Genomic DNA, 144,179 nt, shown 5'->3' on the forward strand with positions numbered 1-144,179 from the left:
AAGGCGTTAACGGCCGCGCGTGTCAGAAATGCAAAATGGATAGACAGACAGCGATATTTCCTCCTTTCAGAAACTTCGTTCGGTTTGCTCTTGTTCTTTACCAGCGACGCTAGCGCCAATTCCTCCTTCCATTACATTCATAGAAGATGGGGGCGCAATTATGGCGTCGGAGGAAGTTTCTGCAGTTAGCCGGGGTATAAATTGCTCGAGGTTTCCTTCCCATGGCCGCGTCTCCTGCAGGCGAGCCGGATGCTCATATGGCCACTGCGCCCCCTCTGTGTTCATGCGTGCGTGCGCGCGTTTACCGGGATTGCCTGCCGCCATGGAAACTTTTGGAATCTGAGATCGCTCTGCGTGGTAAGAGAATTTTCGAAGAACTGTTTGCGACCATGGAAAAAAAAATAGAGAGGAGAGGCCACTGTTCTGATCTAAGCAGGCAAGCAATGCTTCACACAGTATTTTTCTGGTCGGCCATTATACCTGGTGGGTATGATCATTAACTAAGCAATTACACAGCCTTCAACGGCGTTCACAATACACCCACCCGTCGCGGCCTCCCCGCTTCCCCTAGCGGAACTCGCCATTGCATTACGTTTCGCAGCTACGTCGAGACGGTGCGCATAGACATTTGTGCGAATGCAACATGAAGCATGCACAAAGGCCTGTCAGTGAGAGAAAGGGAGCGGAAGAGGTAGCGTGTGACGAAAGCCTGACATTCCCGCTGCGTGCCGAATGCATTACGGATGGCGGCGCTCATCCCTCTTGATGCTTGTTTGATGATTCTGAACCAATGCTTTCAGAATGATCAAACACGTATTGACAAAGACTATTAACTTAAAAAGCTTTCCTTGGTTTCGGTGACTCTTGGCTTCCTTAATTTGTCATAACGAGCCCCTCATTTGCCTACCCTTGTCTGCTCACATTGGGAGAACTTTTATTAAGAGAGAACACAAGCTGCACATACCTTGTCAGGTACGTCAGTTACGTTTAGTCTAGTTGAGACTACCGATAACGCCGTGTAAATTGTCATGATAAAGATCAATATCACGGCTCATTTTTCTTTTGTGGAATTACTTTCTGAGCAGCGCAGGGCTGTCTCCGCCACAGAAAATTTGGGGCTCTTATCTCATGACTACTTGTCCAAGGTTGAAACGAAAACGGCGGCGCCCCAGATATAGTGCACCTTGCACTCTTCCCACTGAACCAGTCCTGCGCATTCTTGATGCCAAACCATCGAGGAATTGTCATCGATCTCTTCAAACATGAAGGTGCATCTAAATACAACTGTGTCGAATAGAGATGTTCCCCAGGAATTTTTTTCCCGTGTGAGAACAGCAAATCACTCAATAAGCACATTGGAGTGACACCGAATGCTTTAATAATGTATCTCTTCACCTGCTATGTTAAATTGCGAAGACCAGTCAAACACGAAGAAACGTAGGTTAAACAGGTGGTGGGAGCCTACGGTCATGTTGAGGCCCACACACTTGCTCGTGCATGTGATCAATCTTGCAGCTGCATTCAGCCGAGCACTTTACTGCGTACAATGCCTGCTCCGAGAAACAAAAAAAAAAAATCCGAATAGAACTGTGTTCCGTGTTTTATGGATCCAATCTGTAACCATCCACAATTACGCGATGCACTATATATGACCGTGGGTGTGCCCCCAATAGACTTCAGGAGCAGTGAGATTCACTTTAATAGAGCATACGTACGTAATATGCCATAGCAGGCAGTTTTTCACGCAGAGAATACACGTTAAGCTCACGCGTTGTTTTATGTTTAGCAAAGGTCGACGAGCTTCCCGTGTCTCCATCCACGTGCGGCTGTTAGTGATCTCTGTCAGTGTATATAACCATCAATACCTCGTTTAGTTACGCCACTGGTAGGCTAAAATGCCAAAAGAAACGTAATGTACAGCAACAAAAATACTCAATTTGCAGAAATCATAATATGCTTGAGTACGACGCAGGAAGAGACAGTCAGAATGCTCCGCCCTTTGAAGGTACTAAATAAAAAAATTCAAAATTCAAAACAAAAGTTACAGTAAATGCCGAAATAATGTACAGTGCATGCAGGAAATGTTCTCGAAAGAGTTAAGCACAAAAGTGCCATGGCATCCTGAGGCTTCTGCGGGGTGTGCGACGTGAAGGCCCGCTTCCAACGCGCCGTGAACGGTGGGGGCTCAAGGCTGACCCACAGCAGCTGGGTGAGTGGAGCGCCTCGCCAGTCCTTCCGGCACCGCTCTCTTAAGTTCAAGAAGGGGCCGGAACACTGCGAATGGAGATCAGATGCAGAGAACTACCATAAGCAGCATCAGTATAACTATGCTCACCACAGGGCAGAAAACCCCCTCCATATCCCTACAATTTACTCTGTCCAGTGCCAGCTGCTGTCCCCTTTTCTCTGAGAACTTGCTAGTCTTTTCCCTCTTGAATCTTTGCCGCACCCTGCTACGGTTGACTTTTCTTGGAACACAGTACGTTACCCTTAAAGACAATTGTGTATCTTGCATTCGCATTGCGGGTCAAGCCTCCGTAACAACAGAATTTAGTACTGAAGGGATATTTGAGGCCAGTGTGCCTTTCTTATGCCGAGTACAAACACATATCTACTTGTGGAGCAAACGGCCTACGTCCAGCACGTGAGGCTGCAACATAGCGACTGAGTTCACAGGTTGCTCACTCGAAAAGTGACGGCCTCTTGTTGCGTGTGACCGGCGCTGGCCGTCTTGTCTCGGGAAGGGTGACAGTCAGGCAGGCGCTGAGGACCGCCAGCCCTCCGATCAGCACCAACGCCGCCCATGGACCACTCTCGAGAGCCTGCGACAGTGGAAAAGGAACACAGGGAGCATCGCACACTCGTCGACTGCATGGCGTCTAAGCAACAGGGCCTCTCACAGAGAGCGCAGGTCGAAAGTACGAAGAATAAACGGGAGCGACTACATACTAGTACAAGAGAAATCTATGTAAAACGAATTGTACACATCTTCAATTATTCCCGTTTCCATCGTGTCTCTGGTGGAGTTCAAGGCGTAACGGAAGTGGTAGGGGTTTCCTTGGAGGATACGCTTTGTATAAGCAGAGAGGATGTAGCTTATAAAATTATAACCCATAAATTAAGTTGCGTCTTTTCACGGCCGACCAAGGTTGTCGTAGGATATAGTACATAAGCTGGATGCAGTATGAATTTAGTACTCTGGTGATTCCTAGGTTATGAATTGTCGGTGCTGTTCTTGGTGTTATATGGAATCCGGTGTTCGGACTGGGGCACCTCACGCTGTCTCCACTTTTACGACTGGGGCATCATTGCTTGGTGAATGCCAGGCGAAGCAATAAAGCGGCGGGAAAAAGCGAAAAGGGCTTTATGCACACTACTGTCGCGGTGTACATACACAACAATCAAATCGCTTCTTGCTGCGCTTTGTACATTTGCTGCTTTAGTTTCCTTTATATAACCATGTTGTTGTTACTAAGGGCATTCTATAGTAATGTGACAGTAATTGGTGACCACCGCATTTTTATTTCTTACTTTACATTAGGAAGCCTAATTTTTGTTCTTATTTTTCTTGTATTACTAATTACCAATAAACTTGGACTTGTTTACACGGCACCAGAAAGGTGCGGTACTAGGGCAAGCAGCATAACGACCGCTCGACACAGCCTCGCTAGAGCGACGAGAATTAGAACGCTGAATCTCGTTCTCTCGGCTCTCTCTCCGACTTACGGGATCGCTCCTTTATGCCCTCGGTTGCTTAGCACGGTTCAATCAACTCTCTGTGAGGAGGGTGACTGATCATCGGCGGTCCGCGCTGCCCCTGGAGGAGTGGTCATTGCCGGTCGATCTGCTGCCTGGTGCTGGGAGGTGAGGTGAGGTTACACAGGGCCGATGAACTCGGCGCCAGGCTTCAATGTGTTTCAAGTGGAACGAAACTGTACTGAGAAATCCCTCGCACAACACCGGGTAGCAATGCATGACTGCTAGGAAAAAAAAAGGCTGTGACGTTGCGTGGCCACGGAGGGCACTGGGTGCTGATGTAGGTACACGAGAAAAGCGAGCAGCACAATTGAGCGTCACTTGCGAGACTAGAAACGCCAATTTGACGACGAGGCGTGGAGTGCCCTTGGTCTAACAATCTGATGCCAAAAAAGCGGCTGCCTTAAATGTGATGGTATAGGCGGACAAATTAGGCAGTGAAGCGTTGTCTGGAGAAAGAGCAGGAACTAGCGGCAACCCTTCAAAGCTGCAGAGACTCTCACGCCAATACTGCTGCGCCCAAAAGCAGGGTGTGGTACGGTATTAATGCGTGCCTCTTCAGGGAAAGCGATCGTACCTCGCAGACACAACTACTGGAAGGCTTTGCTCTTCGTATACATATGAACGACGTCGCATCCACGTTGAGGAGGAGGAAGACGAGGAAAGGCAGGGAGGTTAACCGGAAAAAGACGCGCGCTAAGAAGAAAAAGTAAGGGCTGAGGAAGGTGCCACCTGGACGGTTCTGAACAGCTGTTTCCTTTGGTGCCTGTGGTTTCCTGGTGGTGTCTACGTGCTCATCTTTGGTGAGGCCGTTTTGCGTGGGGGATTTGGGCAGGTCTAAGGTTAAGTCTGTAGGCGCGGTTAATGTGCACTTTAGGGAGCGTTTGGCTCAGGTATGTTGCTGATCTCCCCGGGCGGAGGGTCGGCAGCCTGGTTTGCAAGCATGCCCACCGAAAGCTTGCCGCTGGACCCTTTTAGGAAAAATGGAATTGACGTCATCCCTGTGGCGCTCGTACCTGTCGGTGAAGGAATGTTCAAGATGAAAACCTCTAAGGTTCTTCAGGAGGAGCTAGGGTCACTCACTACCCACTACCTCCAGATCTCTGAGGTGAGACCGTCAGACTGTAGAAGCATTGTTTTCAAGTTTTCTGACATTGATTGCGTCACAGACCTGCTCCAGTGCAAAATTTTTCAGTCATTAGCGGTGTGGTCGGAATGCGGCAACGACCAGACGAGAATACGAAGGGATCAGACTACGCACGAGCAACAGAGCAACCAAGGCGATAGTGCGTCATCGACGAAACGATCACTAAATTACAGCAGAAGACGGCTAACGCCATGCGAATCTTTAAGAGGGTCACCAGCAGAAGAAACGGAATGCGGGAGGCGAGTCTCACACGACTGATACACTCTTTCGTCATAAGCCATATTGCGTACGTCGCGGCATTCCACAACTGCTACAAGGGAGAAGAAGCCAAGGTCAGCATCCTCATCCGCAGGGTGTACAAGAGAGCACTGGGTCTACTCGAGTCCACCATCACGCAACGCTTGCTCCAGCTCGGGCTTCACAACACGCTTACCGAAATCGCCGAGGCGCAGCGCACTTCACAACTATAAAGATTAGCGGGCACGAGAGCAGGACGCCAGATCATGGAAAGTGTAGGCATCCGTTACCATGCGCCACAAGGCCAGAAACCCTAAGAGTCGACTCGATTCCACGGAACGTCCACCCAGAACACAACCGGGGAAGAAGAGTTGCCAGGGCCAGAGCTCTCCTACACAGCCACGGAGACGAAACGGGGACAAGGTACGTTGACGCCGCGGAATACGCAGAACGCTCGCGATTCGCGGTCGTCAATTCGAGTGGCGAAACGCGCATAACGGCAAGTGTAGCATGCGAGCGCGCAGAAGAAACGGAGGAAGCGGCGGTGGCCCTCGCCCTCACGGATCCGACGTGCGCCCCAGTTCTCTGCGACTCGCGACAAACTGTCAAAACCTTCGCCAAAGGATGGATCTCACAGATAGCGGCGCGAATCCTGAGCAATCGAAAAGTCCAGTGGGAGGAAGCTTTTCAAACCAGAATCCAGTGGTTCTCGGCGCACATGGGAGCAGTATCGAACACATATCGCAACCGAAACGAGACGGCACACGCCAAGGCGCGCGAGCTCGCGAACCGCGCCGGCGACCGTCGTCCATGGGACAGCATCAAAGACTGTTTGACCACATACAACGAAATTACCAAGGCCTTCTGCCTGGCACGCCCAACCTTCCCTCCGCTCAACGACAAGCTGGACAGGGCGCACGCTGTGGCCCTCAGACAACTGCAGACGCTCAAGTACCCCAACCCGGTACAATACCACAGACTCTACCCTTGAACATACCCGACGAATATATGCAAGGTCTGCCACACTGCTACAGCAACTTAGCATCTTTACCCCACATGCTCTGGGACTGTACCAAAAACCCTGACGTTGCTAACTCCGGAACCCTCCCGCCGCGGTGGGCCGCTGCCTTGTGCAGCCCCAGTCTCGATGACCAACTCTGGGCCGTCCAGCAGGCCCGCGAGGCGACGGCGAGGCAACACCTCGACTTCCCCACCTTGGAGACCTAAAGCCCCGTCGGCGAAAGCTCTGCAGGACTTTTGGATAAAGTTGTTACTAACCAATTAGCGATAAAAGCATTCATCCCTAAACAGATCCCAGGCTCCAAAGGTATTGTTCGTTTAGTGGACCCAGCATCTTCCCCACAGGAAATACTGGAGGAGTTTCAGGATGCAGGTGTGGGGGTTCTTTCGGTCTACCGGTGCAGTATAGAATTAAATGGTGTGCGTGTAGCGACAGAATCAGTTATAACTACTTTTGCTGGCTCCTACTGTCCTTCTGAGCTCAAGTTCTGGTCAACAGTGTATCGTGTGGATCCTCTGCAACCCCGTCCACTTCAATGCACCAACTGTTGGCGGTTCGGTCATAGTGGTAAAGCGTGTAAATCAGCGACCCGCTGCCGTGTTTGTGGAGAAGGGCATTCGGATGGCAGCTGCTCCTCTGATCAGCCCCAGTGTTGCCTCTACAAGTGTAACCACTCAGCTGATGATGCCAACTGCTCGAAGCGAGCTGACGAACAAAGCCTGCTAGATCTAATTCAAGCGAAGCGATGCTAGAGAGCAGATGCGTTTGCAAATCTGTATCGGAAGAATAATACATATGCCAGCCGTGCGCGAAGCTTTGTTGCAGATATAGAGTCAAGTTTGACTACTTCTATAGTGTCCTCAGCAGAACAGGCTCTTTCTGTGGTGGTCGGGCGAATGCTGTGCAACTTCACCGAGGCTTTATCTCAACTTTTTGCAGGCCTGTCTCTGCCTTCTCAATCATCTGTTTCGGCGGCGACGCCTGCATCGCTCCTAAATTGTGCTGCTAGTAAGAGTGACCCCATGTCGCCTCCTGCGTCCCATGTCCCGCCTGCCAACAGCGCTTCTAGCAGTGTCTCTCACGTAGATATCTGTAAGTACAGATGTTGAAATGCTCTGTCCTTCCCAGAAGCTTCGAGCTTCTGCCTCACCCTCAAAGTCAGCTGTTCCGAAAATCAAAGCAAGGAAAGGACCCCCAAACTAATCCCGCAGACTGATGTGCTGAAGGAGTCTGTTGCTGCCTCTTTCATCAGTTCATAATCATGGCGGGTCTAAAAGTTATGCAATGGAATTGTCGTTCAGTACTTTCTTCTCTCTCGGATCTTGAAATACTTCTTTATAAACATGATCCAAATATTGTATTTTGCAAGAAACGTGGCTCTCTCCACTCATCATTTTCAATGGAAAAATTCCGTGTTTTGAGGGTAGACCGCATTAATTGCAGGAGTGGTGGGTTAGTAACTATGACCTCTACAAAAATATGTCACTGGGCACCAACTATTGCTAACGTCTACTTCCCTGTAGGTTTTCACAGGACAGACTGTTTGGATACCTTACTGAACGGAGCAAACAACACTGTCATCGCAGGGGATTTTAATTGGCACCACAGTGTCTGTGGTAGTCACTCTGACTCCTGCTGCTAGCTTCTCTGGTCATGCTGCAATTCCGGCGCAGTAACCTTTATGCGTGGAGTTTCTCGTTCAGTCATAGATTTAGCATTAGCATCTCGTCGGGTTGGAGCATCTGCATGGTCAACAATAGACTCACGTATTTCTAGTGACCGCTTTCCAATAACCTTGACGATTATGTCCTCTACTATTAGAAAAGGAGGTGCAACCATGAAATTTGTAAATCACATTACGTATAAAAAACGGCCGTGGATTAGCTTGGTTAAGCCTGGTGATTGCGAAGCAATTGTGTGTACGGTATACGCGGAGACAGAAGCCGCTCGGCAACTGGGTTCAAACACGGTAGCCCTTCTGGCATCGGCAGGTATCTATAGCCATTAGAAACACTGTACAAGGAATCTTTTCCTCTTTAAGGCTATTCTTGCATGTATTGCACATCACGGCACCGGCTAAAGTCTCTTCTCTCCAGTCCGGGTAAGCCTTAAGCAATGTGGGAAACATGAGAGCACTCACCGGCGTAAGTTTGTCCCTATGCCACAACCGGTCACACACTGTACACGCATAGCCGAACGTGTTGTTAGTAAAGCGTCTGTTGAATTCAAGCGTTGCCGTCTCAAACTCCTGTACTCTTCTCGCATGTTCTTCGCGTCGTTCTACTGCAATGTGTCCTTCGGGTTGAGTCGGGCCAGCCTTGGTGAGAGATTTCTCCTGTCTTTTCTTCGAACGCTCTTGTTTCTGCTGGGGTGTTTCTTCTGCACGCTGTTTTCTTCGCTTTTCGTTTTCCTTCTCTCGAAATAATAATAATTGGTTTTGGGGGGGAAAGGAAATGGCGCAGTATCTGTCTCATATATCGTTGGACACCTGAACCGCGCCGTAAGGGAAGGGATAAAGGCGGGAGTGAAAGAAGAAAGCAAGAGAGAGGTGCCGTAGTGGAGGGCTCCGGAATAATTTCGACCACCTGGGGATCTTTAACGTGCGCTGACATCGCACAGCACACGGGCGCCTTACCGTTTTTCCTCCATAAAAACGCAGCCGCCGCGGTCGGTTTCGAACCCGGGAACTCCGGATCAGTAGTCGAGCGCGCTAACCACTGAGCCACCGCGGCGGGTTCTCTCGAAACGCACGTTCCTTCTCGAGCCGCTGCTGCCGCTGTTCCGGGGTTTCTTGGACACGCCTCTGCCGTTTAGTCGCGTTCTGAACTAGTAGAAGGAGACTCACTGTCAGGCATAATTTCTTCCTTTGCTTCTGCTGTTTCCACAGAGGAGGTTGCACGTTGTCGCCGAGCTGCATACTGGGCACGCCGCTTAGAAAGTCGATCTCGTTCTTCTTCCGTCTCCGTAGCTCGCTGATGCTTCCTCTTTGCATTCTGCCGAGCAGCCTTGTTCGTAGGCACCATCGTAACATCTAGCTGTATGACTGCCTTGGCGAGAGGAGCGGAGCTTTTTATGCAGCTGGTGTGACGTCACACCGACCGTAGCGCCCCTGGTGAGAGGAGCGGGAGTTAGGCCGCCGTTGGTGGCTACCGCCTCGCCTCGCGACGGCGTGAGATGGGGCTCCGTTTTTACACAGCTGGTGTGACGTCACTCTTGGTCACGTGGTGTGACGTCACGCAGCGAGGTCACGCAAAAGGTCAATGGTGCCTACCACCGCCTCGCCACGGAACGGGCTGAAGTGCGACCAAAAGTAGTATTGCTTCGCAATAAAAATAGATATCTGCCTCGCTTCCCTCTATAGTAAGCTCAATGTCGAGCAGAATGAGCTGAGCGGGCAATTTCCTTTCTGCAAGATGCTGCTGAGAGCTCTGTATTCTCTGTGCGCGCTACTGCCCCTGCCAGATAGCCGTCTCCTTGGTGGACGGAGGAGTGTGAGAAAGTTTATCGCCTTAGAAAAGTAGCATGGAGAAGTCTTTCCTATAATTAGAGCCCAGCTAACTGGATAAATTATAAGTTCTACTCTGCATCTTTCAAAAGAACTGTTAAAAAGCTAAGGAGGATTATAATCGCATTTTAAATTCATATCTCTCTAAACCACAGAATAAGAAGGCTCTATATAGATTCATGGCGCAGAATGGGCTGGCTTTACGCTTCCAAGAGCAGAAAACGGAACATTTGCACACTCTCACCCCCAGCTCGGACTATGCCGAGGCGGACATGTCGGAACTCCTCCAAATTGTTTCCTCGATGCAGTCTGCTTCCCCGGGATGTGATGGGGTAACTGTAGCCATGTTAAATATTTTAGCGCAAGACTTTCGAGCTCACCTTCTGGATAATGTAAATGCGTGATTGGAAAACTTTTGGATTTCTTAAAATTGGAAAATTGCGAAAATGATTTTACTTTTGAAAAACGCAGAGAATGGATTTCATTTAGACAATATTCGGTCGATTGCTTTAACATCAAATTTAGTAAAGCTAATAGAAAGAGTAGTACATAGTCGCCTCAAAGAGCATGTTCATCACGTTAACGGCCTCAGCTCCGGACAGATTGGCTTTCATCGCGGTTGTTCCATATGGTCCGCGCATGTGGATCTCGAGAGCCGAATACAACTCTCAAAGCGCATGAGAGAAGTTGCTGCCTTGGTGACACTTGATGTTGCTGAAGCCTAAGAAATCGTTAAACACACGGTCCTTATTAACTATCTTTCTCACCTACATCCACCGCACTATATCTATGCTTGGATTTGTGAATTTTTAAAAGGTAGATTTTTCTTCTGTACAGACGGATCTTTCTGTTCTAATACCTATGTTCAATCAAGAGGTGTGCCGCAAGGATCTGTTTTGTCTTCACTGCTTTTCAACATATTGGTTCGGGACATACCCATTCCTCCAAACATTGCAGTTTATGTATACGCAGATGATATATAGCTTTTTTCGCATCAGCAAAGGATATTCATGCACTATACGAGTGTTTGCAGGCGTACCTGAATGCTATTGAAGTCTGGTTGAACCAAATTAATTTATCACTTAATGTCAGCAAACGTGGCATGCTGGTATTTCTGCCCGACACTCCTTTGTACATCTCGCTAGTATACCGCTCCACTCCAATTCCGCAGGTGGAGTCGGTTAAATACCTAGGCGTTACTTATGATCAAAGCTTGGACTGGCGACACCCATATTAAGAATGATGTCATTAAAGTGGAACGTGCTCTGGGCCGGTTGAAACGAGTTGGCAATAAAAAGTATCGCATGCGTCGTGACACGTTACTATTGCTCTATAAGGCTTATATAAGGCCGATTCTGGAATTTGGTTGTGTCCTGTTCTCTGGTAGCGCAAACTACAAGCTGCAGCCATTAGCTTTACTGGAAAGGCGTGCCCTACGGTTATCCCTCGGGCTCCCAAAATCAGCTTCAAATGCTGTCCTTTATCTGGAAGCCCGTATCCCCGATCTCTTTTTCCGCTTCCAACTTCTAACAGTGCGTACTTTCCTCGGGTCATTTGACCCGGCCCTCGGCGTTCGTAGTCCCATTCTTTTATCCCAACCACACCTGTTTTTCACTAATCATTGGCTACGCTATCAGCTCCCTCAAGTTAGGTTCACGCAGAATCGGTTAGCCCTGCTTCAGGTTAATCTGATCTCCTTGCAACAAGTTGCAGATACGCAGGCGGACCTCGTCTTCTATTATGACCATATTTTCCCGTCCCATGCGAAACATATGCCCGCAAATATCCTAAATGGTCTCTTTTCTGAACACCTAGAGAATTTTCCTCTTCATACTGTTATCTCCACTGATGCTTCCGGCAGCTGTGAGAAGGCGGCGGTTGGGATATATTCGCAGGAGCTGGCTTGGAGCTATTCCGTTCGTATCCCAGATTATACTCCTATATTCTTCGGAGAGTTTCTGGACATTGGTTTGGCTCTTCTCACACTTCCTAGGCATGTAGCACGGGTTCTTATGCTTGCATACTGCCTTTCAGTTCTAGTCTCCCTCCGAAATTCGGGAAAGTCTTTATTGAATCGTTCGCTTCGATTTTTTGTTCCGCGCACAGTGCGTGAGATCCGCTTTGTCTGGGTACCTGGCCATTCGGGCGTCTATTTTAATGAGGTGTCTTATTTATTGGCAAGGTCAGCTCTCAGCGCTCCTGTAATCTATCCCGTCCCTCACCTCATTCTGTTAGAAACTTCACGTTTCCAGCGCTTCCAACATATTGCAGCCAACCTGAGTGATCAATTGTTCAATACCGTGAATTTTAGCCACTTAAAGTTCCCATGGAATATCCGGTGGTGTAAATCAAGGCAATGTAAAGTGTCAATGACGCTTCTGCGATGCACAATCCCTCACTTAAATTTGTACTTATGCAGATGCGAGTTCGCTGCGACAAACCTTTGTGTAACATGTGGGCAAGTTGAAATAATAGATCATCTCCTCTCTTGCCGGGGGTTGGCAGTTCAGAGAAAACAGTATTTGGAGGTCCCTCTTTCGAGGTTAGGACTCCCACTGTCTTTTCCAGTTATTCTTTCGTTCGGTGCGAGCGCAAGGAGATTCCCGTTAAGCAGTATTGCACCTACCTTTTTAATTACATAAGTGCAACTGATCGATTACCTTGTTAGCTTTATACAAAATTTTACGCATGTCCGATAATGCTCGATTCTATTCCTGGTAATTCATATTTATTTATTTCATTTGACTTTTTCAATTTTTATATTGTTTTAGTCTTCTCACGCCTATTTTTCCCCGCGCAAATACCTCATTGGGATTATCTACTGAACCTTGGCCAATCCCCCTGCGTGGGTATGTGCCACGCTTACTAAGGAGAAGAAGAAGAAGAACCGGAAGAACAATCGCCGCCTTCTCACAGCTGCCGGAGGCATCAGTGGAGAGAACAGTATGATGTGGAAAATTCTGTAGGTGTGTGGGCAAGTTGAATCAATCGATCATTTTCTCCTCTCTTGCCGGCGGTTCGCGGTTCAGAGAAAGCAATATCTGGAGGTTCCTCTTTCGAGACTAGGACTGCCTCTGTCTCTTACAGTTCTTCTATCGTTCGGTGCGAGTGCCAAGGGATTCCCGTTAAGCAGTGTATGCGGCTACCTTCACGATTACATATGTGCAACTAATCGATTATCCTGTTAGCTATACACAAAATTCTTTCGCATGTCCTAAAAAGGCTAGATTGATTCTATTCCGGATGACTCATACCTCTTGAATTCATTTTATTTTTCCCAATTTTTTTTATCTTGATTCAGTCTTCTGACGTTTCCTTCCCCGCGCAAATGCTTCATTGGCATTCTACCCTATACCTTGGCAAATCCCCCCACGTGGGTATGTGCCATATTACTTGAGGAGAAGAAGAAGAAGAATAATCGGTTTGCTGCCTTGCACGGGGGGGGGGGGGGGAAGGAGATAGCAGATAAAAAAAATGAAGGATAATAGAGAGTAGCAGAAAATTGAAGTCACTATGAAAAGTCATCAAGCGTTCGGTAAGTCACAGCTCCCGACGCTGCGAGCAGGACATTCTCGAAGAATGTGGGCTATAGTCTTGTCACACCAGCATCACACCATGCACGGCTATCAGCCATGTCGATTAAGAAAGAGTAATGGTTGGGGAAAGCTACACCAATCCACAGGCTACAAAGAAAAGTTTCTTCACGTCGTGCGAGGCCGCATGGAAGCCGGAGCTTCAGATCTGGGTACAAAGATTTTAAACGTGAATTCGAAAAATGGGGATGAATTCCACTCGGCAAGCGTGGTGTTCCCCGCAAGTGCGCGAAGCCTACCCGCTGCGTCTTATCTCAAAATGGGGATCGACACAAAATCGCCATCATGGTGAGCAGTTCGCGCGACCTCATCCGCGCTGTGATTGCCTGCTATGGCGCTGTGTCCCGGTATCCACTGGTAGATAATGGCGTCCCTTTATTGATGGCAGAGTGAAGTAGTTGTCGGATTTCCGCGACCTTGTTCATGGGCTCCACGGCGAAGAGCAGCTTGTAAGCCTTGGAGGGCAGCTTTGGAATCGATGAAAATATACCACTGCTGAGGGGTCTGCTGATTGATGTGTTCAATGGCGACACGAAGAGCGGTGAGTTACTCACCTGTCGAAGAAGTCTGGTGAGCTGTCGTGACTCTGATTTCTGTAGCCCTTGCGGGGATGACTACGGAGCCCGAAGAACTGATGGGGTTCACTGAGCCGTCGGTGTAGACGTGCACCCAGTTTCCACGGTGTGCATCGAGATAATCAAGAGTGACTTGCTTCAGTTCTATTGGCGATAAATCTATCTTCTTCCTCATGTCAGGTATTGAAAGAAGGACACCGGGATTGTGCAGGCTTCCAAGTGGCGAGGACAGTCCACAGGCGGGTGTCAACTGGGACGGCAGAATGGCGTGATTTGCATCAATGGTGTTTGTAAATGACGTGCTCAGTCTGGTAATGGGAAGACTGGCAAAGATGGTGGGAGGGAAGCTGTGTGGAATTACTGCCTGCCGATTGGGTCTACTGTACCGGCGCCATGAAAAAGAATGCGGGTGGCTCTGTGATGACCGGGCAAAGAAGTGCCGGAGCTGGAACTGCTCGTGAGTGTGTCGAAAAGGTTGCCAGAAAAACATGCTGCTACGGCGTATGCGTAGCTTGCAAGCTGTCGGCGTCCAACAGGCGACACGGACAAATCGTGCAGCGACGTCATCATCCGGGGAGGCTGTGCTAAAAGCTGGTGGACTATGGGCTGCCATCCCGAGACGAACAAATGGCACGGCGGCGACAGGGTAGAAAACGGAAAAGTTTAACATGTCAAAGCTCTGCTCGTCAGGAGGCGGGAGGGTCAGCAGGCCGAAGAGCTGGTATGGCAGCGTCCATTTGACTAGCATGTAGCACCAAACCCATGCTGAGACGCCGTTTTACCTACAATTTGGCAACTTCATGGACGAACCAGGCTATCTTTGACTCCGCACGGAACGTCGGAATAGTGGCGTAGCTGGACGCCACTCGTGCCTCGCTTTTGGGCGACGGTCTGCGCGCCTAGAAGCCAACGGCCAGAAGCTGAGGCTTCAGGTCTGGTTCTGTGGCTGATTACATAAGATCTGAGTGTCTGGTGTCACAATTTGTGTAGCCTTGGTGGCCATAGTTATTCCAGGTTCCGATGCGGGCGCATAAAGGGGCCACGTCCGCTCAGTCGCTCTAGGCCTACACTTCGTCCTCCAAATAGTTACGCCGGTGGAGGCCACAAGGATCATCCGTTCATCTGGAAGTGTATGTTATATACCCGCTGAAATGCGTTGTCTAAAACTTCACACCTTATGAAATGAAGTGAACGCGACCCTGTATCTTTGCTCTACCCATGTTTCTGCAAAATTAGTCATCATCGGAGACCCCATGGCTAACAATGGGATATAAAGTAAAGGAAGCTTCTAGGCCGAATCACTCGGACACCCAACAGCACGCGACAACCTAAGTGGTGAGATCGGCTAAAAGCTATCCGCAACAAAGCGGCATTGAAAAAGTAAGCAGCTCAGATGCTCTGGTTTCATAGACAGGCGAAGTACCCCTAACTTTCGACGTTCAAGAAGGCCTGTATTGAGGTCTTGAATCGTCACTGACGGTAGCAAGCGTATCTTTAACACCTATAAAACTATTTGTAGAGAATGTTTACGGAAGACAAAAGAGACGCCCTGCGTGCCTCTTCTGCGTACGTCTTAATTCTGCACAGCAAAAGAAACAAACGCGGGCTTCATTTATGTCTTCAGCGGTTGGCCTCCCCAGAAGCTACCATGATTACGGGTAGTTTATGTTACAGCGACTTTGCTCTATTTGTTGGAGCTGTAGGTAGTTATGCGGGTTATGGGTACCTTAAATTACCACTACGTTCCTCTATTTGCCGGAGGTACGGGTCGTTATGTTAGTTACGTCTAGTTTATCTTACGAGAACTTTGCTCTTGTCGTTCGGGCTACAAATTTAAAAAAATTTTTCGAATGTTTAGTCCATCAGACAGTCACTGCGCATCAAGATACAGTGGTGTACATGATACGTAGAACGTTTTCAGCCAACTTGGTGTCCTTTTTAGCAGTGCAGAGGACTACTTGTGGTAGCCCTAAAGACCAAAAGGATTTTAAAGTTGAAGGTGAAGCACTTGATCACATTGCTCACTCTGCAAATATTGAGAGCCTCAGGGATGAAATAAGTGCTGCCGTAATGCTGTAGAACAAGCCCTGTACCTTTGAAAATTATTACTAATCCTGTACCCCTTTGTAGCAACCTAGTCTTGACACGCTTACACACACAGACATAAACAAGCATGCGCTTCCTAGCCATGCGTTCACTCACCTCCATCGCTACGTAGGGCGAGCAGAGTGCACCCAGGAGAGCGGATGCTTCGCCCCAACAGAAGCCAAAGGTGCGAACCAGCTGCGGGAAAAGCTCCACGTTCTGCACAGGCAGCACTGCGTGGGACACGGCCGACGTCCATAGGCCCAGCACCATCAGCACCTTGTACTCCAGGTCACCCTCTGGTCACGAGAGGGGTTCGTGAACAAGAAAAGCATCCGAAAACATCAATTTTGACCCCGTGTGCGCCTGAACGGGCCGACGATAGCCGGCTGCGTTCATTGTTAATGACGCGAGATTATTGTTCACTAAAACTGAAAGAAGATTGACGGTCTCATATTCATATGATTCATTTCGTTTGTTTCATTTCGTGCTCTGTCATAGATCGATGATCTCGGTGCCGTAGACACTGGGAGACAACGTCACGCTTTTCGTGCTAGAAACACGCCCATGACCCCACTTTAAAAATGAGCCCCTTGGCCATGAAGTACATGCCTACCTTCCTACTTATCGCCGCTAATTTCATTCGACAAACAAGTAGTGTGGCGGTTGCGTCCCAAATTACAGTAGCGCTATTCGAGAAATTTAGCCGGCCAGGATTCGGCAGCAGTAGGTTGGCCAGCGCTGGCTCTGCTACCACACAGGCCACGTTTTTGCTTGCAAGTTTGCTCTTGCGCAACGCGTTAGTCTTGTGACGTGCGACGTTATGGCTAATTGAACTGGAAATGAAATGGTTTGATTATGGGGTTTAACGTGCCAAAGCGATTCAGACTGTGGAAAACGCCGTAGTGGAGGACTCCTGATAATTTTGAAGACCTGAAGTTCATTAAACGAGCACTCACGTCGCAAATTACCCGAGTCTATAGCATTTCGGCTCCATCGAAATGCTACCGCTGCGGTCAGAATCAAAGCCGCGTTTTCAGGTCATCAGCCGAGCGCCATAACCACTGAGCCATCGCGGCGGCTGGAAATGTAAAGTATGACTGAAGATAACGGACACCTTATATGTTTTTAGTGCATAAACTTATTACCGGTATTAAGGTGTCAGTATGGTCAGCAGCGCATTGTGCGGTGGCCTAGCTCCTATATATAGCCTGCCGTTGCCCGTCACCTCGTTTCCATCATATCCGCGGGTTTCTTCGTCAGCATTACTTGCGCTATTCCACTGTCACTTTCTCCGTGTTCGTTTCTCACGCGTTCCCTTTCTCTAGCCCTCACGCTTTCATCCCTCTGCCCTAGTGGCGGCTGACGGATTACATCACATGGGTATAGATATAAAGCTGATTTGTCGACCAAACCTGGTGTGAATTCAGCTGGGTGAAAATAAAGGCATCCACATCTTTTAAACACACACTGCACGCGCGACTACTTACACAGCAGGAAGTGTGATCCATGCTCTGCATCAGAGATTGGAAGCAGCCGACGATTCCGAGCAACAAGTAATAAAGGGCGGAGAAGAAGAGATGGTTTATGATACAATACATGAGCATCACCGGCAGGCTAGGTCCATCATCATCATCATCATGATCATCATCATCACTATGATCATCATCAGAATAACTGTCAGCACTGTTTGAAAAAGTTCTCTCCCATCTCTTTTTCATTAACCCTGTCCTTCCCCTGCCAATTAGTATTACATTCGCCATAATGAATTTCATGAGTGCCAATAAATTTTCATAGTACATTTAATGCTTTCCGACATGGGTAGGTGGCCAAGTTATCATTCTTATCCACGATTACATGGAAGCCGCCAGGCACGCCGCTCTTTGAGTTACAGAAGAGCTTTTGCGCCTGCGTGTAACGGCCATATTTTTTTTCTGGAGGCAGGTTGAGGACTCAGTTCGGTTAATCCGATGTTGCGCTATGGTTTTGCCGCCCTCTGAAAAATTGTACAGGATTCAAGTAAATATATCTAAAGCACTGCGCTGCTCAGCGCAGCTCACATACCACATTCAGCTTCACTGCCAAGTGCATAATATTAATTACATTAAAGCAATCTTTCTTCGGACGTGCCTTTTCGCAGATGAAACCACCGCATAGTGTCGCTGTCTGTTTAGAATAAAGAAAAGGCGTCGAGTGTGCACGAGGACAGGCTCTTGCAGCATAAATGCTAGTTGTAGTCGTACAGCACAGTCCTGTAGACAGTTGTCCTACAACACCACTTCCAGAGGATCTAATTCTAAGCGCGCCACTTGTAGTGTTCTTCCCGTGTCAGTGCTCGCGTTAGCAAGTGAGAAGGTCAGTTGAGAGCGGCTCACCGTTGTGAACAAGCGAGGTGAGCGCCATCGCAAATGCAGAGGCGAGGAAGCAACAGGTCGTCGTGCGCCGGTGTCCGTAGCGCTCCATAAGGGTGTAACCAACAATCACGGAGGCCATGTCGAGAGAAGCTAGTGTCTTAGCCTCCATAATACTGCGCCAGGTGGGCCCCACGTAGAGCGAAGTCAAGGCCAAGTATCCCAGGGTGCACGAAAACCTGCGATAACCATCCAAACAGCCGCCGGTTTCCAGCACATGCTGCAATGCCTGCTGTTTCGTTGCGTTATGAGTCAATGGATGCGATCTTGAAAGGCCTGCAGGATGCAAGGTCCGCGGGTTTTTTTACTTGCTCTGTTGACCTATGCTCTCCAATGTAACCTCCAATATTCTTCTTCTGGCAACAGCGCGAAAGATGTAAAAGAGAACAAAACATGCTTTCCGCTGCTTGTTGTGTCGTCTTCCCTTCTCAATGTTTTGCGCTCATGTTTGAATATGTTTCACCAACATGGTCGTCTTGCTAGTGTGCCTGGTAACCTGCATGCACTGCGTTATAACCTCTTTTACAATAATTACAAGCAGGCTTAATTGTACTGCATAGATCGTACGTAAAAGCATTCTTGTCAGGTTCTTTTGCAGTACCATAATTTCTCATTCGTATGTGATGCTAATATAATGGACACTGGATGTCCTTGATTGGGAAAGAGGACGCTGAGATGAGCTACGGGTATCGTTTTTAATTTCAAAAAATTTGTGAATGCGTTGTTCTTCGTATTTCCAGTCACTTCGTTGAAATCGAAAATTTAAAATTGGTTTTTGAGGTAAGGAAATGGCGCAGAAATTGTCTCACATATCGCGGTTGACAGCCAAACCGCGGCGGAAGAAAAGGGAGGAAGCTGCAAGTGAAAGAAGAAAGGAAGAAAGAGACTGCGTAGTGGAGGGCTCCGGAATAATTTCGACCACCTGGGGATCTTTAACGTGCACTGGCATCGCACAGCACACAGGCGCCTTTGCTCTTCACGCCCATAGAAACGCGGACGCCGCGGTCGGGTTCGAACCCGGGTACTCCGGCTCAGTAGCTGAGCGCCCTAACCACTCAGCAATAAATCTCCCGCGTCTTTTAAATGTTCGTCGGGATGGCTTTCGCTTCAGGGCTCCACGTTACGTACTGTGCATCTTGCTTAACAAAGTACTTAACATCTCAAGGTTCGTTCCTGCTTACTGGAGTATGATGCTTTCGAATGATGACGTCTTCACCTGCCGCAGTACCCGCTCAGTGGGTAGAAAATGTCGCAGGCGACTCTACTGGTCGGCCAGCTGAAGACAATGCTCTATACTTTCGACGAACGGCGAGCCGAATGGTGTGTAGGCACGTTGAGACGCACTTACCATTGCTGATGACTGAAATTTTCCTATTGCTTGAGCCTTCAGGATATAAGTCCCGGCATCGGACAAAGCTCCTCAGCGGGACCATTTCAATTGAGGCTGAATGCAGAAACGCTCAGTGGTGCCGCTGATAAAACTGCAGGCGGCTGTAACTATAGTGTGGAACACTTCGTAATGGCTTCTGTCTTGGCGCTCAAGGCATTTCTGGGGCGTAAAAGTAGGACTTGTTCAGTTACCCACCTGGAGACGAACATGACCAGGACGAAGCGAAAATGATTCGAAGACAAGAGTACGCCGCGGAATGGTGCTCGGATGACCGTGGACCAACGCTCGTGGCTCTGCAAGAGGAGACAATCTTCAGGTTTAAATTATATTTATGGTAATACTTCCGCACAACTCATTCTAGTAGGATGGACAATAGGCTTGTTGGTAAAGCTTAAGTTTGGGTTCAACAGCGTAAAGGACGAACTACATAATAGGAACAGGTAGGCAGAGCCTAGCGTTAGAAACCAATAGTCCTCATCCCTCGAAAAAACTTGTGTGCTCGCTCGTATGCTATAGATATCGCTCGTTTTTTAACGTTTTCATATTTTGATTGAATTGAAGCCGAAATTGAAGCCGATATTCACCACTTTCTGTGGGACCGCCCTGATCTCAAGCCTACAAGGATCCGGCACCTCAAGGTAGCGGGTCTTTCACCAACCAACCCTGCTTCGTATATTGCCTGGAAGCATACCATTGCTCTATACTGGACTTCCTCAAATCAGCTAGAATTTTTTCATTAATTTATTCCTTACTACATCTTTCATCACACCTTCGCCCATCATTGATACCATGAGGCATTAAATCTCGCTTAAAAAATCAAAGAAAACTAACAGACATGTTCATTTTTATTTCTCAGGAGCCAGGCTATACGGTCAAATTGAGTGCCATTAACATAGAGAATGTGCCTTCTTTTGTAGCGATAGCTACATTATGGTAGCATTTCGAGCCTTCAACGTAGCGGAGCCGTGGCGGTGGTGGCGCCGCCGCCAAGTTGCTGCGCCGCCACGCTTTCACGTGGTTGCTCACGTTGTGCGGAGCAGCTGCCAGCGGCGAGGCGCCGTGGCTGGTCACCTGGTTGGTCACGTGACCAACCACTTGATGCGGAGCAGCTGCTGCTACCCAGCTGCCACAGCTGTGCGCATGCGCCGTGTCAAGTGGGACGGAGATGAAGGAACGCCCAGCGAAACAGAGCGGCGAAAGACTAACTTTTCAATTCGACTAGGGAAGTTCCACTCGGCCAGCTGTAGCTATCGCATCGCTCTAGGTTTAACCAGAGCTAATCCACCGCCAAGTTCTTTAAACCGGTGTTGCATTTTCAGATATAGAGTTTAAAATACACGTATTTGAAGGCTTGTTTAGGTGCCTTCCATGTGTTGCTTGTTTATAAAATGGTGTCTCTCGCATTTTTTGAGCACCAAATGCAGACTGCCTTTATTTATTTGATGACCTAGATGTTAACTTCATTTCGGCGATGACACCACGCGTAGCGGAGCCTTTTTAGTAATATGCAATGTGGGAAAGCCAATTCAACCGGATATGATATATGTATTAGTTACGCTTCATATATCGAACCACATAGGCTATTTAGAAAATTTTTAAAGTACGTTCCCCATCGATGTTGATGGCATTCAATTTTACAATATAATCTTGTATCCTTTCACAATTCGTTTCTTTATTGAGCCCCACGCCTACACAACGTCCGCCTTATTACACAATTCACATTCACAGACCACGCTGACCGTACATCACGCAATTTCTTTAATATCAATCTGTGAAATTAAAAAAAAATACCACCCTATCTATTCTTTTTCTTCTGCATCTCTTTCTTGGCCCAATTCAGTGGCGAATTCCCCCTTTCAAAAAAAAAACTTTTGGAAAGAAACGTGTCTGGCTGGGTAAAATGGTTGCCTTGAAGAGGATCTGCGCTGGTGATGTATTGCTCGTTTTCAGTCATTCATTAGCCTCGGTACCATCTCTCGAAGCGTTGACAGCAATCACCTGGTCCGACTGAGAGTGCATTATCATTTTTGCCAGCGTTCCAAGTGCGCAGGCCGTCTTTAGTCATCGGCGCTGTGTGCTCGAACCATTTCGCACCCTGCTTAGTGTCAGCTCGCCGTTGACAAATGAGTTTTCTCTGGTCGTCTCTACGAATGGTTCGCTGTCTAAACTTCAAATATCACCGCACCTGTGGGGCGCAGGGACATTGACGAAACGCTCACCTTTTCTATCTCATTCCGGGCGTTCCTCCAGAGGGCCATGGAGCGGTAGCGGCTGATGCCGTTGACACGGGCCGCATGCATCATCACCACCTCGGCCTCCTCGAACATTCCACGGGCCACTAACCACCGCGGGGACTCCTTCGCAACCCTAAAGATCAGGGACAGGACTGGTGGTGACACGCGTCAGCGGGTCGCTCAGCGCTCGCATGAAAACAGCCACCTCAGGTTTCTCGCTATTTTTAAAGAGAGCACGTTTGACAAAGTATTTCGTTAAGACTGATAGGCTTTCAAATTTTCACTTCTGTGAGCAGCCATACTGGCACTGCCCTTGGGCAGATAAGTGCTCTCATATGAATTTCAGAGGCACCCTACTGAGCATGCGCAGCACTGCCCACACCACAGTGGTAAACCGTGAACGTGCCTGTAGTGCAATGAAGTAAAAACGGAGATCAAAGGAAGTAGGCGAGGACAAGCGTTGACCTTTGTCCGCGCCTCCCATCTTTGTTCCTCATCCCTGCATTTTGGTGCTCACGTGAATATTATTTAAATATTGATGTCTAGGGTTTAGCAGCAAGCCGAAACCTCTGAAGGTTACAAAAACCATTGGACCGAGAATGTGCTGCTGCTTGCAGGTTGAGTTCGACTTTGCGTCTTGCTAGTTCCGCTGTCATTTTTATGCATACGTTGTGTCGAGAAAGCCACCCGCACAGGTGAAGTGCAGAATGAGAGCATCAAATGAACCAAATTCATTGTATATGCTTGTTGTACAGAGAGTATTTTGAGAGGTTTTTGCAAGGTTGTAAAATATGCGTATCTAACAAAGTTCACCCTGGTGGCACGCGACACAGTTTTTAGCAATACGAGATGAGGCTAATTTTGCGCGAGGTGAATAATTAGCAGCGGCTTCTCAATTGACACACAAAAGTGTGTAAATCTGATCAATGATCATTATTTTTTATTTTGTGCTGTTTTCGAACATTTCAATATAGCCACCGACAGCATAAAAATCTTTGTCAGGTGTATAAAGGTACTTTTCCTCAGTTTGTTCTTGCTTTAGAATGATACGCGAGGCATTCGTTAAGTTAGGTGTCATGTTTTTTATCTTGCTGTCACGCAGTGATTTTGCCTTAGATTTATATTTCCATGTAGTTTCACTGTCAATTTAGTATATGAATGATGCTGACGCCGTCACAAGTAAGAATTTAGTCACTCTAGGCCTAAAAACCAGAGCATATTCGCATATACAATGATTCGTGACATTATACGACTCAGTTATACAGTAGCCTGATCCAGAAGTCGGAATGGCAGCGAGTTAACAAACAGCATATATTCTGCGGTCTTTGCATGCGTCATGTGATCTCATAGTTGCGACGACACAAGAGCCGACTGACTGATGAAACCTAAATAGAAGCTACGCGCGATAAAAACATAAATATAAATTATTTGCCGACCGTAGACGAATTTTGCGCGGTAATCCAAGCTTCCTGTCACACATCAATGCCAATAAGAACAGTCAGCGCGTAATTTCGTGTCTTTCCACCTTTCAAAAGAAAACGCTGACACCGGATTTTCTGTGAGTGACCCGTAGCCTGCTCGAAAATTTGTCGAGTCGCCTAATTCGACACGGCTGCATCAATCCTAAATCACTTATGTTGGCAGGTGTTGTTCCTTTAGAGAAGCTCAGGTATTCCACTGAACAAAACAGATGAAATGATGCAGAGAGGTTTCGTTTTTCGTAATAAAAAAATTACATTTATACTTGAGCGACCTTCGACTGATGTTCCGCTGCTCGGTACTCGAAAGAGAGAGAGAGAGAGGGAAAACTCACAGGAAGACGATGGCGCACGCGAAGACAGGCAGCGAGCAACAGAGCTGGACGGCCCTCCAAGAGAGCTGGTGTTGGTCCATCACTGCCACGAAGAGCAGGCCGAAGGAGAATCCGAACTGGGACAGCATGACGTACGCGGCGCGGTACTCGCCGCCTACGATCTCGAACACTGCAACACGCGAGTCGCATACAAGGGAACGCGTCACAAGTTGTTGCACTGCATCGCAGGATGGCCGGAGGTGGCACTCAGTGCTCTGTCGCACATGGTCGACCCAGTGTTTCTGGCTGCCTGAACACTGTGTTGGCAAAAGTTGGCAAACGAGCAGGCGCGGACGTGGTGTTTTCGGCACCCCATAAGCTCTCCTCACTCTGCAAGAGAGTTAACAGTAGTAGAGTTCCTCGTGGCTATGGGCAGACGCATGGCAATCCCCAAGTTTCATGCGCCACAGGCGTTGTATATTCAGTTCCCCTGTCCTGCGGAAAGAAATACATAGGCCAAACGGGGAGATGTATAAACACCAGGCTACAAGAACACTACAATAATATGAGCTGGGTAGCTATCACCGGGAACCTTGCAAAACATTGCAAAAACTGTAATTACGACACCTGCACCCCTGTTTACGACCGGTGCGCGATCATTGCCAAAGGACGGGATCGCTTATCTAGAGAAATAATCGAAGCCATCGAAATCCGGCGTGCCAAGGACTGCTGTGTGAGCACTCCGTCCATCTGCCTTTCTGAGAAAGAATTGATGTTCTCAAAGGCAGCTGGGCATACCTTTTGAGAGTTGACTTAACTCAGGGTATTTGTGTTCTAGCAGACATTTTTTCCCCTCTCGTTCTTTGGTGTTCATGGTGCTTTGGTTTTTGGCGTTTTTTCGTTGACTGTCTTCAAGAACTTTTTAGTCTTTTTAATTTTTGGCCCCTGTTAAACTTGAGAAGTGTTGAACGCCCTCTTTACATGTTTTCAGCCGCACACAGCAATTTTTATTGTTTTTAATGGTTTTATTGTTTCACTATCGTTTCCACGAGTTTATTCTTTTTTAAACCCATTTTTTCGCCATACTTTCGCATCCTGTTTAATCCTTTATCTAGTTTTTCTTAGTTCGCGTGACGGCCCTCTACACTATGCAGTTTTTTACCGTTTTTTTTCTGTTATATCGCCTCTTCCCTTCCGTCCTTCCCAGCCTCAGATATCAAAATTCATTATTTGACGTGACTATTCACTGTTTCTATGTGACCGCGCATACCTGATTGTACCCTCTTGCTGCCAACTTATATATGTTTGTGCTCCGAAATAAAGATTAGGTTGATAGTCAGCGCCCGTCCCTGTGCTTCCATGTTTGACTTCTGTCCTGTTCTTAGCGCTTTTCCTACACCATAGTATGGTACAGTTAGTGCGTACACCTTTCAGGGTACAGAACCCGGACAAAATTTTCTAGCAATATATCACAGAAATAACTCATGGCCTGACAGTGGTGTATACCTACGTTGATGACATCCTGGTCGACGGTGCAGAACCAGTGTAGACATTAACATTGCCCCGCACCAGGGTCTTGGCACTTCGCGTGTGCTCCGTCCGAGACTCACCTGAGTGTGACCTACCTGTACATTGACAAGCTTCGACAAGGTCTTTTGTTTATAAGTATAAAAATTTACAATTTTTGACCGCTTCGTTTACATGACTAAGCGCGGTGTGTCGCTGTCTGATCCTCACACGTTTATCTCGGTGCACATAGGCAGTTTTCTCACAATAACAGCGGCGGAATTAATTATGCCCACAGCGTGACGTAACTCTGTAAACTGTCAGTTTACAAAAGTTTATCCAGAATACACTCCACAGTATAGACACGGCACGCAGTCACGTGGTCGCGTGTATACTTTCACTCAGTATGGAATAGATAAAGAGCTCCTCTATGGACACGTTTTCCAACATAATGTAAGTGAAATATGTACACTGGGAACGCTTTGACAATGAGCTGACTCGCCTTTTAAGATGTCTGTCATTGCAAAAATAAATCCGGCAATATTTTCTACGCGCATGTGTGACCCGGTAACCATACAAGAACCGCAATTATGGCAGAGATAATTGCAGGAACTGTAAAAAACACTCAAATGTAACAGAGTGCTTCTGACGGACAGTATCGACCAGTAACAAATGTATTTTTTTAATTACGCACACTAAAACGTAAGAAATATCACAAATGTGTTCTTACGGAATACTGCCAAATTATGTGATGCTGCGTAAACTATACCAATTTATCTCTGCTATACTGCAAAAAGTAAGCGTCGACACATGGAAATTACTTCGTACATCGCATATTGCTTAGCTCCGACTACAGAGGTAAGCAATGGTGGCTTACAGGAACAACGCGCCACGCACAGTCTGCACACCCGTGAATGCTGTTCAAGGAGGGACGGTACAGCCGCTTGAGTAAAGCGCCATTTGCTTTCAGAAAAGGAAACACGAAACATATGCTCACAAAGCACGGAGCTGGTGACGAAAGTGACGGCCAGGCAGGACCCCAGGGCGAAGCGGAACAGCGCGAAGAACAGCAGCGACTCCACGAAGTAGGCGGACAGAGAGCAGGCCGCCGACGCCACGACGGACGTGAGCATCACCGGACGCCGGCCGGCCCTGCGTCCCATTCCAAGTGAGTGCAAAGGTAAAGAAAAGTAGGGAATTTTAACGCGGTAGCGTTAAAGTGCGTGTTCGGCGGCAAACCCTGCTGCGTGAAAACGAAATTCACACTGGTCGATAACGATGTGACTACACAAACACAAGACCTAGCACGGGTAATTCTCCCCACAATGATCACAAAGTTCAACAATGATGACGTCACTACACCATTGCTGCTTTGTCTACAGGATCGTGACGTCCTGCCATCACCATTACGTAGAGAAGCACTCGCAATGAAAATAAAAATGGTCGAGGCGCCTTGGGTCCTGAGCGACTTAGCAAGGGCGTGTCATCAGCAAATCGGATATTACAAAGGTGTAATTCATTAACTATTATCCCAAACTGTTCCCAATCCAGGCATCTGAATGCATCCTGCAAAGAGGCAGTGAAAAGAATTAGCGAGATAGCGTCGTCCTGGCTGACACCTTTTATTATTAGGATTTTATTGCTTACTTTGTGGAGGACTACAGGGCTGTGCAGGTGTTAAATATGCCTTCTAATATTCTTACATGAGGCTCCTTTACACTCTGATTCTGCAATGCCTGCATAACTGCTGAGACTTCGAATGGCTCAAATGCTTTCTGCTAATCTATGAAAGCTATATATAGGGTTTCATTATATTCTGCACACTTCTTTATGACGGATTGATAGCGTGAATATGGTCAATCGTCGAGCATCCTTTACGAAAGCCTGCCTGATCATTTGGTTGATTTAAGTCTATGGTTGTCCTGGCTCTTTCAACGGTTACCTTGGTGAATGTCTTGGCGAAGGGTGAATGTAAACTGATCGGTCTTTAGTTTTCCAAAGCCCTCGACGTCTTCTTTCTTACGAATTAAGGAAATGCATACGTTCTTTTAATCTTCTCGTGCGCTCGAAGTCATCACGCATTGTGTATAAAGTCTGGCTACTTTTATAGCACACTCTCCCTTTTATCCTTCAACAGATGGGCTGTTATCTGATCCTTTCCAGCTGCTTTTCCCCTTTGCATTGCTCCTAAGGCTTTTTTTTTTACATATCTTTCCTGTTGGGATATCTCATTGCTGTGTGATACTATCTCATTTACCCTCTGATTACATCGGCTAGTTTATACATTTGTGTAGAACTCATCGGTTACTTTAACTAAATCTTGTTCATGTTGCTATTGACATTGCCCTGTTTTCAATGCGACAACGCTCTTCAAAGAGACCACTCACTACTTTTCCCAAGCAATTTTTCTTTGCGGCGCTGAGTAAAATGCGTGTGAGCATTCCATTTGCGTGTATAACAACGCAGTACGCCTACGCGCCTCTATGTGGTCGCGTGGCGAATAGCGAAAAAGAAAACGACGCTGTATTTCTGCATAGATTACTCGGCTCAATATGCAAATAAGGAGCGTTTCCTTGTCGCTACTTTTCAAAAGGCGCTGACAAGTGACTCTGTTGACGGGATGGAGGGAAGATGCCAGCTGAAGCAGTAGCGTTGAGTTAATGCCTCGAAGCTGCACGAGTCTTAGGAGGGACGCCGAAGCAGGCTCCAGATTCATTATGACTTCTGGTGTTCTTTAACTTGCACTCATGTCCCATCGTACAAAGCTGTACAGCTCTCTCATGAATTTTGCCGCAATCGATATGCGGCCGTCGCTGCAGCGTTTCGAACCCGCATCCTTCAGTTCTGCAACCGAGCGCAGTAACCACTGACGCTGCTGGTCGCCAGGTTAAGGCTTAGCTTATGTATAGACCGAATCCACGAAGGGACCTTTCAGTCATCTAAAAAGCGCGGACTTGTGCAGAGTAGCTTGTTAAACGTCTTCAAAACCACCTGTGGTGTCAGCGGCGTCGTTCGAAACTGTTTTATGTTTTATGTAAACTGTTGCAAAATTTGCGCGCAGTGAAGTTGTGGCTTCCTTCTCGGGTCAGTCGTCCGCCTGTGAAAGAAGGTAGGCGTGCTCACCAATCGACCAGAAAGGGCAGCACCCAAACGACCAGGCCACCGGCGAAGAAGATAACCTGCAGCAGGGGTCGCACGCGCTGCCGCGAACACACCAGGTCCCACTGAAACGGTAAGGTTGAAAGCAAAGAGAATTAACTGACAAATTCACTTTTTAATAGCCGATATCGCTCTCTTAAGACTTTCACGAGCGGCTCTGTGCCTCGACTCGAAACAAATATTTTCCTACGAGAACGCATATCCAGGCCTCAAAAAAGTCAATTGATTTTTTTTAGCCCACAACACAAAATGTTCATTTTTTACAAACATGCATAAAATTTCCGTTAAGTGTCAGAATGGTTCGTAGTCACGATGTCGAAATTCCAATTTGTGCCAAGTAGGCATTCCAAGTGCAAGTAGCGGCGGGAAACACACAACCCAAAAAACAAATTACCACTTCGTTCTGGGATGCACTTTAAGAAAAACAAATATTTTTCACTGGTGGTCGTTTCTACCTGCATGAAAATTTCGGAGGAAGTGGTACCATTCACTATAAGCTAGACAATGCTACCAGAGATGGAAGAGATATAATGGTTTGACTGAACCTCTAACTCATCCTAATTACTTTTGCACTTGATTGCCTTCTGCCCTCGCTATCACTAGAATCAGTCCGGCAGATTGCCGGATAGCTCAAATCTAATTGAATCGAACTGTTCCTAGCGGCCTTAAAGGCATTACATGCCTCCCGCTTACTGATTTTGGCTAAACTAACACCGCAAGGTTCGATTTCTAAAGCAGCACAGGTAATTGGCCCAATATTGGAGCCGTATTGGCAAAGGCAGGCCTTAGAAAGAACCAGGATGGGACCATCCTGTTACAATATTGGGCCGATGACCTGTGCTGCTTGGGTTATTGCTCCTAAACGATAGTCCGCGGAAGTGGCGACATCAGTGCTATTGGTTAGTATATCTAGAACTTAAGGAATCTTTATTCGAGCTTAGAATATCATATCTAAAGAAACAAGGTGTATGACTGAAAACTTTGCAGTTCGAGAGCTGGCTATTTCATTTGGAACAATTTGTCTTAAATTGCGCGCAATTTTCTCCACTAAGACTCCATTATTTTAAGAAGTCCCTGCGTCTCGGAGCTGTATTGGCTCTTTCTGCGGGGATGGCAGGGAGAGTAGGAGGACATTGCCGGGAGGAGGAGGAAGCTTGGGGGCTCAATGCAGCCTTGTGAAGAGTTCGGAAGGACGGGGGGTGGTGTAGGATTGAGATCTACGCCTCTGAGTCACGATGCCCATTCTTGAGGTATACGACACTGCATGCGCCGGCTGCAGTGCAACCTTCATTGGCGAAACTGAGAACAACAAAAGAAAAAATAGAGCACAATAACGATGCTCGCAACTTCGCAGCTCGCAGAGATCAAGAGAGGAAGAAAAGACCCCAGCCCTAACTCCGCATATCTCGCGGAAAATGGAATAGTGACTCAAAGCTATAGGACTCGCATTTGCAACCCTTCACGCCTTCCCCTTCCGCAACCTTCTTAACGCCGCAGTCCATCCTCAAGCAACACTCCAGTCCCAGAGACATCCTTCAACTTACAGCTAATCCGCCTCAGTGGCTCAGTCGTTAGGCCGCTCGGCTTCTCAGCTGGAGCAGCCGGGTGGGAACCCGACCGCGGCGGCCGCCTTTCCGGAGCCATCCACAGCGCGACCTATTTCTCTCACTTTCACCCCTTCCTCCTTTTCCTCACGCCGCTTTTGAGTTGTTCACCAAGAAGTGCGACAGTTACTGCGCCTTTCCTTTCCTCAAAAATAACTAATTAGTAATCATATCAATGTTATCATTATATAGTTACTAATATTAATATAGTTGTTCTTATTAGTACACAAAAAGAGCGCACCTCCTGAATGATGTTGTTGTTGAATGCAGGCATCTCGTAGACCCATGCAGTGCAAGGCGTAACGTGGTGGAGCGTTGCGTTGTGGGCTTCCCGGACGGGCAGAAAGCAGCCTCTCTCGTCGTCCTTCGCCCATCCGTTCGTCTTCACCCAGAAACGGGGAGCCTTGGATCCGTTTATCTCGGCCGGTGGCAGGCATGCGAAGTTCACGTCTTGAGCTGGGGGAATTGATCACGTGACTGAAAACAGCACTCCGCTTAAGCGTGCTATTATGAAGCATTAGGCTCATCTAAACACGGCATAGACAATGAGACGTAATTGAGAACATCGGAAGGCCCAAGTTAGCAAGTACAACTGAGTTGTCGGAAAAGTGCAAAAGCCTGCACGAAACTTTTTAACACGGGCTTGTTAAGCGGCAGATTGTGCGTTGGCCGGTGCATAGCTGCCAGAACCGATCAGGGGCAGTGTTTCGCCCTTAATAGGTGAGGAATCGTCGCATGCAGGTACGGGTGTCTGTGCTACCGCGAGCCGCTAATAAGCAGTGCTAACAGTGCGAACTCTCGTGTCCATCTGTATACAAGAGCTCAAGTCGGTATGTAGCTTGCGAGGTAGGTCAGCTATCTTCAAAAGATTGTTGTGTTCCACATGTGACTGCTGGTCTCCTCGATTTGGCTGCACTTTCTGCACCAGTTCAGGATGTGCAGCATTGTCGCGCTCGAGTTGACAGTGTAGCTAGCGCTCCCTGCACTTCGGCACTCGATTCGACGTCGTGCTGCACGAGTTCTTCCGCGCTTCTGCACTAGCCTCCCGGAGAGTTCTGTTCTCGTGCAAATAGTGCAAGGTGCTTGGCGCGTTCGGTAGCAGACGGCTCCGCGGCCATGCTTGTTCTAGTGAGCGGTGTTGAGACCATGGTTGAGATAGCCGCATACTCATACTAGACGAGCATCTGCGCCGTGCCCTCACCAAAAAGTTGAAATGCGCGTACGTGTGTGCATGCGCGCGTGCGTGTGCGCGTCTGTGCTCGTGCGTAATCGACTGCGTATAGGGCGCACTGCGTATGAGTTCTCATCTTTATGTCCAGCCTCGCACGTAGCTTTACATCATTTCTCCTTTGTGTGCAAATATTATTATTGTACGCAGCCCGACTGAGCGTTTTTATAAAAGGCAGATGGCGACATTTTTTAACACGTTTGTGACCGCGACGTTCGTGATGGATCGCTGCGAGATCAGTACCTACAGCAGTGACTGGCATTTAGGTCACCGTCAGCCCACGCCTTCAGCTGCCAATTAGTTTCTAATAGTCACTCCGTCGTCACCGTCCAGCGACAGTGAACGCGAGTTGTTGAGTTAAAGTATAACGCACTTTATCAAGCAACTTTGTCATTTTGTGATTGGCGGACAACCGAAGTCACTTTTCGGATAGAACCGCAAAAGCCTGATTCAGTCGTTTAAGCTGTGAAAGGTCGCCTCCAGCGGAAGTCTAAATAAGCTCTTGAATTCAAAAGTTTGTTGCCTCTTCAAAGTACCTGTTCGCTCAGCGACGGTGGACTGGCCTGCGCCCTTTGCACAACGCAACGGAAAGGATGGTGCCAAATTCTTCATCGCTTTTGAAATAACAAATTTCCTAGTCGCTCCACGACATGCTCCGCTTCTAACAAATGCACCGCGTTCCATACAACTAGCACAATCCCGCGCATGTGCAAAACCAGGCAACGAACACCAACCCGCAGCCGCAGCAGACGAATGTTTCTGCCCTTTTGCACTCGATTTGGCCGTTTCACCGAGAGCACTGGTGTTAGGCTACACTCGCACCGCAAGAACTGGCGGTGTGCTAGCACGGCACTTTTGTGAACTAGTGCAGAAAGTGCTGCCAAATCAAGGAGACCTTTAACCCCCATCTACGAGCATTCGCCAACTTCCCCGCCGCCAGCATTCACGCTTCAGAAGCTCCGTCCACCTCCAGCCTCCTGGACGCTTCTCGCACCAGTGCTAACGCAGAAGAGCAAGGAAAAAGCGACGGTTAAATCGAATTCTTTGACGCAATGGGAAGGTGACCAATACGAAAGTGAGTAGTGCAATCAATGCTGCTAACGCAGACTCATCGCTTCGCATCGTATGATCGCCTGTGCATTAGTTTTTCATTCGAGTGTGGTGCATGATGAGAAAAGAATGGCCTTGAACTGGTGAATACATCGACAGGCATCCGAGCTGCAAGGAATGGATTGCACTAGTGGGGAGCTAGCGAGGCTGCCCTAGTGACTATTCCGAAACGAACTTCTCACATGACGATTTCAGCGCCCCTGTAGGACGGATCTCTTCTTGAAAGGCAGGCAAACAACATAGCAAACTTCATATCGCACGCCCTTCAAGGCATTCATATCTCTCTTGCTAAGTAGATCTCTCAAGCTAGAGGCAAGTCTTGAGCCGAAAGACAGGTTACGATGGGTTAAATTCTTAAAGCTATCGGCAGAAGAGCAATACTCTGGAATAGATAGGGATTTGCGCTTAGTACGACGCTGCACATCCAAAGAACATACCGATCGCCATGCCGATGAAGAGATGTACCGCCAAACTGAAGTAGGTCATCATGGCGAATCCGAGCGCCAGCCGCTGGTAGGTGCTGTTGCCTCCGAAGATGGCCGTGATGGCGGCCTCGCCAGTTGGCAGCCCCTGTTCCTCATGCCGCCATTGCTGTTCATGGTCTTCTCGTCGTGAACCAGCCGAACGAGAGCCAGATTGGTCCCCCCGCTGCGGACACAACAAGCGGCGATGAGCAAACGCCCAGCTTTCGGATCCGCGCTCGCCTGTGCCGCCATCAACCACTCAGTAGGACGCATACACAAGTTAATAGGAAAATGGGGGTTTATTCATTTGTGTAATGGCTCCTAAATACAGTTTTTTCTTGCAGTCTGTGACGAACAATTTTCGAGAAATTTCTTCTGATCCTCATTCTTTCCCGACGCCGATGTATAAAGGGGTAGGGAGGAAAGGGGATAGAGTAGCGACAGTGCACGCAAAACTGTTTTTAAGCGAAAGTCTTATTGGCCGCAAGCTCGCAATTTCGCCGTGTCGGTACTCCATCGAGGCACGTGACGTCACAAAGCGCGCCTCGACGCGGAAGGTTACTGTGGTTGGCGCGCTCGCCGCGCCATCTGACGACGTCACACCGCGCCGCTCGCCGCCGCCGTTTGGTAGGACGTGACACCGCGTTCGTCGTCGTTGCGCTCGCTTCCGCTCGCTTCGACAGCTGCGTCGCATGCGTGAAAAGATGTCACAGGATTGAAAAGGAGAGCTGGTGTGCGCCGCAACCACAGTTGAGGTGACAGTATGGACGGCGACAATTCTGATAAGCTGGAGGAGGCCTGGAATAGACAGCGGAACGAGATGATGAGGAAACGAATCGTCCAGAAAACAGACGAACAGCGCGCCGAACGACTGGTTAAACGCCGCCGTGAATATGCCGCTGCGAGACAGGTACGTCTAACGTCCGGTGTCTCGACCGCTAGGAGCAGCGACTGCAGCCGGAGGAGAGACATGATTCCTGCTTCACTGAAGACGGCCCATGTTGAACGATGGAATGCGACCAAGAGACTTCAGCGGCGGGCTCAAGAAACCGAAGAACAACGTGCCGTTAGCCTAGAGAATAGGCGTAAGAGTGACGCGACACCTTCAATGCTTGGATAGCCTCGGTGCTGAAATCAAACATGGACTTACAGGTCATACTGGACGTTTATGCCTGTGCTTCATACGTTGAGGAATATGTGAACAAGGCCAACCGGGCATTTTCACACTTACTTTCGCTACATATGTCCTGGCATAGCCGAGCTAAGCCACTGCCATTTTTGTCCAAGTTCCGTACCTGAAAGGTGTGCGCACTAATTGTACCATACTAAATGTCCGTTTAACGTTTACAGCATCTCCGTCGGCTTTAACGAAATCCAGTGGTCCCCTTGGGATTACGGCCAGCACATAACCTGATGCACAAGCGTTGTACCTCTTACGGATGAATACCTGTGGTAGGTGTAGTGTTGCGCTGGCTTCTATGGCACATAGGCAAATACTTGTTTTCGCTACATATATCCTGGCATAGCCGAGCTAAGCCACTGCCATTTTTTACACTAGCTGCTGCAGCTGCATTGATATACGTGATTTAAGATGCCGGAGCATTGATATAACCCGTAAATGAGTATTTCCGATAATGACCTCTCAACGTTTCCTGCTCTACACTGATAACGTCGGCACACGCTGGGTCATAAGCTATAAAGTTGCAGTGGTTGAAGCACCGAGGCCAAATTGTACAACTAAAGATTAGCATCACCCTAGGCATCGTGAATGCCAGGTTGTATGAGATGGTGCAAGTATCTCCCAACTACAGCTCTTCATTGCTGATCCTTTTGAACTAACTTCATACGGTTGCTGATTATGAGGGATGTATGGCTCCCTCAATGCTTCCTTGATTTGCGACGAAATAAAAAAAGTAGAGGTGAGCCGCGCTTGAAGTTTACAAAATGACCACTGAAAAAATCGTTCCCCGACACACCCACCTCCGCATTTTGCCGGTTGTCGGCCGCTGTCCTTGGTTGGGACGCCAAGTTCATGTGGTCTCCCCTCCTCTTGCACAATGAGGGAACCGAAAGCGTCCCGACGTCTTCTTTATCCACAGCCGTCACCGGCGCTGTGTTTGCGGCGGCGCCCCCGTCGATGGTTGTTCCAGCTTCAAGACCATAATTCGCTTGCTGTGTGGTCGCGGCTCCGGATGGCTGCGGGTCGACCTTGGGTTCCTGCTTCTGCTCAGCCGAGGGCATCGACGGCGCAGGCTCCGCAGCTACTTTCGCTGGGGTCGCTTGGGTGCGAGGCGTTTCGGCGGTCGACTCCACTTGTAGTCCTTTCGCTTTCGTGGGCGTCGGCGCGGACGATGGCGTCAAAACCTCCGACGCGTCCCCAACCGAATCGGGAGCGACGCGCTTCTTTCTCTTCCGACGCCGAGAGTGACTTGGAGGGGAGACGGCTCCATCTTGTCCCTCCACGTTCGTCGCTGGGAGCGAAGCCTTAGGCACAGACTTCGAGGGCTTTTTCCGTCTCTTCCGGGAAACCGATTCCAAGCCGGAAGCGATGGCATCGGGTGTCTCTTCCCCTGGAGTCGGAGCCGGTGTATTGCGCGCTGGAGCCGAAGTTGTTGGCTCGTTTTGTTCTGCGGCGTTCTCCATCGACACTCGGGATAAGTGGTCTCCAGAAAAAAAGCGTCTGACCGGCAATGCGCGAGCAACTTCTTCCTCTCTTTAAGATGATGTCGTGCGCTGTGGCATTTTTTTCTTTACCTCGTGAGAACCTTTGTATTATACCTAATCTTGTCCACATCAAAAATGAGTCCAAAACATGAGATTTAAAATATTGAGGGTCGTTTAGAGTATTTTGGCCAAATGGGAATTAGGTGCGTTAGCACTTCGCTTTTCCTTCGGTTCTGGTGTTTAGATGCGGTGTTCGCGGATGGCAGTTGTTCGGGAGGCATTCATAGATTCCTAGGAGTCTTCCTACCATTCCTGGTGCAGTGGTGCAGCGGTTAAGATGCGCTATTGCCCTTCTATGGCAAGCGCTGCCATCGGTGGGACTTGAGTTGTTGAGTTGCTTGAGTTAGGGCGCGAACTAGTATATATATATATAATATATATATATATATATATATATATATATATATATATATATATATATATATATATATATATATATCATGGCAGGTTGCTCAGCACACCAGTGAGCAGGCGAGCAGCCTGCTAAGAAGCCGGCTTCATACGAACAGACGAACAAACACAAAACGGCTAAATGCGAGGAATGGCCACAATAGGTGATAGCACACTAAAAATTGCGAATAGGTGTACCTACTAAGATATGCTGAAGACCAAAAGCAAGAAAAAAAAATGGATTGCAGGTACAACAGCTTTAGTAGAGAAAGCATAGTTTCCTCTGGCTGCAAATTATGCCGACAATGTTTTTATTCAATACTTTTTATATTAGTGGTACTTTACGCCGAATGCCTATCGATACGCGGACTGTTACATAATCCATGCCTGACACCAGATGAATGCAGTGGCTTTAATGGCTGCGAGCGTGAGACTAACGGGCACGCACCGCGTTTGAGAGACCACTCGAGCCCCCCCCCCCCCCCCACCACCCGCAACAACTAAAAAGCAAACAAGTAAAAAGTTGGGTAATAAAAGGCAAAAGCTCCTCGCTTGCAAATAAAAATATAGGCGACGATAAAAGCACGAATAAATTACAAGTCACGTGGGGTCACACTGTCGGTGCGTGCTTTCATTGTTCCATCGTTCCACCGAGTGCATTACCTTTGCAAGTAAGTTATGAAAACGCTGTTTGGGCGTATCTTTATTACGCACTTTACGGCGCTTCATAAGCATTTTCCATTGCGCAAAATGCGGACTGAATGTGGTCTAAAATAACTTGTAATTCATTACTTTTTCTCTTTAACCGCGAGCTAACGCTAAGGTCACGTCGTCAGCTGTCGTGGCATTGATTTCACGTGAAAATATAACGGAGGTCGAAGCTTCTTGTGGTCACGTGAATGGCAGGCGGCGCGCGTGACTTTATATGATGGAAAAAGGTGCTTTCACGCAAGATCGAGTCGCAAGCATTGAGTAGAACACGATTTAGTGTGACTTTGAATGTTTTGTGAGAAGCCGCCCGGAATTTGCGCCCGCCTCGAGTGATGTCAAGGTGAACCATTTTGACGTCACCTAACCCAGGGGCTGTTAGCAGGAACAACGAGGTCTTACCGGCGGCGCCCGACGTCATCAGAAATGTGGGGCTACAGGCTACTCGGGCTCGGAACAGCAGCTGAAGATTGTACCATCGGGGCAAAAGTGACAGCCCTCCCTCCAAGCTCTGGCCTTTGCCACTCTGCGTAGGGGCGTCACCTGAGAAAGCAGTTCTAGTGGCGAAACGGGTATACTGCGCCGGTCTGTACACTAGGGGCGCCACATTTGTCAAGTGGCGCCCCCGCACAGAGTGGCACGGGCCGGAAGTTTTGGGGTTGGGTGTCACTTTTGCCCCCGATGGTACGTGGTGATGAAATAGTAATGGTGAGGTGAGTAGAGCAGTAATTTTTTTAGGGCTGAGATCCTGCGAGCTCGTATTTAACCCACCCAGTTTAAATTGATTCCGAAACCGGAGCTACAGAAGGTGTCCGTTCTTGCGGAGGCAGGGAGTATACGACTTACGCGGCAAAGTACGCGAATGGCTTCAACGGCGTGGATGGAAACTGCTGTGCACGCTATACAGAGTAAAGCTCACAAAGATACAAATACAGCTAGAGAAGACAGAGCTTGAGGCGTAGCCACAGTTTGGCTAAAAAGGAGGCAGCAGATTTCATTGTCATAAGTTTAGCTGAACGATTAAGATCAGGCTTCGTCAGAGCACGCGCCTCTGCGATTTTGTGGTCAGCAGGAGCGTAGTCATCCGATAAAGCATCTGTCCGGCTATGCATCAACGGAGTGTTGCCACAAATGGGCGTGCGTTTCATCCCGTGTGTTGTCGAGCTTCATCTATCGTTCCTGGGTCCATGCAGCAACAGAAGTAGAGCACCGCTCGCGGCACAGAGTGCATCAGATAGCGTTCGCTTCGCAAGCTGTATTATGAGAGATCAATAAGGCTGTGTGCACACGCTCCAACAGCATACTCCAGCAGTATTCCTTGCTATCAGACCATGTTTTATGCGTTCACACTCGAGCCCACTTATAACGGCCGCTGATGTAAAGAACGCTCGCTTATTACTAGCGGGTGTGGTGCTACAGTAAAATATGCATAACGGTGATGGCAATTCGTCGCAGATACAACGATCAATTATGTCCGCATGCACCACTCGGTTATAGATTACAAGCAGGCGCCATAAACGTCCGTCGATGTTGCAGAGGTCGTGCTTCCAGCAAATGCGGAGATCAGAGAGCGACTCACAAGGTTCACGACACCGCCCCGGAAAGAGCATCTCGGCCCAAAAATGCAATAAAATGCGACACTGAAACAGTGAGTACCTACCAGCCAAGTCCGCGCCGATGGCCTACTAGGGCAGTCATTGCCTTAGTTTTCGCCGGCTGGGCAAAGCATTTTATGTGGAAGAACTGCGGTGTGCGCGAGACAAGGGAACCGTCGAAGCGAAACCACTGACGATGGCCGTGGGTGAACTAACAGCTGCGATGTGGGAATTTTCAAAGGTTTACTGGTCATGCTGGTGACGTGATATGCATCGCCAGCCCTTTGCGCTCCATCTTTTGAGCTGCTACAATGCGCAGACAGACAGTACTAGTGATGCACTCTGTGCCACGAGCGGTGCTCTACTCCTGTTGCCGCATGGGCCCAGGAAGGATAGATGAAGCTCGACAACACACGGGATGAGACGCATGCCCGTTTGTGGCAACACTTGGTTGGTGCATATATAGCTATCCAGATGTTCTGCGATGACTACGCTTCCGCGGTCCACAAAATCGCGGAGGTGCGTTCTCTGATGAAGACGTTAAACACCAAGCACGAGCACCCCCCCCCCCCGCTACTGCAAGGATGTCGCCTACCTGCCACCAGCTGCCGTGGACGCTTCAACCACAATTATTTATATCCCGTCCCTAAATTTGGTAGTTGGGTGCTAGGGTCTAGGCGAGGATTAAATGACCGCCTGGAAAGAGCCGCGGCAGGCTCTGCTTTGCACAGGTAGACGCGCATAACGCAGTTTTCTTTAGAAATCAACGCCACTTTTGGCGGCTTATTATTTTTCGACGTTATGCGGAGAGCTCATATACTACGAACATCGAACATAACGAAATGAATCCGCGTGACCGTCAGGAGTGTTAAAAGTTGGCTCGAATTTATTACCCATTTATAAAAAGTCATCGGTGGCCTCCATTTTTTGTCGTCCTATGTCCAACATTCTCGAATCAAAATTTTCAAAATTAGAACATTGTAACACACTGTTACGAAAACATTCAAAGTAATGGTACATTCTTCTGATATATGGGCAAAACATTCTTTTTAAAGACCTTCCAATGGTCGCACCGTAGAGTTAAGGCTGCCATAGACACCCACCGTGGACAGCTTTTGACGAGAGCCAAAACGTTTATCGAAAAAAAAAATTCAAGACAGCCGTCGGGTGACCTGCGGATATATTGTTAAAATAAATCTTACATGATATTAAAAATTGCGTTAATCTACGGTTTGCTGAACAAAAATGCTTTTGTCCAGAATTGTTGCGTATTTCTCATTTGCGGCCGCATATGCAATTGAGATGGTCGGCAAACATAGAGCTTCTAAATGTTGTTTTCTTTCACAACTTAGCGTCGCCTATGGCTGAAAAAGCAGCGTAGCAAGCGAGAACCAGCATTTCTCAGATCCGAACGTCGAGGGGCCAAGTAAAGCGGAGTTTCCGGTACAGACAGTTTTCGGTTTGCGGCGATTCTCAGTACAGTACTGGGCGCATCGCAGTATTTTTCATTTTGCAATTGTCACTAAGCCGGTTATACTTAGTGAGATGGGAGGGGACGCTATTTTAATTCTTTTTACAGTCCACAATATTTTTTGCACAATTAGCACGTTGTGCCTAAGGCGTTGCGGGCTGGGCAACATTTCTCTGCCCGCACTAGAATATGCCCAGTGGCTTTGCACGGGCAGGGACAATATTTCTAATTATTTTTGTCCAGTGGCTTTCAATCAGCCGTGACGTTCTCCGGAGAACCACCGCGGGGCCGTCACGCTGTCCGAACAGTATTGAACAGGCGTGACACTCTGCCAATAACTTCGCCACCTCGTGTTAAGTGCGTGCATCTGCGTCAGGTGTGCATGATTGGATACGGTTAAACTTCACCATCGAAGGGCCCCTAATTGATATTAAGCTTAAAAGGTGAGATAACAAGGCCGATTGAGCAAAAGAGAATGGACGACGACAAGAAAAAGGTAACGGTAACTGTTGAAACAAAAGGCGGCCGATGTGATTTGCCCATGATGTCTTCTACGGCGGGGCACACATTCCTGGTGGTACTCAAGCATCGCTGCTGAGAAATAGAAAGCAATAAGACCACTTTAGTTTGCAGGAGACAGAGTGTTGAATAAAATGCAAACAACTTTCTACAAAGCTCCTAACGAAATCGATTTATTCCTTCGGCACACTTTAATACGCTACTGTGGATCTGCCACCGCCGTTTCACGATAATGCCGCTTCCTTCCGCACGCGCTGTTGCATGCGGAGACAGAGTCGAACCGGTTCGACCCGACCAGACACCGTCGCGTTAGCAGCGTGCCTTTCGACGCCCTGACGCATCGGGCGCTTCCCTTGGCGGTCATGTCGGCGAAGTACGGAAAGCGCATCTGGCGCAAGCTGCACGTGGCCCTAATGGGTGCATGGCAGTGGGACTGCTGATCAACACTGGAGGCGAAGACATCCGCGGCGTGGTGGCGCCGGAGAGTCGCGCAGTTCCTGGTGCAGTCCTCGCGAGACCTGAACGTCGCGCTGCCGTGCGAAGGACAGCTACCCCGCGGGAAGTGCCACTGAACGCAGCCGGTGCCGTCAAAGAACCACCACTCCTCGAAAACGTCCTGCCTGCAAGTGTAAACATCAACAGTCAGAATTCGCTGGGTTTTCTCTCCAATGTCGAGGCTCACCAGGGAGCGCCTTCTCTCGTTCTTTCTGATCAAAAGAAAAGAAAAAGGAGAGAACTTCTATGCAAGCTCCTTCGAACCTCCTGTCGAGCTTCTGTTTAATTTTCGTGTCAATCCCAGCGACCCCAGTTATCACTCACAAATGCGTCCAATTACAAATTGTAGCCATCCAGCACAGAATAACGCTCCCAGTGCTCTGGAGAAATATGTCACTAAAAGGCTATTTTTTGATATTCCTCCAATGTGTTTCTGTAAAATCAGTTTTTACTGGTAAAGAATACGATCAACTGAAATTATTAATCTGCTGAATGTTCGCGTTTTCGCGGCGAACTCACAGCCAGTTTTTATTTATTCTGGGCAGCTCGACGAAGGCATCGACTTGATCATTATCTTCCTCGTACCTTTGTTAACCGACCTGCGCATACCTGTCATGCAACACAAAACGTATGGCATCAAGGTTATATAGGTGCTGCACTTCGTCTGAACATTTAGCAGCGACACCTACATGGAAGCCCTCAGCACTGAAATATTTGTTTTTAGTTAACCTCCCTGCCTTTGGTTTCTTTCTTCTCCCACTCCTCCAACAGAGAGAATATAAGGAGTAGCGCCTTTGTATCTGCGGGATGAAAGGTGCCATCGAGCCGGTAAACTAAAATCGTAATGAGTATTCTTCCCACACAGCGTGGAAATTTTCCACTCTCCCAAGCTTAACTTACCCGATTCATGAAACTGTTTACGCTATTTCGATTTCCTAAAAGTTGATTGCACAACAGCTGATTCTACATGTCAAAGGAACTCGTACATCTACTGTGGCGACAAGTTGTACGATTGGGTCGTTGGGCCGTACTCTGAGAAAATGCCCAATAGAGCTTCCATACTGCGGCAGCAAGTATTATCAATGGTGCCGAATTGTAGCGGTAGTAATGTTTCATTCCCTGACATTTTCCCGTACGCTCCAAAATTGAACCTTTTTCGCATAGCATTAAACAAGATTCGTTTTATCTTTAGTTTCATATTTAGCTCGGAAGAATGTTTAGCAAGTAGCTTAAGTCATTTCGTCATGATTATTTTCTGAGCTTCCTAGTTTCCGCTTCACAAATACGCTACAGTTATTTCCTTCCCGTTAACATCTTTATTGTCAGCCATGCAGTTTTAATGTGCAATACAGTATCGTGACTGCACATATTGTGCGACACCGCTTCGATGTCCGTCTTTATTCCAGGACAGCCTGACCCTAAGCGCGCGAGCCTCCGAACATATGCGAGCGATGAAGTAAAAGTTCGCGCAATGCGCTCGCACAAATTCCTCCGGCAGGAAGCGGCCATCCTGGCCGCAGTTCCGGTGGTAGAGGGGCGACGGGCCTATGACTTCATGCATGACACGTGAACGTCGGCGACGATCGGCATTGGTGCGGGAAGGGGCAATAGGGTATTTTAAGGGAGTTTTTTGTTGTAATACCGTCTATGGCCGAATGAAGCGATGTAGAAAATTTTCGCACAAGCCAGGGTTGCGGCCATGTGTCCAAAGGAGAACTTCATCAACGGGTTGAAAGGAGAAATTACCGTGGTGCAGGTCGTAATGGCGTGTCCGTTCTCAGTGGGCGACTTCAGTGTTGACGCTCGCAAGTTGACGACAGTGAGTCATACGAGGAGCAAACTGTTCGCCCAGTGATGCGGGTGGAGAAGAAGCTGGTGTCGAATACAAAGGAAGATTGGCGGCCATAAACCATGAAGAAAGGGCGCTAGTCCGTGGTACGCTGAACTGCGGAATTATATGCAAGGGTGACGAAGGGCAAAATGTTGCCCCTGTTCCTGTGGTAAGGGCTGGTGTACATGGATAGCATATCGAACAACGTGCGGCGAAAACGCTCGATGAGGCCACTTTTCTGAGGTTGATATCAAGAAGATGCCTTGTGGATAGTGTTGGCTGCGTGAAATACCTCCTCAAGTACTTGGGGAAAAAACGACTTCCAAGGGGGACCGACTAGGATACGGGGAGCACCATGGCGCAAAATTATCGCGGGCAGGAAGCCGTCGCCGACTCTAGAGGCGGCACTGCATCGTAGAGCGGCTGTTTCAGCGTGCCGTGTCAGATGGTAAATGGCGGTGACAACTCAACGGTGGCCGGCTAGAGTGGTGGGTAGAGTGCCAAACAAGTCGAAGGCGACAGAGTCAGCAGGCGCAGATGGGCAAGGAAGAGGTTGCAAGAGGGACAGGATATGAACTTGGCGATAAGTCTAGTGGCTCTTGATACAGTCTTAGGTTTTGCGGTGACCTAAATGACCGGCTGTGGCGTAGCTGTGGTATGCCTTCAATATTCGATGACGAGGAGACCGAGGAACAACGGGTATATGCCGGTGACCCGTACGGTGGTGAGAGTAGTGGTAAAGTATTCCATGCTGAAATCTCAACTGGGCGAGCTGACGTCACAATTTTAACAACCAACAAACTTCAGCCACCCAACGCCTTTCAGCCACTTCCCTAGACTATCTTGAAACAAACGTCGTTGTCAACGTCTATGCAGACTCGAATTTCTTCGAGTAGATGCGCCTCACACAATTTCTGAGAGATCCCAGGCACAAACCAGCAATCGCAAATGCCGAGCCTCACACCGAATTCATGCACCAGACCGAATCATGCGGAAAGGTTGGCTTATCCTTCACTGCAAGAGAACAACGACTACAATTTTCTTCTTTTTTCACCATCGCGTGGCGCCAGCGCCTGGTACAATACAAAGAGACACAATACTTCGCAAACACTCTAGATCGTGCGTATTAGGAGCGTAGAAACGCTTGAAAGAACCACTAAGCTAGTGGCAGCACACAGGTAGTAAACAACCCGGGCGCGATACTTAAACGTACTTCAAGATTTTCGTGAACATTTTCGTCTAGCCACGATTACTTTTAAGAGCTCCAAGACAGTAGCTCACCATACTGTTCAATATTCTGTAGACCGTATTTTTTGCCCTCTTTCCCACCTTTTAAAAATCTGCAGACACCATTTTAAGCGCCCTCCTTAATCGGGTCGCGTCAAATGCACTTAACTTTGCTGATGAATTTAAAATTAAGTCTTGGCACGCCCTCAGTCCTGTAATGTGGTATAGCGTGCGGTTTGCCCCGCACCACGGGCATGTGTCCCTGAATTGTGTAGGGTACATTTTGTGTAGAATGTATGGGTTGAGGAATGTTACTGTTTGCAGTCTCCGCCAGTTCACTGCTTCTTCTTGTGTTAATGAGTTGTGTGGCGGAGGGTACTTGAGCCTCTGTCCTCTGTAGCAATTTAGCAGCTTCGCATATACTGGCTCCACTATGCTAGGGTTCTCTTGGGTCTCCAACACAGGGAAAAAAATTGGCGGTGGTTTAGCTCTGGTTAAACCTGGAGAGTCGCGACAGTTACAGCTGGCCGAGTGAAACTTGCTCACGTGCTATATATATATATATATATATATATATATATATATATATATATATAAATATATATATATATATATATATATATATATATATATATATATGTGTGTAAAGGAAGTGAGGGGCTCGTTTGACAAACTTATTAAGGAAGCCAACAATCACCGAAAGCAAGGTGCATAGGGGAATGTTTTTAATTTTTTTTAATTTGTAGTGCCAATCAATCGGTTTAAAGAAAATTACTTATAAAGCAGCAGAAAAAACAACCATTCCGCCGGTGGGATCCGAACCCACGACCTCCGAATATCGCGTCCGGTGCTCTTACCAACTGAGCTACGGCGACGGCTGTCCAATCTGCTGCTTTCGTGGGTATTTATGTTTACTGGGTGTAAGCGAACCTTGAGAGTGTTCAGCAGCGCCACCCTCGACCATAGCGGTGGACGTATCACGTCCTGTAAAACCGCGAATGGAACGTAGAACGTCATCTAACGGCGAGGGCGGAAACTGTGCGAGAGCCCTCTTATGCTACCTATGGCAACAAGACTGCCAGAACAGAGACCCCCGTTAAGCTATTACCAGACTAGGTAAAAGAACTATATATATATATATATATATATATATATATATATATATATATATATATATATATATATATATATATATATATATATATTATAGAACAAAATCTATGAAATTGAGATAATACTACTTAAACTTACATTCTTCAGCGGCCAGTTCTCACCTCGAGCAGTCGGTGAACACGGCACTCTCAAAGCAGCGGTGTCGGGGTACACCCCGGGCGCAGCTGTCCAAGCAGCTTCCCAGGTTAGGGAAGCGGTTGGTGCCCCGGTTGCACAAGCTCGCCTTATCACTGGCTGTCCAGACACAGGCGCGGGACCGGCCGCTGTAGTAGACCTCGCGCCTCGAGCGGACGCAGTACGTGTAGAAGCGAGGTCCACACCGCTTGTGCACACGGCGCTGTGCAGGCGAAATTTTAAATGTATGCGTTAGAAGACGCAATTTCTGCTGGATTGCCCTGAATACCACAAGTGGAGCTGCTATGATTTAAGCGCTCCAATGCCCCGAACACAGCACATGTGCTTTGTGGGTTTACGCTCCGAAAACCATTTCATAGGCTACAAAAGCTTCGGTAAATATGTCATTGACATTAGAGGTCTATATCCTCCCACTGCAGAATGAGGGCAGCTACAGATCATTGTAATCAGCCCTGACTTGTGGTGCCTCGTATGCACTTTGCCGGGTTCGTAGAGGGCAAAAGATAGACGGCTCTCTTCGACGTAATCATTATTCCATATGTGAGAAGCTGCTGTCACACGTAATCTGTTGACTTCAATGTTGCCAAAGCGCATTCCATGCTAACGGGGACTAGTATTTTATTCAAAACACATTTATCATTGCACCATTCACAGCTGCATCGCTGAATTTCGGCGCGACTGCAGGCCTAGGATTTGTTTTTTTGGGGCTGTTTCTCATTCATTTACCTCTCAAGCGCAGAGCACCGTTCTGACCCGTCACCCATCAGGGTTATGGCTTCCCTATCTTATATTCTTGGGTATATTTCAAGGCTTAAGCAAACTTTCGGCGCCGACAAATGTGCTCATCTCTGGCGCGCTTGGGGTAGTCAAGAACACCTTATCGCAAGGCATTAGTGCAGTAACTTTGTTATCGCGAGACGTTGAGCCTGTCTCCAGCATACGACAAATATGAACTACTTCTCATCGCGAATACCCAATCACCACCAACAAAACCAGTTCCTCTCTTTCATTATGGTGGGTCACTTCATCTCTGTTGTGCAGTCCTGTGAGACTCACAGGCTCCATCTTAATCAAGCGATTGTTACTACCGCCTTAGACTTTTGACATCAGCCAATGCAACTCGTCCTCCACATCGCATTCGTATACCATCCCCGCCACTTCCACTTGGCGCCGTGCTATCCTCTCTCCTATTCAGCAGAGACATGGCCCCTCTCGCCCACAACCTCTCCACACTCACCGACATAAGATGTCGGAGATGTCATCCATGCGTATGACATTACCGTGTGGTCCGGCCGAGGATCCCTCACCGCCAAAGAGTAAGACCTACGAAAAACCATTGCTATGGTCAAATATTGTTTTAGGCCAGCGGTTTGCAGTACGTGCCGTTCCCGCTATAATTTCAGCTGCCCAGTTGTGCTCTATATTCAGGAGCACTCGATTGATGAAAGATCACTCATCCGAATGCATCGCCTCTCGGGCCAGTATGATGGCAACCCCACCACGCAACACTTTCCTTATACGCCCGCCCGTGCTCGACATCGCTGGTATGGTAACACGTGTCGCTCGACATCGCAAAGGCATGCGTGTAGACGACACTATCCGCTTTGTTCCGTCTATTGCCATCAGCCGCGTTCAGTATGATATCCCCTATTACAATGTTCATCGCATCGTCCAGAACACTATCGATATCCTTATTCGTGCCCTCTTTAAAGCGATTCTGGGCCTCCACAAGTGCAAATCTACCACTATATTCCTTACTCTCGAGGTTCACAACACGTTTCCAGAAGTCCATGATGCTGTTTTGAACTTCCAAAGCATAGATCTCCTCACCACCTCAGAAGGTAGGGTTATCCACTCAAGAACAGGCAACCCGCAAGCCACTGGGGTTCTCCCCAGTACCACCTGATCCCGCCTTCAAAAAACCCTCTCGCTCGTCGCATGCACGAGTGCCAGCTCCCCGCAGTCAGGCCGTCTTCGCCACTTCCATAGGCGATACGGCCATGACACTGTGGCCATGTATAAGAATGTGACTTCATTTGCAATGCCCCATAGATACGGCTGCAGTCCAGTCAATTACGCCAACAATCCCAATCTTCGAGTGTCCTTCGCAGCCTCGGGCCCGCGGCCGCAAAAGCCATTGCTATAGCCATCACCATCGAGATGAACGGCACCCAACACCACAGCTCCCACACTTTTAAATGCTTCAAAGCACCCTGCAAATCTTACACGAGTGGCCGCGTCCAGCGCACAGCTATATATGTTGTGGGTAGCACTGTACAACATAACCATGTCATAAATTTGGTCACAGGACATGCAGGTTTTAGTGGCAACACTGGGGCCGACGCTCGATAATTTACCTACCGAGCAGGGCACACCCGCTAAACTTACTACTTCCTCTCAAACCATTTTTCCACCCGCTTGGAAAAGCTCCGCCTGAATTGGTGCCTTTCCAGCCGCCAAACAAGCAACTTTCACCGGCGATCTACAAACCATCAAACAACATCCAAGGACTTACTTTCCCCAGTCTCCACTACCTCAAAATCTTTCGCCCAGCGCTATACGCAGATACCTGTCGCTGGTGTGGGGATATTCCTACAATCACACTGATTACCTAAACCTAAACACTTAAAGCCGCCCACGCGGCCTTGCAGCAGTGGGATGTGACGCTGGCCAGGGGCAACGTTGCAGGCCAGGAGGCCCCAGTCGCCATCGCCGAGTGCTGGCGGAAGCTAGTGGAGTCCTGGACTGAGGACCCTACCCTCAACTCGTCCGGTCTGCTTTCTTGCAATAAAAGCTTATTCTCTCTCTACATGATCAATAAGCATGCTGGGCTTCGCAAGAGTAAATTCACGCAGCTAGTTGGCCAAAGTGACCTTAGACATTCCCTTAAAAAGTTAATTGTAAGAATTGGTTAACAGGAAATGAGAGTCGCAATAACTGTTTTACTTTGAAGGACTCCTAGCAATTTGGAGCAGCGAAGCAGAAAGGAGTGTAAAGATGGTGTGGGGGAGAGGCACCTGAGGGTTCTGGGTTAATTGCGAACTCCTGAAGTTCTTTAAAGGGACAATGAAGACAAATATAAGTTCGCTGTATATATCGTGTTGCATGTTTATTTACAAAAAGGCAATTGTCACAGAAAGCAGACTTTTTATAATCTAGAAGACAAAAAGACAAACCTATACGGCAGCTATTATATGCGCTGATACTATGAACAACTCTCTTGATGCATTCATCTCAAAAAATTTGCCAACCCGTCTTTTCAGTGAGTATGTCACAATTTCGTAATGACTGACGTGAATATTTTTAAAATTTCTCTCCAAGAAACTGATGTTTGCTAGCGCACAAGCGTCAACACTGCCAGAAAGTGTCAGAGAAAGTCTTTAATGAACGTATTTTCGGGTGCACCTGTTGTCAGTGTCCCTTCAACGTGCGCTGACATTGAGACTCTTCTTGCGTTTCATCCCCATCTACACGCGTCCCTCGGTGCCGGCATTAGTCTTCCGTCCTCGGGTTTAGCAGCCGAACGCGCTACTCTATACATTTTCATATCTTACCTTAACCCCACACTGATAACATCAGATTTGCACTTTATACTTTTAACAAGACCACCCTGAAAGTTCCCATACGCAATTTTATGCCCGGACAACACGGCCGGATTCCAATTTTACAGGATGCAAAATTTCTCCTGCGAACGCCCTTTTGACACACCCCGTGCAGCGCCGCAAGGCAACCGCGCCTTAACGCTCCCTTAACAAACCAAGATGCTGCGCCGTTGTACATGGGGGACTTATGGAGAAGCATTGGCGAGCGACATGCCCAAACGTGCAGCAATTTGCTAGACAGCGAGGTGCCGTTTTCCCTTTCGCCCTGGAAGTCACCGTGCGCGACAAAATTGAAGCGGGTGTCCAGCGCGGTCGCTGTTTGGACTTCTCGGACGGCCGGCAAGTGCCGGCTATGCATTGGGCCGTTCCAGGGGCAATCGTTTCTCTGGTTTTATAAGCCCCAGCGCTGCCACTTGGAGGGAGAGACCGATCCACCGAGAGACCGGCCCACCGTGAGCCGAGTGCTGCTCACGAGTGGAGTGAGATGGTGTGATGCGTTGGAGTCTCCCCGGACGTCGCTGTGCGAGAACAGTCGCGTTTTTTGTTAGCTCCCGGCCCCCGTACCGATCTTGTCCTGCATAATGCCCTGTACATAGTGTATAAAATCTCTTTTCTTATTATCATCGACGCCTGACTCGGAGTCGTCGCTACCGCCAAGAGAGCTTGCCGCGCTCTGTCACAAAACGGGTGGCGAGCGCAACGGGACCACCTCAATAGCACAACAGCATGTCCATTCAACGTGTGTACTCTACAAGACTTTTCATACTACTGGGAGAGATCCTTGAGCAGCATCGACACCTGCCGATGGCCCGTGTTTCCTGCATCAATGAAGAACACTGGATACTCCAACAAGCTGCTCTCAATTCCTAAGCGACAAATTGGTACACTGAGAAATGATTGTTGATGTTATAAGAAAACACCATTTACATTGTTGACTGCTGGCTCTATGAGAGGCGCCATATCAGATCAAGTAACATCAGTACTCACAGATCACACGAATAAGTAGTCCTCATTCCGCTGCTGTATTCCCTGCACATAAGGCTTACCACGTTCCTGCAGCGACCAGTGCAGTCCGAGACCCCTGCTAACTGCTAGATTGGCTTACTATATCTTTGACACACCTTGCCGCTTTTGTCACCATTTTAGTGCACAGTTCTTACGCTCAAGCTCCTCATGTGCTAGGTTGTGAATTTGAAATGCATAAAGAGAATGCAAAGAAATGCTGCCCCTACCACGATAGCGTCCCCATTTTCTATCAGTTTTTTTTTATTTCTTATAATCTTGAAAAGAATAGCAAGAAGGACCCTCAATAGTATTCTCTGTTCATGCAGCAGAAATCACATAAATATACATACTATTTTTGTGGAATTTCAAATTCTAAGTGAACAGAATGACAAAACGTTTTTCAAAACTCGTCGGAATAAAATTGAAAATAGTGAATGATTTCTGAAGTCCAAAATACTAAAATATGCCATGAATTGTCAGCCGAACTGCGTTCAGTGCAGGACAAAGGCTTCTCCCCATATCAATCTATAAAACATTGCATTAATAAATTAAACAAATGGGTCAAATGATGCAGCGTTAGAGTCCCTCTCTTACCGCTTTGTTTCTGGTGCGGTGCTGGAAACGAGGATGCGTCATTTTCATCGCCTCCGGAGGACCTGGGGTTGTGACATTCACCCAGGGTAAAGAACGTGTAGCGACCTTGTGTCGAATCATGGCCTGAATATCCACCGGTTCCATAGGGGCTGCTATCTTGCTGCCGCTTCCAGCCATTTTCCCAGCCTGGACAGACAATGGCGAAGCGCCACTGTCGATCGCCTCCGTCGGTCGGTCAGCAGTAAGCGCCAGAGTGAGCACAGCCGCAATCAAGGTCGCCACCAGCACCCCGATGCCAAAGTTTTGCAGCCACGGCACACCAGAGCCAACGTGTCGATCTTCATCTCCTTCCCGCATAAGGTGCATCTTCGACCCGGCATTGAAACCACCTACAGTAGGTCTGGGAGGTGGCACGAAGCCTGGAAAACGGGGGGGCATCGGGGGGCCTGCCCTGATGAAACTCGGCCGCAGTAGCGTTGGCGTCGCGAACAGGGCCCGCGTCGACGACGCCTTGAGTTTGGCGCCGGCGTCAACATCGGTCTCACCGCGGATGCGGGTGCCGTGCATGACGCCGCATGGACACGGCTCGGCAGAGGGCTTCTTAACGTCTGGCCGACCGAAAACCTCTGAACGATGCCGTTTGGTCTCTGTCTTCTCCCTAGGACGTGGCTCGGAAAAGGAGACCTGCCGAACCAACCAAGAACGCGTGGGTTCTTGAGGTTTCCGGCTGTTGGTAGTCGACAGCATTGTTCACGGCGATGATTCCCGGCTCTAGGACGTAGGCCTAACTCTCTTTCTTTGCACGTGCCTTCTTCTTCTCTACTACACATTGGAACAAATCCTGTGAAACTTCTAATCAGAATTTCTAAGCCTGAAAGCCTTCAAAACGAAACGTAAGAGCACAACCTCGACAAAAAGTCTTCCATTACTTTAGAAACTAGAATTAGCCCAACAACTTTTTGCAAAAGAACTCAACCTTACGCCCAAAACAAACAAAATAACCACTTAAATCAAGCGTTGCAAGGCGCATTTTCGCTTAACAGCTCAAAGACAGTGACTAATATCGCTTATGATTCACGACGGAAGCTACTTTCGCGAAACTAAAATCCTGACACAAAGAATACAACTCATGAACACCATGCAACGCTTCGCAGGAGCACGCAATACGACGGCCGAAAATTGTGAAGACGAAGACCATAGAACGAAATTCGAAGAAACCCCATTCTAGGCCGATCCTTCAGTGTGGGCATGTGCCATCTTTTGATAGGCTAACAACAACAACGAAGAAATGCTACGACTTCGGAACCGAAACCAGTTACCGAAAGAGACTCCTGATGGAATCTTGGCGTATTCAAACCGCTCCAAATAATCTCAACCGCAGAAGGGAAACCTCGCCCCTGTGTCTGCGTAGGGACTTCCCTCCGCAGCTAGCAAAAGAGAAAAGATGCCAACAGACATCTGCGCACATCCCGGCACCGTGGCTGACAGCCGTAGACTTCAAGTCGGCGCCCCAACCCCTCTCACATCCTTCACAACGCCCCACTCCTACTTCTTCACCACAATGTACTTTAAGAAGCAAGCCAACAGATCTTCAAATCCCTCATGAAGGAGTCGAGGTGGCTCCGAAACGTCAGGATTATTAAACGAATATGTTTTAGTTTGCGCTGTCTCGCAGTTTACAGTTATTAATCCCAACTAGGCAGGATATTCTGTCGTAATATTTAGTTTTCTAAATATATGCTACTCTATCGTCTCTAGTGTTAGAACGTACATGGTTGTGGTTGGGCTCTGATTATGGCAGGAAAGCGGAGAATATTTACGCAATAATATTGTTATCTACGGCTAGTAAGTCGATAGGAGGCAAAAACCTGCAAGGCGTTTCAGATTAACGACATTGCGGTAGGTCTGGTATTGGCGTGGGCGACCTTCGAGGACAGGGCTGTGAAGTACCAAGACGCCAAAAAACTGACAATCAGAGGGAAGACGGTGGAAGTAAACAACCATGCACCGATGCCGGATGGCGCGGGCAAGGGAGTCATACACGGAATTCCTGTGAGCATGAGTATGGAGCTAATCAGGGAAACATTGGACTGTGACGCGAACCCGCCGATATTGGGAGTACAGAGACTCGGGGACTCCGGCTCCCTGCTGATTCTCTTCGAGGGAAGCGAGGTGCCTTGGCGGGTGAAGCGTCTGGGATCTTTCAAGAAATGCTGGTTGTACAAGAAGAAGCTAGAAGTGTGCGTGACGTGCGGCCTACTGGGACACAGAGCTGATGTATGCCCAGACCCGAAAAAACTGAAGTGCCGAGGCTGCGGCAAGGAGAATCCGGAGCAGGGACACACGTGCATCCCCGTATGCCAGCTGTGCGGGGGAGCCCACATGCTGGGCGACAGCAAGTGTAGGAAGATGTATAGGAAGCCGTTCGTGGCGACGAAAGACGCAACTAGACGAGAAGATGGGTAAGACGGAGCAGCGCAGGCTAAGGACGGGCCCAAGGGAAGGTCCAGATCCGGGACGCCCTCGATATCCGAGTCCGGGGCGAGACTCACGGACAAGAAGGAGTTCCCAAGCCTGCCGTCCAGGGAGGACCCGAGACTACCCAAGACGGGGCCCGAGAAAGCGTTAAGCTTCGCGAGCAAGGTCACCCAGGCTAACCCAGAAACAGTAGCGCTGAGGAAGGAAAATGCAGAGTTGAAAGCGAAGATAGGGAAACAAGAGGCAGAATTAATGAGGCAAGGAACGGAAATTGCGGAGCTGAGGAAAATGATAGCAGAATTAGTAAACAATAATCCGACGTCGGTGGCGCCTCCCACGCAAGCGGCAGCGCAAAAATTGCCGGAGGCGAAACCGGAGATAGATGAAGCAGACGAGAAAATTGATACGGAGGTGTTTAGACCCACTTCGATAAAGCGAAAGGCAGCCGAGACCGACCCCCTTGTGACGCTGGAGAGAAAGCTAACGAGTAAATTTGGAAGCAAAATTGATAGGCTGGAAACGCAGATGCAGGAAGTGAATGTAAGGTTAAACGCTCTAGGGGACATTAAGGGTTCAATGGACAAGATCCTAGCGGCATTAAACGGCCTCACTGAGAGGATGGCGAATATGGAGAGTGTAGTTTTTGCCAACAATGGACAGGAATCAAAGTAAGAAAGAGAACGCCACCATTTGGCAATGGAATTGCCGAGGGTACCGACGGAAGCGAGCGCTATTACAGCAGCACGTGCAACAAGTAGAAGACAAACCAGTTGCTATAGCGCTGCAGGAAACTGGGGGAAATCAGGTAAAACTGGCCGGATACCAAAGTTTCTATAGCGATAGGGGTGAAAAATGCAGAGTGGCCACGCTGGTGAAAAGGAATATAGCAACCCTAGAGCACGAAGTGAGAACGGGGGACATAGAAGCGGTAATGCTAGAAGTGATTACGGGACGCAAGAGAGCGAAAATCATATTTCTGCTTAACATCTACAGTAACCCGAAGCAGAAGAAAATTAAATTCGGAACGATATTTAGAAAAACCATCAAACTGGCTGGCCAGAGCCCGTTGGTGATCGTGGGGGACTTTAACGCGGCACACAAGGAATGGGGGTACGCGAGGCAAGATCCGAAGGGCAGACATCTCCTTGAGGAGTCCCAAAATCTCGGACTTACCTTGCATACCGACCCATGTGCGCCCACTAGAATAGGTAGCAGTGTAAGTAGAGACACCGCGCCGGACCTCACCTTCAGTAAAAATGCAGGCAGGGTAGAATGGGCAAACACCAGAGAAAATCTGGGTAGTGACCACTTCATCGTAGCTACGAAGCTGGGAGAAGGAGTCAAGCTACGGAAACTCAAACAGGCGAGAATAGTGGAGTGGGACAAATTCCGGGAGATTCGCAGAAGCCACAAAGCTAAGGAAATTGGAGACATAGGAGACTGGGCAAAACAGCTGAGGGAAGATGCCAGGGACGCGGAAGCAGTAGCCGAAGGGGAGGATGCACCGGAGATAATGGATAGCAAGCTAATGAGCATGTGGAAGGCGAAGGAAAGGCTCGAGAAGAGACTTAAGTCTCAAAAATGGAACAGAAATTTAAGGCGTTCGTTAGCCAGACACACCAAGGAAATGGAAACGTATGCTATTAAACTAAACGAGCAAAATTGGTACGGCATGTGCGACGAAATGGAAAGGGGCATGAGCCTAGCAAAGACGTGGAATATATTGAGGCATCTCCTCGACCCGGGAAAATCTAAACAGGCAGCGAGCGCTAACCAAGTGAAAGCGAGACACGCTTTCCAGGGGACGGACAAACAGCTGATGGACAGGCTCAGGGACATTTACATGGGCGACGCGACAGAAGTACGACAGGCAGAATATGGAGGAGCGGAAAATGAAGATCTAGACGCGGACATTACGGCAGCGGAGATCAGAGCAGCTATCGCTGAGCTAAAAACTCGCTCGGCCCCTGGCCCGGATAAAATATCCTATGTCATGCTCAGGAATCCGGACGGCGACTCGATAGATGCAATTGCGCGGTACATGAACAAAGTATGGACGGAAGGTAAATTGCCAGAGGAATGGAAGCAGGCAGAGGTTGTTCTCATCCCCAAGCCGGGAAAAGAACCAAAATTGGAAACCCTAAGACCGATCTCGCTAACGTCGTGCGTGGGGAAACTCATGGAGCACGTAGTGCAAACGAGGTTAACGAGATACATGGAAGATGAAAACCTATGGCCGCACGAGATGGTGGGCTTTAGACCTAAGCTCAGCACGCAGGATGTAATGCTCAGACTCAAACATGACATTGTAGACAAGAAAGGATTAGATGCCAAGGTGATCCTAGGTCTTGACCTCACGAAGGCCTTCGACAACGTCCGACACGAGGTGGTGCTCAGAGGTCTGGAGGAGGTAAACGTGGGCAAGAGAACATACGAGTACATCAAGGACTTTCTCCAAGGGAGAAAGGCGGTGATTAAATTCCACGACGCAGAGTCCCCCAGCATAAGGGTGGGCAGCAAAGGTACCCCGCAAGGCGCCGTACTGTCCCCCTTCTTATTCAACATAGCGATGAGAGGTCTCCCGGCCATGCTGAACAAATTCCCTGATCTAAAATTCAGCATGTACGCGGACGACATAAGCATGTGGATGAATAACGGAAGCGACGCGGAAATTGAGTGGAGTCTGCAAAGGGCAGCCGACGTAGTGGTGAAGTACGCGGCCGAAAGAGGCCTGGCTTGCTCACCGCAGAAGTCGGAGCTCTTCGTGTACAATAGCGACAGCAGGAACAAGAGAGACGTAGAAATTGAAGTGGTGGTGGGAGGCCTGGAGGTGCCCAGGGTCGAGGAAATGAGGATCCTAGGCATGTTTATCAACAAGAAAAGCAACAACACCAATACCATAAAGAAATTAGCCACATATGCAGACCAAGCGGTAGGCATATTCAGGAGGGTAGCGGTAAAAGGGCGAGGACTAAAAGAAAGGAATCTCCTGAGAATGTCGCAGGCGTGCGTAATAAGTCGGATCTGCTACGCGACGCCGTACCTAAACATGAACAAGGCAGAAATAGAGAAGGTAGACAGAATATTGAGGAAATTCGCCAAGCGAGCTCTGGGACTCCCGACACCTACGTCGACGGAGCGGCTTGAAAAAATGGGGGTGAGAATATCCCAATTAGAACGGCTCGGCCAGTCTGAAACGGGCAGGACAATACTCGAATGGGTAGGAATCCGGCCAGAAAGTAGCACGCACAAGATGGTAAACATCCCGGCAGGAATCAGGGCCAAGATATGCGTCCCACCTATGCCGCGGAACATGCACCCCGTGTATAACAAGGAAAGGCGAGAACATAGGGCTAAGGCCTACGAGAGGAAGCTGAAGGAGCGACCGGCAGACCAGGTGGCGTACGTAGACGCGGCGTGCGGACAGCACGGGGCGGCTGTATCCGCTGTGGTCGACGGGGCAGGAGTACCAACGGTAGCGGCTTCGAGCCGCACAAGAGATGCCAATGCGGCGGAAGAGTTGGCGATAGCGATCGCTTGCGTCGGTACCAAGGCCACGACGATTTTAAGTGACAGCAAAACTGCAGTAAGAAACTTCGCGAAAGGAAGAATCTCGGAAGAGGCCAAACACGTCCTCGAGGCGAGGCCGATAGAACGTAACATAGAGATAATATGGATCCCAGCGCATGAGTCTATTGCAGGAAATGAGGCTGCACACGAGCTTGCCCGAGCTCTCTATCACCGGGCGGCGGTAGAGCAGCCCTCTCGCATAGACATGAAAGATGGCCTAATTTCATACCACGAGATCACGGAACATTATAAGCTGAGCAGGAGGGTCTATCCGCCGCCCGACCGTTCCCTCGCAACAGAGGAGGCAATTGCGTGGAGAAGATTGCAAGGGGGGAATCATATAAGCCCCTTCTGCGTATACATCACAATCTCCAAAGAGGAAAAAGACCAACATTGTATAACGTGCGGGGAGAGGGGCACTCTCGACCATGTCATATGGGAATGTGCTGGAAGCCCGGGCGCCGAGCAAATGATAGAAGATAGAGAAGCCTGGGAGACCTTGCTGCGGAGCGAGGACCCCGCTAAGCAGCGACAAGCCATCCGCCTGGCGGCTGAGGCCGTGAAGCGACAATGTGTCTTCACCAGATCTTAGTTTGCGAGGCTCCTAAGTAGGGCTCCCTTAGGCCTGCGTGCCGGGGGGTCCAAAAAGGAGTTTCATTTCGGTGGAAATAAACGTTTTGATGATGATGATGACGGCACCCACTGCAGGGCAAGCCCTCTCCCATGTCACTCCATTTAACCCTGTCCTTTGCCAGCTGCGGCTGCCGTGTCCTCACAAACTTCTCGATCTCCGCCGCCCACCTAACTTTCTGCCGTCTCCTGCTACACTTGCCTTCTCTTGAAATCCACTCCCTTACCCTTAAGGACCAGCGTTTATCTTGCCTTCGCATTACATGCCCTGCCCCAGCCCCTTTCTTCCTCTGATTTCCACTAGGATGCCATGAACCCGCGTTTGTTCTATGGCCCACTCCGCCCGCTTCCAGTCTCATAACGTTACTTCTAGCATCTTCTTTCCATAGCTCGCTGTGTTGTTCTTAACTTAAGCTGAACCATTTTCGTGAGCCTCCACGTTTCCGCCCCTTAGATGAGCACCGGTGCTTACTACTCATGTAAGTAACCGACTGCATCAAGGTAACTGTTTCGTGACACTATGTGCTATGCATACATGGCAACGAACACGGCAAAGTAGGAATGAATTCCAGGAGTGGCATAGTTTCTTACTAATCACTAGAGGGCAAAGCTGGCTTCTCGGCACTTCATCTAACATGGACGCCCGAGGCATGCCGGGAAGACAGTGGTTTCGGATTGACATCTGGTGGCTTGTTGAGTGTGCTAGGAATTAGATTTTAAGAGAGTGAGCTCTTAACTATCACGTTTCGAGATTTCGTGGGGTCAGCTACCACCCTCGAATCAAAGTGCTCTCTGTGGCAGCAACTAGAAAACTGCCCATCTGGCATTGAGACTTGTAGCGGTATCTACAATAGCATTGTAGAAACAACCACCTGCCGCGTGCCAATGACGACGCCCTGGTCCAATATGATAGGTGGAGGTGGAACTATGTGAGTAGGGCGTCATGGGTCGAAATGGCCATATATTTTCGGTTTCTCGAATCTAAGACGGCGGCCATTAAAATTGGTTGTGCCCCTCCAACCCTTTCCCCCTCCCCCCAAAAATATCCTATAACGAGAGGAAGACTGTCCCGTTGCGGCACAGCTATACGTGTATACATTCGCTACTGCAGCTGCTGCTGCTGAATGGAAGAAAAGGAAAGTGCACGGGCCTGCCCACTGGCTCAAGCCGAGCCACGCTCGCTGCCGCGTGCTGAAAGTAGGAAAGTTAAAGGATAAGAGACCAAAGATAGAAAGAAAAGGCGCGTTGATATGCCCCGGGCAGATCCCGGAGGCAGTGCAATACCGGCCCGACCCGTGCCACAGTGTTTGAAGCCGAGGAGTCCAAGGACCCGCAACATATATTAAATGAGGCATCAGGTATAATGATGGCGATGGTGGTGGTGTTGGTGGTGTATACATTCGATCCGATATATATATATATATATATATATATATATATATATATATATATATATATATATATATATATATATATGTGCTCCTACAACAAGGGGCCCCCATCCGGGGACAGTTGTGTACCGAATTCGGTAGGCACGTAAAACCTTATGGGTTGTGATATAGAAATAAAACCACAATTAAATAATAGGTAAATATTGTATACATGCAATTACTAATTGAAGCGTTGCCATATCGCGCCGCAAGCCGAAAGCTAGGCCCACCTTGACCCCCAAACGAAGCAACTTCCGTTTGGAACGCATCTTGAGGGCATGTAACTCGACAACGGACGCGTTCTTCCTCGCTTTCTTCGTCTAGTAAACCAAACAGCTAACGCTCATTACTCCGACGTCTTCCTGACGGTGGCGTCCTTTTTCTTGGTTGTTCAGTTTCGTTTTGATCACTGCAGTTTTTACTTACGTTCTGCGCACTTTGTGGTGGAGTAGTTATTCAGCTTCGCACGCAGTTCAGTTCAGATCCGCGCTCTAAGTGAGCTGAGAAAAGTGCCTGGTGCCTGCAAGGCCTCAAGCCCGTTTGCACCATCGCTTGGAGCCATTTACGCAGCACTGCGTTTTGTTCAGCAGAATTAATCCTGTGCTAACTGTACACAGAAAGGTGAATGAAGGGAACAAAGATTTTTGTGAATTGAAAGATGAGCAGTCTGCTCCTGGGACCACTCTGCACATTTCTCGTATGAGTCTCGGATCCACTTATCTTTTAAAAGCGAAGAATACTTCGACAAGCGCAACTTCTGTTAATTGTGTACTCGCACAAGATTTCGTTTGATTCATTTCGAAGACTCGCGGTGGCCACGCATTGCATGCTGGACCGACTCCCACTTGATTAATTAATTCACGCAAGTACGCGCATGTTGAACTTTTTAACATGAACACAGAGGCATCACTTACGGGTAGAACAGGTTTATGTTTCCTAATTTATGTTTTTTCTTGTCAAAATCGGTAAGTGCAACGCCATAACCTGCATTTATTGCTTTTTAACTAGTTTATAATGGAAAAGCGAGGGCTCGGGCGATTTCTCATGGCACGAATCATAGACGGTGCACGCACATTCGGCGTGAACCCACAATAGCAGAAAAAACCAATGAAACGTTTCGTTTTTTCACAATACGAAAACGAAAGCTTCTAGATTTAAGCGGAAACAGTTTTTTTTGACAGAATATCTTCTCAGCAAATTGTGTCTTTTAAAGGCAACAAACTGCATTTGGATCCGGAGTACCTCGGTCAGAACCCGACCACGGCGGAGGCGTTTCGATTGAGGTGAAACGCCAGAACATTCGCGTGCTGTGCGATGTGTGTGCCCATTACAGATCCCCAGGTGGTCGAAATTATTCCCGAGCCCTCCACTACCGCACCTCACTCTCCCTTTCTTTTTTCACTCCCTCTTTTATCCCTTCCCTTACAGCGCGGTTCAGGTGTCTGCCGATATGTGAGACAGATTCTTAGGGTGTAGCGCGTTATTCAAACCAAGTGAGACAGATACTGCGCCATTTTCCCCCAAAGCCAATTTTCAATTTTCAATTCATGAAGAGAAAGCCTTCTCGTCAATAGCAAATCCGCTGCTCGTTTACGCCATAGCTCTTCTGCTCATTTATAGCAACGTACACTAAGCATATCTTATCACAGGAGATATTGATTGTAAAACAACGTTTCCATGCAACATGTACTTTGCAAAAATTAGTATTTCAGCATTCGTAATCATGCTTCAGGGTAAAGCCATGTACGATACGCTGCCTTCCCGGTATTCCCACGGTGGACGAGGTTCCCTTTATGAAACTCTCATATACGGTGGCGCCAGCTCTATGTGCAGTGGCAGAGACTAAATGCAGCAACTGCAGTACAGTGTGGTAATCTGGGCGTACCACACATCAACGTTTTTAGATCCCACACATTACACGGCAACTTTCTCTTTTTTTACCTCGTTGAAGATGCACTGCAGCCTTTACATTTAAATCACAGGCATTTTTATAAATATGGTTGGCATAGACAGGAGTGCTAAGGGATCGATCGCATTAAGAGCAGGAAAGGCTCCATAAATACTCGAACATGTTCACATTTTGGGATTTTTCCAATGACTTACGACTGAAATAGCTATTTTGAACTGATCGTAGATTATCTTTTCTTTTTTCCTGGGCGCTGTTCTCTGAGGCCATTTCTTTGCACGTAATAGGGTGCACACGCTATCAGTGTTCTCAGCTCAAAGCTAATAACATAAGTCCATACAATGCTATAGGAAGCCTTCATCGATTATGCCAGTAGCTGAACTTCGCTTCCAAATATCCACATCTGTGCGACCATATTTTAATATCTAGCGCATCTATACGCCATCAGTGAAGAGGGAAATGCTGGGTAAATCCGAGCTCAATAAAAATTAGAACAGCTTCTGAGCTTTCTTCTTTGCTCACAGGTGACGCGACGATCGGCAAACACCTATGATTGGCGTTTTAGCGTTTCTTTTTAACACGTTGGTTTTGAGGGCAAACTAGGATTTGTTAGAGCTGAAGAGCTATTTCCTATCAACACGGCTGTGGATGGACAATCGCTTTTCGTAATCGGGGTGGTGCGGTGCCGAAATGTCCTTAAACACCGCCCACGCACCGGGAGGAGTCCTGGTCTTCACAGGCGAGCTCTAAGTTATCTTTCGACTTATGCTTACAAAACTCATGTCGCATATTTGAAAATTAAAATGCTCGGAGACAGGTATAGTGTGCTGCGTAACAATGGCTCCAGCTAAAGTGACCAATCTGAAGCTTAGCCCTTTTGGAAAGTAAGAAATACCCGCCGCAGTGGCTCAGCGGTTAGAGCGCTCGACTAATGATCCGTAGTTCGCGGGTTCGAACCCGACCACGGCGGCTGCGTTTTTGTCGAGAAAAAACGCTAAGGCGCGCATGTGCTGTGCGAAGTCAGTGCATGTTAAAGATCCCCAGCTGGTCGAAATTATTACGGAGCCCTCCACTAATGCACCTCTTTCTTCCTTTCTTCTGTCACTCCCTCCTTATCCCTTCCCTTACGACGCGGCTCAGGTGTCCAACGATATATGAGACAGGTACTGCGCCATTTCCTTTTCCCCAAAACCAATTATTATTGTTATTATTATTATTATTATTATTTTTAAATTAGGAAACGATCTGTGCCAGTGCCACAAACTCGCTCATGCTCCGTATAATCTAGGCTCTATCTACCGAACAACGCTGTAGCACCGGAGAACAGGGGAAGGGAGTGTCTAGCGTTCCGTCCAGACGGAACATTTGCTCCTGCTGCAGTTCCGTCCAGACGGAAATATGTACTGCAGCTAGAGTTCCTTTATGTTACGTTCAAGCCCACGTCCCGATGTGCCGGTGTCCTTTATGTTGCGTTCAAGCCGATGTCCCGATGTGCCGGTGTCCTTCATGTTCCTTTATGTTGCGTTCAAGCCGACGTCCCGATGTGCCGGTGTCCTTTAGGTTCCTTCATGTTGCGTTCAAGCCGACGTCCCGATGTGCCGGTGTCTTTATGTTCCTTTATGTTGCGTTCAAGCCGACGTCCCGATGTGCAGGTGTCCTTCATGTTCCTTTATGTTGCGTTCAAGCCGACGTCCCGATGTGCCGGTGTCCTTCATGTTCCTTTATGTTGCGTTCAAGCCGACGTCCCGATGTGCCGGTGTCCTTCATGTTCCTTTATTTTGCATTCAAGCCGACGTCCCGATGTGCCGGTGTCCTTCATGTTCCTTTATGTTGCGTTCAAGCCGACGTCCCGATGTGCCGGTGTCCTTCATGTTCCTTTATGTTGCGTTCAAGCCGACGTCCCGATGTGCCGGTGTCCTTTATGTTGCGTTCAAGCCGACGTCCTGATGTGCCGGTGTCCTTCATGTTCCTTTATGTTGCGTTCAAGCCGACGTCCCGATGTGCCGGTGTCCTTCATGTTCCTTTATGTTGCGTTCAAGCCGAAGTCCCGATTGCCGGTATTGAAGCCGTTGTCAGCGAAGCCAGCAAACAATCCAGCGAAGCCGGCTGAGAGGAATTATTAAGACACCGTTACGTAGTTGAAACTATTAAAAACAGTTCAAAAAGCAGCAATAAGCAAAGTCAGTTGTAAAATTGTAAACTATAGCTCAACCACTCAAGACTAGTGAAAGTTATTGCTTGTTTTTTACACATACTAACGATTCCAAACATAAAGTAACTCTCGCGCAAATTGGAGTTTCGTCTGGACGGAACTCAAGCCACAGCCAAAGGGGAAACCGGGCGTGGAACTACGTTCTCCGAATGATGTTATTGTGCATGCTGCCTGGCCGGCCTTCCTAACGATAAGTTAATTAAAGGACCTGGTACAAAAACTCCCAATCACTAAATTTCTTCGCTTCGCAAAAAAGCAAGGTCCGTAATCTTATTACCGCAGACACATCCAGAAGAATAAAAATTAAAGCACACCTGTGATTAATAAATTTTCCAACGGTGTTAAGAACAGCAAAATGAACTATAGAAGAAGCAGATGATGTGCAGAGCTTAAAAGAACCGTCTTAAACAAACGAAAACAGTATTTTTCTTCTCATGCCGGAGCCGTTGTGCACGAAGAAAAAAATGTAAAGTTATCGGAAGGAGTTATGATGGCAGATTCTTGAACTGGAAGCGGATGAACACATCATGCATTCATAAATGTAGACCCAGATGCGTTTTTGCACAAATGTAAAAATGAACCTAATGAATACATAAGCCGACTCATTGCGAGCGACGTGAAGGTACGTACGTTTCACCGCTATGTTACACACAGGGATGTTGTCAGTTCTTCGGTATATCTGACACTGTGGTGCTTTTGGATGATTGTTACTTAAAATTCTGTAAGCGAGCTCTTTCAGGAGCTGCTTAGGCAATATGAATTAAGAGTGGTTGAAGTAAGCTCTTCTAGTGACCAACAGGTATTAACCGCTGGTTGCACAACTTGTTACCATGGCGTGGCGTGTCATCCGCCCGACGAACATCCCGAGCAATTCAGAAATCATTCCACACTTGAACGCCCTGGTAGACACCTGCGAGACTTCACTTCTGAGCGACTGGTCGCCCTCTGTTCTTGCAAGATAGGGTAGCAGGGGGCGACACTAGAGCTATTTAGAGTTTCACTGACAAGATTTCGCTTTCTCTTGGCACAGGTCGTGGCAGCAGGGTTGTCATTGCAATAAGCAACGACAGGCTAAAACAAGGTGCGATTGACCTATATGCATGTCGTGTTATATACTAGGGTCAAAATTTCCTCTACAAGTATCACTCCTTCGTCTGCATGCAGATGGCTGTGCAAAACGCGGAAGTGCATCGGCTACCTTGCTCTGGTATCTTTGCTTTTCGTTTTACTTACGGTGCTGGGCAAGGAAGGCTCGCTTCAATCGACGTGCCGAAAGGGTGCGGTCGGGGAAGGGTATGCGCAAGCATTTCTTCCCTGGCGAATTTGCTGCCAGTAGCCGATGATGGGATGCCGGTGTGAACGTATAATACGCATTTTTTCACAACATTGCGCACGCAGAAAGAAGCAAGTGTTCTTTTTTTCTCCGCCTTGAACACTTTGCCCAATGTTAAGCACAGGAGTTTGCTGATAACTAGATAATAGTCGGAATATCACCGGAAGGATATGGAATTATTGCAACAAGGTCCCGCATTTACCAGAACAATTGGTTTCATCGAATATCCCATGAAAGCTGAGAAATGGACTGAAACAGCTGTTTTTGTGCTCAAAGCATGGCGGGAATTTCAAGTGTGGCCTTTCCAGTATTTCTTAGCCTTTGCTGAGAGGAGCCCATTTTCCTTGCCTCTTACCCTTCATAATGGAACTCTGAGTCGTGCGGCGTTTATCGGTCTTTCCAGCGATTCTATTTGGCGCGCTACGTGGGATTTCTTTCGGAACTACAAGTCCTATAATGATGGACTCCTAGTTAAATTCCTCGACCCGGGGTTTTTTAATGTACACTTCCATCATACAGCACACGGGCGTACGTTCAATTTCGCCTATACCCAAATGCGACTCCCGCAGCCGGCATTAGACCCTGTGACCTTGGGCGCAGCAGCCACATACCACGGCCACTGGGCACCGTTACGGGGCGAGCCCAAAATTCCTGTGAAGCCTTTCTGCATAGGGTGCAGGATTTCGAAAAAAAAATTGGCTGTGGTCACGGAGCAAGACTATACAGGAGGTGAAACTCCCGTCTGCGCGAGCGAGCCCAGGCGACCAGATGAAGTCACAACTGTATGCGCCGACGGGGGCGCATGCAGTGGCGGTGCCTTGCCGTGCCTCGTAGAAGCAGCAGGAAAAAAAAAATGCAGCGCCCGGGCAGGCGCCTTTGGCGCACTCTCCGGCGGCGTGCGCTCAAAGCAGACGACAAGCAGACGAAACGGGTGTTTGCTTCAGCGGGCACGCCGGGAAGTTGTATTTCTGCGCCCTCAAAAGTCAAACAGCAACAATTCTTGTCGGTGTCAGTTCGAGGGCTGTAATACTAACAGCGCTGCTGTGCCTAGTGCGGCCTCCTTCGGAATTTGCTAGTTAAGATGGGACGCAGGTGTTTTGTTCGAAATTGCAAAAGAGGTTACAAGTGTTCCAGGGAGAATGTGAGCAAGGTGAGAAGTTGATGCCGCTTGTTGCCTTCTCGGCTGACGTGTAGTCATAAAAGCTCCGCCCTAAGACACCCGCGTTCTCCTCCAGCAGATGAAACTCAGCGTGGTCTCATACTCGACAAACGTGAAGGCATGTTTGCCTTCGACGAATGCCAGCAGCGCTTACACCCATCCAATCAAAGTCATCGCGCGGGTGTCAAACAAAAGCCCTGCGTACAACCAGAAGCTACAGATCATCTTATAGCGGTCATGGAAAAGAACGCGTTTTATTTTTTCCTGTGGTCAAATGGTTGAAGCGTAGCACCAGTTGCTCTTCGGGCTACCGGCTACCGCGCGAGAGTGCCCTCAATAGAGGTCAGGCGCGCGCGGCCGAACGGGATCTACTCGCTCGACCGGTTGCCTTGGCAACAGAAATGCAGTAGTTTCTTTTCAGGGCGCCAGGCGCCGCCAGCAGAATAGTGGTGCCGCGGGCTTGTGACCTTTTATGGTCGTCGCAGACGCCGGAGTTTAAACTCCTTGTAGTCTTCCTCCGTGGCCGAGTAGAACTCGCTGAGTGGAATTCCAAAGTCAGTCTTTCGCCGCTGCGTTTCGCTGCGCGTTCCTTCTTCATCTTCGTCCCTGAACATGGATTCACTCTATCCCCCCTCTCTCTTCTCCCCCCCCTCGGTTTAGCCGGTGCGCCGCGCCGATGGCACCTGCTCCGCACCACGTGACGAACCATGTAACCAGCGACGGCGCCGCCAGGCTGACGGCTCGTTATGCTAGCGTAATGCAGGCGCGCGGCGCGCACACCAGCTGCGTGCTCTGACGTCACTCCGCGCATGCGCACAACTGACGAGGCGTGTGGTGTCTGCTCCGCCGTCGGCGCAGGCGAGGCGTGCGCCGGGCTATGACGTCACTCCCCGCATGCGCACAGCTGGCGGAGCGGTGGTGACACGGCTCAGCGCGCAGCCACGCTGACCACGCGAAGCGACTGGGCTAATGGAGCTCTCGCTACAAAACGCCAAAACAAGCCTGAAGTGAAATAGTGTACAGTTGAACATGCATGCGCAGCACATGCAAAAAAAAATTCCGGATGAAAATTCCATTTGCTGATACGCAAGGATAGTGTTCCCGTGTGTGCTACAAAACACTACGCAGGAGTGAAAACAGTCGATAGTGCAGCTTAGATAGGTCTTACAATAGTGCCCTTCATTGTAACGTCGCAGAGTGCTTTTCTCACTACGCCGATGGTTGATAAGCAGTGTGTGGCGCCTTATGTTTTTGATTGATTTTAGAGTCGCATTTGAACTTTAAATACGGATACTTGTTTATCCCGTGTAGGTTAAGCGTATATTACGCCTCAATAAATATTTGCTTCCATGCCAATCAAAGAGTTGTTCTAAGAAACTTAGGGATGCTCAACTGGAGTGAATCGGAGAAAATGCGATGGCATTCATCTTTCACTCGCCAATTTATTCCCATTCTGATTATAATCCATTACTAATTCTCTTTCACTCTTTATTCTAATCCATTAATGACGCTTTGAATTAAGCTTTTATGAGCCTAAACTGCCGCATAATTTGTGGCATAATCACAACGACAAGCTCCCGCATACAATATTTCCGCAAATCTTTGTTGTATTTGTTCTTTCTTCAAAGCTGCCGGCACGCCGCTTTATCGCTTTGTTTGCGATGAAAGACGCGACCAGACTTATATCGATTGATCGCATCCAGGCAGAGCCGATTCTACGTTGTTCCAGAATGTTGTAGTAACTTTGCACGCTTTATCTCAAAAGTTCGCTAGCAGCTTTAAATTTAGCAGGGCCGAGAACGGCGGGCATTCTGTTCGACGACCGCCGAGCACGGTTGTTGCTACGCCGCCACCGAGTGATTCAGTCCATTGGGAGCGCATGTCAGCCCAAATAAAGAGTTTTCTTCAGTGCGATGTCAGTGCACGTTAAAGATCCCCAGGTGGTCGAAATTATTCCGGAGCCTTCCACTACGGCACCTCTCTCTTCCTTTCTTCTTTCACTCCCTCCTTTACCCTTCCCTTACGGCGCTTTTCAGGTGTCCAGCGATATATGAGACAGATACTGCGCCATTTCCTTTCCCCCCAAAACCAATTATTATTATTCAGACGCCATTCTCTCTGCCTTTCTGCTATCCGAACTGCAGTCACCACTTTGTGAAAATATATAAGGAAGCGATGTGAATGATCACTCTGTCAACGATCTTCCAATGTGCACTGTCAAGCGGTAAGAACTCTTTTATAATTTTGGATTTTAGGACCAGCATGCACATACACCCCAAAAAGTGCACTTTGATGTCCAAGAACTGAATGATGCTGTCTTTTGGTAATTTATGCGCAAAGACACGTCATTTTCCTTCCCATGTCAAGATCGTAAGTACGCTGCTGGCTACATCAGGCTTTGATGTGCATTTCTATTTTCACGCCTCCGCGCAGTTTAGTTAAATAACGGCTCATAGTTGCCATATCTCTCATCTATTGAAGAGTGACGCTTGTTTGTTTCGCGTCATCATCAGTAACAAACTTTCCTGTGTAGGTCATTTGATTGTGAAGTTTTTTAATACACAGACTTCGTGCTGCGTATGCGCCCTATTGGAGATCACTGTTCCGTCCCTTGAGAGGTATAATACCATGTGCTATAGGCGCCCTGCCACAGCACCGCTGGTAGCGCTTAGCTGTCTTGCACGAATATTCTATTCGTGTCCGAATCGATGGTACTATTATTCGATCCATATTCGATTCGGCTTTTAGCTACACTAATCGTATTCAATTTATTTTGAAAAAGTACTGTTCGCACACACCTGCTACGCGTGGTTCCTCGCAAAAAGATGTGCTTACCTGCTACACCTGTCAGATCTGGCTACAGCACGAAGATAAAAAGAACTGGAGGGGGCACCTAAGCTCCGCCTTAAGGGCATGGCGTAAAAGCGTATTGGGTCAATTCTCATAAATGCCGAAAGTTATCTTAGGTCCCTGGAAGTCCTCATATGCCTCCTGGCGTAGTAGCACAGCGGTGAAGCGATGTGCCACTGCCCTCGAAGGCAGGTGCTCCAATTCGTTTGCCTTGTGCGGCTCAAATTTCTCTTCCCAACCGACCAATTATTGATTTAACTGAGTTCTGTCACTGTGGGAGATTGCTCACTTTCCGGTGGGAAGGTTGTTATGACGCCGAAGGGTCACGTGACCTAGGTGGCCCATCTGCCTCCTACGTTGCTCTCTGGGCACCGCCTTCCAGAGTCATGCTCATGATTTTTCGCTCGCAACGCCGATGCCGACAATGCCGACACAGGATTTTCTCGACAACGGGGCATTTAACACTACATTATTAAAGTAACACAAACTGGCTGCGAAATAAAATTTATTTGAGGTCATCATATCGAAAGCAATTTTTACAGCACAATGCGTCCGGCTATTTACGAGAACTCACGCCTCAGAAAGTGTAGCTTGAGCTACAAAAGCACTTTTATTGCCTATTTTTTTGGAGGCTTGAAGGTCCGAGTTCTAGGCATTGCGGTACAGTACACTCAAAACAAGAATACCCCTATTTTCAGCAAAAAGGAAGTAAAGGAAGTCAGCTTGAGAACAGGTTACGTTTTTCCTCCTTTCTGTTTACAATGTATGGAACAAAATTAAAACATAGCTTTTAAGCTGTAGAATTGTGAACGTCCTTATTTAGTATATTCAATTGCTCAACTGAAATGTCCTAAATGAAATGGTAAAGAGTTTCGGGCCAGTACCGGTATTTATCTGAAATCAACTTTTTTTTTCTGCTGCTCGGCTGTCACTATTTTGGTAGGTCTTACGCGCAGCAGAAATGAATGTTGCTAAACAAAGAACAAATTTTCTCCTCTGCTAATTGTTCAATTCAAACAAATTTACTTCAAAACAATTTAACTTTGAAATTTTGAATGGTGCCTACAAACCCTTATTTCGTTCAGTAGTTTGTATCAAATTATTTCAAGAAAGCTCTTTGTTTCTTTCGAGTTTTTTACCGATTTAGCAGCTGAAAAATGAGAATGTCCACCGCGATGCCAGCATGTGCTTTCGCCTAATCCGGCGGGTCTGGTACTTGAAAACCTCTTAAGCAAAACATATTGCTAAAGCAGTTACTGCCTGCTTAGTTCACTCAAAGTCTATTAAACAATAATTACAGGTTCATAGCAGAAAGCGTAGAGGCTTGTAACTAATTGCCATAATGGCATTCACGGTTATTAGCATTTAAGCTTGAGTAGAAACGGAGGAACGCTAAATTTTATCAGAATTCGTTTATACCTGAGTACTGAGGGCAGTGCGTGAGTTCGTCTTTTGTGAATGAGGCTGACTGGTGTTTCCTCTCTCAAACCCAGAATCCTGCTCTACTGCGATGGCGTGCAGGTGACCTTTGAAGGAGCGGATGCGAGGAAGTTCCAGGGAACCACGAAAGGGCGCATATACCTCAACACGCATAGGGTGACGTACTTCGCTGCACATCTCGCTTCTGTTGGCAGGACAAACGCCAGTGGCTTCTGTTTTACTGTTTGTTCTTTGCAGAATGCAGCCATGATCCTCATGGATTATAGAGTAGCGACATTTTTTTCGTACTCTCACAATGACAGGAGAGAATTTTCCTGGTGTAGACGGGCATGATAAAGGCTTGCCTTTTATTCACAGAATTCCGCAAAATGGCGAGATACACTTTCTAGGCCTGAGGCGGAGGCTAGGTGAGGAAAACACCTGTTGGACTTCTCGCGTGCGAGCAAAGTACTGCCCTGTGACTTCTCCCAATTCAAGACTATGAAAAGAGATATTGCATCGATATGCATGGGATGAGCGCTTCGTATGTCGAGGCCGAACCAAATACCCGACATTTTGACGTTACATGAGGTAACGTCGCGTTTTGGACGCAGGCTCCCTTAATAAATTTGGACGCCGGATGAACGATTTCTGCAGCTGAATTTGCAAGGGTGGAACCTTAGGTTTTACCTTATACACAGTTGGGGTCGGAAGCCTCTCACCCTCCTCTATAGAATCAAGCCGCACTACCTGCAGGCGCCACTTGAAGATGCACTCCTGGTGTCTAGACCGAAGCAGTATGCTGGTCTTAAGGCCATAAGTGAATGTTCAGGTGGCACCTGCATGCAGTTCGGCACGGTTTGGAACAGTGCACGCGAATTGGTAGCGCGTCCCCGACTTTCCGAAGGGGAATGCTACCACGTGCAGGTTCGAACAAGAGAACAAGAGAACAAAATATCAGACAATACAAAACGACGCCGTATTTATAATTTATAATTTAAAGGAAAAGGGCCAATAAGAAACAGAAACGAAAACAGGAAAAACACACACTCAACACACGTACAACAGTACATAATAAAGGAAACAGTTCCCCCAGTACTGAGCGTCCCACGTGAAGCGGGGATGTCTTGTAGACAGGACGGAATGCGGATTAATGAACTGCGACGTGTCGCTGGCGTTGAGTCGACGGAATCGGCGAAAGAGAGCCAGGCGGTATTAGCAGCGGAGAAAACCGCAGGAAGACGCCGGAGGTGTCCAGCCATGAGCCCGAAGAACTTGGCAGCGGCAGGAAAAACGTAGCCAGGTCTCGTCGATGGCGTCATGAAACGCCGGAGGCTTAAAGCAGGCTACTCAAAAGTGCCTTTCGGCAGCACGGATCTTCAGTCCATCGGCTGCCACCTTCACGCTTGCAAGGAGTGCAGTAGGCTTGCGTCGGTGATCCAAGGGAGGTCACGGCAGCACGGACCCAACGTCCGACGGCTGCCAATTCCACGCTTGAATGACCCGTGCTCCGCTGCGCTGTCTTCCTTTACGCCTCGTTTTTCTGACACGTCAGCTCTCCGCTCCTCGTGCTGGCCACGTTCTTTGTCGCCGTCGCCTTGCTCACACCCTTCGCACGCGCACACGCGCAACGCTGGGCTGGAACGCGCAGCCCTCTGCTTTCCGACGCGCCACTGTGACGCACCGCGTTCATAACTCCTCCGAAGATCTTTTGTGGACCTCACATATGACCCCCCCCCTCCCCCCCTTCGGGAAAGTTTTTTCGACATAGAAAAAACTGCTGGTGGTGCACACACCACTAATGTTCACGTGGTAAACGGACAAGTTAGGCGCCGTTGAAGTCACCGAAGGCACTTTACACCGTGGCACACGGAGGTACATAGTGACGCACCTAGAGAGAACATGGGGCCCAACATTGTACATCTGGCACAAGAGAAAATACAGAAACCTTACACATCATAGGACACACTCTTTGCACACGTCTGTACTATAAGGGTTAAAATTCACACACTGAACAGCTCATAACCTCAGAGACTTTTAACCTCGTTATCTATGACAGGAGTGCATCGTCAGGCGGTGCCTGCTTGTAGTGGTGCACGATTCATAACTTGAAGTGGGTGGTCAGAGATATTTAACACCGTTATCTGCACCAGAAGGGCATCGTAAGGTGGTAGCTGCATGTAGTGGTGCACGATTCAGTACATGGAGGGGGGTCAGAGACTTTTAACTCTGTTATCTACGACACGAGTGCATCGTCAGGTGGCACCTGCATGTAGTGGTGCACGATTCATAACTTGGAGGTGGTGGTCAGAGATATTTAACACGGTTTTCTACCCCATACGTGCATCGTAAGGTTGCGCCTGCATGTAGTGGTGCACGATCCAGAACTTGGAGTGGGGGGGGGGGGGGTCAGAGACTTTTATCCCCGTTATCTACACCAGAAGGGCATCGTCAGGTTGCAGCTGCATGTAGCGGGGCACGATTCAGAACATGGAGTCGGGTCTGAGACTTTTAACCCCGTTATCTACACCACAACTTCATCCTCAGGTGGCACCGGCATGTAGTGATGCGTGATTCAGAACTTGGAGGGGGAGCGGGGGGAGGGGGGTGATAGATACATTTAACCCCGTTATCTACGACAGGAGTGCGTCGTCAGGTGTCGCTTGCTGTAGTGGTGCACGACTGAGAACTTGGAGTTGGTTGAGTTAGATAGATAGATAAAGAGGAGGGAAAGGCAGGAATGTTAACCAGAAAGAAGTTCCGGTTGGCTACCCTGCACTGGTGAAGAGGAATTAGGGGACTAATAGGAGGAAGGGAGAAGGATAAAAAGGCATAACACACACACGCACAACGCTGTCACAGTTTGTCACTCAATCCAGTCGCTCTCAAATAGGCAAAGAGTGCCTTGTATGCCTTGAGGGCAGTCGGTTGCTGTGGCCACGAACCGAGGATCCTTTGCTCTGTTAATGGGCAAGGATCGAGACGGTCTAGGGCACAACACAGTGTATGTCTTGCACTCGCAAATGCAGAGCACTCACAGAGAAGATGAGCGACGGTCTCCTCACAACCACAGCTTTCACAGGCAGTACTGTCGGCCATCCCCATCCGGAAAGCATAGTTGTTGGTAAAAGCAACGCCGATCCATAACCAGCATAACAATGTTGTTTCGCGTCGTGCTAAGTTATGTGGAAGACAAAGGTGCAGTCCAGGGTCCAGTACCTTGAGGCGGAGGTTGCAAAACTCTCCCCTGTTCCACGCTGAAAGTGTGAGCTCTGGCGCCAAAGGGCGAAGCCCACACGCTGTGTCTGGTGTTGATATTGGGATCCTCACTGGAAGTCCGTCGTTGTGAGCAGAACACGCAGCCGCGTCAGCCTGATTACTGTTAATACCACAGTGTGCTTGCAGCCATTGAAAAATGATGCCCTGACCATTGGATACGGCACCGTGGTACGGTAGACGGATCTCAGCAACAAGTTGTTCCTGCGACCGGCGGCGTAGCGCAGCTTGAAGGGCTGCTTTATATTCGGTGAAAACCGTCCAGTCATGTGGAGGTTCTTTGCTGATGAACTCTACCGCCGCCCGTAAGGCTGCGAGTTCCGCACCAGTTGAAGGTGTTGGATAGGTCGTCTTCACTTTCATGAAGATGAATCTGACCGGTATCAGCACCAACCCCGCAGAACTAGTCGAGTGAACTGATCCATCTGTGTAAACATGTATGTGGTGACTGTGGTAAGAATGCAGGTGATTCAATGTCAGTTGTTTGAGAGCGGGCAGTGATACACCAGCTTTCTTAGTAATGCCAGTAATATGGAGGTGAACCCGAGGTTCGTGAAGACTCTATAAGGGTGAGCACGGTCTTGACGCAGGGGTGAACTCCGATCGAAGATATGCGCGATGGGCTTCAATGACTTTGGCGAATACAGTACGTAGCCTAATTATTGGGAGTGTTCCCCCTTAAAGGCATATCCTGCATCGAAGGGGCTTAGGCACAAAAGGTCGAACTGGATGGCGTAATTGTCCGACCTTCAATACGATTGTATGCAGTCACCCTTGAAGGTCAGCCTGATGCATGTAGATCTTCCTAACCGCTGAACTTGAATGATGGAAATGCCGTTGGTTGCCGGCTTGATCAACATGGGTAAATCTGCGTCATTGATGGCGATGTCAGAGATTTTTATTGGGGTCAGAAATTTTTAATGCTGTTATCTACACCAGAAGTGCATCGTCAGGTGGCGCCTGCGTGTGGTGCGGCATAGTAACGACCATTCTCGGCGTTCGTCTAGGGCCAGAATCATCGCTGCTCTCAGCCGCCCTTAATTTTATGCTGATAAAGAACGTTCGGGATAAACATACCACCCCAGAAATCTCGAACAACAAAGCGGTTGCGCGTGGCTGAGATCATTCTGATGATCCTGGTCGCATCTCGCTTTACAAACTGATAAAGGCGCAGGCTGGCGGCTCCAAGCATAAGCAAACACTTATAGTTTGACGGCAATATTAACAAAAACAAGTTATAGGGTTTTATCGTAGTTAATCCTAGCAGACATGCGAAAGTATGTGTTTAGCCTGGTTGGCTCATGGTTCTGTTTTTCTGGGTCATCGGCACGTCTGGCGCAGATAATATTAGTTCAATATTAGTACTGGTTCAAGAAGGCGATGACGAGCAATGCCCAACGCGAGAGTATGCTGCAGTTGAACAAGAGGCGTGATTGGCTGTGGCGATAGCATAACCAAGCAATGCTTAACTAAGCGATTTAAATCGAAAGACTTTTATCATGCTCTACAATTCACTAATTTTGCCAAAATGGGAATTCACAAACGTTGTATAAAATTCTTTGAGAGCGCAATGATCGAACGCGTTTAAAAGCGGTTGGTCCGTATCCTATATGATCGATATATGGGGAGGCGATACTACGTACTTCGATTATGATCGATTACGGTCTAAACTGAATCTCCTTCCAAAGTCAACAAGGCGTGAGCTCCGTGATGATTCATTCTTACAGAAATTCTTGCATGGATCAACAAATTGCCCTGAACTGACCTCTGCACTTAAACTCACAGTGCCTAGGCACAATGCACGAAGCCATCGGGTGCTTCATGCTGAGAATCGCTCTAGCCTCTCTACATCATGGCGCATTCAAATACATGTTTAAAACATCTACATTGTTCAAAATGCAATTGGAGGCATTTTTACCTTTAACAGTTTTAATACGCATGATCTAGTTTCCTTCTGCTCATAATACTACTTATTTCCCTACTTATCAGGCATGTTTGAAATATTGTAACATGATTGAATGTACACTGGTGCACCACACCCCAGGCAGGAATGCTGTTTGTGGGCACCTGAAGTAGGCAAATATATAAATAAAAATAAATAAATATATAATTAGTGTTCTCGTGCACAAGCCAGCCAAGCTGATCTATTCGCAGCGCCGCGTGTTCCGAGCCCATTAGAGGCAATATTTATTTTATTGCTATAGCGTTAAGGAGCTGGTGTCGCAGAAAATCTGGCATCTTTGACAGTGAGCGAAGCACCCACGACAAATTCCCAGAGAAGCAACCTAGGAGGCAGTCGGGCCATCTAGGTATAGTAACCTTAAGCCATGATTACAACCTCCCCTCCGGAGAGTGATAAACCTGCTTAACGTGTAAGATATGGCACTAGAATTAATGACTGGTCGCTAGGGAAGGAAAACCTGGGTCGCATAAGGCCCACCTGTGGGAACAACTGCCATCCCATGTATGTGCCCGCATCGTTTAACCTCTGCAACACTGCGCCCAGAGTTGTGCGAGATCTATGAATGTAAACTGAAGAGTTACCAATTCTGCATATATGGGAATAAACTCATTACGCTATCACGACATACCCTTGAGGCGATGCTTAAGGGTCACCTGCAATTTTTATTTGTTGAAGATCAGGCTTCAGATATGAAATTTCTTTTGTAGCTTTGGTCGTGAAGTAGACCTTTCACTTTAAAAACTGAAAGCAACAAACACACTACGGCTTCTGCAAGCCATGTTCGACATGAGAAAGCTCGAACCAACGTCTTGCTACAGCAATAACAATGTCAACTGGTAATCTCTGTATTCCAGCAACGACTATGAGTTGAAAGAACGAATCAGTTATCAGATTTATGCGACAGGTGACCGTACAAGTTATCCGTCCATGATCAGTTCCATACTTCTCGAGAAATTATTTCACGCGATTTTTTTTAATAAATGGCGGCTATACCGTTTATAAATGAAGACGCACTCTACTAGAAAGTTTGTGGGATATCGCACAGCTGCTTGCAATAATCCCAATGGATTCATGGGCAGCAAAACCATGGCGGAAAAAATGGAAACTCTCTTTTCGTGCTTGTGCTGCACCCTGGAGTCTATTTAGTTTGTTTTGGAAGAATCTCCCTCTGTTAGCATTGTTAATCGTAGTCACAACACTTTTAAATGCGTAAACATTACTTGGGTCATGCGTGGCGTGAGCGGAAAGCGTGTACAGAAAGGTTTAGCAGAAAGTGTGGATGCTTACACGGCATTACCCGAGTTTCTCGGTAACTCGATTCGTAGTAACTGGGGTAAGCTCGAATAAGCTGCCAGGAGTTCTGCGCAAGCTGCCGCCAATAGATGACAGCTCAGGTGAGTTCGGAGGAGCTTCACGCCAATCCCTGTGACAGAAACAGCCACCGGCCAGTGCAGTGGCGCATTACTTAACCGCTGCGCCACTGCGCTGGTAATGGTATGAGGACTCGCCGCCACCTATGAGCGTAAACTACAGAATGACAAATTCAGCACATATGGGCTTTAACCCACGCAGCTCCGACTGGTGTGCAGTTTGGTGACGACACGACCCCCCCCTCCCCCCAATTTGCACAAACGCACTAACCCCAAACGCAAGAACGGAAACAGCAGTAGTGCACAATGCTTTCATATTCATAGCACGTAACCAGACTTCAGTGCCCCCGGTATTGTTGTAGCCGGTATTGGCTAGTAGAATTCAAGCCATGTTCTTTAAATAGGCGAAAGATCTCAAAGAGAAATGATTTTAGCTTTCCCATCCTGTACTGAATGCAATACAAGGCTGTTACCTTTCTTACTATTTCATCTACTTTATTACAAGAAACCCACCCAAGAGGCGTACACCCGCTTCCGTTAAGGCTGGGCGCTTAACCTGTGTTGGACAATATTTATCACTCGCTCAAAACTTTTACTCAGTTTTCTATCGTAGCTAAACCAAAGGCCGTGGCTGGGACCTTATTTAGGCACGCTGGGTTGTCGGCAAACCTGGTGTAGCTTTTTACAGCATGGTTCGACTCAGTGAAGGCATCTGTGAAATGAAGTTTTAGGTTCTCAGTATTAGCTTGGTGTACGGCGATTTGAAACTGCCTTGTAATTGCTCTCCACGTACAACTGCCGAGCCAATAAACCGCCATGCAAAGTTCTCTCTTTTCCCTCATGACCTAGCACTAGACACAGCTGCGTCTATTGCTAGAAGCAGCGGCATTTGTGCGGATGACTGAAGGCAGGAAATAGCCAGTCGGCCTTCCCTTTAACGCACGTGCTAAAACTTTTTCTCAGTATAGCTTTCTTTTTATTTATCTTTTGCGCGCAGGTGGTGTTTGTCCACAAATACGGCAAGGACTTCCTGCAGTCCTTCAGTTTCCCTTTCTTGAACATCAGTGACCTGAAACTGGAACAGCCATTCTTTGGTGCAAACTACATACAGGGAAAAGTGACATCGGAGAAAAATGGTTTGGAGACCTTTTCCATGCTCCGGTTGCGGCTCCTCATTAGCGCTTGATCTCTACATATTAGAATGTCATGTCTACGCTGAGGAATTGCATTATTACTAGCATACGAGAAACAAAAAGAACTAAAAAAAGTACACTGCAGGTATGCATGCATATGTCACATTTCAATGATAGCTTTTGTTTTCTCGTGCTTCCTCTGTCCGTGTGCAAGGCCACCATGTTTGAGACACTCAAGGCCATCGACTAGCCAACCTTCATGATGCACATAGTTAAGGGTGGCTATGCTCGTAGTGCACCGAATAAATATCCACGTACAGGCATGGACAAAACTTCGTGGTATGTGTAGTTGAGAAAAAAAAATTAATTTTGTGCTGCTTCCCTAGACAGGCAGATTGTATTTTTGAAGCAGTTGGATCATGCACGTCTGGTTATGTTGCTATGCATTTCAGTGATTTGCTGTGCCTTACCTCGCCGCAACATTTTTTTTTCGCCAATCTGCCTACTGCGAACTTTTGTCCATGACTGTACACTAGCTTAGCTATAACTGTGGCTTTGCGTTAATGTATTTGAGTGATCAATATTTTCTGGAACTTTACTAACCTCGCACGAACAAGCTTTGGTGTCAGCAAAGCGTGTTAGTACCTGCATAATCAACAGAACATCTCAGGATAGGGGATATAGTGTATTTCTGTTCAGAGTTCAAATTTTATCACCCAGTGGAATCTTTCCGATTAGAGCCTAATGTACTATTATCTGCCAAACGGTTTAATGGACAGCAGACATGGCTTTTGCCGACTTATATATCATATTTAGCTATTTCATCAATTGGAACGGCCCTTGGTTTCAATATCTTGCAAAATACTGCATTCATTTGGCACTCAACTGCAGAACAAATGGTTCTGCAGATTTCGGGGTAACGCACTGGTGGGATATTATTATTTATATTTATGATGCAAACTTGGAAGCTGTAGGAACCTAATTTTGTTTATGATGTCTGCGTTTAATTTTTTTTAATAACTGCTTGATTTGCCTAACCGCTAACCGCATTATCACAGTTTACTTCTATAGATTTTTCTTTTGTTTTCCAACCTTCTCTACTGTTGTTTTATTGCCTTCCTTTCCTGTTTATATACAAATATGCTGTACAGTAAAGACAACTAAATGGATAGCAGTGCTAGACGGCTGGAGTAAGTGTGCGCTTTCCTTCGTGCATCTGCAAGAAGATGTGACCCATCTTGGCGGAAATCTCGCCCAATGTTGTTCACGCGTGATTTCTTAGCTTTTCGACAAACGACGATGGCTTTGACCAACAGCTCAAGAAGGCCATATCTTCCCTCTCTTGGCAGGCAACTGGACTGGCAAGTGCACTTTCAAGCTGAAATTCATGAAGGGTGGTGCCATCGAGTTTGGCCAGGCCATGATGGCCGCCATCAAATGTGGTCAGTGGCGTTGCACTTTCCTCCTTTCTAATCCGGTGTCATGAGCACATACATATAAGGCAGCGGTCAGTGAATGACTAACCGTACTGCTTGTAACTTCCTTTTTTTGGGAATTTAAGACGATTTTCTACAAACTAAGGAATAGTGATACACGGCGCAGAGTTTGCTCATAGTTTGCTCTGCTGCTTCGTGTGCTGTTTGTGTTTTATATATTTCAAGTCTACAGCCACAAACAGAAACTGAGTGATACTCTTGTTGTATTTAGAGGAGTTCCAGGAGTGAAGGTCTTCTTTGTGGCTAATTGGCTTTGTTTTATTCTTTTCCATAGACAAGACCTGCTTAGATTAGAAATGTCGCGTTGCGATTTGGCGTGGTTTCAATGCTTTAACAATGTTCGCGAATTTGACCCTTTGCGCTTCAAGAGAAACAAGTCATCATGCTAGTCCACAAAGATAGGTGTGTTGGATTTCTGAACTGAATATAGTTCTCCTTCCCCCCACGTGCGACTGTTTTCAACCCTGCCGCACCCGATAACGTAATTGCGTGCGCAACTGCATCTTCTGTAAGCTGTGTCTCTCACTGAAAAGTTCACATGATTCCTCGGACAGCACGAGTTCATTTAAAAGCCAAGTTGCTTATATAATTTTTCAGCTTTATGTAAATGATTTTGTTAATGTGGTTACCCCAGGAACATAGATACGAGTTCATTTAAAAGCCAAGTTACTTATATATTTTTTCAACTTTATGTAAATGATTTTGTTAATGCGGTTACCCCCGGAACATAGATACGCTTGTTTGCTGAAGACATGTGGTATTTTGTCCAATGGCGTGTACTGGGCTTCAAAATAAACTTGATCGGAGTCTAAAAAATGTGCTCAACTGGCGCAGAGAATTTGCTATGAATTTTAACACTGAAAAAACAGTTTCGCTGCAAATAGCACATAAAAATAATCCACTAAGCCACGTCTACACTCTTGGATCGCCACTAAAGCAAATTAATAGCTACAGATATCTAGGTTTAACAATAACTACCAGTCTTTCCTGGAATTCGCACATAGATAGCACATGTTCTTCCGAGCTTTGAAAGCTATGTTTCCTGAGGTACAAACTTAGAAATTCTTCTTCCAACGTGCAACTATTCACATTACGCGCATACATCAGGCCAAAGCTCGAGTATGCTTCGATAGCATAGGATCCATTTACTAAACATAACACTAACGAAACAGATGGGGTTCAGAGAAAAGCTGTTCGGTCTATTTAATAAAGTTTAAAATCCCCGGCCCCCCCCCCCACCCACCCACCCATTCAACTTATGGCGGCTAATAATATTGAATCACTTGAAACGGGAAGAAAACACAGTCTGGACTTTCTTCCTTCCTTAACCAGAACTTACCTTTGGACCTAGCTCAGTACTTATCCTCTTTATCCTCCCGACATATGCGGCAATACCAGATTCACTCATTAACACCGTATCTTTGTTTTAATTTAGTAACACTTGTCACTTTTCTGTTATGCATAGTTCTCTTGATTTTGTTTTGCATCCTTCTGAATAACTCTTTTCAATACATGCCCGTCCTCCTTGAACCCTGACAAAGGTCTGCAGTATGTACTAAATAAATAAAATAAAATAATGACTGCGTCCCTAAATTCCTGTGATATATGTTACAATCTGCATAGGGCGTTCATTTTAGCAGCAGTCCGACGTCTTCTCGCTAAGGGTATTATTAGGTAGCACTGAATGTTATCGTGTCACCGCGTGATTTCCTGTCTTCTCCTCCGAGAATGAACAATGGAAGGGAGAACAATAAACTCTCCGTTCATGTTTCAGTCACTACACAGAAACTAATTTTGTAGATTTTGCACTTTGCCCGCTTCATACAGTAGCATTTGTTAGTGCAAGAAGCCAAATCTTAGGCTTGTATCGCACCTGCAGATTAAATTATAGTTATGACACCCGGTTCTCCTCAATGACTCCGACGAAGTGTTCACTCCAAGGACGTCTCCTTCTTCTCATCTTTTGCCTGCAGCTTCCCTGCTGGGAGGCGGTGCCGCACCTGGTTCGTACCAGCCACCTTCAGAACCGTACATGCCGCTTCGCCCTGATGACCACATGCCGGGCCAAGGCGTCAATTACGGCTTCCCTCTCCCGTATGCCGCGTTCCCAGACCAGCCGCCAGGTAAGAACCTACATCTTCTTCCTGAGGACAGCTTTTTATTTGCGATTATTAGCTCGAAATTATTTAAAACAGCGTAGAGACGCAATCAGTCGCTTTCTGCCTCCTTTTTCAATTCTGACGTCATAAACAACCTTTCCTTAACGACAATAAACGTGCTTTGTGCAGGTGTGCCCACTGCTTCTGGCTAAGCAAAATTTATATTACCTTTTGCGGCCGGCTGCATTGCGGTACTACAGGCGATCGTCAAGTTTTTCAGGAACAGCAACACGGGATGAGCTAAGTTGCAGCATGACTATAAGGACCACACGATACCAAAGCTTTACGATCGGAAAAATTTGCTTCCTGAAGAAGCAGCCTGAAGCCCGTCCCAGCAAAGTTGCAGTTCCTGGGGGCATTAAGGCTAAAGTATTCAAGAACGTTTGCGTAAGCATCATACATACAAGCTCTTTCATTGAGCAGTATGGCTAATCTGCTTCTCCCTCAACAGTATATTAGCCATACTGCTCAATGCTTCTCCCTCAACAGTAGATGAAGAAGAAGACGGCGATTAGTGGGCCGGCTGTCTGACACCGGTCCGTAATTTTCGGCTTTATTTTCTCACTTCAGAGGTTTTCCAGTCTTTTTGGCGTGTGTCCTCGACGTGCGACGACCTGGGGGTCCCTGGCCGCCGGCAAAAGCACGTCAAGCGACCTCCTCGGCGCTGTGCGCCGTATCAACGCCGACACGGAACATCACCGCCAGCTGAACTCCATGCTGCACTGATGGCAGCAGCGCCAGCGGCGGGTCCAGCGGCCCCTGTTGTTGCGGCTACAGACCAGGCCCCGCCAAACAAGAGACTGCGCGACGACCAAGCCAGCAACGAGCCTCTGACCGACCATCCAGAGGACATGGACCAAGCATCATTTGCAGTTGTGTCGTACAAGAAAAAGAGAGCTACCGGTGTTCCTGTAGTTTTCAGGCCCACTGAGGAAGGAGGAAGCCTATGGAAAGCCAACCCCAACATTGTGGCTTCGGCGGTTGTAGCATCGGCTCAAGAAAAAGTCCTCAGCCATCGCATTTACAAGGATGGGAGCCTGATGGTTACAGTATCGACGCTGCACGCCGCCAAACGTCTGCTCACGGTAACTAAGCTGGCTGGAGTGGCTGTAGAGGCCAGAGTCCCATACTCTTACATGGCAAGCTATGGCAAAATACAAGATGTACCTGTCACCTGCACAGACGAAGATCTGCAGGAATATCTACGCGACCAAGGTGTCCTCTCAGCAAGGAGGCTAATCGCCTACACTCCTGAGGATGGTGGGAAGATAAAAGCGGTACGCCGTCACACAGTTATATTGGAATTCGCAAAAGATGCGCCGCTACCAAAACGAGTAACGCTGGGGTTCTGTAGTTACCCTGTAACTGAATACGTCGGAGCAGCAACTCAGTGCTATAAATGTCAGAGGCATGGCCACATATCAAGGCACTGTAACGGCCCCGTGCGCTGCAAAGTGTGTGCTGGCCCCTACTCGCACAAAGAATGCACTTCGAGAGCGCAACCTAAATGCGCTAAATGCGGTAGCCCACACCCTGCTTCCTATGGAGGGCGTTATAAAAAGAAAGCAGCCACAGTTGCACGCACGGCAGAGCAAACACAAGGGAAACCCCCTAAGCGCCATGAACCACCACCTAACCCCGATGTGGTTTTCACGACTACGGCAGCTCTTTCCGAGAATCAGTCAACACAGCGTGGCAGAGCAGCTGACAAGACCTACGCAGATGCGGTAAAAAAGAAGCGTGGGAAGTCCGTTGGTTCTTCTCCTTCATCAAAGCTACTGCAACGCACTACACAAGACCCGACAAACAGTGTCACTTGCTCTGACCCTAGGGCGCCACATGACAAGAAGATCAGCGGCAGGCAGCAAACCGGAAGCTCTGAACAAGACGTCACATGCCTACTGATTCCGATGCTGTTTGCAGCCATCAAGGCTCTTATCCGTGCAAACCTCTCGTCAGGAAGACTCCCAGAAGTAGAAGCTGTCCTTGCAATGGAGCCGTTGGTGTCGGTCTCCTACTCTCCGCAGGGGCGTAATACCACACTTCAGTAACCATGGCTTCCACAGCGAGAACTTCACCGCAGCTGACAATCCACAACATCTTTCGTACATGCACCATTTTCCAGTGGAACGCTCGCGGGCTACGCTCTAAACTTTCAGATTTCCGACAGCTCGAGCGAGCGTACCGCTTCCCCTTCATAGTCATCTGTGAATCACGCGTCGAAAAAACTTTCCGACTCAATGGATACTATTTCCATCATTCACAACGACCAGATAACGTCAGCAGATTGCTGATAGTCTTTTGCAAGGATATCCCGGCCTCACCGATTGATGTCCCGCCTCACAGCGACAATGAATACGTATGCGCTGTCACAGTTATTGCCGGACAACAGTACACTCTGATTGGAGTATATCTTGAGCCAGGCACGCAGGCACGCCATTTGATGCTTTGAGACTTGAAGACTTGATAACAAGGACGCCCTCTCTGCATATTATTTGCGGAGACTTCAATGCTCATAATGAAATTTGGGGCAGCTCCCATACATGTGGCCGGGGTGCCAAGCTTGCAAAACTTCTCTCCAAGCATTCAGTTCAGCCATTAAATGACGGCAGCATCACCTACCTCCGAGGCCCGACGACTACCAGCAGCATCGACGTGACATTAGTCACAAGTTCATTCGCCCACAACATTGGCTGGTGCACTGATTTGGAGACACGTGGAAGCGACCATTACCCAATCCTCATATCGGCTTTCCATGCGCAGAGGAACCCAAAGAAATTCCTTATAAAATCTACAGACTGGGATGCATACAAAAGCGCTGTAAGCAGAGGAGTTACTGCGGCAACTCGCAATGAGGAATTAGCATCGACAATTGCGTATTGCCTGAGGGCGAGTACACAACTTACAGCTAAAAATGATAACCTACCTTCAAATGATGACACATTCCAAAGGCTTTGCGCTATACGCAGGCGAGCTGAAAGGAAAGCTCTGCGCACAAAAAGCCTCGATGACCTACGTGCATGCCGACGGGCACAACGTCACATTCGACGCTACATAGATAAACTCAGTCGGGAAAATTGGCGTGACTTTAGTTCTACGCTGGATGTGCGCAAACCAGTAACCAATATTTGGCGGATAGTTAGAGGTATGCGCACGCCACTTCAACAACTCCACCCCTTCGCAGCACTCTCCCTTCACGAACAAAAATCTATAAAAGAAGTCTCAGAAGAATACTGCAATTTCTGTCGGCAGGATCAGGGCATTCGACACTCTCCGCAGATGGTCAAACAGGCATCCCAAAGGCGGCAGTGCCAGCGTTAGACCTGCCTTTCATAATGGAAGAACTATCCACAGCTATCGCGGATACAAACAGGCACACGTCTCCGGGTCATGATGAGGTGACCTATGACGCCATTGCAAAGCTACCCCACACCTCCCGTCTTCGACTCCTGGAGTATTACAATTCTTCCTGGATGGCTGGTGAGGTCCCCACGGAATGGAAGCTGGCGAAAATCGTGCCCGTTTTGAAACCCTGTAAGCAGCCAACAAGCTACGCATCATTCCGGCCCATTGCCCTACTGAGCTGCGTAGGTAAGCTCATGGAGCACATAATCTGCAAGCGCATAACTTGGTTCCTAGAAAGCCGAAATGAGTTCCCCCAAGAAATGAACGGGTTCCGTCAAAACAGGTCTGCGACGGACAATATCATCGCCCTCGTCTCATCAATTGAGGAGTGCCTTCATGCTGGGTACATCCCAACAGCCGTTTTCCTAGACATCAAGGCGGCTTTTGAGTCCGTCTTTCACCATGCAATTCTCGCAGCCTTTGGCAGTCTTGGCCTTGGAGAAAGGCTATACAAGTGGATTGGGCATTATTTAAAAGAACGACAAATTTTTATTACCACTCCAAACGGTCCAACACGCTTTCACGCAGTGGAGAGGGGCGTACCACAGGGAGCGGTGTTCAGCCCTCTCCTGTTCAATATTGTCCTTATTCACATAAGAAGACACCTTCCGCGAGGGGTCCAGATAACAATTTATGCTGATGATATCTGCATCTGGACCGCGTCACGTTCGCGCTATATTACCCAGCAACGTCTTCAGAGAGCACTATTGCACATTTCTATGTACCTGGCTTCCAGAGGTCTTCGTCTCTCGCCAGAAAAGAGTGTTGCAATGGCGTTTACAAGAAAAACGATGACCCGATATCCGCTGCTCCTAGGCGGACGATCGCTGCCATATGTACGATCTCAGCGATTCCTGGGTGTTGTAATCGACTATAATCTGTCATGTTCACCTCAGATCAAAAAACTCCGTGCGAGGATTACTGCAGCATCGCAAGTGTTCAGGTTCATGGCGGGAACAAGGTGGGGTAGCAACTGCCGATCAATGCTTCTGCTTGAAAAAGCCTACGTTGAAGGAACCTTGCGCTACTGTCTACCAGTGCTTCAAAGATTATCTACATCATGCAATAAGACTCTCAATGCCGCACGGAACAACTGCCTGCGAATATGTCTTGGCCTCCCAAAGGGTTCCTCTGCATCAGGAACAGTAGCGGAGGCAGGATATGTCTCCCACTAGAGGTAATTGCCGCCCAGGAAACTATGCGTACCGATCTCCGCCATGTTCTGCAAGGGAAGAAGCACTTCCTACACCGTGTCCACCTAACTCACAGCAACTCTAGCTTTGGCCAGGCAGTGCAGCTTCTGCCCCTTCCTACTAATAATCAGCCTCAGAAACTACTACCTCTGGCCTTTCCTCCATGGACACTCTCTCCTCTAAAGGTGAAGAAGTCTGTTCCAGGTGTGAATGCAAAGAGCCGCATGCCACAGGCAGCACTTCTGCAAGCTACTCTCGCCTACTTAATCGAAGAATATACGCAGCACACCCATATCTTCACCGATGGTTCAACTACTAAACAAACTTCTTCTTGTGGCCTTTATGTGCCCTCAACAGGCCATGCCCTTTCTTTCCGGCTGCAGCGGAGAACCTCCTCTACAACAGCTGAGCTTCACGGCATTAAGGAAGCTGTTTCTTACATCCTGCGCCGAACCGCCGGCCGTTGGGTTATCTTCACCAATTCAAAAGCATCTCTGCAGATCCTGGCCAACCTGCTGAAGAAAACGAATCACCAGCCAGTTTCCCTGGACATTGGGTATACCCATCATTTAGCTATTGCCGCAGGCCACTGCATAACATTTCAGTGGGTACCTGCTCACTGTGGCATTATGGCTAATGAGAAAGCAGATGAAGCGGCCCGTAAGGGCCATCAACATCAGAGATACATTTGAAGTTTTCTCACGAAATCTGATGCGTCCCAAATGGCTAAAAGTTTTGCGTACGAAGAAACGTATCGGCTTTGGAGTTTGCCCACACATCAGTACCAATTTCTTCACTCAATCGACCCACATCTTAGATCAAGACTCTCACCCAGAATTCCTCGACAACTCGAAACACTTTATCACCGACTTCGTCTGAATGCTGCATATTCAAATGGTCTGCGATACCGTTTTGGACAAATGAACAGTCCGCATTGTGACAACTGTGCTTCGATAGAAACGGTGGAACATATCCTGCTTGAGTGCCCTGCGTATGCTAACGAGCGTGCGTACTATGAACATTGCATGCAGAAGCTCTGCCCAGTGCCCCTAACAATGGACAAAGTTTTAGGCCCCTTAGCCTAATTCAGGCAACAGAGGCTTGCAATGAACTTTCTTTTTAGATATTTAAAAGACATTGGACATCTCGATAAGCTCTAAATTCACTTGCAGGTTACCTTCATGCATTCTTCTTGCAGTGAACTTCGTCAGCCCATTCGTCGGACTATGCACTCCATCATTCCATAGGTTACATCAATACTCGCCACTGCATCCTTAGTACTCATTTCATGGCTGCATTTTATCTTCGTTTTTTTTATCTTCGTTTTTTTCCACCTCTTCCACGCTGCTCTCCTTCAGCCTTTATCTCCCAAATTCCCCTCCCTACGCAGAGTAGCATGCCAGCGATATTGAAATGCCGGCTAAATTCTCTGTTTCTTCATTAAAGAGTCTCTCTCTCTCCTCAACAGTAGTTCCCAGTATGCCTTACGTGGACTGCGGTGTTAGTTTGGAACCCAATACTTACCCAAGGATCATTTGACATGCGGCTTTTAGCACAGAGCTTGCTGGGTAAGAGTGCCCGCGCTCGTAAACAGCAGGACGTGTTGGCAGGTTTCCCTGCCTTAGCGTGTAATTTTTTCATAATAATGAAGCTACATGATATACTTAACATGCGCCATCGATGCATCCAAGATAGCCTTTTGCAATAAAAATGCAAACGAATATATTCACAGGACTGTTGCACTCGTGTAAAGAAAAACTCAGCGACAGCTGTTTGCGTCTCTGAACATTGTCTCATCCGTAAATATTTATCTTCTTCTGTGATATAGTTCACGTGAAGCCATTGTGCTGTCACTAGTGACGTCATTGCTTTTAGACTACTGAGACTGGTACGTTACAGTGACGCCATGCGTGACGATTACTACCAGGACGCCAACACCGACGCCTAAGTGCTAGAGAATGTGTCCTAATCAGCTGTCGCTGTAATAGTGTAATAGCAAGCACACGAAACCAAATAAAGAGTGTAGTAACAGATATCAGCTAGTCGATCGAAGGCATAAGCAAAACCGGGGTTCGCGGTGTTTTGTATACATCCCTAAGCGCGTAGGATGCACGGTGGTGGGGCTTATAGGCATCGTGCTTGCACGAAAGGGCGGCAGAGTCGCAGCACTGTATTTTGGCAGTCTATGTAGGCTGAGCACGTGTTCCAGCCTTATTCTTCTCTACTTGCCTAATGCAGAGAAACAAGGCATTCTGCTAGTCAAAAATTCATGCAAACAAATGTTTGCGAATTATTCTCAGGCGTAATTGTGCTGCTGATGACACATAGAAACGATTCGCCGAGGAGCACTTGTAGAAGCCAGTGGCATTTGCAGATGAATGGCAAACAGAGGATCGCATTTAATCCTAATTCAGAAATTTGTATTCACTGGGAAAGCTTTAAATCTGAGATGTCATCTGAAGGTTCCTATCGCTTCAACTAAAGGTTTTCTGTCTCGCGGGATCTCTTCTGCTCGTGGCTTTGATAGATACGTGCTTGCATTTGAAGGATTTGCTTCCCTAACGTTACGATTAGTGTGGTTTGGCGGGCCGGCCGTTGCATTCTATGTGAGCAATGTGAGCACAATAAGAGGACCATTTTTTTCCACCCGAAGCTGCGGCTCGGACGCTATGATGTTGCGTGGCTGCGCCAAAGGTTGCGGGATTTAATTTCGGCCGTGGCTTCATTTTGATGCAGGCAAGATGCAAAAAATCTTACACGCTCTGTGATGTTAGTGGGCACTGAGGTCGTCAAAATTAAACTGGAACCCTCCATAATGATGTCCTTCATTGCCCATGTGCAGAATTTGGAATTTAAACTCTCCACAGACCCTCACAGTGCACATACGATAACACACCACCGCACTGTTCGCCACTGCATGTCTACGCACACACTTTATCGGCGCCACATTCTTCATCTTTTGGCTTCGAAATGCTAGTTTAGCCGTTATACCCAATTAAACGTTACTAGCTCAGTACCCACCGCAGTATATAAAGTGCGTTCACTGCGTTTAATATTCAGTTTCCCCACTTGCGTATTCATTACTGTAGTGGGACGGGACTTGTTTGCTTCAACCGTGCGTGGATGGACGAAGCGTGATGGTCGAACAAAGGGTTCTTGTTCTAACCGGTCTAGGATTCAAAGAGATTGCGACAGAGCATGCCACAAGAAATGCGGTGGAGCTTCTCTGATTGGTATAGAAGCGCCGCTGCATTTCCGTACTTCAGGAGTATTTTTGGCTACATGCAGCAAGCTTGGACTGGATTTCACAAGTATTCAGTGATGAACTAAACCGCCAAGGACTCCAATAGTCAGCCATTTGCGACTGCATCCAACTAGTCAGCCACATTGATTCTGTGAAATTAATGAGGCAGCAGAGGAGCACCCTCTCTCCGCCGACCAGATGCTACGACCCTTGCTATCGACAACGCTCGCACGCCTTACAAGTCCCACAAAGATTTGGAAGGGCAGATTAGCAGTCCGTAACCTCAAGATAGTCTCTAAACGAGGGATCGCATTTTCCACAGTGAAACCCAAACAATATGGCAAACGAGAACAAACCTGCTGCAGGTATATATATATATATATATATATATATATATATATATATATATATATATATATATATATATATATATATATATATGTGTGTGTGTGTGTGTTACGAACGTAGGTTGCGTTGGCTCCGCAGAATAAAGATTTAAGACAAGTGGGCACTTCTACAAAGACACCTATTTATCAATGTTTCGACCGCGGTGCGGTCTTCTTCAGGACTGTAGTGGTCTCGCGTCAGATGGACGTTTTAAGTTTGTAAGCTCAAGAGGAGGGAGAAAGGAGTGTAACACGCAAACAGCAACAACAGTTCAAAAAATTGAAAAAAATAAATAAAGATGGCTGTGCGGGGAACAGACAGGGACAATATTGGGGGAGGAAGCAAAAAAAAATAGAAATAAAAGAAAAATAGGGGAAAACTAGTATAGTAAGGAAGGGTGGGGTACAAAAGGAGATGGCGAAACGAGAGAAAGGGAGAGGAAGATGGTGCGGGGGACATGGGCAGCACGGCAACCACAGGCGTACGAAAGCAAAACGTGCAAACAAAACACAAACACAAAGGGCGCCGCTGCAGATGCGTGGCCAAAGAGGAGCCGCTGCGCAAATGACACTGGCAGTGACGAACAGGCCAAACCAGGCGCCTTTTGGGGGTCTCACTAATTTCCGGAGAGCCGAGGGCTAGAACTTTAAGGAAGGAGTGGGCTACGTTAACGAGCACATGTGTAAGAACTTACTCACGGGGGTCTGTGTTTCACTGAACGGTGCACCCCTCTCCCTGGGCGGGTCGTTGAACCGACCTCGCCGGGGATACTTGTTTGTAGGGGAGGAGGGCTGGGCTAGCTGTGTGCAAAGATTTCAAATTGTCCGAAAATGTAAGGAAAGAACGTCAAAGGTTATCAATACTGCACGAGGCAGGATAGTGTAAGTAAGGAGGGGTATGATTGCCTGGGATATACACTAGGAGTTATAAAAGGTATATCTGAGTTAGCCAATTAACAACAAGTGTAGTATTATTTTGTTTGGAGGTCGTGAATAAAAGAAAGAGCACCAGGCTTTTCGTTAAGACCTTCTTGAATAGTATTAAACTGGTGGATAAAATAGGATTCACGCTGTTCACGTTCTCGCCTGTTTTTGAAGCCCCCTTGAATAATTGTTACTTTTAGTTGGTCAAATGGGTGTCCTTCTGCGTTTACATGCTTGGATAGGGGAAGGATTTGGAGAGACTTGGCGTGTGCGCGGTGATTGTTAAATCGAATGCGGAATGCAGTGTTTGTCTGTCCTATGTATTGCTGGTTACACAAAGTGCATTCAAGAAGGTAAATAATGTTTGATGAGTCCCAGTCAAAGTTACCGTTGATTGAATGCTGGAAAACTGACCTGGTACTAGTTTCGGAACACGTAGTCTGCATGTGCTTGCAAACTTTGCAGCGACCCTTACCACAGGGCTGGCATCCATATTTTGGGGTTTTGTGTTCCTTGGAGTGGACTTGGTGGTTCTGAATGTTTTGGCACGCCTGTAAATCACGCGGGGTGCGCATGTAAATATTTTCGATAGTCGTTGACTTTGCTGGAGAATGTTAAAGCGCTTATTAAGAATTCGTTTTATGTTCGGTGCGTTACAGTTAAATGTGAGGATATGGTTTGTAGTGTAATCATTTCGGTTATCTATTTGGTGCCCCTGGAGTATTTGACTACGGTTAAGATTTGAAGCTCTGCTTATGGTGTCATCAAAAGGGAACGTGGACAGCGCTATGTTAAGAGCACGTTGCGCATGTGCTCGGAGATTTCATGAAAATCTAGGTCGTTAGAGCAGATTCTTTGAAAACGATGTGCCTGCGAATAAGGGATGCTGGTTTTGCAGTGACGGGGATGGGCGCTTTGAAAATGTAGATATTTTTGTGAGTCGGTTGGTTTTCTATAAACGGTTGTACGAACTGCTCCCTTGTCCACCAGAATGTCAACATCAAGAAAATTGGTTTGACTGGCTGAGTAGGTGTGCGTAAACTTTATGTTTGGGTGCACGGAGTTGAAACTGTCAATGAAATGGATAAGTTGTTGTTCTGTGTTTGTCCATATTATAAAAATATCATCCAAATGGCGCTTGTAAAAGTACGGCTGAATTGGACAAGAAGAAAGAAATTTTGACTCTATATGATGCATGAAGATATTGGCATAATTTGGGGTCATTCTTGTTCCCAGAGCGGTGCCACTTACTTGCAGATAATATTGAAGATCAAATTCGAAGCTATTATATTTTAACACAATTTTGGCTAGTGTTCCTAACACGTTTGGGCATGGAGATTCATGAGGTCTCTGCTGTTCATAAGATTCTAAAAGGGCTGCAATGCCGTCGGCATAGGGAATGTTTGTGTATAAAGATGCTACATCCATGGTCACAAGAAAGGCTCCTTCTGGTAATGTTATATTGTCTATCTGGCGGAGAAAGTGGTTTGTATCTTTGGTGTAGGATGGATGTGTGGCTGGAATGGTGCTAATTAGAGTGTCAATGTACTTTGATATTGGTTCTGTGAGAGTGGCGATTCCAGAAATTATTGGCCGTCCAGGAATACCAGCTTTATATAATTTAGGGAGCATGTAGAAACGCCCAGGAGAAGGATGGGTAGCCGTGAGTGCCTTGCATAGTTTCGGAGAGATTTCATTGTGTTTTGTGAGGTCGAGGAGAATGTCAGATATAGCTTTTGAGTGCTCGTCGGTGGGGTCGCCACGCAGTTGTTTATAAAAATGGTTGTCAGAAAGCTGTCGGATGCCTTCTGTTATAGTCATCCCTGTTCAAGATAACAATGCCTCCGCCCTTATCAGCTGACTTTATGACGATGTCGGTACGGTTCCTGAGCGCCATAAGCAGAGCTTCAAATCTTAACCGTAGTCAAATACTCCAGGGGCACCAAATTGATAACCGAGACGATTACACTGCAAACCTTATCCTCACAATTCACGGTAACGAACCGAACATAAACAGAATTCTTAATAAGCACTTTAACATTCTCCAGCAAAGTCAACGACTATCGAAAATATTTACATGCGCACCCCGCGTGATTTACAGGCGTGCCAAAAACATTCAGAACCACATAGTCCACTCCAAGGAACACAAAACCCCAAAATATGGATGCCAGCCCTGTGGTAAGGGTCGCTGCAAAGTTTGCAAGCACATGCAGACTACGTGTTCCGCAACTAGTACGAGGTCAGTTTTCCAGAATTCAATCAACGGTAACTTTGACTGCGACTCATCAAACATTATTTACCTTCTTGAATGCACTTTGTGTAACCAGCAATACATAGGACAGACAAACACTGCATTCCGCATTCGATTTAACAATCACCGCGCACACGCCAAGTCTCTCCCAAACCTTCCCCTTTCCAAGCATGTAAACGCAGAAGGACACCGATTTGACCAACTAAAAGTAACAATTATTCAAGGGGGCTTCAAAAACAGGCGAGAACGTGAGCAGCGTGAATCCTATTTTATCCACAAGTTTAATACTATTCAAGAAGGTCTTAACGAAAAGCGTGGTACCTTTTCTTTTATTCACGACCTCCAAACAAAATAATACTACACTTGTCGTTAAGTGGCTAACTCAGATATACCTTTTATAACTTCTAGTGTATATCCCAAGCAATCATACCCATCCTTACTTACACTATCCTGCCTCGATCCTGCAGTATTGATAAGCTTTTGAAGTTCTTTCCTTACATTTTCGGACAATTTGAAATCTTTGCACACAGCTAGCCCAGCCCTCCTCCCCTTCAAACAAGTATTCCCGGCGAGGTCGGTACAACGACCCGCCCAGGGAGAGGGGTGCACCATTCAGTGAAACACAGACCCCGTGAGTAAGTTCTTACACATGTGCTCGTTAACGTAGCCCACTCCTTCCTTAAAGTTCTAGCCCTCGGCTCACCGGAAATTAGTGAGACCCCCAAAAGGCGCCTGGTTTGGCCTGTTCGTCACTGCCAGTGTCATTTGCGCAGCGGCTCCTCTTTGGCCACGCATCTGCAGCGGCGCCCTTTGTGTTTGTGTGTTTTGTTTGCACGTTTTGCTTTCGTACGCCTGTGGTTGCCGTGCTGCCCATGTCCCCCGCACCGTCTTCCTCTCCCTTTCTCTCGTTTCGCCATCTCCTTTTGTACCCCACCCTTCCTTACTATACTAGTTATCCCCCCTTTTTCTTTTTTTTCTATTTTTTGCTTCCTCGCCCAATATTGTCCCTGTCTGCTCCCCGCACCGCCATCTTTATTTTTTATTCAATTTTTTGAACTGTTGTTGCTATTTGCGTGTTACACTCCTTTCTCCCTCCTCTTGAGCTCACAAACTTAAAACGTCCATCTGACGCGAGACCACTACAGTCCTGAAGAAGACCGCACCGCGGTCGAAACGTTGATAAATAAAAGTGTCTTTGTAGAAGTGCCCACTTCTCTTAAATCGTTATTCTGCGGAGCCAACGCAACCTACGTTGGTAACATTCTCTACAATGGCTCCTGCTCGCACTTCATCAAGACACGTCCTTTGGAAATTCCCCGTCGAGAGCCCAACTACCGCCATCATCGGGGACTCTCAAGTGAAATACTTACATCAGCACTTTGATCCTGCAATCCTGCACACCCCAGCATTTATCTGCCAACCTGGTGCCGAAATTGAAGACATCGCTAACCTCCTGGATTGGGTACCACGAGGTGTGTCGGACATCGTCCTTCACGTCGGAAGCAACGACGTCGCAATCATGGATGCCGCCACCGCCGCAGACCGGTACGTGCAACTAATACATCAAATCAGAATAGAAAGACCGGATATTATTAACATTTTTGCAACGCTCGTGCTTCCTCTGGCTCCAAACTTGCGAAGGAATACAACCAACAGGCCTCAAGTGGTAAAGATCAACCAGAAGGCCCAGACCTTTAATGCTCTTCTCGTCGACATCTGCCGACGAGAGCAGAACACCTTCTTCGCAGAGCACCAAATGGAAATGTTCCACCCTAGCACAGTTCTGTCTACAGATGGCGTGCACCCCAGCGTCGGTGGAGTCTCGCTCCTGTCATGCAATATCAATAACTTACTCCTCCGAATTCGCCATCTCACATTGGGGCAATGGAGGGACTACGCGCCACAACATCCACAGCCTTGGCAGCAACAAAATTCAATGAGTACTCCAGAGCCTCGAACATTTGCACAAGTCGTAGGCCAAAATGCTATGTCTACTAGACAAGCAGCAGCCAGCCGTCCAGACATCAACACCAGGCCACCACTCACCTCCCGGACATCGAGGGGACACTGCAGCGCAGCACTAAAACAGCCACCCCAGATCACTAGTGGCACAGCAGTAGCACATTCCCCTACAGCAAGCACCTCAGCCCAGGCGAGCACATCAAACAAGCCATTTATGTCGAGAGGCAAGCCCGGAGAGAGGTATGCAACCGAGGCGGAAATCTGCCGTGTATTCTGCACCAGAACAGCAACCCATCACCAGGAGCCCGTCATATAACTGTGGACTGATCCCCAGCACCCTTGTTTTATCATATGACCTCCGGAAGCGTTGTGGTTCCGCCCAGCGAGTGCGCCGGGACTGATACACAGGCCACGTGAGTACTCCGCCTCCCTTGTTCTCATATCACCGGCAGCCCTGTTTCAAATCTTCAGCTTTTCCTAAATTACGAAAAATAATTGATAAGCGGCTTAGACATGACCTTCATGTTAAAACCTTAACAACGTACCTTCGGGCTAATATCGTACCGAAAGGTCTACAAGTGAAGCTGATACCAGCAATGAATAATCTATCAGAAGGAGACAAAAAGAAATGGAACGACATATTAAAATCAGCTTCCCTAGAGTTACTCAACATCCCAATTCGGCACTCTGAGAAAGCTTCGGTGATAACGGGAAAGGAGGAGCGTCGGGCTCGGAATAATCTTCTTGATTCCGCGCTGGAGGCCGAGGAACTAGAACGTTTCAAAACAAAATAACTTCAGAAATTGGCATAATCAAAATTAGAAAATTTACACGGGACAAAGTTCCCCATGACGAATGGATGAAAGAAGTACTAAGTGCGGTTGAATCAAATTCTCCCAACCCCGATATCGCTCAGTCAAAGGTCAGCCAAGGGCAAACACTGTCAAAACAGGGCCATCACAGTGTAGACAACATCACCAATCTATCTCTAACACCGCTCACAGATTATGAGCGAGCCGTCCTACCTATAGTGCTGACTTTTTGCCCCCGCACAGGCAAATTCAATGAATTCCAACTCCTGAAAGATCTTGACGACTTCGCCAGAAAACTTCGCCTGAGAGAATACTTCTTTGATAAGCCCGAAAACCCCCACCAAAACACGGACTTCCACCCAGCAAACCAAAATTGGACTCCCAAAATCGGGCGAAAAAAACACTTGGATATCTATATTAACGCAGTTCAAAATGACATTGTTGAAAATTTTAAGAACCGCAGGTTAGGACCAGACAATCTTCCTAAAAGAGAACGTACTGCTCTCGTGGCGCTCAGCAACCCAACCGACATCGTCATAAAGCCAGCTGATAAGGGCGGAGGCATTGTTATCTTGAACAGGGTTGACTATATAGCAGAAGGCATCCGACAGCTTTCTGACAACCATTTTTATAAACAACTGCATGGCGACCCCACCGACGAGCACTCAAAAGCTATATCTGACATTCTCCTCGACCTCACAAAACACAATGAAATCTCCCCGAAACTATGCAAGGCACTCACGGCTACCTATTCTTCTCCTGGGCGTTTCTACATGCTCCCTAAATTACATAAAGCTGGTATTCCTGGACGGCCAATAATTTCAGGAATCGGCACTCTCACAGAACCAATATAAAAGTACATTGACACTCTAATTAGCCACATTTCAGCCACACATTCATCCTACATCAAAGATACAAACCACTTTCTCCGCCAGATAGACAATATAACATTACCAGAAGGAGCCTTTCTTGTGACCATGGATGTAACATCTTTATACACAAACATTCCCCATGCCGACGGCATTGCAGCCCTTTTAGAATCTTATGAACAGCAGAGACCTCATGAATCTCCAAGCCCAAACGTGTTAGGAACACTAGCCAAAATTGTGTTAAAATATAATAGCTTCGAATTTGATCTTCAATATTATCTGCAAGTAAGTGGCACCGCTCTGGGAACAAGAATGGCCCCAAATTATGCCAATATCTTCAAGCATCATATAGAGTCAAAATTTCTTTCTACTTGTCCAATTCAGCCGTACTTTTACAAGCGCTATTTGGATGATATTTTTATAATATGGACAAACACAGAACAACAACTTATCCATTTCATTGACTGTTTCAACTCCGTGCACCAAAACATAAAGTTTACGCACACCTACTCAGCAAGTCAAATAAATTTTCTTGATGTTGACATTCTGGTGGACAAGGGGTCAGTTCGTACAACCGTTTATAGAAAACCAACCGACTCACAAAAATATCTACATTTTCAAAGCGCCCATCCCCGTCACTGCAAAACCAGCATCCTTTATTCGCAGGCCCATTGTTTTCAAAGAATCTGCTCTAACGACCTAGACTTTCATGAAAACTCCGAACACATGCGCAACGTGCTCTTAACACAGCGCTATCCACGTTCCCTTATTGATGACGCCATAAGCAGAGCTTCAAATTTTAACCGTAGTCAAATACTCCAGGGGCACCAAACAGATAACCGAAATGATTACACTACAAACCTTATCCTCACATTTAACTGTAACGCACCGAACATAAAATGAATTCTTAATAAGCACTTTAACATTCTCCAGCCAAGTCAACGACTATCGAAAATATTTACATGCGCACCCCGCGTGATTTACAGGCGTGCCAAAAACATTGAGAACCATCTAGTCCACTCCAAGGAACACAAAACCCCAAAATATAGATGCCAGCCCTGTGGTAACGGTCGCTGCAAAGTTTGCAAACACATGCAGACTACGTGCTCCGCAACTAGTACGAGGTCAGTTTTCCAGCATTCAATCAACGGTAACTTTGACTGCGACTCATCAAACATTATTTACCTTCTTGAATGCACTGTGTGTAACCAGCAATACATAGGACAAACACTGCATTCCGCATTCGATTTAACAATCACCGCGCATACGCCAAGTCTCTCCCAAGCCTTCACCTATCCAAGCATGAAAACGCAGGACACCCATTTGACCAACTAAAAGTAACAATTATTCAAAGGGGCTTCAAAAACAGGCGAGAACGTGAACAGCGTGAATCCTATTTTATCCACAAGTTTAATATAACTATTCAAGAAGGTCCTACCGAAAAGCCTGGAGCTCTTTCTTTTATTCACGACCTCCAAACAAAATAATACTACACTTGTCGTTAATTGGCTAACTCAGATATAGCTTTAATAACTCCTAGTGTATATCCTAGGCAATCATACCCCTCCTTACTTACATTATCCTGCCTCGTGAAGTATTGATAACCTTTGACGTTCTTTCCTTACATTTTCGGACAATTTGAAATCTTTGCACACAGCTAGCCCAGCCCTCCTCCCCTACAAACAAGTATCCCCGGCGAGGTCGGTTCAACGACCCGCCCAGGGAGAGGGGTGCACCGTTCAGTGAAACACAGACCCCGTGAGTAAGTTCTTACACATGTGCTCGTTAACGTAGCCCACTCCTTCCTTAAAGTTCTAGCCCTCGGCTCACCGGAAATCAGTGAGACCCCCAAAAGACGCCTGGTTTGGCCTGTTCGTCACTGCCAGTGTCATTTGCGCAGCGGCTCCTCTTTGGCCACGCATCTGCAGCGGCGCCCTTTGTGTTTGTGTGTTTTGTTTGCACGTTTTGCTTTCGTACGCCTGTGGTTGCCGTGCTGCCCATGTCCCCCGCAGCTCACAAACTTAAAACGTCTATCTGACGCGAGGCCACTGCAGTCCTGAAGAAGACCGCACCGCCGTCGAAACGTTGATAAATAAAAGTGTCTTTGTAGAAGTGCCCACTTCTCTTAAATCTTTCTCTCTCTCTCTCTCTCTCTCTCTCTCTCTCTATATATATATATATATATATATATATATATATATATATATATATATATATATATATATATATATATATATATATACTGTAGGGGTTCCAATGCGCCAGTTTACAAGTGTAAGTACAGTATTACGACAAACGCGACTGTTCGTTTTAAAGGTTTATTTTGCCAACAGTTTCGGGAATGGTATTCCCTTCGTCAGGGCAGGCTTACAATTGTAAGCCTGCCCTGACGAAGGGAATACCATTCCCGAAACTGTTGGCAAAATAAACCTTTAAAACGAACAGTCGCGTTTGTCGTAATACTGTACTTACATATATATATATATATATATATATATATATATATATATATATATATATATATATATATATATATATATATATATATAGCACACAAGGTAAAGTAAATGAGGGGCCTGTTTGACAAACTTATGTAGGAAGCCAACAGTCACCGAAACCAATGTGCATAAAAAAAAATAACGTTCCCCTACGCACCTTGGTTGGTTTCGGTGACTATTGGCTCCCTTCATAAGTATATATATATATATATATATATATATATATATATATATATATATATATATATATATATATATATATATATATATATATATATATATATAATCTTTTTTATGATAGATTTCGTGTGTCTGCCCTAGAGAAATGTACAGAGAGAAGAGGAGAGAGTAAGATGAGTCAACTCCTTCACTTTGGCTGATACAGTAAAAAGGTAATGGGGAATCACAAAAGGACAGTGGAAAGAAAATGCTGAAGTCGAGCATAATTGTCGAGTTAATCGGTGTACGGCAAAGCCGAAATATGCATCGGGGTGAATAAACAGTTGCGGAGCCGTTGGAAAGCAAAGAGAGGGAGGCTAGCCCGTAAAAAAGACCGGTTTGCTATCGTGCATCGAGGGAAAGGATAGCAGATTAATAGGGAATGACCTCACGTAAAAATCAGTAACGGAAGAGAAGTGAAGACGTTGCGTGCCGCAAACTCATCGCCTATAGCACAGGCACAAGTCCGGCAACAGAGTGAACAGTGCCTCACTTGCATTCAGGGCCGGTGAACGCTCCAAGGGCTTTCCGAGAATCTTGATCTGCATCAGCGGGTGAGCATCAAGACGATACAGTGATATTTTGTTGCAGCACAAGGGGCATGGCATGTGCTGTCGGGAACAACTCTAACCGACCACCCTTCCAATTTCCGAACCGTGCCGCACTGGATGGGGGCAACACCGAACGATACACTCCTTGTGTCGATGACAACGCAGTGTAATACTCCCCATTTGTACATAGAAAATGCTTTATTATCTCGTTACACTTGCAACTAGCCCAGGTGTACCAGTGACGACACTCCCCGGCAATACATATAAAGTGCTTATTATCTGGTTACACTTGCAACCAGCCCAGGTGTACCAGTGACGATACTCCCCGGCAATACATATAAAGTGCTTTATTATCTGGTTACACTTGCAACTAGCCCAGGTGTACCAGTGACGACACTCCTCGGCAATACATATAAAGTGCTTTATTATCTGGTTACACTTGCAACTAGCCCAGGCAGGGCTATCGGCCATGCCGAATAGAAATCAGTATTGGATCGTGAACGCAAATCCAAGCTGCAGGAGACGCAATAGGATTTATTCACGTCGCGGTAGGCACGGTTGAACTCGAAGCTGCAGGTCAGGATCCAGGGAATGTGATATGTACACAAACATCGTAACCGTGATCAGATCGGGCGGGTTCTTCTACGCGGAGATTTTCTGCAATGCAACAGTGTTGTGGTGGCCATTGGTATAATATCGTGTCCTTTATTGACAGCACAATGATGTTCCTCCGGGATATCCGTTACCAGATGTTCATTGTGTCAGCGGCGATGAACAGCTTGCAAGTCTTTGAGGGCCTCTTTTAAGTTGGAGATTATAAACCATCACTAAGATATCTTTCTTATGAATTGACCGAACTGATTAATACAATTTGTCTGTTATTTGCTAAGCGATCTCCAGCGGATCAACGAATGACGAGAGGCTTGTCAGAAACCAAGAAAGTAGGATCCGCAATGTTCTCATTCTGGAAAACTTCTTTTATAAACAATATACCCTCTCTCTGTTGTGGAACAAGTCACGGCTTCAATTATAAGTTTCAGTGTCTCGTAACCTGCAAATGCGCCAAGAGAGTGATGACATTCAAGCCGAGCAGCGGTGAAAATGTGGACAAAACTTCGTTATTGTCATCCGGTTGGTGCATGATCATGTAGTGAAAACCAGCGCAGAGACCTGGAGCAGATCGAATACTTTTTCTCGCCATGTCCCGCATTACTGTGCTGATCACTACCTCAGGGGCTTCTGCCTATCACCTAGAGAGCTTTTATTGCTATTGCGACTGCTTGGCATCCTTTACGCCGCCGCAGTCGTGAAATTGCTCAAGCTGGCACTATATTCTAAAACGCTGCCCAATCTATTGCCAACCGCGTGCGATGTGTTGCTTTCAGGCGATGACTATGGGATTTTTTTCCTGGCCTTCGAATTCGGTGCCCCCATTGCGACCTGTACCTCGGTCAGGGGCAAGACTGCTGCGCTATCTCGGACCACTACTGCGGTCGCTAAGGATGCATTCAATATGGAGGGACAGCCAGTAGGCAAAGCTGTTCATTGGGGTACTCCCGAAACCAATAGCCTCCTAGGCTGCAATCGGCGGCGCGCAGGCGAGCAACGCAAATGAAGCAGCGTCACCTAGAGTGATGTGGCTCCTAGCTTGGTTCCGGCTAGTCCGTCGGCATCCCTGTAGTTTGGTTAAACCAAGGCCTTCCTTGCTACACGCGCTCCGCTGCCGCTGTGAGGCGGGACCGAGGGAAAAGGTGTTGTGTGCTAGCCGTAGACCATAGGAGCGGGCCGGAGAGGAGGTCTGGTGCCTCTGGCGGGCCAAGGCGAAAACCGAGTCATCACACCATGTGGTTCGATCAAACTTGTCGGTATGGCGGCGGGAAAAGTACACCGTAGACGCACATCAGCTCACAAATCCATTCAAAACTTTGTGCAGCGAGAATACACCTCGAGAAGCTATAGTGTCCTACCCGCGGATATGTTATATTGGTTTTAGCCTAACCAATTAGACTGTTCCCGTTCCGTGGAACCTAAACTACCGGCTGCAGTTCAGGCGATGCGGCGAGTGCAAAATAGTGCTCCGTGGCTCACTAATTCGCGATCACTTTTCCTGACAGCTGAACAGAAATGAGAAATGCGGTTTGAAAAAAAGGGGGAGAGGGGTAGTTGCGCATAGAAAAGAGATGCATACTCCGATAGGAAAAGAATGTTATGTCGCATTTCTTCCAGACGTTGTTCCTGTTCTCGTTGTCATCACGGCTGCCGGCCCTCTCAATTACTCAAGTGTTTTTTTTTCACTGTGGCACTCTCCTCGAACAAAACTGGATTCGAGAAACTCTAGAGAACTAGGACTACGAAAGAGTACATTCAAACGCACATGGCAACGAATTGAGTGTTTTATTTCATTGAAACTTGATGGTTATATTTACCTTGTTAGCCGTTCTGTTTTCCTCTTTCTGTTTTTACAACGCCTCCTATCGGCCAATTGCTTGCAGCCAAAACGGTGTTCGCAACCAGTGCACCTCCCCCTTACCCGGGCGTCTACGTTCCACCGCAGCAGAGCCAGGCTGGAATGCCATCCGCGCCTATGGCATCCAGCTCCAGCGGTTCTAACTCTTCAGCTGCTGGTTCTTCGGCACCGCCAGCGGGCTTCAAGCAAGAGTAGCAAAACGACTGCAAGAAATCGCCAATGCAATGCAAGAAATCGCTTAACTGTTATTTTGGCGCCATTTGGAGAAAATGTTTCTACAGTACGGTTGTTGCAAGTCATTCGCTAACTGAAAATCGCCAATGGCTCAAAGGTCTTCAGGCGGGCCTGCATTATGTTGTTGCGCTTAATAAATCTTGAATTTGTTTGCTACTCTAGGGAAGTTTGCCAACAAGCTTCCGACTGCACAGCTAAAAAGTTAGCTATCATTCGTACTCACTAACGCTGTAAAATAAAATACCAGATTATGAAACGCTCTAAATATACCGCGGGCTAAAAATGGGCTAAAGTACAATTTAAGAAGCACCCCTGTTAGGCCGATGCAATCCCCCAAACAAGCAGATCAACAGTGTGCGTATGAATATACAATTGCAATAGTTGAATCTCACACATTGTTGCCTTCGCAATCAGTCCAAGATGCCTTCAACTTCTCCGTCGTTTACTCAAATCTTGCGGTATAATACTTTTGTTTGTCATGGCTGGAGTGCAAAGACACTGTTGGTAAATGGTTAATGTTGCGTAATTCTTGAACGTTGTACGTACCTGATCACTACACATTGCTGAGTGACTCCTTCAGTGTCACTGACTGGCCTGACCTGCCTTCCGCATCTGGTGTGGTCTTAGGCATGCGCGATGTGTTGTCGTTCGCACAGGCTCTCTAGCAGCCTTTCCGCTTGATAAAGAACAAAGACATACACGCACGCAGTCAATGATCTCATGCTGAGCCTTCCGCAATTGGCATTATGGGGTAGCACGACAAGTCATGTGTTTATGATAAAAACTCTCCCCTACCCAGCTGATGGTCGCCGCTTTCCGCATAAATTTCACCATCACTTGGGATTATTTTCTGCATGACGAAAATAGCGGTTTTAGGTAATGAAACACATCTTCTCACGCGTTACAGAGCCTTTACTCAATTATATTCGGATGGCGGCCGCCATCTGCAACGCACCGCTTCTTATTACTTATCTACAGGAGCATTAATTTTATTTAAAACTGAATTTTCTGCCTACGACGAACATACCCGACACAGGCAACATCACTCGGGAGTAATGGTGCTTGGTCATTCTATCTTACCGATAAGTAGGAGTCAGGTTTGAATGTATAAGAGTGTTGATGCGGCTCCCAGCACCATATGTCGATTATGTTCACTCTCGGAACGCTCCAGCTACAAAGCCTCTTGCTACTATATTGTTACAGCTTTGAAAAAGAACTGTGCGTGATCTGGATTGTTAAAGATACTTTGCAATGCAAACAGTATCGGTCACACTTTCAAGATTTCGCTTTCGCGGCGTACACGCAAAACCGCAATGCATAGGAACTCCTGCCGGGAACTACACGGCGAACAACTAGTAAGTGTGCGAAAGAAAAAAAAAACGAAGCTTCCCATTTTTTTCTGCCGCCCGCAGCGACCGCTTCGCCAAAGACCTGGCCAGTGTTACGTTTCGCCTAACACGCGCGGTATAGCCGGCGCGGATACAACGGACGCCGGGGCTTCGTTCAAAGTGGCGGTCATTTGGACCCGTTCATCGCTGCCGCAACGCCTCCCGCCAAGCGCGTCCAGGCAGGTTTCAATGCTACGTGTCGTCGTGTGTGCGTGTGTGTGTGTGTGCATGTTAGTGCCCACGCTTGTCAAAGCGCGGCAGCGGGGAGAGGAGCTCCCCAACTGGGAGGCGAGGAGGTCTGACCGGCGCCGGCCCGGCGGACGCGCACGTCACGTCTGAACATGTCCGAGCGTCGCCCTATCGGGCGCCTCATCCCGAGCCGTTCCTTTTTGCCCTTGACTCCGTGGGTATAAAAGCAGCTGCCCCGGACGCCAAAGAGAGACTTCGATTTCTTCCTTCGAGTAACGTGGTCGGCCTGACCAGCTGCTCTTTTGCGATGCCAGAATAAACAAGTTGTTCTGTTGGCAGTCGACTCATCCTTTGCCGGGACCTTCGGATGTTTCCAGCTGTGCCCCAGGCCGTCAGGCCAACGCTACCCTTGGGGCTTGCAACCCATTTGCAACAACTGGTTGCCAGCGGTGAGATCCCGACAACGGAGGCCAGCAGCGAAGATATGCGGTCAACTGTATGCTGAGCAGCACAACGACCATCCGGGAGCAGTGCAACGAGCCCTGTGTGATGATTGGTTGCCTGCAGCGGAACGACTGCGCTGAATTCTTGGCTGCGAGGTTTGGTGAGTGCGGGACTTTCTTCTTCTGAGTTTTGCCGGGCTTTTGTTAGTGTCAGAAACAGAGCTGGTAATTGTGGTTGTCGTTGCTGCCGGGTTAGTTTGCGGCAAGACAATAGTAGGCAGTAGAGAAAGCAGCATTCGGAGCAGCCATGGATTTGAAGTCGTTGCGCAAACCGAAATTGCTGGAGCTTGCAAGAGAGTTGGGTCTGGATGTCTCAGACAAACTCAGAAAACCAGAACTGCTAAGGGCTATTCTTGAGTTGGAGGCTGAGGATGACGAGCTGTCGGAATGCCTTGAGACCATTGAGGAGAGGGAGCAAAAAGAGAAAGACGAGCGCGAACGTAAAGAACAAAAAGAAAAAGAGAAAGACGAGCGCGAACGTAAAGAACAAAAAGAAAAAGAGAAAGACGAGCGCGAACGTAAAGAGCAAAAAGAGGAGCGCGAACGTAAAGAGCAAAAAGAGAAAGAAGAGCGCGACCGTCAACACGCTTTGGAAATGAAGCGTCTCGAGGTAGAGATGGAACGCGCTCGTAATGGAAGTCAGGCACACGGTGCAGGAGATTGGGTATCGTTCAAAATGACTGACCTGATGCGGCCGTTTAAGCTTGGAGAGGACATTGTTTTGTTCCTGGTTACCTTTGAGCGAACGTGCGAGAAGCAGGGGTTCTCTCGGGAAACGTGGCCACAGCGCTTGCTCACTTCGTTACCCGGCGAGGCGGCCGACGTAGTCGCTCGCTTGAAGAGAGAGGAGGCAGAGGATTTCGACCAAGTGAAATCGAGTCTGCTAAAAAAGTACAGGCTGTCAGCGGAGGCGTTCCGTCGGAAGTTTCGGGAAAATGAAAAAGGCAGAAGCGAGTCATATACAGAGTTTGCCTACAGGCTTATGTCAAACATGCAGGAGTGGCTCAAAGAAGAGAAAGCGTTTGGTGACCACGAGAAAATTCTGCAGTGTTTTGGGCTAGAACAGTTTTATAGTCGGTTACCTGAGAACGTGCGGTACTGGGTCTTGGATAGGCCAGACGTTAGTACAGTGGCTAAAGCCGCCGAGCTTACCGAGGAGTTTGTGACGCGTCGGGCTCGCGGAGCTAAGGACGGTCAAAAGGGTGAATTTGGCTCCAAGTCTGAGAGGCCGAAGTTCACACCCATGAGAACAAGGGGGGACACACGTAGTGCGGATGCGAGTGAAAGCAGTCCGACCGAACGTAAGGAGACGGCGGCAGCCGAAGCCGAACGCAGAAAGCGGTTCGAGAGGAGGCAAGCGCGCGTGTGTTATACGTTCCAGAAGCCGGGTCACTTTTCGGCGCAGTGTCCAGAAACAAAAAGAGAAGTCGTGTGTTTGTCATTATGTAGCACTGACGAGAACATGAAGCTTCTCGAGCCTTACATGCGAGACTTCCTCGTGAACGGGAAAGAGTGCAGAGTGCTTCGTGATTCCGCAGCTACAATGGATGTAGTTCACCCCTCTTACGTAGAACCCGATATGTTCACGGGCGAGTGCGCATGGATCAAGCAAGCCGTGGAAGCTCATAGCGTGTGTCTGCCTGTAGCGAAAGTGCTTATTGAAGGACCTTTCGGAGCACTTGAGATGGAGGCCGTAGTGTCATCTATGCTGCCCCCCCCCCCCCAGTACCCGTACCTATTTTCGAACAGGTCCGATCACCTCCTGCGCGAGAAGGGGCTTTTGTTTGGTGAGGCTAGCGTTCAGGCCTTAACCAGATCGAGAGTTCGGGAGCTCGCTGCAAAGGCGGTAGTTGCGGGGCCGACGTTGTCGAACAATGAGAAAGGGTCGGAGGCGCAGCAAGCTGATATTCCGAGCACGTCCGAACTGGATAAAATTGAGCCTGTAGCGTTGAAGGCACCAGGTACTGGAGAGGAAATGCCCGACACGGGAAAGTTAGAAGAGCTTCCGGTCGAGCTTCCGGGACTGAGCTCAGTGACGAACAGGGAAGACACTGATCAGGTCATTAGTGACTTAATCAGTAAAGCACCGCTGTCGCCTGAGCAGAAAGCCGAACTACACCAACTCTTACAAGAGTTTCAAGGTCAGTTCTCTGAGAGGCCTGGTAGGACTTCTGTCCTTACTCATGATATAGAACTTACCTCCCCGGAGCCAGTACGATCCAAGGCGTACCGGGTGTCACCCCGCCAGCGCGATATTATGGAGGCTGAGGTAAAGAAAATGCTACAGCTCGGTGTCATTGAGGCGGGTGAGAGTGATTATACCTCCCCTTTGATTTTAGTTGAGGTACCGGGCAAGGAACCTCGTCCTTGCGTCGACTACCGCAGGCTTAATTCCGTCACTAAGGATCAAATTTATCCGATCCCTAACATCGAGGAGCGCCTTGAGAAAGTTAGTAGCGCTCAGTTTATTTCCACCCTAGATCTTGTCAGGGGTTATTGGCAGGTTCCGCTTACAGAAGAGGCTAGTAGGTATGCGGCGTTCATTTCACCAATGGGAACATTCCGTCCTAAAGTTTTGAGTTTTGGTTTGAAGAACGCGCCATACTGCTTTTCAAGCCTCATGGACAAAGTGTTGCGGGGACAGGAAGAATTCGCTTTACCGTATTTAGACGACTTAGCGATATTCTCCGCATCCTGGTCTGAGCATATGGCACACTTGCGGGCAGTGCTAACCCGCCTGCGCGAAGCGGGCTGGACAGTCAAGGCTCCCAAGTGCCAATTAGCACACGCCGAGGTTGGCTACCTCGGTCACGTGATTGGACAGGGTCGTCGCCGCCCCACTGAAATAAAGGTGGCCGCTGTGCGAGACTTCCCGCAACCGCGCACGAAGACCGATATTCAGTCGTTCTTAGGTGTCGCCGGCTACTATCAGAGGTACATCCCCAGGTACTCCGATATCGCGGCTCCCCTGACGGATGCTCTAAGAAAAACGGAGCCCCAAACAGTCGTCTGGGGCGAGACAAAGGAAAGAGCTTTTAGCGCCCTAAAGAGTGCCATAACAAGCCAGCCTGTGCTACGATCGCCAGACTACACAAAAGGGTTCGTTGTTCAGTGCGAGGCTAGTGAGCGAGGCATGGGCGTTGTACTGTGCCAAAGGGACAATGGAGAAGTGGAACACCCCGTCCTGTATGCTAGTCGTAAGCTGACCTGTCGTGAGCAGGTGTACAGCGCCACCGAGAAAGAGTGTGCGTGTCTCGTGTGGGCCATTCAGAAATTGTCATGCTACTTAGCCGGCTCGAGGTTTATCATTGAGACGGATCACTGCCCTCTCCAATGGCTGCAGACCATCTCTCCCAAAAATGGCCGCCTCCTGCGCTGGAGCCTCGCTTTGCAACAATATTCCTTTGAGGTGCGTTACAAAAAGGGGAGTCTCAACGGTAACGCCGATGGCTTAAGTCGAAGCCCCTAACGTAGGAATCCGCCTCAAAGAGGCAGGATTTTTAACATATTGCTTTTGTTTAGTGTTTCAAAGCGATTATGTGCTTTCTAGTGCAATTTTCCAATTTGTGGACGCGTTCTGGGTGCTGCTTGACTACTGTAAGGAACTAGGCAGTAGTATAAAAGGGGAAAGAGCCTGGCAGAGCATAGTGAGGGTTGTCTCGTGCTTGCTGGCTGAGCGGTTGCGTTTCGGCGTAGTTATACCGCTTGCTGGGAACCAGAACAAAAGTGGCAACTCTCCCGAAGTCACTTTGCAGTGTCCTGTGTGAACCTGAACCTGAGAACGAGGCCTTCTCTGTGCGCTGCGTTCATGCAACGCCGAGGGACGACCGATTTCGACTACGAGCATCATCGAGCGACATCCGTCTGGACAGCGGATGCAGTCCCCTGACCATCGGGATCTCCTTCTCCCGGCGGGGCGGTCTGTTACGTTTCGCCTACGACGCGCGGTATAGCCGGCGCGGATGCAACGGACGCCGGGGCTTCGTTCAAAGTGGCGGTCATTTGGACCCGTTCATCGCTGCCGCAACGCCTCCCGCCAAGCGCGTCCAGGCAGGTTTCAATGCCACGTGTCGTCGTGTGTGCGTGTGTGTGTGTGTGCATGTTGGTGCCCACGCTTGTCAAAGCGCGGCAGCCGGGGAGAGGAGCTCCCCAACTGGGAGGCGAGGAGGTCTGACCGGCGCCGGGCCGGCGGACGCGTCACTTCACGTCTCAACATGTCCGTGCGTCGCCGTCTAGTGCGACTCATCCCGAGCCGTTCCTTCTTGCCCTCGACTCCGTGGGTATAAAAGCAGCTGCCCCGGACGCCAAAGAGACTTCGATTTCTTTCTTCGAGTAACGTGGTCGCCCTGACCGGCTGCTCTTTTGCGATGCCAGAATAAACAATTTGTTCTGTTGGCAGTCGACTCATCCTTTGCCGGGACCTTCGGATGTTTCCAGCTGTGCCCCAGGCCGCCAGGCCAACGCTACCCTTGGGGCTTGCAACCCATTTGCAACACCAGGAAAAGCGGAAGGCTTCCCGCGACAGTTACTGCATCTTTGGTTTAATAACATCGACCTGCTCACAACACTAAGCTCATAAAACTCATAAAATAAAAACTTGCCCCCCATCTCGGTCGATGAGAGGGGCAAACCGCTACATATGAGTCACGGCGTCCGAAGACGGCTTGAAGACATGGTGTGCATAAACTTTAAGGAACACTCCCACGTAATGAAATTCAGGAGGGTATATGTGAGCATTATGAATGCTGCCACATGAAATGCACGGCTGAACACTCCGTCCCACCGCGACCGATTACGGCAGCGTGCTGTGGTTCAACGGGCTGACCACCATTGCTTAAGCTCTCGTAGGAGAAACTGCAGCGTGCCTTATTTGAAATTTGTGCTAAATATTCGAAAGGAAACTTAGAGAATGTTCAATTCATTCCCAGTAATTTTGTACTGTGTGACATATATTAAGGACCCTAAAATAAATTTTAAAGGAAAAAGGTGTAAAGAAGACGACGCGAATTAACCGATGAATAAAGAAGAGAAAGAAGAAGCATTCGTTGATGTGGAGAGCGATGATTGGTGGAGAAGCATTCGGTGCGGTAGAGAGAGATGATTGGTGGAGAAGAGAAGAAGGCGACGACAAGGCTTACGTGGACTAACACCGAGGCTATAAAAGGGTGAGTGAGAGCGAGGCACAGGGGGGAACAGCAGAGAAGCGGAGGCTCCTGCGGGTCAGGGACACTTTGGCTGGAAGAGAGCGACGCCGGCTACTGCTCCGGTGAGCTCGTGTTCTACGACATCGCATCGTGGACTTTCTGCCGTGTCCGAGCCCGTTCCGGGGAGTAAACAGAGGACGCTACCACCTACTACGGCCAGGGGTGTCTCCAGCGCTGTTTCCACCCACGCCAACCACGCCGGCATCACTTCCACGGGCGCTTGGACCTGGAGCTTGTACGACGCAGCCAGCGACGCCAGCCCGAGCACGTCGAACACCGCCAGCGACGCCAGCCCAAGCACGGCGAACGCCGCCTCGACGCCGCCTACTGGATCCATACAGCGCCGCAGCCACACCGAACCAACCGTGAGCACGAACGCCGACCGCTAATAGTAGAACACTAGTAGTAGACGCTAGTAGCAGTGTGCCCGGGTCGTGTGTATTTATATCCTTTGTGTTTTGTGTTATTTTTGTTAGTTTCGTGTTCTAGTGTGTGTGCCACGTAGGGTGTATTAAATGTGCGTTTGTGTGGGTACACCCGTCGCCTAGTCAATTCTTTCAGTCCGAGTGTGCTCCTGAGAGATCCGTGACAAAGATAAGTGGCGAGCCTGTGCCAGGATACATTTCCTTTTCCTCTTTTTTTTGCTTTGTCCCGGATTTTTACGATCTCTCGGCGGCAGAAAGTATGGATTTGGAAAAAACGTTTGAACTGGCGCTCAAGCTCGGGTTAAGCAAAGAAGAGGCGATGCGTCTCTATGAGGAGGAGGCAAAGAGGAAGAGAGAGGAGGCAGATAGGCAGAGAGAGGAAAGGGCGCAAGCACGCGCAGACGCTCGCGAGGCAGGAGAACAGGAGAAAAGAAGGATAGAACGGGAGAAGGAGTTTATTTTGTGGAAACAGGCGCATGTCGCGGGAGGATATGAGGAGATCACGGACAATTATCAGCGTTCCTTAGCGGGTACAGAATCTCCTAGACCAGCCAGAGTTTGCCCAAGGAAGCTGATGGCTCCTTTTGATGCCAAGAGAGATGATTTGGACGCATATCTTCAACGATTCGAGCGGATAGCTTTGGGGCAAGGCTGGGAGCGCTGTGAATGGGCCACGGCATTGAGCATGTGTTTAGTCGGATAGGCGCTGAATGTTTTTGGAAGGATGCCCGCTGCTGATTCCACGGACTACGAGAAAGTCAAGAAGGCACTCCTCCAAAGATTCAGGCTTACGGCAGAGGATTTTCGTGAGAGATTTCGCACCGCGAAACCTGAGGATTCGGAAACCGCGAAGCAGTTTTCCTGCAGGCTGACCAACTATTTTGACAGGTGGCTTGATATGTCAAACACAGAAAAGAGTTTTGAAGGGGTATGTGACAAGCTGGTCACAGAGCAATTTTTTGCGTGCTGCAGCTCAAAGCTAACGCTATTCCTGAAAGAAAGTTGTCTCCATTGGAAGAGTTCGCAGACACTGCAGACCAATTCCTCGAGGCTCAAGGGCTAAGAAATTTGAGTAAGGCAAAGGAGAAAACCCAAAAGACCCGAGAAACAGATGCGGCAAAACCAAGAGCATATGGCAGTGCATCTAAGGCGCCAGTAAGGTGTTTTCTGTGCGGCAAGGTGGGACACCGTGCAGCTGACTGTCGGACTAGTAGCGCTGCCCAAAAAACGCAGATTGTGTGTCAAGGTTGTAAGAGGAGGGGTCATACTCTGGATGAGTGCCGATATAGAACGCAGGACCGAGCTGCATGCGTTGTGGACTCAAGGGTAGAACTTGTCACGCCACCCGAAGTTCCACAGCTGAAAGGAGAGCAAACGCCGCTGGAAAATGAGGCAGTGAGTGGAACACCCAAGTCGAAAGCAGCAGTGCCAGTGGTGGTTGGGCAAATAGGAGACCGTCCTATATTGGTGCTTAGAGACAGCGGAGCTAACACAGTCTTGGTTCGTAAAAGCCTGGTGAAGGACGAGGATCTTACAGGGGAAGCGACGGTCGTCACTCTGGTAGACAGCACAGCAAGGTACCTTCCTGAAGCTAGGATTCTAGTGTCCACGCCGTATTATACTGGGCAGGTAGTGGCAAATTTCGTAGACCAACCCATCTACGATCTCATCCTGGGAAACATTACGGGTGCAAGAGGTGTCGAAGACCCCGATCCCGAGTGGAGGATGTTCGACGTTGATGAACATCCAAAGGGGGAAAGGCCTGCGACAGCTCAGACGGGTGCAGTCAGTTTCTCGTCGGCAGTGGAGACAAGAGTTCAAGCGACAGCCCGAGCAACGCAGCGTCCGCTCTCTGCTCCTGTTACGGTGTGCCTGAGCGTAACACCTGGTGAAATTGCTATTAGGCAAAAGGAAGACCCGAGCTTGAAGGCTTGCTTCGAAAAGTCGGGGAAAAGGTGAAAAGAAAGAAGAGTCGGACGTCATTCGAGGATCAATTGGTAAATGGTCTTTTGCACAGGTAACGCGTTTTTAGTTCAGGAAGGCGGGTCCAACAGCTGGTGTTATCAAGAGATATGCGAGAGACCGTACTACGCTTAAGACATGACGCCATTATTGCCGGACACCTGGGTGTTCAAAAAACGGTGTCTAGGATCACCGAGGAGTTCTTTTGGCCGGGTGTCCAGAGTGACGTTAAGCGCTTTGTTCGCTCATGTGATGTGTGCCAGCGCACAGTTCCGAAGGGAAGAGTTGGTTCCGTACCTCTGGGAAAGATGCCAGCCATCGTCCTACCGTTTCAACGAGTGGCTATTGACATTGCAGGCCAATCTCTCCAGTATCCGCCAAAGGGAATAGATATGTGCTTACTCTAGTTGACGTGGCCACTCGTTATCCTGACGCGATTCCACTGAGAACTATTGACAGTATCCAAGTGGCGGAGGGTCTTTTGGAAATGTTTTCGCGTTATGGGTTCCCGAAGGAAATTTTGAGTGACCGGGGCTCGAACTTCATAACGGAACTAATGAAGGAGGTTAACCGCTTTTTGTCAATGAGGCAGTTACTCACGACGCCTTACCATCCCATGTGTAATGGGCTTAGAGCGTTTCAACGGCACCCTCAAAAACATGATCAAGAAAATGTGCCAGGAGAGACCTACTGATTGGGATAGATATCTCCCAGCTCTTTTGTTCGCTTACCGCGAAGTACCACAAACTAGTCTTGGTTCCTCGCCCTTCGAGATATTGTATGGGAGAACCGTTAGAAGTCCACTTGCAATACTCAAGGAGCTTTGGGCTATTAAAGAGATTGCGTCAGATCTCAAGACAACTTACACATACGTGTTTTAGTTTCGGGATAGATTGAAGGAAACATGCAGGATTGCACATCAAAGCCTGGAAAAGGCGCGTGAACGCCACAAGGGATGTTATGAAAAGAAAGCCATTCACAGAAATCTGAATCCGGGCGACACGGTTCTTCTGTTGCTACCCATGGATCATGATAAGTTAATGATGCAATGGAAGAACCCGTACCTTGTGGCGCGGAAGAAAAAGGATATCGATTATGAGGTATTGATAGATGGCATTAAGAGGGTTTTCCATGTAAATATGTTAAAGAAATATGAAGAAAGAGGTCTTGTGCGGCGGTGCGCCCCCAGAACAGCGTGTTCGGTAGTGGTCGAGGAGACAGGTCATGCTGCCGAGGTGTCCACGTTCAGTGGGAAGAAAAACGCAGGAGGGGATGAGGTACTTAAGAGGCCCAATTTGAATGCAGACAGAGGATTACAGATCTACTCCAAATCAAGGGTTAGACGTTTTGGGATGTGCCAAGCCAAATTGAGATCATATGTCACAAATTAGACTTGTATAGAGATAGAGCTAACTGGTCAGCTCTGGGTGTCTCGGATATATCATGTTGTTGCTGTGTTAATGTGTCTCTGGGATTTACCTTGTTGTTGTTGCTATTATGTGATCATACAAGAGAGCGTGTTGTGGACATGAACATGTCTATTAAGGACTCTGTACGGACAACGGCAGTGGTGTGTAAGTGTTAAGAAAACGCAATTTGGTGTGCTGCGTTAGTGGTGCGCGTTTGGTGTGTGCTGGGTCCAGAATCGTCACAGAAGATAGCCGGTTTGCTGTATGGCTTGAAGATGAGGATGACGGGAGCAGTTTTTCATGTAAAAACTCTTGAGAGAGGGGCCCTTGTCACATATATTAAGGAGCCTAAAATAAATCTTAAAGGAAAAAGGTGTGAAGACGACGACGCGAATTAACCGACGAATAAAGAAGAGGAAGAAGAAGCATTCGTTGATGTGGAAAGCGATGATTGGTGGAGAAGCATTCGGTGCGGTGGAGAGAGATGATTGTCGGAGAAGAGAAGACGACGACGACAAGGCTTACGTGGACTAACGCCGAGGCTATAAAAGGGCGATTGAGAGCGAGGCACAGGGAGGAACAGCAGAGAAGCGGAGGCTCCGGCGGGTCAGGGACACTTTGGCTGGAAGAGAGCGACGCCGGCTACTGCTCCGGTGAGCTTGCGTTCTACGACATCGCATCGTGGACTTCCTGCCGTGCCTGAGCCCGTTCCGGGGAGTCAACAGAGGACGCTACGACCTGCTACGGCCAGGGGTGTCTCCAGCGCGGTTTCCACCCACGCCAACAACACCGGCATCACCTCCACGGGCGCTTGGACCTGGAGCTTATACGACGCAGCCAGCGACGCCGCCACCAAAGCCAACAACGCCGGCATCATCTCCACGGGCGCTTGGACCTGGAGCTTGTACGACGCAGCCAGCGACGCCAGCCCGAGCACGTCGAACCCCGCCAGCGACGCCAGCCCAAGCACGGCGAACGCCGCCTCGACGCCGCCTACTGGGTCCATACAACACCGTAGCCACACCGAACCAACCGTGAGCACGAACGCCGACCGCTAATAGTAGAACACTAGTAGTAGACGCTAGTAGCAGTGTGCCCGGGTCGTGTGTATGTATAGCCTTTGTGTTTTGTGTTATTTTTGTTAGTTTTGTGTTCTAGTGTGAGCCACGTAGGGGGTATTAAATGTGCGTTTGTTGCACGCGTCGACTAGTCCATTCTTTCAGTCCGAGTGTGCTCCGGAGAGATCCGTGACATACTGGCACTCTTTAATATTTATCCTCCTACTTGATCAGTCGTTGAGTGGCTCAATACAAGGATATTCGTTTCGGTATTCGAAGCTTTCGAACTTTCACACACCCCCGGCAGTGATTCTCTTGAAATTTACCACACGTAACTCTCTTTCTCTCATAGCCTTCTCTCCACAGCACTCAATGCGCTCTATCACGAGTGTCCAGTCCACAACTGATAAAGGGAGACTAAAATCGCGCAGTTACTGGTCACTTTTTTATGATAAATTCACAGGAATAACGAAGCTCCTCGATATAGTGGGCTTTCTGGGGGATTGCCACAGTTACCGTTCTGAGATTCCTGTGCTTCGCTTCAGACGGAAATATTAATGCGAAAGCATTTCTTGGCTCATGAGGGGCGTCTCCGGAAGCTGTGGACGGGTGCTGTGCGCAGAGCGTGTCTGCACGAACTGAATGAAAATAATGAAAAGGAAACGGTGGCGTAGGAGAGAATCCAACCCGGACCTGTGCGAAACAAGAACGCTCGCCACGACTCTTTTTTAAACATGGTAGTTATTACAGTGACGATTCAGCGTTTAAGGTTGAATAAAGACGAGTCTAGTGAATGCACAGATGTCTAAGAAACGTATCTTCGAGATATGTACTGAGCGTACATGAGTAATTATTAGCATATAAATTGCACATGCGCATTTCCGCTAAATTTCCTCCATGCATGGAGTGCAGTCGTAGCGCTGCCATCTGACACCGACAGGACCCTTCCCCCCCCCCCCCCACACACACCCCTCCTTCGCAATGTACGACGCTGGTCCAGCAGATTGCGCGCGCGTGGGTGTGTAGGCGCGATGACGGTGGCGATATAGCGGACGCGCATCAAAAGAAAGGACTGACTCGCGTTTAAAGAAACGCGTTCGTTTTACTGCACCTAAGCAGACGTAAGCGCGCCCCTGAAATTTTTGTTTGCTCTTTATCAATTCTCTTTCTGCTATTTGCCTATTTGTGGATATTTTATACCTCCTTTATTCGCAATTTGGAACGGTATACAAAGCTCGCTAGACGGAAAACCGCGCTTGTCAGTTATTCATCTTTTAGTGAAGAATGGTCCTTGTATTTTTTAACTTAAATCAAAGAAGGTGGTTCTCTAGTCTTGTCTAAAGATGCATATCAGTCCAAGGCCTTGGAGGCAATGAATTCTATATTCGAGAATTGCAGCTCGGCCGATTTGTTAAAAGTAATGTCAAGCGCCAACATACTATGATGTAATCTGAAGTTGCACCATCCGTCTCGTGTCATTTACTCAAGAATTAAAAATTGTCTGGATATTTTTTATCACAAAAAACATAAAGACTACTTCCTGTTGAGGGTAACACTTTATGAAGTCGAGAGTTCGACGGAAATGTTCCTGGTCGGGGGTGTACGTGAAGAAGGTTGAACACCGGCGAAAACACAAATGAACACTTAACTGACGTTTTGCCTCCCGCACGGGAGCCTTAATTGTTCGCAAACAGGTACAGACGCGAAAGGCTCGCTATTTACGCTTGAAAATGTGTCCTAGGCAACTGGCGTATGCACTAGGAAGTTCCCCGTGAGTGCGATTAGGAGTGTTTTCGGTTGTCAATGATTAAGGATGCTAAATATAAACGGCTTTGGAGATTCTTTTCTGTTTTTAAAATGCGCGCGTTGCTCGAATCTATGTCATGCTTCCTGCTTTCAGAATGTTCGTCGAGTGCATTTGACGAAACCTTCTTGTTTGCAACATGATACTGGTGTTGTTTGAACCTTTTAACAATGTTTCCACTTTCACCCACATACACACGGTTACAGTCTCTCCACGGTATAGTGTACAGTACGCCCGGAATTTTTTTTTTTTCCCAGCCAGTCTTTTACGTTGACGAGGGCTTGCCGCAACTTTTTCGCCGACACGTGTGACACCTGAACGTCGTAAGATCATAAGATGCACGCCAAGGTTTCGCTGATCCCGGGCACATATAGCACAGATGCGCGTTTCATGACGCCTGAACACTGTCAGATCGTGGGGGTCGCAAGAGTTTCCGTTTCACAGCGTTGACGAAAGGCAACGGGTACCCACATTCGGAGAGGTCCTTGCGAACTCTTTGACGGTCCGCCTTCACTTCCTCTGGCTCTCTGCAGATGCGGTCTGCTCAACGAAAAAGCGAGGCAACCACTGATATCTTGTGAGAGGCTGGGTGAAGGGAGTTAAATTGAAGATGGCGGCCAGGATGAGATCTCTTCCTGTACACTTTGAATGAAAGTGCGGATTGGCTTGGTTTCACTAAGACGTCCAAAAACGGACGCTGTCCATTCTCGTCTTTTTCGACTGTGAACTAGATGGCTCTTTCGATGCTGTTAAGATGCGCTGTGAAATAAAAAATATCATCCTTCTTGATAAGATAAAAGTAGGCATCGACGTACCGCACAAAAATCTTTGGTTGTGGGCTGAATGAATCTAGTGCGGGGCTTTCCAGCCATTCCATTGTTAGGTATGCAGCGGTGACAGAAACTGGATCACCCATGGCTGTGCCGTGAACTTGTTTGTAAAACACCTGGTAGAAAGTAAAATATTTGTTACTCACGCAGAAATGCAGGAGCCGCATGAGATCTGGCACATTGATTTGCGACCTGCCAGGCAAAGTGGAATCGAATTCTAGGGCTGCCGCGCGAACCTCAACTGCTAAGCCAATTGGAATGCTCGTGAAGAGCGACTTGGCGTCAAAAGAGACCATCATGTCACAGTCGACAAGACGCTCGTTTTGAACTTTTTCTATAAAGTCAGCAGAATGACGAACATTAGTGGTGGTTCTTCCGACGAGCGGAGCTAGTATGCGGTGCAGGAAGCCGGAGAGCTTGTAGAGGGGTGAACGGGTGAAATCTACGATAGGCCTCATTGAAACATCGGTTTTGTGTATCTTAGTAAGGCCATACAACGCCGGTGCTGAGCTATTGTGACATAGTAGCGCGAAGTAGAGGGTGACGGGGCAATTCCTAGTGCATGCGCCCGCTGCCTAAAGCACATTTTGAAGCTTAAATAGCGAGCCTTTCATGTCTGTACCTGTTTGTGAACAAGGCTCCTGTGTGGGAGCCGAGACATCATTTTTATTTTGGTCGGCGTCCTGCCTTCTTCATTCAGGGTAACATTTCCAGAAAAAAGGAACCCTGCAGAAATAAATTGCTTTCTTTTTGGAAGGCCGCTGAGATGGCTGAGTGGTTATGGCGCTCGGCTGCTGGCCCCAAAAGACGCGGGTTCGATCCCGGCCGTAGCGGTCGAATTTCGATAGAGGCGGAATTCTAGAAGCCCGTGCCCGTGTACTGTGCGATGTCAGTGCACATTAAAAAACCCTAGGTGGTCGAAATTTCCGGAGCCCTTCACTACGACGTCCCTCATAGCCTGAGCCGCTTTGGGAGGTTAAACCCCCATAAACCATAAACCAATCTTTTTGGAAGAGGAACTGAGAGTGGTAAAAATTGACGATAGTCTTCTCGTCGTCTTCCGCGGAAGTAACGCGGTTCGTAAACGATAACTCTACCACTTGTTTCACGGCATGCTCTGTCGATGCTAAGGACTTTTACAGCTTTATTCCTCAAATTGAACTAATAACATGTATCGAACAGTCTATTGACCCTCATAGAAAAGTGGCGTCCTGAAGCGCGTCTTTTTGTTGTGTTGCTGACTGGATACATGAAGTCCACATTTTTGTACATGGGACAGTAGCTTGTATCTTCAAGACACTGGTATTTGTATTGGGTCCTGTTTAGCACCTGTACTAAGAGACTTGTTTTTGGCACGAACAAATTGAATTTTACATTATTAACTAGCGGGAACCTCTGTGTGTAAACAATTTACAATTGTGGAGGACTATTTAATTCTCTCTGATGGTTTGTTCTCCCTTCGTGACGAAGCAGTGCCTATATTTGTTCGGCATTTCAGGCAGAACCTCCGGCCGCTTTTGATTACCAGTGAGATTTCCAACAGTGCAGTGCGTCATTAAGATTTTTGGATACTAGAATTTCATTCTTGGGTGACCATACTTGCTGTGCATACGAGCCGAGGAAAAATAAGTCGCTTTTGCAGTATTCATTTGAGCACTAAATTCTTGTAAAAAGAGCTATCGCTAGCTTCTTTATTACTAAAAACCCTGATGAAATCATGCCTATAGGCCACGGCATCCAGGTTTGCGCAGCAATGGGCTGTTTGTCCAGCGCACGATATGCTGTTCCTTTGTGTCTGTTGCCGAGGGCCTCAAGCACAAGATGAAACATGGCAGTACTGATTCCACTGTCGAGACCGCAAACGTCAGAAGAAAGTGGTTGCTGTTCCATACATTGACAATTTTTCACATTGTTTAAAAACAATTGGCAGTCGAGTTGGCATTTATGTTGTTTTGTCGGCATCTGAAAAGCTTCAGTATCTGTGGAAGTGTGTCAACAATGTTCGGGAAGGAAACACAAGTTGCACATTCAACCATCGAATTCGCTTTGTGTAATGCGCTGAGGTCGTCGTGTAATCGATCCCTTTGACATGTGGCTATGTTTACATTGGTGAAAATGGGAGGTGTCCTAGTGAGAGGCTGAAGGAACACCATTACGATGTGAACAGTGCTAACAGGGACATTTTGATGCTTCACTGCCGAAAGTGCGAACGCCTGCAATAACTTTTTTTTATTAGTAGACAGGGTTCACGCGTTGCACTTTCCTATGTTTTGTGGCGTAAACCTACTTATACCTTTCTTTTCGGCACTATTTCTATGCAATAAGCAAAAAAAAGGATGTAGAGTAGTCATTAGCACGCTCGGCTGCGGAGCGGAAAGATGGCGGTTTGAATCCCTTCGTGCACAACGGTTTTTTTTCTTATCGAGTTAGTTTAGCCATCAGCGTGACATGACTTGAGAGCGGACATGACCAGACCGGACAAGATGATGGCCGCAAGTATGAGCCATTAAATGCTTTCGCCTTCAGATATATTGGGCAGGGTCCCTTTCGGGGTCCTTCTTTCCTAGTGCTGTGAGGTCACACTGAGGCCTGCAGGCCGCTGCCTTCCGATTCCTGGGACAATATTCTACAAGATGATTTCCCTCCACTTGTGAAGCTATCAGCTGGGGAACACGCTGCTTATTTAGCTGAACGAAAGCCTTCTTTACTTAATGACTAGTCTGCTCTTTTTGTCTGAAAGCGGTAAATGTCATACGTTGCAGGTACCCAAGCAGGACATCCTATGCGCCAGCAGAAACCGAATTATTTAGCTTAGTTTACAAACCTTTGCCCTCACGTGCGCGTCAAAACTCTTTCAAGTTGTGCAACAGTGTAGATACGGTCATAGACGGCAATACGGCTGCCGCAGCATTGAAAATCTTCGTGGCCTAAATTTTGAGCAGAAGCAAACTAAGCGGAAGACACCGAACTTTCGGGGCAGGGCTCCTAATGCACCCACAGCCATTTGGAACAGCATATAAACTGCCGCCAGTGATCGTAATTGTTACAGAACCATCTCGTCGCATCCACCGCAGCAACCAAATTCTTGACCGCCGGCAGTAAAGAATAATAGCAAAGAAGATGAAAGCACACAGTGTTTCCTGGCTATACGCCATGAATCAAGAGATAGGCTAATTCCTGCGACCCTGTGCGACGATTATTGACTACTTTCATTGCCACCTCAGCCTCAGGTACCGCAACACTTATTGACATTATGTGATGATAATGCATATTCAAAGAGTACAGCCGATGCAAGTGTCACAAGAGCCGCTAAGACCAGCACCCGCATGCGAAAGCATTCTCATGTGTCTCTTTCGGGAAAAAATGAACAGAGTGCCTTGGCTGTAGGTTGACCAAAAGGCTGACAAAGTCCCACGTGGTGCGGACCTTGGCTGATTTTCAGTTCAATGCAGAGAGCTCGCATGATACTGAATTTGATCTTATCCGTTATTTTTGTGGTTTGACAGGTTCAACTCATATTGACCGAGCATGTTTTTTTGCTTTGATGGTTGCATTACCTTACCGCAAACCCCGTACAATAAATGTAGGTAGAATTAGGAATGGCCTTTTCAGTCCTGATAACACTATTTGCAAATAAGTCGGTGAAAAGGAACAAGAAATTCTTTGCGACGGATGGCCTCGTCGAGTTGGAGAAAAAAACGCAATTTGAATGGAACCATAAGGCTAAAACAAAATGACCAAGGGGCGTTTTTTTTTAATTCGAAATATGTTTCAGCTTCAGCTGTATGTGTAAGGGGGATGTGGAAGCGTGTATATGAGAAGACACCGTGTTCAGGAGTTCAGCCCATTCAAAGAAAATGCGTCTACTTTTAATGGACATGCAGTCATTATTGTTTGGTACGAAGATCGATGTGTTCTTCCGCCGACGCAGCTGCTTCACTGCTCAAGTTACGATGGCATCACTTCATGCTAAAGACGCACTTTCCTTCAAAAAAGCTTCTTTTAGCGGACGGCGCAAAACATTCTCCTCAAAGAATGAAATATCAAGCACCACATCTCTTAAGCGCAATACATTATCTTCTAGCTTTGCACTGTGAACAATAACGCGACACTTCGTTACCGGGTGTGAACACGCCCACTAGACGGTGTACGCGCAAATTCGCATCGCATTCATATTTAGGATGGCGGCTACTTTTTACTCAACTTTATCTCCTCCCTCTAGGCCCTAAATGGAAGTAGCAAGTCAAAGTGCTGCCTTCTCAACCCTATCGTATATTTATTTCTCCCTTTCTCACTTTATATCCCTAAAACTAGGTAAAACTGCTCTGTGACACTGCTGGTTACATTGGCATCTTGCTAGGTCATGGTGTAAATATCTCAGTATTCCTGTACGAAGCACTTCTTTCTCTTGGGAGAACCAGAACTAGCACTGGCGGAACACATGGTCACAGATATGCGCTCAAAAATGTCAGCAATTTTGAAAAAGTCCTTCGAAGCTTCATCCTATCAGGCTGTTATTAAGATTTTGTCGCTTTAATAATGAAGGCTTTTATTTATTGACAAACTGTGTTATTGGTCGGAAGTTTGCGCTCTAGGTCTTGGTTCTTTGGGGCAATTTTACTTATCTTGTTACAGTGCCGATCATGAGCAATATCTAAACCACAGCTTCAAGCTCCTATTTCTATATACTGATTATCATACACTCAATGACCACTGATTTCTGGCCCAGCAAGCAGTGCCACACTGGATATCATATCTAAGAATCATTTGTAATGTCTGGCCTCTACTCAAGAATTCTACCCAGGGGATCCGAGAAGTGATACCATTTGCACTGAGGTTTCTTTATTTCTAAGCAGTTGCAACTAGAAAATCAAGCATCAGACTAGCCTCCTGTCAAGTTTTAGCAGAAGCACTCCCCGAAGCAGTGTAATGCCTAAGAGAACACTAAGGACCAGTGAAAGCTAGCTAGTGAATGCGTTGCGACAAAAGCAGCTTTATTTTTGTTTTTCTTCCATGGAGTGCAGAGCCCTCTGAGCAGTACCCAGTAAACTATGGTTGCAAGTTTTTTAAGCCGCAATTGACAGGCTTTGGCTCTTCTCAGATACTTAGGACACCTGAGTTCTGCTATTCAATACCAGGCTATACATTGATCGCCTTCGATTGCAAACCTTTTACAATCATTAAACTCCGCTTCACATGCAGTCGTGTTCAGTAACTCCAGTGGACACTTTCTTGACGCTGGTTCCAATGCTAAGTAAGGATCCTGCTTCCAGAGGTAGCAACCTGCAAGAATTTTTATTCAGAGTCACACATTTCATTAGCAACAGCTCATAAGCCTTCAGTAAGTTTTCTGAAGTCATGCACCTCAATTGCTCTAACCATTTACCTCTGCTCCCGTAAAAGGCTTAATCAGTTGCCATTCAAAAGACAACCTCATTCGAAACGAGTATGTTGATACGAACCAGTAGCATGATTCCGCGGAAGATCTGCAAGCAGACCGGTGGAACTGGACCATGTGTTTCAGCTGTGATGAGCACAGCTTACCAAAAAAGTGACTGTCCGCTGGCTACTCCTTTCAGTGCTACCAAACTGCAATCAATGGTGCTGCAAGTGCTTCCTAACGTGTTTCTTTCCGACAGTTAGCGAAAGTGCACTCACGTAACCTCGTATTCTTTAGAACGCAATCTTCGCTTACATGCCCAGCTTTCCTGGACATGAACGACAAGCGTCATCATTTGGAGGCAAGCAGCGAGCACGCGTGACTCGATGGGGACGTTTTGTACTAGTAATGTTGAGAAGGCTTCAGAGTCTCGACATATTTTGACCGATCATGGTGATTATTGTAGCCGAGTCTTCGACCTCGCTGAAAATTTTGTTCTAAAAACAAATTCCTAAAATAACGCCTACTGCCTCCAACGGCCAGAGAACATCAATGGCATGTACGAAACCCTCGAAATTCCCCGCTGTGATTACGAGTTCTCAGTAGCGCATGGACGTGGTTTCAGCAGTAGAAAGAAGTGTTTCTCCAGATTAACAGAGCTTGAGAGCAGAATGTGAAGAACTATATTTTAATGCTTTTTAATCCCCTATTAGAGGCAGCATATAGGCGACAACACATAGGCTTAGCCTTTTGGTTTTGACGCTGTGTGCTCAGTTCTGTACATCGCAAACACGCAGCCTTTTCTAGACATGCTGCAAATGGCACAGATATTTCTGTTTCTTTGTTTCAGACCAAACACGGCTTTGAATATTGGGACTCGTAGGCTTTTTCAGGTCTGCAAGCGAAGGCAGCAACTATTTATAATACCGAGTTGGTCGAATCAGTGCTGATTGCTTATAAAATCAAAGACCTAATTCAACCATTACAACTCGAATTTTTAAATGAGGCTCTGCCAACTCCGTCGCTCGCCCGTATTTCAGTGCAGCACTGCTGCTATACGAAACGTCAGTTGTCCCGAGGAGCGATGGCTACTACTAGAACATCCCAATGCACTGACCTTCTAGGGTCAAACATTTTATCAGCGGATAATTAATCAGATCTCTGAGCTAAGCGACGACAAGAGGATACGTTATGAAGGCAACACCGAGAACGACTCTTCAATCTTTTTTGCGACCAGAATATTTCCAGTACAACGAAGACGTCATTATCATGTTGTTGAAGCTAATCTGGTGAGCTTCGATGGCGCCGAGTAATTGTGCGGTGAGAAAACTTATAATTATCCACTGACGACGGCGAAAGAACATACAGCCTTTTTTGATGACGAGTATTCGCCCTGTCCCAACAAACACACTCGCTCTGTTTTCACCGGTGTTTTTCTTTTGGCCTGCCTTTCGAAACACACAAATCTCTCATTTTCTGGCTGTGAAAACTTCTAGCATCATGTCCCAGGTGAAGAATGCATGCACAAAGCGACAGCCTCCGTTCAGAACTAGCGTTCTCAAAAAGTGAGCGTGCTCCAAGAGTATCTGACGCTAAGCCGCTGCTTAAGCTGGAGTTTTAAACGTTATTTTCAGAGCTTCTAGACGGTGGGTCGTACGTATATAGCGACTAAAGGTTGCTAACATGGTGAAGCTATTTGAAGCAGGCCTTTTTCGCTTCGAAGTCAATCTGACGCTGTTATTTGGTGATTTGATATTTTAGCTTCCTCTAAAGGACGCACCATGCTTGCGTTCTTTCTCATCACAACTGTGAACAATTGAAGGAACGATAAATTTGCAGTGTCTTTACAGCGACAGATGTTAGTGCCTAAACTCCCGAGAGCGGGGTCTCGTCGTTGGTACTTGCTTCAATATCTATAGATGTGCGTACATCTGGGAGCAAGAAAACGAAACAAAAACATAGTGCCCTGTCGGATCGATAACATCTGCAGGCGGGAGAGCGCCAGGCAAACTGAAGATAGAGCGATGGACGTGCTGACCATTCCTTGCCACCTGCCACTCTTCTGAAACTCTTCTGCAACTCTTCAGTGTGTGACTCTGAAACCTTCAGAGTCACACACTGCAGCAAGCAATGCGTCCACATGGCTCTTTCAATTTGCAACGCTAACACAGCGCGTGATGGTCCCAGCCAAGTTCGAATACAGTGTTGCATGGCAGGGGCACAACTTTGGTGCATCTCATATTATGCCAAGGGTCTTTTTCTGGTGTCGAATAGCTCACCACAGCCTTTGAAAGGGAGCAGCTTGCACAGGTCATGGCCCGTTTAAGCCAGTTCTTTTTTAATTCGTACTGCGCTAAAGCTGCTGGCATCAACGTCGATCTATGTTTCACAATCTTTATTGACGTGAGCGAGGAACTGTCGGGCTTTCAAGCTGCGTTTAAGGCTCTTGAACGCTTCGAACTGCAGAGCTTCCCACTAGTACTAGACGTCGGCTTTCCTCGGATGCGTCAAGAGCTCGGCTGTGGCATGATGCAGACATAATATGAGGTGCGTGAGGCAGCCCTGACAAGCAATGGTTTGGAGGACCAACGTCAGAGGATCTGATAGGTCCAGACATCGGCAAAAGTCATCGGAGTCCTGAACTAAGGAGTTCGCCCGCCTGACTCGTCCAACCTTTTAAAAACTATTATGGTTTTGTCTCATTATGCCCCTCTCGGCATTGCGGAAAATGTCCTTCACAAAGTGCCGATAGCAGGTACAGTCTCTTAATGAAAAGGCTTCTGGCCGGAAGATTTTAGTTTGAGCAGCATAACGGAGTCATCACGGCACCAAAAGACTAAACGGGTTTGAAATACTAAAATAAAGTTTCTTACCTCGTTGTAGACGCTTGCTGCTTGACGCGCGTTTTGAATGCCCTGCTACTCGGAGCGCTCAAGGGATAATTATTTGACTAGAAGTGAAAGCTGCGGCCTGAAGAATTTTGATGGGGGATGTCCATAGTCAATGAAATATCTTTCTTTTCGGTCGATTTTGGCCACTGTGGGACAAAGGCGGTCTCTCTGCAATGTCTGTGTGCTTCTGCTCAGCTGGCAACGCGGCTGAGGGGCTACACCTCCTCGTAAGAAAAGCGGCGCTTTTATGACTTCAGGGCACGTATGTAAGACCCTATTGAGTTAAGTACTGACTGCAGTTTTATAGGTACTCGCCGAAGCCAGTCGAAAAGAAAAAAAATATTGTCTACCTATATCGGAGAGGTTCTCCGTCTCAAGTCTCTTAACAGCCTGTTACTGACTCGCTGCAAAGCTACAGTTGCGGAGCAAAGGCGATATGGTGTCACCTTGATCTCAATCAGCCTGTCGCTCGTAATCAAGATGGCCTTCTCTCGATCTTCTCAGTAGAATTCGATGTGCCACTAGCCGCTCTTGAGATCCATCGACAAGAATTACTTATTTCTTGTATCCACCCCCAATATCGTATACTCATGTATTTTATGTAATATTTTGATTTTTTTTGCCCCGTTAAAGATCCCCAGGTGGTCGAAATTATTCCGGAGCCCTCCACTACGGCACCTCCTTCTTCCTTTCCTCTTTCACTCCCTCCCTTATCCCTTCCCTTACGGCGCGGTTCAGGTGTCCAATGATATATGAGACAGGTAATGCGCCATTTCCTTTCCCCAAAAAACCAATTATATATTGCCCCCTTTAGTTTTGTTGTATTGTTTACTTTTACGCAAAAAAAATGCTGTGAACCTTTTCTGTGTATTTTTGTTTCCTAAAATCCTCCTTTTTCATCAGTACCCCCCTCCACCCCCCGTGTATCGCCCTGCTGGACCAATAGGGTACAATAAATAATAAACGGTTCAGAGCCGTTACCGGTTTTCGTCATGTCTGGGAGGTGAAACAAATTCGTCTCTGTTTTCTTGTTCAGGAAGTGCTAATCGCCACGTTACAGAAGCCTACAGTCATTCTTTTCTCTCACGACAGTAGACGCTCACTGACTATTGGAATGCTGCAACATGTCGTACCCCAACACCTCTTACACTTTGTTCCTGATATCTCCTTGTCGCGGAAAAAACACGATAGGAGCTTCATTGTACAGGCAATGAGTATTTGTCGCTCGTTATTTCGTGACTGCAGTCTGCCGAAGATATAGCGATGAAGAGAAGCATTCACCGCAACTGAAAGCAGGCTCTTCAGCTGACCCTGTCTGTACCGGCGCAGCGCTGAGTAGAGTTCGAAGGTGCGTTGAGGTGCTTAGGCTAGTGGCATTATTAAAGATGGGTGTGACAGAACAAACACAGTGATCATGTCGGTAATTTCATGTTTCTTTGTGCTAGTATCAGTACTCCTGGCTGAAGTTTGTCTCTATCAACTTGCCGTACGTATTTCTGAACTGAGCACTGCCTGGTGCAACACCGAAGCATACTTACGGCAGCGCTACGTACCACTGTAACACTTGCTTGAAGTGCGCCATCATGGCTACTTCGCGGGGAGTCCAGAAGTCTATTCTTAAAATCAACTAGCGCGAGCGCTGTTGAGGCACTAAGAAGGTCGCAGGATATGTGTTCGTGTATCGTTACTCTTGCCGTGCAGCGTCCCGTCGGTTTAATAAGATGGCCACGGCTGCGCTGACCTGTGGGCCATGAGAGTGGTCATCACTTTTAACGCAATAACGTTTAATATAACGTTCGGCGGAAAACCCGGCGTTGGCATGACTGGAAAATCCTGATTGGTCGAGAGGGTAGTGATGTAGAAAAGCATTTTTACTTTTAGAAAAAGTATTCAAGCGGAAGTGAACAGCGGTTATTTGAATTGGAATCCCGGCAGGCAACCTGTACACCACTGAAGAAAGTTCGTTCGGTGGGATAACCGAGGCCTTGTTCAAGCACCTCACACAACACAGGACACGATATAAATTACAGGAGCGATTAGTTATTTCGGGTTACTAATTAGTGTCGCCGAATAATATGGACGTTTATGTATAATAAAGCAGTATATGATGGCAACAAGCATGTTGCTGTCTACGAAAGGGTGCGGCAGGGGACCCCAAAGAGACAGTAGGGACCCTTTGACACTACAGCGTCCTACTCTTAAGGTGAAGGAAAGTGTTCCCAACTTTTTTTTACCTGCGACGCGATAACTAACAGGTCACAAAGCTTTTCACGCCTGACTCTACCCAAGCAGTAACCTTGCGGTCGTCGACGGCAACTTCCAGGTCAGCGATTCTTCCGTAGCGTTGCACGTGTTCTTTTAGTTCTGCCGCGGCTTCGTCTGGTGTTTGTGTCGTGACTGAACGGCAACTTAGTGGAGTTACTTGAATCTGTCATCGTGGCTTTGATGGGTCGCACCGTTGAATTCTTCGTCTGCGAGCGTTGCTTTGTCCTCGCTGGAGGATATTGATCTCTCTCCCGAAACCAACCTCAGCTCGGAAAGTTGCGGTCTTCAGTTGCCTCTACAGGGGCTAGCAGGCGTTCTCGGGCGGCCGGTGCGTAGCTGCGGGGGACGGTGGAAATTGTTCTTCTTATGGCGATGGTGACCTCGATGGGTAGCTCAATGGGTATGTGGCGTGACGCAAGTACTCTTCTTGTTCTTGAGGTCGGTGACCGGGCCGTGGTCGTGGTGTATAACCTCGAATACCCAGCCATACGTTTTAACGTGCAGTGTCTCGGAACATGTGCGGACTCTCCGCAATGGAAGCATATAGGGCGGATGCAATCGCTTCTCCGCTTATGGCAATTTCTGTGACTCGCACGCCCCTAGCAAAAAGGCCTGGAGGATAATTGAAGGCGGTGCTCTAGCAAAACAGGTTGGTATAGGCGACAGCTTGGCGTCGCTTGCTCGGAGCCCGAGCAATGTTTTGCTGTGGCACAGATCAGGCCAGCGACTGTTGCGCGGCGATCGACATCGTCGGAATGGCAACTGCTTGCTTCACCTTTTCGCCCCCACATTCCCAAGTGTTGATATTTGGGGTAGCTGTTACGACATCATTCGACGGAGCTGTTCACGTATTATCTCTCGGATGAACTCACGTATGTTAACTTCAAAGGTTGTCATGTAGTGCCGAGCTCATTCTGCCGATAATGAAGCGTAGCTCAACATCTCCACATTGTGCTTAGCCAGTGTTCGAAAAGGCAGAATTAAACAGGCTAGAGTAGGCGTCTGAGCTGGATTCGGCAAACAGACTAACATAGTAACGCGAAAGGTAGCCGGCACTTTTGTGGATGCTACCATATTTGTAGACCTCCATTCATACATAGCCTTGTATGCGTATCGCCAAGTGGATTAAATTGCCCGTTAGATCCTTTAAAAGAGAGCCAACAGAGCGCATGATCATCGCTTACAACCATAAAATGCTGGCTATTTAAATACTGGCAAAATGTTCCTACAGCCCAATCTATGGCTAAGCACACGCACTCAGTTATTTTGTAAAAACGCTCTGGTGTATAGAGGAGGCGCCAGAGTTCAGCCATTAAGGTCGGGCCTGGATTTCTGCTGAGCAAAGGCAGCGTCTGTTCCATGAACGCTGGCGTCAGAACTAACCTCAGTGGGGCGGCCACATAGCAGTGTGCCAAGATAGCCATGCTGTTAGCTTCGACATCAGTGCAACAACGGCGTGAACTTGCATGGGTTCTCAAAACAAACTGATGTCATCTTTAGGAGATCGATGAGGGGGCATACAATGTCGGCGAAGCCTTCAATGAATTGAAGAAGCGTAGTTTGTTGGGCCAGTTGGTGTATGGTACGTGGAAAAACCAGCGAAAAGGACGCATTCACAAGGAGGAGAAGTACACAGGACAACTGGCGGACAACTGGCGTCCTGTGTACTTCTCCTCCTTGTGAATGCGTCCTTTTCGCTGGTTTTTCCACATACCTTCAATGAAGGGTTGGAAGTATGAGCACATCCCCAGAAACGCCACAAGTCGTTTGAGGAACATGGCACCGATCTTATTCCTGGATGGGCGCCTGCAGCGCCAAAGACACCGCCCAAGTTGGTAACCTCACGCCGTTAGAAACGATATCTTGAAGTGCTCAGCTCCAGACCCGCATCATGGACGAGTTAAATAATCTGTAAGAAATTATCACTGTGGGACGAGAAGCTCACACACTAATACTTCTTTGCTGCTCTTAACACTCTCACGCTCTGAATTTCAGCATATAAAGCGTATATTTCTGTCAATACGGTATGTAAGCTCATTATAGAGCGCAACTGTTTTCATGAAAAGAATGCAACCTGCCGAAAGACAGTGTAATCACCTAGAAAACGCTGAAGGCCCTTTATCTCGCGACGTAGCTTTCTATTGTAGTCTGCTGCACAGCACAAAATTCCAGCCGGCTTCCCGAAAGCAACCGGTGCAGCTGTACCTGTTTCTACCAAGTACTGAGCTCACAAACATTCAAGGTTGCTAACAGCAGCTACTTGACGTTCGCCATTCTGACCAATTACCAGTTGAGCCAGGCATCCATGATTCCCGGTAGATATTACATGGGTGAGGCATTCTTTGAGGTAGTAGCCTTTCTCGTTCATCTAAATCGCCTAGAACATTTTTTTTTTGCTCTTGGATCTCCTTCGTCGAGTCTTCTGCCTGGAGGGGACGGTATAGTTAAACTCCTCACACGAGGCCGACGTGGACGACACACCACGTTTCACGGCCGCACTTCCATTGTTATGCAGTATTTCTGCATTCTCAAGGATATGCAAGCCACAAAGATCTTGATTGGATTTGGCCTCGCGAAGTACCGCTATCCCACAAAAATGAAGGGGCTAGAGGTGATGACGAGGGGTTCGTGGCGCGTATTCGCCACGCGCCATGAAAGCCACGACGAAGCAACAACGCCCCGCGGCATCTGCCACGGCGAAGCGACTGCCGGATAACCATCGCAGTAAGTGGGGGAATGCATAGGACGGATGAGACCGTTAATTTTTAGCCATATTGATCGACTTTGCGAGAGCCACAACTGGCTGCAGGAAGCCGACACCGCTGACGTGAATGTGTTATTGTGTGATTGCGCGCCCATGCGCAGTGTGATAAGGGTACTGGTTAAAGAATCCTGGGTAGTCAGAATTCGGCCGGAGCCCTTCGCTCCGGTGTCCATTATAGCCATAACGCAGCTCGGTAGACCCCATACGATTCAAACTAACATCACTGTTCTCGAGCGCACGTGTGGCGAGAATTGCGAGATTACATTCTGAACTGTGACAGACACAGTGCAGATTTGCAGTTGATTCTGGCTCGCCAGGCATGCCTTGTGAGGCGGACGCACGCTGTTTGTGCTTCGGTAGGCAAGGAACGCTCTTACCCTGAGGTTTCCTTGGGTGGTGCAATCGGGAACGATCCGAGCATACTGACCAAAATTTTTACATTCCCTCAGCGCACACTGCTTTGGCCCTCCAATTAACGTAAGAACTTGCAGCGCCATGGCACAAGGTAGTTTTCCTTGCACAAAGTGGGGTCAGAGATGCTTTTCCCAAGCATTTCGTCCTAACGAAGCCGAGCACCAGACAAGGCAAAGCTTGTGCCGTTGTATCACCGGTGGGTACACGGCGGCTCTGGGGATCGAGCCCCGCACCTCCCGCATACGAGGCGGATTGTCAAACCACTAGGCCACCGCTGCACGCCGATTAGAGTTCTATACCCTGGTACACCGTCATGATTGTGATGCGTGATGAATGTTTCCTAGTGGCGCCAGGTGTTTTACACTGCCACCGTTAACCTGAAATGAGGTACATATCAGCTTACAGCCAGAAGAGGCAACTGTAGCGTGCAACTGCACCAAATGATGTTTTCCTCACAGACCTAAAGTTGTCTTGTTTTCTCTCATTGCAGAACCTATGGCGCGTATAATCTTTCAAGAAGGCTCACCTTCGCCACTCGGCGACGACAGAACGAAGCAGGTTTCGTAATCAGTGTAGTAAACATCATACACGTGTTCATAATCTGTAAACGAAAAAAAAAACAAGCAAGCAAGTTCAAGCTTTTGTACGAGGCCACTGTTGTTTGGCTTCGGCAGTAATCATGCAGGCCTGGCAAAATAATTTTAATGCAATTTGCAGTGTTGCCTTACCAGAATTATTTCTTGTGAAATATCAGCGCACGCTAAAGAGCCGCAGATGCCCCTTAACTACGGCGTCCGTCATAGGCCTTGTGTCGCTTCAGAACGTCAAATCTCACAATTTGCAACTTACCCACATAGAATTCGTCGTATCTAGCTATGAAGGTTATTCTATTTTTCACACTCCCACCATCAGAGCTTGAAGTAGTTGGCCTATAAAATAATGTGCGCTCCTCCCTGCAGAAGAAAACGAACGTCAAATTATCACTACATCTTCTACTTAATAAATCTTGCTGGGCTTAAAAAATTCGCAGCCATCTTTGTCTATCCGGCTAACAGTCATCAGCAGCCTCCCACGACAGCAGACGTATCTGCGCCAAATCCTTACTGACACCATAAATGCAAGGCAAGTTCCTGCTGTGCATCTCATTAAACCCTGTTACAGGCTTCAAACAGGGTCGGTAGGAGCGCTCTTTACTGCAGCACTACCAGGCGGTCTTCAAACGATATGTTCGATACAGCCAACCAGTTCTCTCAAGTACGCGCGTCTACTTAGTGCAGGTTTCTCAACGTGTGCAGAACTTATCCTCGAGACATGCTTAAGACTGAGTTATTATATCGTTAGTGGCCAGCCTTGATACGGACGCCAGAACTGTCACCGGCATGATCTAAACTGGGGCACAGAAAGAGGATCCCTCAAATGAACAGCGCACATTTACTGCGGGAGAGAGACTGGCTGTTCACTCCGCTAAAAGGCAAGGGAGCTTTTATGGCTTTTCCGCCTTCTGGAATGTTCCCCGCTAAGCACGATGATTTTAAAAGGCGCTCGCGGTGTCCATCGCATCCTTTGGTTTGTGCAGTTGTCAAAGGCTTCTGACAAAAACGCCAAAATTGAGAAAGCTCGCGCCCTCCCCCTATGTGTGGGGTGTAAGACTGTCAGTAATTTTTAAAAATAGGCTTTTTGAGTTACAAGACCGCTTTTTACAGCATATCATTCTCAGAATGTAGTGCATCTGAATACAGCTGGGACAAGATAACTAGCAAGCTGGTTAAGCCTGAAGGAGGTCTCGAAGTCAGAGACTGAGGGCGGGGAGGAGAGGAGATGGGGTCGTGTAGATAGTAGCGCAATGCAGTAAAGATCTAAATCAAGCAGCAGCAGTCACACAAAATGCACTGAGTTATCAACAAATGAAAGAGAAAATTGTTGAACATAATATTTACTACGTTATATTTTGTTATCCAAAGAAGCAAATAAGAAACAAAACCAAAGCCACAAAACACCATTCGAATACATGGCCAGGTAATATGCTCAATACTGTGCTTCAGGCTGAAATCAGAATCAGAATGATTGAGAATTAGACATACAAACAAGAAAAAAATTTCGATTTCTGAGAAGAAACATTTAAACTTAAGATTAAATCGACAAATTGATTACGCCTCCTTTCTTGCAACAGTAATGAGTTCCAAACTAATGAAGCATGAAAGTTGGCTATGAATTTTTTGTTTTAGTTTTAAAATTGAAAGGTAAATTTGAATAGTTCCCAAGTTGCTGAATAAATAACTTCTGAACTATTACTGCTAGACTCTTTATTTAAGAAAGAGGCGTGTAGCCCCCAGTAATTAATATCTATAACCATTTTTTACAACTTGGAATTTCATAGTCACTGCGACGCAAGTAATTTCGGGGCCACACATTGGCGAAAGCCAGTCCGCCGCAGCCAGAAAGAGTGCTGACTACGGCAACGACCGCTCGTCAAACAACAGGGCGGGTGTCTCAAGAATTTCGACGTTCGGATTCTATTTATTTCCAAACGAAGTTGCTTATGACGTTTTTTGTACGATTACAACCCCGCAACATACAGATACCAAGAATAGATAAAATCATGCCATGTGAGAGATACCTAGTTTCTACACACTTCACAAATACGCCGCGCTTAGGCAGAACTTTGCAATAATATTTAACAAATTTACGCTCACAGCAGCCTCCTGTCGTTGAGCAGGCCGTGGTGAGTCAGTGGCTTTGACGTTCGTCTACTGATCCAAGGTCGTGGGATCGATCCCATGCACAGCGACCGTATTCCGAAAGTAGTTTAATGCAAAAGAAAACGCCTTTGCGCTGAGAGATGTGACCGCCTGTTAAATGACCCTAGTACCCTGGTGGTATACACGGTGTTTCGCCAAGACCTTACACATTTAAATAAAGAAGGTTTATTGAGTTGCAAGCGTGCTTCTTTCGACAAATTATTGTCAGCGGTGTAGTATATCAGAATACAGCCAAGATGTGCAAACTAGCGGGCTGATTAACTAATATTGGATAGTTAACTTTGATCTATTGCTATTAGGCTCCTTAATCATTCAGAGGCGCGGAGCATACCATAAGTAATCTCCAAATCAAATTTTAGAATTTCAAAAACGCGGTAACCCTCGGCACTATGGCCCAACAAATTTGTGCCACATCGCGCCAAAATACATGCGCTTCCGAGAACCTGTCGCGCCAGTCAGTATGATGTCGGCGCGATGAAGGTAATGGTTGATTCATTGACTGAAGTGCTAGAGCATACGGTGCCTTGGCCCAGAAGGAACCGAATAGCGCGTGACACCTGCACGAGAAGGGAGCGTCATCACCTTCGGCGGCTGGTGCCGCTCGTGCAGCGTAAGGCTGCTGCTGTGGCTACGGTAGCCACTACCCCGCTAGCGAAGGAGTCCAGTGAAGCTTGGAGCCGCAACGATACGCGCCGCACCTGAGGAGTGGCAGGGAAAAATGGCGGAGGAGGGCAGCCGGACGGTTGGGGCAGAGAAACCGCATATGAAGGTGCATTGGGCGGGGCGTCCTCTGCGAAGGCTGGCTTCAAGCGGTCGATTGAAATGATGTCAGAGCGCCCATGTATGCCGACGAGGAAGAACTTAGATGTTCTTTCGAGCACACGGAACGGACCGTCGTAGGGGCGCTGAAGCGGCTTGCGGACAGAGTCTCGGCGAAGAAAGACGTGTGTGCAAGTTGCTAGCTCGGATGTAACGTGCGAAGATGGCCGAGACTGGCGTCGGAGGTGTGGTGCTCGGAGATGACAGAAAAAATGGCAGAGCTGCGTCACGTAATCGCAAGAGTCGGGACTTGTAGACGTATCGGTGGATTCGAGAAATTCACCAGGAAGACGCAGGGGCGAGCCGAAGGCATGTTCTGCAGGAGTGCTACGAAGGTCTTGTGTCACAGTAGCACGGAGGCTGAGCAGAACCAGTGGTAGGGAGGCAGTCCATTGTGTAGTGTCGAGTTGGGCTTTGAGGGATGTCTGTAGCGAACGATGGCAGCGTTCGATCATGCCGTTGACGATGGATGGTAAGCAGTAAGAAGTTGGAGGGGCGGAGCAGAGAAGGGTATTCATTCAAGAATATCTCTTAGGTCGACTGGTGTTGACTAGGTATACTGGCAAGCGGTCCTCGACACTTGCCGTGCATGTAGACCAACACGCTTTAGTGGCGCAGCAAATCAGCTCCGAGGATTGGGTAGCGTACCTCCGCGACGAGGAAAAGCCATCGAAACACACGTCGGAGACCCAAATTAAGTGTGAGAGGAGGTTCTCTGTACGTAGGGACGAGGGGAGGTTAGCGGCTTGCAGGGATGGGCCAGTGCGGAGAGAATGTGATGACGTAATGCAGCAGGGAAGGACGCTCTCCTCTGCTCCGGTGTCGACGAGAAAACGGAGGCCCGAGATGTGGTCGCGAATGAAGAATGAGAGGCTGGTCTCCGGGGTGACACGACTTGCCGCTTCCAATGGTGTCATGGGAACGTTCCCTTGAAGCAACGGGGGAGGGGGGGGGGGGGGGTGTACAACGACGCGCTGCGCCGCCGAAGGTACGGTGATACCAGCACTCGCTGGCCTGAACAGGCGGCGTAGCACTACGTCGGAGAAGTAAGGTTTGGCGAAGGGAAGGTGAAAGAGATCGGGAAGTCGACAGTGCGGCAATCTGGCCTGAGAGATGTCTAGTCTCGCGTAGAATTCGTCACGGAAGCTATGAATGTCCACGCCGGACAGAAGAGATGATGGCGAGGTAGGAGCACGCGAGACTGCGCCAAGAGAAATTGCGAGGTAGGAAACGTCCATGACGAAGTCCGCCTGCTTAGAGAGCTTCTCCAAATACAACCCCTGGGCTGACCGAGCACCATGCGTACCGGCGACGACAAGCGCTGGTGGAAAAATTTACGCAGGAAGTATTGGTTGAAGTAGAAGCCTTGTCGTTCTGGATCTAGCCGCCGCAGCAGCTATGTAGGTTTGCGGTCCCCCAATTCTTCGGAGGAGATGAGCTGCTGCAGACGGGGATGTTCCGAGACTGCTTTTCGCTTTATGAGCCCAGCAACCAACGTGTCAAACGGGGTCGAGGCGGGCGGAGTTATGAGAAGGTCGTGAACTTCGGCGGCAATCTCAGGTGGTAGCAACGCAGTGACGTGATACGGCCAATATTGTACTGGCTGTTGATCTGAGCGAGCCAGAGCTGAGGATCGGCCGTCGAAAACTGGGGAAGGCGAAGGGACAGCGCACAGACGGCGCTGGAGGGTCCGTCACCTGGCATGGCGGAGGCGTTGTCGTCGGCGTTGGCCATGGTGGGAGCGGCTGTTCCAGCTGACGTCGGGGTCGCCACTTGGTCGCACCAATCATTATGAGGCCGCCATGATAGAGGACATAATTGATTTATTGGCTGAGGTGCTACAGCATATGACGCCTTGACCAAGAAAGAACCGAATGCGCGTGCCGGTGTCACGCGTCGTTCGGTGGCTGGTGCCGCTCGTGCTGTGTAGGCCACTGCTGCTGCTACAACCTCTGCAGTCTTGGCAACTCGTCGAATTAGTTAAAATCGGTTGGGCCACAGCGCCGCGGTTAACCGCATTTTGAAATTCTAACAGCTGATTTGAATATTAAATACCATAGGTCGTACACCTCTCTCGAGAATTAATGAGAATAAAACAAATCGTTAAAAAGTTAGCTTTTCAATATTAGTTAATCGACCTCCTAGTTACCGCATGTTGGCTGTATTCTGATGTACTACACCGTTTCAACGCTGTGCCGAAAAAGCGCCCTTCTAACTCAGAAAGCCTATTTTGAAAACTTGTGTAAAATATTAGGTGAAACCCCCTGTATATCAACCCGGGGGTCTCCACTAGGGCGTCCTTCATAGTCCATCTGTCCCTTTGGGACGTAGAACCCCACAAACAACCATTCTAATCGAGATGTGCAGGCTTGAGTTTTTGGAAAATTGTGATTCAAATTACTTTGCCCCTTTATGTGATTGGTTTGCGATAGGTATTTTGTGTAATTATAAGGAATATACGTGCTATTCTGACCTCTTTTCTGGCGGTTTTCCTTGCTATCTGCCATCAGCACCGTGAGCGGTAGAGTCACCAACCCTCTGAAAATTACGTGCTCACCTCGAAGTTAACCGGTTTAAGCTTTGACATAGTTTCTTAGGGTTCTGCAAGTAGGAACAGCCTTCCATCCATATAGTATAAGGGTACGAGTTGCACCCATATACTCAGCATTCCGATCTCCTTACACTCACCATTTGGTTTTGTTGGTATGATCAACCACAACCAAAATGTCAACTGTGTATAGGATTTCCATGGTGATGCAGAGCGCGTTCACAGCCAAGAACTCCGCAGTAGTTTTTGTGTCCAGACCATACGCGGCTCTCTTTGACATTTTTAACAGCTGAAATGAGAAAACAAGACAGCTGAATGCGCATCATGACGCTCGTTTGTTCAGAACTGCGTAATATTATTTTCCACGCAAATTCTGCGCTGGCACCCCACCAATACATGATTGAAAACAAAATTTGCAGATTAAAAAATTTGGGGAAAACTTATGCTCCGCCCTTAACGGTATGTCGCCATAGCCTTAATGGGTCCCGTCAGCGGCTCCTTCTCCGCACGCAGACGCCGACACTGTTTCCATAACATGTGAAAGATAACACGGCATACACATAATTACCCAAATTTTCTGTTCTGCGAAGTTCAATTACTTCATATACCTGCATGTCCTAATGACTTTTGCACCATATTGCAACTTTTTAATGGGCAGTTTTGCAACATTTTGACCACAATGCTTTCCACAGATCCACATATGTCGTCGCGATACTCTCGACCAATCCGGCTTTTCCGCACACACCTGAGAAAAAGCCTAATATGCCGGGCTCTATGCTGAACGGGACCCTTAACGTTGCTGCGTTAAAAAAGTGAATATAGGAATTGCCTTCACAATACACCTTAAATTTTCAGCCAACAAACTATCAAGCAAAGCAGCGAAGGGGGGCTAGCTTGTTGTACATTTTTGGCGTAAATAACGCACTACACTAGAAATTATGCTAGGAATTCCTAATTTAGCGCGTTATTTTCGTCAAAAAAACTCGGATCAAGGGGATCTTTGTACTGTAACAGGCAAAAATAAATTTTTTTTCACTTCCTGTTCTCAGACTCTGAATACAATGCTACAATGCGTGGCTAATGCTCTTTCGAACATCTAGGCTACAATTTTAGGTTTATAGCAGTATTGGAGCTTTATATGCTATGATGAGTAAAGGCAACACAGGCGAAAAGTTAGGTATAGGGAAGTGTTTGAGGATTTTTTCTGTTCAAATTTGTCCGTGCAATCTTTTTGCCTCATTGTTTTTGTGATTGTATGCATGCGCGAATACAAGTGGCACCGGAAGTAAAAAGCCATAGTGTGGTGTCGAACTGAGCTGACATTTGAATGTCTGAGCTTCAGCAGAAGTATACAGAGATAGCATTCATCGGACTTCACCCGCTTCGCTTGGACAGCATACTGCGCACAGGACGGCACGAACAGTGCCGTCGCTCCAACCACCACCACGCAGTTCGGGTAGCCATGTGCGCTCCTTTAAGCACACTTTATATTTCCAAGACGTCTGCGCATTCAATCGTTTCATTCTTTCTCTGAGAACAGTTAGTGTTTTGAAGGATAGGATGTTAACGAGAACAGCGCGAAAACCATCAAGAGCGGCGTTTCCTTGACGCCAATTCACCCCGGCAACGTGGCCGCTTCTCCTGTACCCTTTTCTTTCAGCTCACTTTGTCTCTCCCTCTATATTCCTCTTTCTCTTTCATATTTCCACGTGGTAGGCATTGAGGCAGGTTGGTGCCAGTTGACAGACCTCTTCTTTTAGTGCGATAAAACACATAATGGCCGTTCCTTGTTTTTAGACATTGGTTGGTTCGTTTGTGTTTTCCTGCGAAGCCTGCTTTGTGGAAGGTTGCCCATCTGCCCTCTGGGTTGTGTTCAATCTGCTAGGTGCATGTATACAAGATGTTTCACCGAAGACTTTACACAATTTTTAAAAATACGCTTTTTGAGGTAAAAGAGCGTTTTTGGGCATAGCATTATCACTGGTTTAGTACATCAGAATACAGCTAAGACATGCTGTATATAGCGGTCTGGTTTACTGATATTGACTTGTTAACTATTTCGCTATTACGGTTAGGTTCCTTAAATGTCTAGAGGCATGTAGCCCACTAATTAATATCCATATCTGTGTTTAGAATTTCGAAAACCTGATTACCCTTGGCGCTGTGTTTTGGCTATTTCGACAGCTACGTGCTGTTACATCTCGCCTACGACGCGCGGTATAGCCGGCGCGGATGCAACGGACGCCGCGGCTTCGTTCATCGCGGCCGCAACGCCTCCCGCCAAGCGCGTCCAGGCAGGTTTCAGTGCCACGTGTCGTCGTGCGTGCGTGTGTGTGTGTGTGCATGTTGGTGCCCACGCTTGTCAAAGCGCGGCAGCCGGGGAGAGGAGCTCCCCAACTGGGAGGCGAGGAGGTCTGACCGGCGCCGGCCTGGCGGACGCGCCCGTCACGTCTGGACATGTTCAAGCGTCGCCGTATCGGACGCCTCTTCCCAAGCCGTTCCTTCTTGCCCTCGACTCCGTGGGTATAAAGGGGGCTGCCCCGGACGCCAACGGGAGACTTCGATTCCTTCCTTCGAGTAACGTGGTCGCCCTGACCGGCTGCTCTTTTGAGATGCCAGAATAAACAAGTTGTTCTGTTGCCAGTCGACTCATCCTTTGCCGGGACCTTCGGATGTTTCCAGCTTTGCCCCAGGCCGCCAGGCCAACGCTACCCTTGGGGCTTGCAACCCATTTGCAACAACTGGTTGCCAGCGGTGAGATCGCGACAACGGAGGCCAGCAGCGAAGATATGCGGTCAACTGTATGCTGAGCAGCACAACGACCATCCGGGAGCAGTGCAACGAGCCCTGTGTGATGACTGGTTGCCTGCAGCGGAACGACTGCGCTGAATTCTTGGCTGCGAGGTTTGGTGAGTGCGGGACTTTCTTCTTCTGAGTTTTGCCAGGCTTTTGTTAGTGTCAGAAACAGAGCTGGTAATTGTGTTGTCGTTGCTGCCGGGTTAGTTTGCGGCAAGACAATAGTAGGCAGTAGAGAAAGCAGCATTCGGAGCAGCCATGGATTTGAAGTCGTTGCGCAAACCGAAATTGCTGGAGCTTGCAAGAGAGTTGGGTCTGGATGTCTCAGACAAACTCAGAAAACCAGAACTGCTAAGGGCTATTCTTGAGTTGGAGGCTGAGGATGACGAGCTGTCGGAATGCCTTGAGACCATTGAGGAGAGGGAGCAAAAAGAGGAGCGCGAACGTAAAGAGCAGAAAAACGAGCGCGAACGTAAAGAGCAAAAAGAGAAAGACGAGCGCGAACGTAAAGAACAAAAAGAGAAAGAGGAGCGAGAACGTAAAGAACAAAAAGAGAAAGACGAGCGCGAACGTAAAGAACAAAAAGAGAAAGAGGAGCGCGAACGTAAAGAGCAAAAAGAGAAAGAAGAGCGCGACCGTCAACACGCTTTGGAAATGAAGCGTCTCGAGGTAGAGATGGAACGCGCTCGTAATGGAAGTCAGGCACACGGTGCAGGAGAACAGGTATCGTTCAAAATGACTGACCTGATGCGGCCGTTTAAGCTTGGAGAGGACATTGGTTTGTTCCTGGTTAACTTTGAGCGAACGTGCGAGAAGCAGGGGTTCTCTCGGGAAACGTGGCCACAGCGCTTGCTCACTTTGTTACCCGGCGAGGCGGCCGACGTAGTCGCTCGCTTGAAGAGAGAGGAGGCAGAGGATTTCGACCAAGTGAAATCGAGTCTGCTAAAAAAGTACAGGCTGTCAGCGGAGGCGTTCCGTCGGAAGTTTCGGGAAAATGAAAAAGGCAGAAATGAGTCATATACAGAGTTTGCCTACAGGCTTATGTCAAACATGCAGGAGTGGCTCAAAGAAGAGAAAGCGTTTGGTGACCACGAGAAAATTCTGCAGTGTTTCGGGCTGGAACAGTTTTATAGTCGGTTACCTGAGAACGTGCGGTATTGGGTCTTGGATAGGCCAGACGTTAGTACAGTGGCTAAAGCCGCCGAGCTAGCCGAGGAGTTTGTGACGCGTCGGGCTCGCGGAGCTAAGGACGGTCAAAAGGGTGAATTTGGCTCCAAGTCTGAGAGGCCGAAGTTCACACCCTTGAGAGCAAGGGGGGACACGCGTAGTGCGGATGCGAGTGAAAGCAGTCCGACCGAACGTAAGGAGACGGCGGCAGCCGAAGCCGAACGCAGAAAGCGGTTCGAGGCGAGGCAAGCGCGCGTGTGTTATACGTGCCAGAAGCCGGGTCACTTTTCGGCGCAGTGTCCAGAAACAAAAACAAAAGTCGTGTTTTTGTCATTATGCAGCACTGACGAGAACATGAAGCTTCTCGAGCCTTACATGCGAGACTTCCTCGTGAACGGGAAAGAGTGCCGAGTGCTTCGTGATTCCGCAGCTACAATGGATGTAGTTCACCCCTCTTACGTAGAACCCGATATGTTTACGGGCGAGTGCGCATGGATCAAGCAAGCCGTGGAAGCTCACAGCGTGTGTCTGCCCGTAGCAAAAGTGCTTATTGAAGGACCTTTCGGAGCAATTGAGACGGAGGCCGCAGTGTCATCTATGCTGCCCCCCCAGTACCCGTACCTATTTTCGAACAGGTCCGATCACCTCCTGCGCGAGAAGGGGCTTTTGTTTGGTGAGGCTAGCGTTCAGGCCTTAACCAGATCGAGAGTTCGGGAGCTCGCTGCAAAGGCGGTAGTTGCGGGGCCGACGTTGTCGAGCAATGAGAAAGGGTCGGAGGCGCAGCAAGCTGATATTCAGAGCACGTACGAACTGAATAAAATTGAGCCTGTAGCGCTGAAGGCACCAAGTACTGAAGAGGAAACGCCCGACACGGGAAAGTTAGAAGAGCTATCTGCAGATTTGCTCATCGCGCCTACGTCCGATGGACTTAATAGGTTGCTAAAAGTCAGCCGGTCGGCTTTGATAGCCGAGCAAAAAAAGGATGGCAGCCTAGAAAACATGCGCTGCAATGTCAAGGAAGGTATCGCCAAGAAAAATGTTCGTTTTGTGGAAAGAGGTGGGGTCTTGTACCGGAAGTATCTAGACCGCAGGGGAGTCGAATTCGATCAGCTGATCGTGCCTCAGTGCTACCGTCAGGATCTGTTGCGCTTGTCGCATGGCGGTTCGTGGTCCGGACACCTAGGAGTTAAGAAGACTAAGGACCGTCTCTTGCAAGAGTACTATTGGCCAGGGTGTTTTCGTGACGTAGAAACCTTTGTGAGGACATGTGACACCTGTCAGCGGGTTGGCAAACCAGGAGACAAATCGAGGGCGCCGTTGAAGTTGGTGCCTATCATTACGGAGCCTTTTAGACGGCTCGTTATTGATACAGTGGGACCTCTGCCGGTAACAGCCACGGGGTACAGACACATTTTGACTGTGATCTGCCCAGCGACAAAGTTCCCTGAAGCAGTGCCGCTTAAAGAACTCAGCTCAGTTGAGATAGTCAATGCACTACTGTCCATATTTGCGCGAGTTGGTTTTCCTGCGGAAATCCAGTCAGATCAGGGTACAGTGTTTACTAGCGCTTTGACGACAGCCTTTCTCGAAAGGTGTGGGGTAAAGCTGTTACACAGCTCAGTGTACCACCCACAGTCGAATTCCGTTGAGAAGCTCCACTCCGTCATGAAGCCCGTGTTGAGAGCATTGTGTTTTGAGCAACAAAGTGATTGGGAGCTGTGTCTGCCTGGGGTGATGTTTGCATTAAGGACCGCGCCGCATGCGGCTACGGGGTTTTCGCCAGCTGAGCTGGTGTACGGTCGCTCGCTGCGGTCTCCGCTTCGCATGCTTCGAGACTCGTGGGAAGGCAGGGGCGACGACCCAGTCGTGGTCGAGTACGTGCTTAGTCTCCTCGAACGCTTAAGAAGGGCACAGGAGTTGTCAGGTGAAGCAATGGCAAAGGCCCAGCAGAGGGCCAAGGTTTATTATGATCGGACAGCCAGGGCCCGTCGTTTTGAGGTGGGCGATGAGGTAATGGTATTGCGCACATCGCTAAAAAACAAACTCGACGTGCAGTGGGAGGGCCCAGCACGGATTGTTCAAAAACTGTCGGATGTTAACTACGTGGTGAGTCTGCCAGGAAAGCGGAAAGCACAGCAAGTTTACCACTGTAATCTGCTCAAACCCTATAGACAACGGGAAGCAGTGGTGTGTATGATGGTAAACGTTCCCGAAGAGCTTCCGGTCGAGCTTCCGGGACTAGGCTCAGTGACGAACAGGGAAGACACTGATCAGGTCATTAGTGACTTACTCAGTAAAGCACCGCTGTCGCCTGAGCAGAAAACCGAACTACACCAACTCTTACAAGAGTTTCAAGGTCAGTTCTCTGAGAGGCCTGGTAGGACTTCTGTCCTTACTCATGATATAGAACTTACCTCCCCAGAGCCAGTACGATCCAAGGCGTACCGGGTGTCACCCCGCCAGCGCGATATTATGGAGGCTGAGGTAAAGAAAATGCTACAGCTCGGTGTTATTGAGGCGGGTGAGAGTGATTATACCTCCCCTTTGATTTTAGTTGAGGTACCGGGCAAGGAACCTCGTCCTTGCGTCGACTACCGCAGGCTTAATTCCATTACTAAGGATCAAATTTATCCGATCCCTAACATCGAGGAGCGCCTTGAGAAAGTTAGTAGCGCTCAGTTTATTTCCACCCTAGATCTTGTCAGGGGTTATTGGCAGGTTCCACTTACAGAAGAGGCTAGTAGGTATGCGGCGTTCATTTCACCAATGGGAACATTCCGTCCTAAAGTTTTGAGTTTTGGTTTGAAGAACGCGCCATACTGCTTTTCAAGCCTCATGGACAAAGTGTTGCGAGGACAGGAAGAATTCGCTTTACCGTATTTAGACGACGTAGCGATATTCTCCGCATCCTGGTCTGAGCATATGGCACACTTGCGGGCAGTGCTAACCCGCCTGCGCGAAGCGGGCTTGACAGTCAAAGCTCCCAAGTGCCAATTAGCACAGGCCGAGGTTGTATACCTCGGTCACGTGATTGGACAGGGTCGTCGCCGCCCCTCTGAAATAAAGGTGGCCGCTGTGCGAGACTTCCCGCAACCGCGCACGAAGACCGATATTCGGTCGTTCTTAGGTGTCGCCGGCTACTATCCGAGGTACATCCCCAGGTACTCCGATATCGCGGCTCCCCTGACGGATGCTCTAAGAAAAACAGAGCCCCAAACAGTCGTCTGGAGCGAGACAAAGGAAAGAGCTTTTAGCGCCCTAAAGAGCGCCCTAACAAGCCAGCCTGTGCTACGATCGCCAGACTACACAAAAGGGTTCGTTGTTCAGTGCGATGCTAGTGAGCGAGGCATGGGCGTTGTACTGTGCCAAAGGGACAATGGAGAAGTGGAACACCCCGTCCTGTATGCTAGTCGTAAGCTGACCTGTCGTGAGCAGGCGTACAGCGCCACCGAGAAAGAGTGTGCGTGTCTCGTGTGGGCCGTTCAGAAATTGTCATGCTACCTAGCCGGCTCGAGGTTTATCATTGAGACGGATCACTGCCCTCTCCAATGGCTGCAGAACATCTCTCCCAAAAATGGCCGCCTCCTGCGCTGGAGCCTCGCTTTGCAACAATATTCCTTTGAGGTGCGTTACAAAAAGGGGAGTCTCAACGGTAACGCCGATGGCTTAAGTCGAAGCCCCTAACGTAGGAATCCGCCTCAAAGTTGTTGGTTACTGATGTTTTCTTCCTGAGGCAGGATTTTTAACATATTGCTTTTGTTTAGTGTTTCAAAGTGATTATGTGCTTTCTAGTGCAATTTTCCAATTTGTGGACGCGTTCTGAGTGCTGCTTGACTACTGTAAGGAACTAGGCAGTAGTATAAAAGGGGAAAGAGCCTGGCAGAGCTTAGTGAGGGTTGTCTCGTGCTTGCTGACTGAG

General features: G+C 48.0%; 3 protein-coding genes across 3 annotated transcripts; 1 reads left to right on the top strand and 2 right to left on the bottom strand.

Annotated features, from left to right (window-relative positions):
• Positions 1-2,681: 2,681 nt before the first annotated feature.
• On the bottom strand, positions 2,682-35,482 carry LOC144097943 (solute carrier family 22 member 7-like). The gene is made up of 11 exons (XM_077630538.1): positions 34,798-35,482; positions 32,791-33,001; positions 30,257-30,471; positions 28,376-28,476; positions 26,250-26,404; positions 23,768-23,936; positions 21,940-22,087; positions 19,916-20,013; positions 18,295-18,509; positions 16,037-16,218; positions 2,682-2,822 (listed from the first exon to the last, which is right to left on the bottom strand). The coding sequence occupies exons 1-11, from the start codon at positions 35,458-35,460 to the stop codon at positions 2,682-2,684; spliced, it is 2,298 nt and encodes a 765-aa protein (XP_077486664.1). The 5' UTR covers positions 35,461-35,482.
• A 4,941-nt stretch (positions 35,483-40,423) lies between these two features.
• Positions 40,424-50,853, bottom strand: LOC144097945 (uncharacterized). Its single transcript, XM_077630539.1, has 3 exons — positions 50,287-50,853; positions 45,052-45,287; positions 40,424-40,844 (listed from the first exon to the last, which is right to left on the bottom strand). The coding sequence occupies exons 1-3, from the start codon at positions 50,851-50,853 to the stop codon at positions 40,424-40,426; spliced, it is 1,224 nt and encodes a 407-aa protein (XP_077486665.1).
• Positions 50,854-60,990: 10,137 nt separating this feature from the next.
• On the top strand, positions 60,991-101,646 carry LOC144097946 (WW domain-binding protein 2-like). The gene is made up of 6 exons (XM_077630540.1): positions 60,991-61,046; positions 69,348-69,450; positions 76,880-77,018; positions 78,365-78,457; positions 80,485-80,634; positions 101,477-101,646. Exons 1-6 carry the CDS (start codon positions 60,991-60,993, stop codon positions 101,644-101,646), a joined length of 711 nt encoding a protein of 236 aa, XP_077486666.1.
• The last annotated feature ends 42,533 nt before the right edge of the window (positions 101,647-144,179 follow it).

The sequence above is a fragment of the Amblyomma americanum genome, chromosome 7 (genome assembly GCF_052857255.1).
Source record: "Amblyomma americanum isolate KBUSLIRL-KWMA chromosome 7, ASM5285725v1, whole genome shotgun sequence".
Taxonomy (NCBI): Eukaryota; Metazoa; Arthropoda; class Arachnida; order Ixodida; family Ixodidae; genus Amblyomma; species Amblyomma americanum.

Coding starts and splice junctions, on each gene's coding strand:
- LOC144097943 (XM_077630538.1), bottom strand. CDS start 35,460: ATGGAGAACGCCGCAGAACAAAACGAGCCAACAACTTCGGCTCCAGCG. Junction 33,002..34,797: donor ACAACCGGCAAAATGCGGAG/GTGGGTGTGTCG, acceptor TTGTGTCCGCAG/CGGGGGGACCAATCTGGCTC. Junction 2,823..16,036: donor CGCCCTACGTAGCGATGGAG/GTGAGTGAACGC, acceptor CCACTGTCGCAG/GCTCTCGAGAGTGGTCCATG.
- LOC144097945 (XM_077630539.1), bottom strand. CDS start 50,853: ATGCACGGCACCCGCATCCGCGGTGAGACCGATGTTGACGCCGGCGCC. Junction 45,288..50,286: donor ACCGCACCAGAAACAAAGCG/GTAAGAGAGGGA, acceptor TCGCCTGCACAG/CGCCGTGTGCACAAGCGGTG. Junction 40,845..45,051: donor GTGTTCACCGACTGCTCGAG/GTGAGAACTGGC, acceptor TTACACTTGCAG/GCAGGACGTTTTCGAGGAGT.
- LOC144097946 (XM_077630540.1), top strand. CDS start 60,991: ATGTCCTTAAACACCGCCCACGCACCGGGAGGAGTCCTGGTCTTCACA. Junction 69,451..76,879: donor TATACCTCAACACGCATAGG/GTGACGTACTTC, acceptor TTTTGCGCGCAG/GTGGTGTTTGTCCACAAATA. Junction 80,635..101,476: donor GTTCCCAGACCAGCCGCCAG/GTAAGAACCTAC, acceptor AATTGCTTGCAG/CCAAAACGGTGTTCGCAACC.